Here is a 144179-nt window from a genome sequence, read left to right as displayed (position 1 = left end):
AGAGAATGTAGCGTTTTAAAATGCTGGTGGGAAGGATTTCGTGTAAAGGTGAGTGCTCAAGACACACTGGAGGGAAGACAGAGGTGCCAGGTCCTCTCGGAGGAGGAGAAGGAATCAGGTCCAAAGCACAGGTGCTTCATGAGAGAGAGAATGAATGGAACCAGTGGATGAAATTAATGTATAAATGAGGAAATGAACGAATGAAAGGAAACTTCCATAATCTCTAAGCTATGTTGTTGTTTCTTAGAGGTTCCCATGTAACCAGGGGAACATATCCACGGGGCCAGCTGGGGTTTTCCTTCTTTCATCAGCTGGTGGTTTCAGATCCTCCCTACAACCATGAGCATGGAGGAGGGGCACTGGTGTGACTGGTGGGTGCCATGAGGTTCCTGGGCTTCCTAGTCACTGTGCCCTCTGGTCCCACTCCCACTCAGAGATGCACCCCTCGGTTCTCACCGTGGATCGTTGCTCAACCTTACAACTTGGTCGTTCAGACAGGACTCAGGCCCTGATGGGTATACCGTTCCAGCTGCATGGTCACTTGGTGTCCCATGCCCAGAGGTTCTATCTGTCTGAATTATGCAAGAAGTTGTTTATCAAAAGACACTTAGTTCTCTACCCAGAAGGCATGGCCTCACCCCAAGGGTCTGCATTGTGTTTCTCCCACTGGGACTGGCCACAAACTCCACATGGCATCTTTTCCCACCAGTGATGCCTCCATCACCATAGAGTCAAGCAGATCAAATGGCCCGAGTGGCAGAGGCACTGTGGCTGCAGCCAGGGCTCGCTGCAGGGCCCTCTCATACAGTCCAGTGTATGGGCCGGGCACAGCCCAGCCCGCCCTCCCACCCTCTGGTGGCCACCAGTGTACATGCAATTTGAACAAACCCCTGCCAGGTGCTCAAGTCCATAGAAGTTTGCTAAACTCTTTCTTTTATAGAGTTTAAAGTGAAGAAGAGTTTATTAGTGAAGCATGCTGAGCACTGTCTTATTCCATCCTCACACGCTCCCTGTGAAGCAAGGCTTAACCTCCTTGTCTTACAAATAAGGAAACTGAGGCACAGAGATGTGAAAAGACTGGTTCAAAAATGCTCCACAGTATGAGATAAAACCAACAGAAGAATACCCGGTGCCTCCGACTAGAAAATAAAATCTTTCAGACAGTTTTATTAGAGTAGAGAGGAGTAGAGCATGGGGGTGGGGGCTGTGATGGTTGATTTTATTTGTGTCAGCTCAACTGGGCGAAGGGGTGCCCACACAGCTGGTGAATATCATTTCTGGGTGTGTCTTTGAGGGTGTTTCCAGAAGAGATTATTAGCATTTAACTCGGTGGACTGAGGGAAGACAATCACCCTCACTAATGTGACATCATCCCCTCTGCTGGGGTCTCAACGGAACAGAGAGGTCGAGGAAGGGCGAATCTGCTTTCCTTGCGCGGAGACCCCCGTCTCCTCCTGCCCGGGACATCGGTGCCCTGGTTCCTCGGCCTGCCCTGCCAATCACAGCAGCCTCCCAGGCCCCTCCACCGCCCTGGATCTGAGCTTCTTTTAGAGTCCACAGATAAAACATATCACATACACTAAAAAGGAGTTGTGGATCTGAAGTTCAAATTTTGCTAGCATTCTCTCTTTTATTTTAGTTTTTGCTCCATTCTGCAACCCCAGCTTCTTTCTTTGTGAGATGGGGTGCCACTAAAGTCATAAACATGTGAGAAGGGCCTGGCCGGTGTGGCTCAGTGGCTTGAGCACCGACCCATGCACCAAGAGGTCGCCAGTTCGATTCCTGGTCAGGACACAGGCCCAGGTTGTGGGCCCGATCCCCAGTGGGAGGCATGCAGGAGGCAGCCAACTGATGTTCTCGCTCATCGATGTTTCTCTCTCTCTCTCTCCCTCTCCCTTCCTTTCTAAAAATAAAATAAAATAAAATAATTTGTTTTAAATAAGTAAACATGTGAGAAGGTATCAAGCAGCTGCTGTCGTCACAGACTGCTTCAGGCCAGGGAGGCCAACCTGGGCTGTAGGGGACAGCCTCTGACGCTGGCCAGACGGGGTGTGAGTCAGCCTGGGGGTGGGGGAGATGTAGGCTCACAGTCACCGCAGAAGGATGTCTCCCTCAGACCAGCCAGCAGTAAACAGGAAGTCCCCCCCTCCCCCTGCTCTTCTTGCCATGGTTAAGAAGATTCTCAACTGGGATTCAGAACAGTAGCTGGTGCTGGCGTCTGGCCTAAGCTGGATCACCAAGCTCCCAACCCAGAGGTGCCTCCAGTTCTCCAGCCCCCAGGCCAGAGGAGATGCTTACACCCCTCCCCGTGCCGGGGCCCAGACCGGACTGAGAACCCCAAACCTGGTTTGGTAAGGGGAGGAGCTTTCCTACAAGCCATCCAGGTACCCAGAAGTGGGCGAGGTGCCGGGTGGGTGGATTCCCGAGCCCCGGGCTCTGAGACAGTGAGGGACTAGCGCCGAGAGAGGCGTAGGGCTGAGACCCCCTCCACCGGGGCCCATGGGAGCACAAGGCAGAAAACCAGACAGCGCAGGCCCACGCTCTGCCACTCACTGGCTGCTGGCAAGTCACTCAGCTGCTCCAAACCTCAGTTGACCTCCTGAGCAGCGACCGCCTGATGCTGGCCCCACCTGCCTCCTGCGGCTAGTGTAAGAATCCATTTCCTATGGCAGGGTTTTGTCAGCTCGAAGGTGCTATTTCAATCACAAGTGTGAGAAACCAAACATGAACCAGATGAGGCCAAAGAGGAATGTACTGGCTGAGGATCAAGACCCAGGACAGGGAAAGGGGCGGTCTCCTCCGCGCTCAGCCCTGCAGCTCTCTGCGAACCCGTCAGTGTGGCTTCTCCGTAAGACCGGAGTATCTTCCAGCTTCACCTGCCAACGGGCACTCCCCTCCTTTATTAGACCAGCTTGAAAAATCTCAGCGAAGCTGCGCTCATTAGTCCCACCTGGGCCACGTGTCCACCTGTGGCTGTGGGGTACTACATTTAGCAGCCTTTTCTAGAACTACATATTCGGGAAGCTGGCAGGCTCAGTTCTCCAAAAGAGAAGAGTTATTATTCCTACAGAGGGGTAATGTGATGGAAAGGCATCTACAATGTTTGATATCAGTATAATTATCACCACTGGCATCCGCATAAGTTGGCCAGCATAAGTCCTACTTCCCATTATCCCTGGGCAAAATAGTGACTAAGGGCCTAGGCTCCGGGACTCAGACTGCCTGGATTCAAATTCTGGTTCTCCCACTTTCTGCCTGGCTGTGTGACTTGGTGCAAATTGCTTAACCTCTCTGGGCCTCCGTTTATATGTTTGTGAAGACTAAAGGAGTTGATACACATGGAGTGGGAAGAATGCCGCCTGGTACTGGCCAGGTGTTCAGTAAATGCTCATCAATTATTGTTGTCAGAGAAAAACCTGGCAGTGCCTAAGCACCCCTGTGTGAGACAGAACCCGGAGCAAAAGCATCGCTCCTCACTTATTCCCCAGCTTTTGTCCAGAGCGCTTACAACTTCAGGAACTGCGATTCAGCAAGGACACTTGCTGAGCTCTGTGGTCAGCGCCGACAACCTCCCAAGTTGCTAGACAAAGTTTCTCCCCTCTAGAAGCTCACGGCTGCCGAGGGAGGCAGACACACAGAGGGCTCTCCTGCACGCTGGTTCGCGCGGGTTCGAAGTGGAAACAGGCTCTGTGGGAAAGGGTGGCAGGCACTGGGTCCAGAGGCAGCTTCCCGGAGGAAGCCCCCCTGAGCTAAGACCCAGAGGATGGGTAAGAGTTGGCCACGCCGGGAAAGGACACTGCTAGCCAGTCTCCCTGTCCGCTGCTTCCCGATAGGTTCTGCCAACAGGGCGCCAGAAGCGGACCGGCAGGCACTCTTGTTTGCTCCGGCTGTCCTGTCAGCTTCTCCCCAGCGGAGCCCATCAGCATGGCGGCATCAGGTGACAATGGCAGCTCTCTTCAGCCTTGGAGGAGGGCAGCCACGAGGAAGCAATGGACAAAGAGCAGGAGCCGAAAGGCTGGACACGGTCGGTGGCAGAAGGCAGGGGTTTCCGTTGGGGCCTGACTCCAGGCAAGCGCTCTGGTCTCCAACTTGCTGTGGTTGGGGTTTAAACCCAGGACTCCCTCCTCCCCAAGCAGGTTGTTTCATTTCTTCCCCTCACTTAGAAGAACTTCTCGGGGTCTCGACGTCCCCATCCGTTCAAGGCAGATACAGCTGGCCACTGTGTCTCTATGCTTCAGCAAAGCAGGGCAAAGAAGTAGCAATTCCTGCCCTCTGTACTGAACATGGCATTTCCCACCACACGGGAGCCCTACCAGTACAGGCCTGACTCTTGAGTGAGGAGCCCCAAGGGCCTGACATCATCTCGGTGCATGTCCCTCTCAACCCCACCGCTAGAGGGCAGAGCAAGGCAAAGGCTCAGGGTGATGCTGAGGCCTGGACTGTGAGCTACTGCCCTCTAGTGAGCAGAAGGAGGGAAGGAGAGAAAAATGGACAGAGAAGAGAGAGGAGAGAGGAGAGGAGACAAGGGGACAGAAGAAAGAGAAGGGGAGAGGTGGACAGAGAGGTATCAAAGCACAGGACTAGTAGAAGGCGATGGAGGAGGGAGGATGTGGGAGATGGAGGGAGCGGAAGGGCAGAGGCTGCCCCGTGATCATCTCCATCCCCTGGGTGGTGCTGTTTCCCTCTATGCAGTGAATATCCCATCAATTCCTCTGACCTCCACTCCACTTTTATGTACTTGCTAATTCTGTACGTCTGTCCTTGACCTTCCTCCAGAGCTTCAGGCCTATACACCCACTGTCCACTGGTCACCCCACCTGCCTTTCCCTTGGACACTTCCAACTCAGCATGTCCAAAACGGAACTCATCACCTCCCTCGAACCCACTCCTCTTGTGAGCTCTACCATGTTTCCTGACGGTGGCAGACACTGTGACGGGCCACCAAGATCCCCTTGGGAATGATAGGTTATCCCCCAACTGCTGGGGGCGCTGTGGGCAGAAAGCCCCAGCTATCCGTATGCCTCTGGCATTTCCTCAGTGGCAGAAAAGCCACCTCAACCAGGACCACTCCAGGGAGGTTCCCAGCCAGAGGCCGATCAGTGTGGGAACATGGAGGCCAGCCCCATCGCCCAAACTGGCACAGCTCTGCAGGGCCACCCCTGGAGGGGCCGCTGAGCTTTCCAGAGAGGCTGCTTTAGGCTCAACTTCTCCATATTCCCAATCCTGCTGCCTTCCCTTCCCTCCCACAGGGATCCCACGAGAACTGCCTAGTCAACCTTTGGGATGTGAATCTGTCTCAGAGATGCCTTTCCAGGATGTGCCATCTGCAACCCTTGGTCGCCAGGGCTCACACTCTGAGTGGCGGCTGACTTCGCCTCTTCCCCCACAACCAGGAGGACCGGGCCAGTCCTCCCTGGCTGTGGTCTCAGATCCGCCCACACCGCTCAGACCTGCTGCTACCACCCAGACGCCTGGACAGCCGCTCTCATGCTCGGTTCCTGCAGCACAAGGAGCCGATCCATCTTCCGGCCCGTATGCCCCACTCAGGGCCCCTTTTATCTGAGCCAAATGTCCCTCACTTGACCTCACACATCCTCCCTGAGCCACTCAGTCAGGCCCCAGCAACCTCCCAGAACAGGCCAGCCAGAGGGACGTCCCCAGAGTTGGAGTGTAAAGCTGGGTGATAATGACTTTAGAACAAACTGGTTGCCCATAGAGATGGGGCGGAATTTCTCCGTCTGAGGCTCATACTCAAGAGGCCACTCACTCCCTGGGCTGTGATGATGAACAGTCGTGAGTGGGCCAGGATCAGTGAATCTCAGACAGAGACGGGGTTCCGGCAGCAGGGTCACCACGCAAAGTAACTCAGGATTGTTCAGCCCCGTCTGTCCCTCACGCAACCCCCAGGGCCTGTGGGAGCGTCCAGGACACATCTGTGCCCAGTGAGGAGTACGAGTGAGGGCAGGAGCTCTTCTCTGCCTACCGACTGCCCGTTCTTTTCCCTCAGCCAGACTTCCCTAGGTAGAGGCTGAGTCAGTGCACTGAGCAGGTGATATATTGATCTGATTACCCCTTATATGAAATCGAACCCATGATGCTATTTACGCTTAGATTCAGAATTTTATCTTCCTCTTGCCCTTTTGCCCTGGCCAGTTTTGCTCAGCGGTTAGAACATCGGCCTGCAGTCCAGAGAGACCCGGGTTTGGTTCCCGCTGGGGGCACGTACCTCGGTTGCAGTTTGTCCCCGGCCCTGGTTGGGTTGTGTGGGTGGCAGCCACTCGATGTGTCCCTTTCATGTCAATGTTTCTCTCTCTCTCTCTCTTCCTCTCTCCCTCCCACTCTATCAAAATAACAAAAAATGTCCTCGGGTGAGGATTAAAAAAAAAGAAATACAGTCATTAGCCCTGGCCGGTTTGGCTCAGCAGTTAGAGCGTTGGCCCACGGACCAAAGAGTCACAGGTTCGATCCGGTCAAGGGCACGTACCTCAGTTGCAGTTCATCCCCAACCCTGGTTGGGGTGGTGCAGGAAGCAACCAGTCAATATGTCTCTCTCACATTGATGTTTCTCTCTCTCTCTCTTTCCCTCTCGTACTCTATCTGAAGATAAAATGCAAAAATGTCCTCGGGTGAGGATTAAAAACAGACATCCAGTCATTAAAAAAAAGAAGAAACCTAGTCATATTCTTTCATTCTCACTCAGAAAAGGCACCCCCCCCAAAGAAAGAAAAGGCATTCAAATTGAGGTCCTTTAAGTCAATGAGTAATTAAACAATATTCAGTGTGATCGTACTTGTTTTATACACATAGGTACGCATACACACAGAAGCATGTGTGTTTGTGTATGCTTGAGAATTTTCTGGAAGGATGCAGAAGAAATGTTAACTGTTGTTGCCTCTAAGGAGCGAGATTGGGAAGTGAATAGGTGCTTCTGCGGCTGCTGGCGTTTCTGCTGGCAAACATGGCCAAGGGAGGTTTTGTTTTTTCTGTGACTGCAGAAACAGAAATCGCAGTAGTGGGCGTTAGCCTGGCGGTTGCAGAGACAGGGCAGTTTTTTATGTGAACTGCAGTCGAGGTGGTCGATCCTCAAGCCAGGCACCGGGATAATGGTTTCCTGGGCAGGGGAGTCATTCCTGGAAGCTCAGCCTCCGGCCCTCCCAAAAACTTTGTAATCATCTAATTCCCTGTAGTAAGCCTCTTTGGGCTTTAATTGTCTGAGTCTTTTCTACTATCTTCTACCATACCTTGAATTGACACAGGGGTGGGGTGGGGGAGAGAATTACAAATCTCAGAGGAGCTCTCCGTGTGATATTACCACCGCCTTTGTTTCTTTACCCCCAGGGATGAACTCGATGCTCTGACCCAGATCCTGTCTTTGCACAGCAGGGCTGATCCCTTCCTTGTCCTAGTTTCTCCACCTCTGCAACAAGATATGTGTGTTTGCGTATTCGTCAGGACTATTTGGGTGTAAGTGACAGACATCAATTCAATATATGTGTATAATTAGACACAACAAACAGCAGGAAGGGATGGGATGGATTCGTCTTTTCCTCTGTGTCTCCTTCATCTCTCTTTCTTTCAGTCTCTTTCTCTATTCCCACCTCTTTCATGCAAATCGGTTAGCTATTCTCTCTTAGGTCCACTGTCCGCGACAAAAGTGTAATTATGACTGCTGGCAGCTCTTGGCTCATATGATCACAATTTGTAAGAGGGACCTTCCTCCCCCAGCTTTAGTCTGAAAGAGCCCTGGGAATAATTCTGACTGAATTAGCTTGGTTTGGGAGTTTGTCCTTTGGATAAATCACTGTCTCTAAGAGTGGCTGAGCTTGGGTTCAAGCAGGGTCTGTTACTGCAAAAGACTAAAAAATGCTTTAAAAAACATAAGTGACCAGTACAGTGTGAACCCTTGACTGCTCAACACATACATAACGTATCTTAGTATAAATACCATTCCAATAATAGTTATGCTTGAAAACCGTGCCTCTCAAATGTACAAAAAGACCGCATTCCCTCTGATAGTTTCAAAAACAGCTGCATTAATTCCTTTCTATGTACCCATGTCCTCAGATGGTCCTAGTGACATAGTGGTAAACTGGTCCTCTGTCGGGGGGAGCCCTGGTTTGTAGTGTTTGCCAATTTCTGTGTGTAAATATTTTCACCATGGCCAATATCAAGCTATGAGCAGTTGAACAAGTGGTTTGCAAAAATCCTGGAAATGTAACAATCAGCTCTCAAGCTCTTATACCATTGTCCCCTTTCATATTAACCCAGGGTTTGGCCTCACGTCACTTTGTGTGACAATAGCCCATCTGAAGCAAGCAGAGAGACTTCAAGAGTTCTGGCACACTGCAGCCTGCCCTTGCTCGCTCCGCGTGCAGCCCTGACATCGACATGTGAATGCGCTGGGTGAAGGAGCCAGATGGTGAGAGACACGTAACCAATCGCCCTGTTCCCCCTGCCAACAGCCAGAAATGGGGGAGGGGGTGTGGCGGCCATTGACCGAAAGCCTCCAAAATTAGAAGAGGCCACAGAAGCTTGAGTGACCCCAGCTAAGACCAACACAACTGACCCAGCCCAAACTGCTGACCCACAGAATCAGTTACTAATAAATGATTGCCATGGTAAGCCATGCATGTTAAGGTAATTTGTTATACGGCAAAAACTACTTGATACATTAACATAGTATTCGCCAAAGGGAAACAACCAAGGATTATATTCAGTCACTACATTCTTCTGAGTCCAGGATTTCTTTCTCTTTTTTTTAGAGAGAGAGAGAGGAAGGGAGAGAAACACTGATTTGTTATTCTACTGATTTATGAATGCATTGTTTGATTCTTGTATGTGCCTTGACCGGGGATCAAACCTGCAAACTTAGCATATTGGGATGACTCTCTAATCAACTGAACTCCCCAGGCAGGGCCCCAGGATTTCTTAGTGATCTTCATTCTTCTCTGGCAGTTAAAGATATGGTTCATCATCATACAGCATACCCACATATTAAGAGAGGAATTTAATAATTTCCCAAACACCTGGTAAACAATGCTGGAGAATACAACAGGATAATTTGAAGTCCCTTTCAGAAAAGAGAAAAAGAAAAGCAAACAATTTGGTGTACTGATATTTGTCATTTTTGGCTGCCCCCCTTAAGAAGCAGAACCTGTATCTCACCACAGAAGCTAAAAAGTAATCCTCCGGCTCCCTTCCAGCTTGGGAATGGGGGCACACGGCCTTGGTTCTGCCAATCGGATACATTTACATTTTGAATCAGAAAACCCATTTGGTTAATGAGTGTTGGCAGTGGCGGAAGTTCTAGGAATAGTGACTAGTGCCAGCATCAGTGGGGTGAGCAATGCCAGCCTCAAGGTTTTTCCCACTGTCTTCACATGTTGGCAGCGAAATGGCACCAGGTGTTAACTTCCATTCAGCAACCCCAGTACTTGAGTTCTGGCTAAGAAAGAATTCAGAGCCATGACTCAAACTCTAAGAGAAAGTTTATTTAGAAAGTGACAGAGGTAGAAGAAGTGAGCCATAGAAAAAATGGGCTCAGGAAACGAGTTACAGAGGCAAAAGAAGGGCCCTTGGAGCTTGAGAGAGAGAGGGGTGGGGGGTATCTTGAGACATGGATGAAAGAGGGGGGAAAGGCAAGGCTCTGCTTGCATGAGAGGGGAATTCTAGGACCAGACGTGCTTTCCTGGGTCTCCCCCTTGCAAGTAAGCACAGGTTCTTCTGCTCTCAGATCCCCAAACACATCTGGGGCTTCTCCTGTCTCACTCCCACCACATGTATGCCACAGGTCTTCCAAAGAGCAGACGAGAAAAGATTTAAAGTGCAAGAGATTTATTACCAGAAATCCCAGTATAAGAAAATTGGGAGGGATGCAGAAAAGGCTAGAAGAGATGCCAGCCCAAGATGCCAGTCTGCCCTTGGGTGAAGGAGAAAGGCAAGGAAGAAAAGAACATTGCGTGGAAGTATCTTGTTTGCAGTGCAGTTGGAAGGAAAGTTGAACAAAGACATTGAGGAGCACTTGGGCCAAAGTCACTCTTCAGAGGAGTCTCACTGGGCCTGCCTTAGTATCCTAACCATACTCAGTAATTGGCTGGGAGCAGCTATGAGAAGCAGAGGTTCAGTGGAAATGCAGAAATGAACTTCAGAGAAAGAATAAGCTATTCAATACCTGATATGGATACAATTAGCTGCAACAACAACAACAACAAAAAAAGATAGTTTTCTGACCTATGCCATTTAAAAAATCCAAATGAGCCCTGGCCAGTATGGCTCAGTGGTTTGAGCATCACCTGAGCACCAAAGGGTCAAAGGTTTGATTCCTGGTCAAGGGCACATGGCAAAAGATAGGGAAGGATAAAGAATTGGAAAGATGCAGCAGAATTTTCACTGATACATCACCTAAGGCAACAGAAACAAAGGAAAAAATGAACACATGGGACTACATCAAACTAAAAAGCTTCTGCACAGCAAAAGAAACAACCATCAAAATGGAAAGGGAACCCACTGTATGGGAGAGCATCATTGCCAATGATACATCAGATAAGGGGTTAATTTCCAATATATATAGAGTGCTCATACAACTCAACGAAAGGAAGACAACCCAATTTAAAAATGTGCAGAGGAACTAAATAGACACCTCTCCAAACAGGACATACAAATGGCCAAGAGACATATGAAGAAATGCTCAACATCACTAATCATCAGAGAGATGCAAATTAAAACAACAATGAGGTATCAACTCACACCTGTCAGAATGGCCACCATCAACAAATCATCAAACAACAAGTGCTGGCGAGGGTGTGGAGAAAAGGGGACTCTAGTACACTGCTGGTGGGAATGCAGACTGATGCAGCCACTATGGAAAACAATATGGTGTTACCTCAACAAATTAAAAATTGAATTGCCACTTGACCCAGTGATCCCACTTCTAGGAATATACCCTAAGAAGCGTAAAACACCAATCAGAAAGAATATATGTACCCCCATATTCATAGCAGCACTATTTACAATAGCTAAGATCTGGAAACAGCCCAAGTGTCCATCAGTAGATGAGTGGATAAAAAAGCCGTGGTACATATACACAATGGAGTACTATACAGCTGTAAGAAAGAAAGATCTCTTATCCTTTGAGAGGACCTGGAGGGACCTGGAGAGTATTATCCTAAGTGAAACAAGCCAAACAGAGAAAGACAAGTATCATATGATCTCACTTATTTGTGAAATATAATGAACATAACAGTCTGAGGGACAGGGTAGACCCAGAGACATGGAAGTAGGGTACAGACTGACAACCCTCAGAAGAAGGAATGGGGGGGGTAGAGATAAACCACAGAACTTATATGCATATACGCATAACCAATGGACATGGACAACAAAGCTGGGGATGGGGTGTGGGGGATGGGAAGGAGGGTGTCAATGGGGAAAAAAGGAGAAACATCTGTAACAAAAATAAATTAATAAAACTCTATAGTCAAATAAAAAAAATCAATAAAAAAAGAATTGGAAAGAATAATGTACCCTAACACATCATTTTATACTAGCAATAAAAAGGTACCAGGAATTACTTTAATAAAAGATATTTTCCTGACCTTCACAGAGAAATGTATGCAACTTCATTGAAAGTGTTTTAGAACCAACATATATGGAGAAATATACTGTGCTATTACATAGAAAGACCCAAAGGTGTAAAGATGTCCATTTCCCCCAAATTAATCTGCAATTTCAATCTAAAAATTTTGGGGGCAAAAAGAACACGGTGAGAGATCTTGGCCTGATAATGAGACATATAATAATTAAAACAGTGTGCTATTGGTATGAAGAAAGAAAGAACACAAAGGAGCAGACCTGAGAGCCCAGAGATAGACATATGCATCTGTGGAAACTTAATATACACCAGCAGTGCATTTTCTTTTTTTTTTTTTGTATGTGCCCTTAGCGGGAAGTGAACTCGGGACTCTCTGGTCCACAGGCCGACACTCCAACCGCTGAGCCAAACTGGCCAGGGCCAGCAGTGCATTTTCAATAATTGGTTCTGGTAAATAGCTTAACCATGTTGAAAAGTAAAATAAAATTTAATCCTCCTTCATACCATACCAGACATCAATTCTACACGGATTGAAGCTCTGACTATGGAAAACTAAATTTTAAAATGTTTAAAAAAAGTTAATACAAAAAGCATAAAAAAATATCTGTCTGACCTTAAGGTAGGAAAGTATTTCTTTTTTAAACAGGACCCAAAAAGCATTAACCATAAAAAAAAAAGATTAATAAATATTATTATATTTTAAAATTTTTAACTTTTTAAAATCAAATGGTACCAATGAAGAACAAGCCACAGACTGGGAGAAGATATTTCCAATTCATGTAACTAACAACAAATTAGTATCTGGATTATGTAAGATGTATAAATCAACATTTATAAATGAATAAGAAAAAATAGTAAAACTTTAGTAGTAAGTTATAAACAGGCTATTCACAAAGTAAGGGGTGGAGTGGGGGGAGAATGAATGGTCAATTAAAACATAAAAAGATGCTCTACCTTAATAATAGTTTTAGAAATGCAAATTAAAATTTAATGAACAAGATTCATTTTAAACATTTTTAAACTTCCTTGATGAAGACAGAAGAAAAAAACTAGAACAAATGGAAACTCAAACCATGATCTAGGTTAGGAGATTAATTAATTTTTAATTAATTTTTAATTAATTAGTTAGACATGCTGATTCTAAAGTTCTTATGGAAAACAATCAAACAAATAAGAATGGCCAGCATGCTCACCCTTGACTTTGCCTCCCCCCACCATTCCCCAGTGCATTATCTTCACCTTCTCTCTCCTAAGCTCCAAGGACCCCACTAATGAATGGCCAGGGAAATTCTAAAATAAAAGAATATGAGGAAAGATTAGCCTTATGGGATATGAAAATACATTATAAAGCTAAAATAATTAAAAGTGCCCTAACTGGAGAGCTCAATTGGTTAGAGCATTGTGGGTTCAACTCCCGGTCAGGGCACATGCAAGAAGCAACCAATGACTGCATAAGTGGAACGCATTGATGTGTCTCTCTCTCTCTCTCTCTCTCTCTCTCTCTCTCTCTCTCTCTCTCTCTTCCTCTTTCTCTCTAAAATCAATAAGTTAACTTTTTAAAATAATTAAGCCCAGGCTGGTCTGGCTCAGCAGTTACAGCGTCGGCCTGTGGACCAGAGGGTCTCAAGTTCGATTCCCAGTCAAGGGCACATACCTGGGTTGCAGGTTTGATCCCTGGCTCTGGTTGGGGTCATGCAGGAGGCAACTGGTTGGTATGTCTCTCTCACATCAACGTTTCTCTCTCTCTCTCTCTCTCTCTCTCTCTCTCTCTCTCTCTCTCTTCCTCCCTCCCTCCCACTCTATCTGCAAATCAATGTAGGAATATCCTCGGGTGAGGATCAACAACAACAAAAGTATAATACTAACACATGAATAGACAATGGAACAAAATTAAAAATCCAGAAACAGATGCACATGTAGACGGAAATATGGTTAAAGATAAAGGCGACATTTCAAATCAATGGAGGAAAAATGGAGTCTTTGATAAATGGTGTTGAGACATCTAGATAGCCATCTGGGAAAAAATATTAAGATATATCCATATTTCGCCCTGGCCAGTTTGGCTCAGCGGTTAGAGCGTCAGCCTGCTGTCCACAGAGACCCGGGTTCGGTTCCCGCTAAGGGCATGTACCTTGGCTGCAGTTTGTCCCCGGCCCTGGTTGGTCGTGTGGGTGGCGGCCACTCAATGTGTCCCTTTCACATCGATGTTTCTCTCTCTCTCTCTTCCTCTCTCTCCTTCCCACTCTATCTGAATAAAAAAAAAGAAAAAGAAAAAATGTCCTCGGGTGAGGATAAAAAAAAAAAAAGATATATCCATATTTATGCCTTTAACCAAGATAATTAACAAATGAATCAAGGATTTATTTATTTATTTTATATTTACTTTTTAAAAATTTTTTATTTTATTTTTAATTTTATTTTTGTTACAGATGTTTCTCCTTTTTTACCCCATTGACACCCTCCTCCCCATCCCCCCCTCCTGCCCCGTCCCCAGTCCATGTCCATTGGTTATACGTAATAAATGAATCAAGGATTTAAATGTAAAAAAAAACATCCTAAAAGGACTGCAAGAAAATATGGAAAAAATTTTATATCACAAAACCCGGAAGCCATATGTATCTGTCAGAGTCCAGTCAGGTGACAGAAACCACACAGCAACATAATTGTCAACTACATAAGTCCACCGAAAAGGCAAAAGGAGAATGGTATAGGTGAGATCATAAGAAATACATACTGGTCTCTGACCTCAGTTTCAGCTAATATCTGATCTTTGACCCCGGTTCCAGACAGAGTCCCTACAACCCTGTAACCTCTGAGTGGCAGACGTGCTAGGAGTGCCTTTTGTTCTAATATTTGGTCTCCGATCCATTCCTGACAGAGAGCTCCTAAAATTCCTGGAATTTCCTGAGTGACGGGACGATAAGAGCCTCTTGTGTAGAACTAAATCCTTTGGAACTTCCTAGGTGATAAGAGCATTGTTTGTTTTGATGCAGTGACTCTTGGTGGGCTCATGGATAGGGGCCATCACCAGAAAGACTAACATGATTACAAGCTTAGAACTTTTAGACCCAACGCTTACCCTCCGGGGGGGGGCGGGGGGGAGAAAGGGAATAGAGATTGAATTAATAATCCATTTTACCTATATGATGAAGCCTCCGTAAAATTTCCTAAAGTATGGGCTTCAGGGAGCTTCTGGGTTGGTGCAGGGTGGCACACCCCAACTCCACAGGGACAGAAACTCCTACCCTGGGGACCCTTCCGGACTTTGCACTGTATACATCATCTGGCTGCTCATCTGTATCCTTTCCTATATCCTTTATCATAAACCGGTCAACATAAGTGTTTCCCTGCATTTTGTGAGCTATTCTGGCAAATTATCAAACATAAAGAGGGGGTCATGGGAACCCCCAATTTATCACCAGTTGGTCAGAAGTACAGATGACAACCTCGGATTTGTGATTAGCATCTGAAACGCGGGCAGTCTTGTGGGACTGAGCTCTTAACCTGTGGGGTCTTCACAAAGTCCACACAGTTAGTGTCAGAATTAAGTTAAATTGCAGAACACCCAGTGCCCACCAAAAACTGGAGGATTGCTCGGTGTGGAAAACCCTCACATTTGGTGTGAGGAGGAGGAGAATGAACAGGAGTTGAAAAGAGCTTGAGAGTAGAAATGAAACAAGTGTAGAAAATGAAACAGAATACAGCTTTTAAATATCTCATAAAGGCATGGATACATGGAGAAGACAGGGGAGATGCAAGAATCTCCGAAGTGGAATCTCCGAAGAAGGAAAACAAGACAAGGGAACTGAAACAGTGCACGAAAATGTTCCTGAATAAAAGGCAACTTGAAAAACTGCACAGGGAGAAATTGACACAAAATTGTCACTGCTGAGACTTATTAGATGTTAAAAATAAACCACCTCTCTTCCTCTTTCTCCCCCCCACCCCGCCCCCAATCCCTTTCCGTTCTAATCAATTCAGTCCAAAAGTCACTTTGAGCAAACAGGCATGCATGTAGGGAATGCGGGACAGGGGCTGCCACAGCCCCCAAAATAGTAGTGTTGGAGCCTGAGCAGAGTAAGGAGGACATCTGGGTGGAAAAGTGTAATTTGACTGAATGTTTGTGTCCCCACGCCCCCCAAATTCGTATGTTGAAATCCTAACCCCCAATGTGATGGATATGGAACACAGGAGTTTGGGGAAGTGCTTAGATTATGCAAGTGAAGGCTTCATGGATGGGATTAGTGTCCTTACAAAAGGGACCTCAGAGAGCTCCCTGGCTCGCTCCACCATGCGAGGACACAGCAAGCAGTCAGCAGTCTGCAGCGGAAGAGGGTTCTCACCAGAACCCAACCTGCCGGCGCCCTGATCTCAGCCTCCTAGTCTCCAGGGCTGTGAGCAATCGGTTCCTGTTGTTTATAAGCCACCCGGTCTATGCTCCTTTGCTGTAGCAGCCAGAACTAAGAAAAAGAGTAACCTGTTCTGGGATGTTGGAGCCTAAGTGGGTAAGGAGGGGGCCACATGGGAGACAGCTGGCTGATGTGGGGTGTCACAGCCCGAGTGGGTGAAGAGTGTCCATTCTGGAGGGCAGCCTGGCACAGGGTGTTCAAGCCTAATGGGTGAGCAGGGCTTCTGCCTGGTGGGGCAGCTTCACCAAGCAAATACACCAAGTCAGATTTCCTGCTCTTGCTCCCACGTTCCCTCTCTAGGGTCCAGGGCCCTGCAAATGCCCCTCAAGTATTTCGGGGCTTTCTCAGGAAGCACCTCATGTGTGCTCACAAACCATTTGTCAGCGCCTGCCATCTTCACCCTGTCTGTCCTCTGCTCGTGGTCCTGCAGCGAAGGCACCTGGTCTCTGTCTCATCACGGGGCCCCTCGTGAAAATTCAATGTCTGTCCCAACAGCATTCTCTCCACGTTCCAAGCTGCTGACTGAGGTGTCAAGGAGCGAGCCTCCAGGCAGAAAGGTGCCTCGTTTGTGGCAACTTGACCACCTGCAGCAGCGCCGCCTGTCTCACCCGATTCCCAGACTCAGCAAGCTGGAGTGCCAAATGAGGTCATTAAAAAAAAATTTAACCTAATTTTTAATAATAATGAGATTCCCCTCTACCTCCCACCTCTCTCTTTCTGAGGTGGGGGCCCAGTTGACAGTACCTCCCTTCAGGTATTTTGAGGCTCCCAGGAATGCTTATGCTGTCTGTGATTACTCTTTCTTGTCACCCACCAGCTTCCCCTGACTGCAGAACTGCTGTTCAGGGACATCCCTGTGCCCAGACTCTGCAAACACTGACCTCAGGCCAGCCCTGAAGTGGGTCTGGGTTCTCTCAGAAGTTCCATGTACAGATACACTCTGACAACGACAAAGTGTTGCACTCAGAGCTCAGTGTTCTTATAAAGAAACTGAAAAGTCTACAAGCCTATAAATACATATCTCCTCCCTTGAGTCACCCCCCTAGATGACCCGAAGTCATGCCATAGCTCTGCTTATAAGGACAGCCCCAGCCCCCTGGGCCGATCATTCCCAGAACTCAGGATGGGTTGCATGGACCAGGCCGGAGCGCCAAATTCTGGTAACCGGGTCACATCAGCCTTTGCGTGTTCTTGGCCACACCCAGCTGTTTCAGATAGACACCCAAGTGTTTACGGGTGACCTCACCCCCTCCGGCTGCGGAGAGAAGGTAGTCATGGGGAAGTCCTGCCACTCCCGGAGTCTATAGGAAGTCCGAGCTGAGCCTGTGGCCCCTGTGCTGCAGAGGGAGTGGTGGGGCCAACCTGTGAGACCTCAGGTCACCATGCCGCCGCTGAAGACTCTGCCTCCAGGCCTTGACAGCCAGGGCACCTCTGCAGCATCAGACCGGCCCTGGGCTCAGTGCCTGGGTTCCAGTGTCAGGGACTGAGCTCCATTCTAAATTCCCAACACTACTGACTTGTAATTTGGCCCCCTCCTATCTCTACTGGGGATCTCCTCACCCAAACACTCTGCCCTGAAGAAACATCTTCCATTTTCTGCTTCCCCTCTGGGTACCGCCATCTTCCTTACCCCCAACAAGCCACAGAGCCAGTGCCGGGGCAGCTCCAGGCTGGCGAAGGAAAGAGTCTGTCAGCAGGTGGAGCTCTGGGTCCAGAGCACAGGGCAGCAAGTGGCAGCCACCCCGCCTCCTCCCCCAGAGAGTTCGCAGCACTTAGGAGGAGGGGCTGAGGGGTCTTCGAGGTGAGGAGCAGTGATGGGAACCGCCTGCTGGGGCTGCCCAGGCCTCCTTGAGTCACCAGCAGCCTCCGTGGCACAGGTGGTGTGGATTCCTGCTGTAGGTGGAGGGCCAGCCTGGCCTCAGCCACCTCCCATGGAGAAGGAGGGAGGACCTGGCAGTACCCTTGGCGGTCCCCTGGATCTGCCTCTCGCTTCAACAGTGTTTGAACGGAACAGGCCCAAGGACACCCCTTCTTCTAGCCTTCAGGCACCACCTTCAGAAACACCTCAGCCATCCTCAGCCTCCGAGACCAGCCAGCACCATTTTTTTTTTTTACCTTAACTTCTATTACTGAGCAACCATGAGCTCCCACATTGGTTAGAGTTATTCTACCGAGGTGGAAGCTGCCATCCTGCACCTGCCAACCTGCACCTGCGGCCTCCTATGCCCACCTCTCTCTGGGCTTCTCTTTCCACTGCTATGATGTGGCTCTGGAGGGCCTGGACCTCTCTTCTGCCAATTGGTGGAGAAGAATTTCGAGGATGCTGAGCATCTCTTGAAGGTGCGAAACCAGCGCGGTGGCCACCTTTTCTTCCAGGACGTGCTGAAACCTTCCCACGATGAGTGGGGCAAAACTCAGGACTCCAAGGAAGCTGCCATGGCCTTCGAGAAGAACCTGAAATAGGCCCTTTTGGATTTGCATGCCCTGAGCTCTCCCTGGGAAGATCATCTCTGTGACTTCCTGGAGAGCCACTTCCTGGATGAGAAGGTAAAACTCATCAAGAAGACTCACTTCCTCGAGCTGGCTGCCCCCAAACTGGCCTGGGTGAGTGTCTCTTTGAGAGGCTCACCATCAAACACGGCCAGGAGCCCATGGAGCCCAGAGGCCTTTGGGGGGCCCCTCTGCATCCCCTGGCATCTGGCTTTCGCCTGAGCCTCTCTCTCAAACCACTAGCCATTCTTTTGACCACCCTGGAGCCCTCTCCCATGCATTGGACCAAATGAAAATAATAAAGCCTTTTGCAACAAAAAGAAAAAAATGGGAGGCCCTGAACTGGAGGGGGTCTGGGTACTCTGCTGAGCCAAACTTGGCCTCTTCCTGTGGCCCTGTGGTCCATATCCCAGGAATCTCCTGCTCCTGGAACAGCCGTCTAAGGCCTAAAATCATGCTTGGTACATATGGAATAAATACTCTGAATCAGTGGATGATTCTGAAAGTAAAGCCTGTAGTTGCTGGTTTCACAGCAAAACAAGGTGCAGCTTCTATATCCTTTGTGTTTTGGGACAATGCCCCACAGCCCTCACTGTCTCAGGCCCTGTCCTTCAGCAAGAACACTATGGGCTCAGGCCGGTGTGGCTCAGTTGGCTGGAGCTTTATCCCATGCATCAAAAGGTCTTGGGTTCAATTCCTGATCAGGTTACATAAAGGAGGCAACCAATCAACGTTTCCCTCTCACACTGATGTTTCTTTCTCTCTCTCTCTCTCAAATCAATCAAAACATATCCTCAGGTAAGGATTTAAAAATAAATAAATCAGCATCATTTTTTTTTTTAAAGACCTCTATGGGACTGCCACAGTGTCCATTTTGCTAGTCTCCCTTGGCATAGACAAAAGCAAGGCTTGGGACGCCCCCATGATTCTCTCATTTTTACTAGTCTGGGCAGAATCCTGCCCTCACTCTTGCTGGACTGGTTTGGATGACTCCATTTCACGGGGCCTGCACTTCTAAAAACATAAACATCTGTCCCACAGCTCAACCTTACTTCCCCGGGGCAGCTCCCACTCCGCTGAGGACAGAAGCAGAGCCAGGCAGTGTCTCTTCAGAGGGTCCGGAGGAAATCCCCCGTAAAGCTTTTTCCCAGAAATGCTTAGGCAAGCCACCTCCCCACGAGGAGCCTAGTCACTCTCCACACGCATTTCTTAAGTGCTTTCCCCAGGTCAGCACTGTTCTGGGGGCTGGGGTGCAGCAGCGAGGACTCCCTGCTTTCACGGGGCCTGCATTCTAGGGAGGGAAGACAGACAGTGAACAAACAGATAATACTCTGGGAAGTGCTGAGTGCCCAGAAGGAAAGTCGATCCGAGTAAGGAGGTACAGAACGGCAGGGAAAACGTATGTTATCCAAGGAAGGGTCTTCAGAGAAGGTCTTGCCAATAAAGTGAATTTGAGCAGAGACCGGAGGAAGTGAGCTCTGTGCGAATCCGAAGGAAAATGGTTCAGGCAGAGGAATGAAAAACACAAAGACCCTGGTGTGTCTGAGGAACAGCCAAGTGTTCGGAGTGACTTTAGTGGGGGTAAGAGGGGGAGATATGATGGGTGGCAGGGAGCCAGATTACAAATGTCATGGCAAAGATTCTAGGTTTATCCCAGGTGACATGAGAAGGCATTAAAGGGATCTGAGTGGAGGAGAGCCATGATCTGATTTGAGTTATAAAAGGAATACACTGGCTGCTGGGTGCAGAAGAGACTAGATCTGGACAAGCCTGGGGGCAGGGAGACAAGGTTTTGCAACAAACTAGCTGACAGTGGCTATGATGGAAATAGTGGGAAATGAATGGAATCTGGATATACTGCAAAGGCAAAGCCAACAGGATTTCCCAATGGACCGCATGTGTGGCATTAGGGCGAGATAAAAATCACAGCTGACCCCAGGGATGACTCAAAATGTCACTCTGAGCAGACAGGAAGAATGAAGCTACCACACAAAAATACTTTCAACGGCTGAGATCCTGTATTTCTCGGAAGAGAAGATAAAAATCAGGAATCAAGAAAGGGACAGGCCAAGGACCTGAATGCAGCAATCACAGTCCACTGAAGAGGGTGAGCCAGCAAATGTGTGTGCTGGTGTGCATGTAAGTACACAAGGGGCACAGTGAGGACATGACACTGACAGAGGGCATGTGATGCACGTGCAGGTGAGCACTTGTGAAGGTGCGCATTGGGCTGTGCCTCTACCATGAGCACAAAGTACACCCAGACAGAATGTCATTCAAGTAGCAGTCGGGAAGGGCGGTTTACTCACCTCGTTTTGACCAATGTATGTACTAGATCTTTGAAGTGGATAGTCCAATAAGATTCAACCAACTCTAACATCATCTGCAGCAAAACCTTAAGGTTTAATTTGAGATTTTGTGTAAGCATCAAATGGATTCATTGAGAACAAGAAGCACACAACCCTGGAATGAGAACCACAATCAGTTTACTCAAAATTCTCATAGGCAATAAACTGTAAATGCCGTGCTGAAGGTTTTGCTGTTGGCCTCCAGTTTCTCCTCACTTAGAAGCTGGCACGAATCCATTAGTTAGTGCGGCCAAGGATCTTCCAGGTCCTGCCTTGTGAGAACCATGCTGAGCTTTTTCCCACACGGTGTAGTTTGCTCTGGGATCTTTACTTCTCACTTCCAACTATCAGTTACTACTCGTGGTCAAGGATTCAGATTTTGCTTATGCCTGTATTTCAAAGGAAATTTTGATTCTAATACACTCTAATGAATGTTAGCTCTGCTTGTCAACCTGAGGAGGTTACATGATGGGGCAGTTCTGTTTCCCATGCCATGCTGTGTTTTCTCTCTGAGACCCTCCTCCTCTGGGAGCTTGGGTGATGGGAGAGACATTGTAAAGCCCTTCTGACATGCATGGCACACAGGGGACCTCACACTGGGGGAGTGAGTAGGAAAAACCCTTCCTTCTTCTCCACCAACTAAAGGGGGAAAACACTGTGTCTCCCTCTACTACTCTCAATACTTCACTTCTGGTCACCAAATGTAGTGACCACCCACATCAAGAAATTCTCCAGTCCCCTGTGGATATCAACTTGGTGTCCTACAGTGCAATTCAATTCAGTCCTGATACTATCTCCCTGGGGTTATTGCAGACCCCACAGGTTAAAGCTAGTCCCACAAGATTTGTTCCTCGCCCCCCACACTTACACACTTCAGAGACCAACACAAGCCCAGATTGCCACCTGTGATTCTCGCCTGTTGGCTGTAAGTCAGGTTTGATCATTTTCTGAAGAGGCTCACAGAATTCAGGAAAATAGTTTCCTTACTAGATTATGGGTTTATTGTAAAAGGATCAAACCAGGTGCGCTCTCCCTCTCCGGAGCACACCCCTGCCTTTCCCTTCCCCTTTCCCCTCTTCTTCCCCCAGGCATGTTACCTTTGCCTTTCTCTCTCCTAAGTTCCAAAGACCTTTCTTTTGCTTCTGTAACTCTTTTCCTGAGTCCATGCAACCCAGCTGGCTCACTTCTACTACCTCTTAAATGTTTATGTATTGATTTCAGAGAGCGAGAGGAAGGCTGAGAGAGAGAGACATCAGGTTGTTGTTCTACTTATTTATGCACTCACTGGTTCATTCTTGAATGTGCCTTGACCGGGCTTTGACATTATCAGGATGACACTCTAACCAACTGAGCTATCCGGCCAGAGCTCACTCATAGTTTGAAGAAATAAAATAAATAATAAAATAAAATGACTCAGAATTGCCAGGTAGAAGAGATGCATATGGCAAGGTATGGGGAAGGGGTGTGGAGGAGTTTCCCCCATCTCTCCAGATGTGTTACCCTCCCAGCATCCCCACATGTTCACCAACCCAGAAGCCCTCTGAACTCTACTGTGTATCGTTTTTATAGAGGCTTCATTACGTAGGCATGGTTGATTGAATCATTGACAATTAGAGATTAATTCAACCTCCAACCCCTCTCCAGAGGTGAGGAGGGATGGGGCTGAAAGTTTCAACTCTCTCATTACCTGGTTGGTTCCTCAGGCAACTAGCCTCTATTCTTAGGGGCTTTCCAAAAGCCACCACATTAACATAAAATCAAGTGTAGTTTTAAAAAGATTTGTTGTAAACAAAAGATAGCCTTATCTCTCTTTCACTAAGGAAATTCCAAGGATTTGAGGAGCTCTCTACCAGGAATGGCGATAAAGACCAAATACATACTTTTTATTATTGTCAACGTAAGAAACATCCAAACCTGTAGAATTTACATAAGACTTTATTTGAGCCAAATTGATGACAATGCCAGGAAGCAAGATCTTAAATGCTCTGGAGAAAGACAAGTTTGCAATTTCTTTCATACCTTTGGAATTAAGGAAGGACTGTAAGAAAGATTACACGGAGGTGGGCATTTCAAAGGTGTGTTAACCTAGATGCACAAGAACAATCGACAGGGCTCACCTAAACCTTTTACTAAGAAAGTCATGTGCCTGAGACATGACTACCACTATGACCTGCCTAGTTTGGAATTTGTGATCAGATCACCCTGTGAGGTTACTTTTGGTTAGATTTATTATAGCACCCATTTTTTGTCCATGTTGTAAATCACAATATCACAGTGAACCTACTGTACTACTGGGAAATTTCCTATAATATTTTGTATATATTTTTCCCGTGGGAATGCATCTCTAGTTTAATGACAAAATGAGAAAACATAATCTACTTTCAAAACCTCCATTCCTGGCAGTCTATAAAGTACAGGATTCCAGTATATTTTCCTTGACATTATGGACTAGTGGTGATTTATTTTCGAATTTATGAGCATAATTTGACTCTGTGACTCACCTTCTCACAGCCTCAGTCACCCCAATGGTATGCAAGTCATCCTCTGGGAATTACTGAAGTGCGGCATGTCTGAGATAGTGCAGCCTCCTGGTCCAGAGCTGTCCTTGCCTTTAAGACAACAGACAGTCATGGCTCTCCCTCTCTCTAGGACCTAAACTTTCTTATTTTAAGCAAAGAAAAGCCCTACTCTCCACGTTGTCCAAATTCGAGGAATAGCCAGGATTTTCCGCCTGAGAAACCATAACAACTGGGAAAACCCCACCCTATCTAGGCATATTCATGTTCAGGGAAATGCTTCTGGCTCTCCCTGTAACATTCAGTTAGCCTCTCCTTCAGGGGGTCCACAAAATGTTTAAGATGACAACAGCACTGGACCTCACATACAAGCGTTCAGAAAATACAAGCACACAAACCCACAGCCACCACAGCTTGTCCAAGCTAGAACAAACTCTTCCCAGATCCCAAAACATACCACAGTCCATCCAGATCACCATTGTTTTATTGCTTGTCACAGGAGAACAATAGGTAGTCAAGGTCTTTATTTTGCAAAGGCTTTAGGGCAAGAGATTGGCATTCAAGCTTGCACAAGGCCTGCTGCTCCTTAAAATACCACTGGAATGACAGAGGTAAACCGTGGAAAGGACTCTGAGATTGGAAAGAAAAACTTTGGAGAAATTCTCTACTTGGAGAGCAAGGGATTATTCTGTGTTATGCAAAGTGACCAGACTAAGAACATGTAAGAAAAATTTACTTATAATTTCAACAATGGGAAATTAATATAAACCAAGCTTCCACAAATATAAACTTCCTTAAGAAATTGGGCTCAGTCCTGGAAGGGGCAGGGGGCTTCTGACTGCTATGCACAAGTAGGTCAGGGTTCTTGCTTTGCTTTAGCACTAAGAATTCTAACAGACAAGGCTGCTATGACAGGACAAGCCAGGAAGCGGACTAGATGTCACCAAAATTTGCCATCTCCCAGGATACTTTTAGTTGACAGAATAAGACGAAGCCCAGGGGAACAGAATAGCCCCTTGAGTGGGTGGCTTGGGTGTTGGCAAAGAATGTTTAAGAGATTATCTACTGAGTGAAGAGGATCAAGGCCCTACAGCAAGAATTGAACTTAATGCTAAGATCTTGTCCTCCCCTCCCATGGTTTGCTCAGGCTACAGAAAAGTGCCTTAAAACTGTATCCAATGCTTGCCCTAGCCAGTTTGGCTCAGTGGTTAGAGCGTCGGCCTGCGGTCCAGAGAGACCCAGGTTCAGTTCCCGCTAAAGGCACGTACCTCGGTTGTGGTTTGTCCCTGGCCCTGGTTGGTCGGGCGGGTGGCAGCCACTCGATGTGTCCCTTTCACATCAATGTTTCTCTCTCTCTCCCTCCCTCCCACTGTATCTGAACAAAAAATGGAAAAATGTCCTCGGGTGAGGATAAAAAATAACTATATCCAATGCTCAAACTATAACTCTAAAAGGAAGACACACTGATCCCAGACAAATGAGAAAGCTGTCAAAAAGATTTCACTCACATTAGCTCAAAGCAAAGAGAAAGCATGCCAGGTCTGTCTATGGTGACCTTGAGTAGCAAGAAGAAAAAGTGGTCTTTCCATTAAGACAACAGACTACAAGGGAGGTTGGAGGGGAAGGAGCACATCACACAAAAGACAGAATAAATACTGTCTTTTTTTTATGACAAATCAATAGGTAGAGATGGATAAAAATAGAATGTAAAAGTTATAAACCCTGACAAAGTGAAAAGTAATGTAAGCAAAAAATGAAATGGGGAAGAGGCAGAGGAAGTAAAAGTCTCATACATTTTAGACTTTTCCATGAGAAAAGAGAAACTCAATATTGTCCAATATTGAAGCATGTAGTTTGACAAAGTTACTCTGTTCTATTAATGATTTCTATAATTTTGTTTAAACTTGAGAAACCTTTTATGACTCAATCTCTCTTGCAATGAAGAAACATGCATCTGAACAGTTGCTTCAGTTATTTCTTTGTCAAATTCAAGTAAGGCCCAATTCAACACTGTATTTTAAAAATAGCACATACAGCCCAGCTGATGTAGCTCAGTGGATTGAGCTTTGGCCCATGCACCAAGAAGTCACTGGTTCAGTCCCCCGTCAGGACACATGCCCGGGTTGCAGGCTCTCTCCCTCTCTCCTTCTTCTTTCTCTGAAAAGTCAATAAAAACATATTTTTAAAAAAGTAATAAAAATAAAAATAGCACATAGATTGAGCCTACTCCTGTTCCCTTCACTCTGTGTAGGTAGATCTCTATTCATCTTCCAACTGTATCTATGCAGGTAATAAGGGTGTTCACCAAATGTGGCTATTAGTATTTCAGTGATATTAAAATTGGAATGATCCAAACTTTTCTATATTTTTTGTTATAAAATAGCTATAAAAAGTTTATAAGAAGTTTCATAAGTAGTACCATTTGCATAGGGAATATTAAAATAGCATTAAGCTCTAAGATGCAATCTGTCTAAACTGGTAGTTCTCAATGGCTACATATTATAAATTACTGAGGAGCTTTCTAAAAATATCTATATGCAGACTTCAGCTTATACCCACGAAATCAAAATCTCTGGAGTGGGGCCAGGGAGTTGATATACTTTAAATGTTCCCCAGGTGATTCTGACATGCAACTCTGGCTGAGAACCACTTGTCTCAACAGGCCATGTAGACACATTCCTAAGATACAGTGCATGACGTCTGAAAGTCAGGACACTCACTCCATCCTGTCTCCTCCAGCCCACAGGACCTGTCACTAAAGTATAAAGGGAGAATGAATATCTGGGTAGGCCACTACCAGTCTTGGCCACAGTCTGGGTTCCTTGTGGTCACAAGAGGCCTGTCAGCAGGAACTGAGGCAACATGTTTTCTTGTTTACATCCAGAAGAGCCTGGCTTTTACCCCAGATGCTCTGAGTTGGTACTTCTGTGTCTCAAAATGGATGACACACCCATTACAGAGCCAGTCCCTATCAAGCCAAATGGAATTACTGTGGTTGGTTTACCCATGCTTCTTAAACTTTATCATGTAGAGCAATTGCCCAGGAATCTTGTTAAAATGCAGATTCTGAATCAGTAGGTCTGGAGTGGGGCCAAGATTCTCCATCTCTAACAAGCTCCCAGGTGATTAGGATGGCTGTCAGGTGTCAATTACAACGTTCACCTTGACTATCTAACATTTATGGTAGCAGAGGAGTGCATTGTTAACTTGTAGGTAAATCTACAAAGAGAAGCCAATTATAACCAGAAGGTGCTTAATGAGCAAGACCAGATTGCAAAACTTATGAGAAGGCTCAGATGCAAGGAAATTCTCACCATGTGTTAGGGAATTAGGTGCTAGAGATAAGTGGATCAGATCACTAAGGGTTTGGGCTTTAATCTGTGTTCTGCAGAGGACAAAACCTCTAAGAGATTTTCCATTAAAAAAAGGCTTCTAGAATCAAATTTGTTTGGCAAGTATTGCATACCATGTCCCTCATTTGGATATTTATAATGCATATTTTGATTTTAAACATGCTAAGAAGTATGGTAGTAAAAAAGCCTTTTCTCAAATAAAGATAATACTTCATAAATAGAACAAACTATATGATTTTTAGAGCCCAGTATAAAATGAAATGGTTTTTAAAAAAACCATTAAGACTTCTTAGATGGTGACTGTCCGAGAGCCTGGGAACTGGCACCAGGCAAACTGCTCAGCCGTTACCTCGCTTACCCAACCTAAACTCCCTCCCTGTTTCAGGAACTGTTTGCCCCAAACTCATAGATCAACTCCTGTCCCATTCTCCTGTCCTAGTCCAGGAACTGTTCGCTCCGGGACAATAGACTCACATTCCAGGGGCCCCCATGCGAAGCCCCTCAGGACCTAACCTAACAACAAGTTCCCTCTGCCACAGACGCAGATATAAAAATCACAAACCCCAGCATCGGGCGCGGCTTCTCGGACTCGACCCCCCGAGTCTGTGAACCCGCCCGGGGTGTACCCAATAAAGCCTGATTTCTGCTTATTCGGCTGTTTGGCTCTCTGGTTTCTTCCCACCTCCCACCGGCAGCACCTGGCTACCTTACAGTGACAACAGAGCATCGAACCAATTGCGGAACCATTCTTAAGCTTGAGGCCTTATGCAACTGCACAGGTCACGTGCCCATGAAGCTGCTCTGCTCATGTGGATATTGGAAGCATTAATCGAGACTGTACGGAAAGTGCTTTCGTGCTTGCGTACTGTAAGCAAGCACTAAATAAATAATAACTGTTATACATACTGCTTTTAGCTAGGACTCTTGGTTATAACAGAAACTCAATTCACCTAGCTTAAGCAAAAAAGCAGAATATATTATAAGGATCCAGGAGTGTGTTACAGAATCCAAGGGCAGAGGCAGCTAGCAAGGTACCGGAAAAAGGGGGAAAAGAAACATGGGCTCTTTTTTTTCTCTCTCAACTCCACTCTTTTCTATGGGTTCCCTGTCCACCTAGTGGGACAAGTCAGACTAGAGATCCCAGGTTCAAGAGATTTCCTGGAGGGAGATTGGGTTGTCTTAGTCCCAATTTCAAATTCCAAGGGTCTTTGATGGTTCCACATATTTTCACCTGGAATAAACAACTGTATATAAACTCTTCTGCTATTTTCAGCACAATGGAGGAGGAAGGAGAAAGTAGGCAAAATATGTGCATCCCAGTGTCTTCCAAACTTAGTTGATCATGGTACATTTCTTAAAGTAACACCTATTAGCTTTGAACAGAACACATTTGGGAAATAGAGGTGTGGGTAACAGGAAGCATTGGAATGGCTGAAGGAAAGACATGAGTGTCAGGAATCAGATTTTCATTTTAGACGGCAGTCATCAGAACTGACTGAAGGGAGGAAGACTGAACACAGGAAGTCTATTTAAGAGCCTGCTACAGAAATACAGACCTGAGAAGAGGAGGAAAAGACTATCTCCAGGAATATTTAGGAAGTAAAAATCTTCAAGGCTTGGCAAGTTGCCTATATGGGGAGGGAGGTATAAGAGGAAGAGACAAGGATGGTTCAAAGGAATAATTAGGAGGAACTGAATAGGTGGTGGCACCACCAACTGTTGAGATATGCAAGGCTAGGGGTGGGTTTAGTTTTCAACATGCTTGGTGCCAAGAACACTCAAGTAGAACTATTTAGAAGCCTGAAATTTAGGCCAGAGGTAAAGGCTTGAGATAGATTACAATGTCATGGTTTTTTGGTAATAACTGAAAAACAAACAGCTTATGCATTCAACACATGATTATTAAACACTGTATTATGGTCCAGGCACTGGGAAATACGGGTGGACAAACATAAATGGCCCCCATAGGCCCTCGTGGAGCTTAGTAATTATATGGCACTCTACGTTTTTGAAGTACAGACTGTCAGGGGAGCCAGCTGTGCAGACAGGCCACGGAAAACAAACCAGAGCGAGTGCCAGCGCCCTACCACATTACAGTTGTGTGGCTGGGAAAGGACACGAGTTGGGTTTCAAGCCTGGAATAGCCACTGCCATGGGGCCAGAGTCTTCAACTGCAGAGGGGAGTGTGCTTGGCCAGGGCAGGCTGGAGATGAAAATTAGCCAGGAGTTGAGAATCACTGGCCCAGCAGGACAACAATCTGAGTTTCCTTTGTGTTTACCCCGGCCAAGCACTGCTGGTCAGCTTTGGTGAGCTGAGTCCACTTGCTCAGGAGGCGACTAGGAGAATGACAGTCCACATAAGGGGTCCACTTTTCCACCCAAAATACGTCTCCGGTCTTGCCGCGGGTAAAGGGTAAGTGTGAAACCTAAAGGCCAAGATCACTGTCCGGCTCCTGTGGGTACCAGCACCCCGGAAGCTGAGTGCGATCGGTACATACATCGCAGTTGGGGGAGGACGAGCGACCGGGGAGGAAGCGGAGGGTAAACGAATTCGGAAGTCGAGGCCCCACGCGGGAAGTCAGCCGACCGCAGCGTTCGGAAACACCGCGCCCGCGCCGCCCACGCCCGCGCCGCCCAGCCCGGCGCGCACTACAGCCAGGTGCCGCCGCTGGGCCCAGAACCAGCTGCGAGCCCGCAAGGCGGGGAGCGCACGCCGAAGGGACGGCTGAAACGTGAGAGCGCAGACAGCGTGCGCACGCGCAGAGCTCCTGCCGGCCGGCGCCGGGAGAGCGGGAGAAGCGTCGGAAGCCGCTGAGAGCAGCCGCACCGCGGTGAGTGCTCCCTCCTCCCCTTTCTCCCGGAGTGCACTGCGCGCGCCCGGTGGGCGGGGGGAGGGGAGGGGAGGCGGCGGCGGCAGCCATGTTGTTGTGAGTCTCTGTGTCTCACCCTCGGTACCTCGGTGGTTCGGAGGAGGAGGGGGAGGAGAAGGAGGAGGTGGGGTGGGGGGGAGGGAGGTAGGTGGAGAAAGAAGATATTGCCGCCACCGAAGGCGGAGAAGGGGGAGGACGTCTAAGAGCGACACCGCCGTGTGCCCAACGGTCGGTGTCCCCGGCTGAGGCAGCGCGGCCGCAGCAGCCCCGTAAGTCAGTCGCTCTTGCTCCCTCTCTCCGGGCTCTGGCGCCGCTGGGGCTGCTCCTCGGGCTTTGTGTGGCGGCCTAGGCGGGAGCAGCCCGCCGCTGGGAGGGCGGACGGGGCCTGCGGGGGGCCCGGGACGGCTGCGGCCTGGGGCCCGCTCACATAATGCAGGGGGAGGGGTGCCGGAAGGGGGTGTGCGCCCGGAGCAGGGGGGGCTCTCGGCTTTCCCGCTTCCTTCCCTCCCCCACGCCAAAGCCTCGCGGCGCTAGGGGCCCACCCGGCTCGGGGGTTCCGGCGCGCTTGGGGTTAGAGACCCAGCTGTCTGTTGGCCCTGCCGTTGGGTTCGGGAAAGGGGCAGAGGCCGGGCGGATCCAGAGGAGCGCGTGTGCTGGAAGTGGGCGAAGAGGAAGGAGTGGGTTTATGCAGACAAGCGTGGGAATTCTCGAGGGCCCGAGTGTGTCCAGGAAAAGCTCGCGGTAGACAGGTGTAGCTATGAAAACCCGATTTGGGTTCGACTTGTTAGGTGCCTTTAGTAAGGAATGTTGTTTTTATTACTGGAACAGATTTTGATTCTCAAAAATGTGTAAGTTAAAACCAAAGAAAAGACCAGAGGCTTCAAACACCATAGCAATAGTTTTCCATCCGAATTGGGCTAAATTTAGGGAAAACAGATTGTTTAAAGTTTTATGCTCAAACACGCTTGTAAAAGTTAGTGCTACTTCTGAGACCATAGGTAGGGGAAACCACTTTTCTTAACTTTTCACTTTAACACATATTTAAACTTTTTTTATTTTTATTTTTTGGTGGGGGCCAGTATTGTGGACATAATGGGTGTAATAAAATAATCATGTCAGTTAAAATCGGGACTTAGTGTTTTGTGAGATTTTTTTAACTTAAAACTGGAGACATATTTTTAGTGAAGGTTTTTAGGGAAAGCTTTATTAGAAAAATGCTTTTAAACCCTTAAGAGAAATGTAATATCTCTAAAGGTATTGTATATTAAGAGTTTTAAAGAGAGTTACCTAAGGGTTTTAAAAGCTTGTTTACTGCTTAAAAAGTCTGTTTACTGCTGAGGTTCATGTTTAATAGATGACTACACCATGTGATCCTGGAGTATTTGTGGATGATTTAAGGAACTCTGGCTAGGAAATCTGTTAAAATAAAGACAAACATTTTTAATTGGATACGTTTCTGTTCTTAGTCGTTTAATATCCTGTTTTAAAAAAAAATGTTTTCTCTGCACAGTCATAAGTTGACATTTCCCTTATTGCAAGAATTTCTTTAAAATCCTCATTTTTGGTAAAATTAAGTTACATAGAATCTTTCGGTGTCCTTGAAGGTGGTTTTTGTACCTTAAGTTATATATCAGAATCCTGGTTCTTAAGCTTTTAAGTTTAGTTTTTTTCTTTTAAAGTTCGATTTTCTTGCACAGGTCTAGCTATTTCAAGTTAGACTAGCTGTTAACAAACCTAAACATCTTCAAACAGTGTAAACTGTTTAATACATGGGTTTTTAAACTTAATTTGTGTGAGTTTTAGTAAGATTTCAACTTTTTAAGAAAAGTCTTAATTACTGCCATATTTAAATTGGACTTACAAGGCTGTCACTTTAATAGGTCAGTTTTTCTTAGGCATTAAAAGTATATAAACCAAATAATGCAACCCTAACACAGATATTAATATTAGAATTTTGTTTCTCTTAAATCTTTCGTGCTTGTTTATAAATCTTTCTGATGTTGAGAGATAATTTGTCTTCCTGTGTAGGTACTTACTGTAGCTGGCAGGAGTAATTAGAATTATGATCAGAAATTTGGGCCAGTTATGAATCCAGGACCAATCTTCTCAGTGACCAGACGGTCTCCTTTTTAAAAAGACACTGGCAGGATCTTCATAATTTTTAGTGGAGGTTGGTTCCTGTCTCCTGAACTCAAGTTCTACATGGTTCCTTATTCAACAACCTTTAAACTTGCTGGATTTCTAAGATAGGAACATCTTTTGTATTTTTTCATTTTCTTAAGACTTGTGGATATATATATATTTTTTATCCTCACCGGAGGACATTTTTTGATATTTTTGTTCAGATAGAGTGGGAGGGGGAGAGAGAGAGAGAGAGAGAGAGAAACATCGACGTGAAAGGGACACATTGAGTAGTTGCCACCTGCACAACCCAACCAGGGACCTGCACAACCCAACCAGGGCCGGGGACAAACTGCAACCGAGGTATGGGCCCTCAGCGGGGACCGAACCCGGGTCTCTCAGGACCGCAGGCGGACGCTCTAACCGCTGAGCCAAACCGGCCAGGGCAAGACTGTGGATATTTAAATATCTGAATGTATCTCATGGCTTTGGCTTTCATTCACAGTTTGAGGCCATTTTGCTGACAGATGTGATTGAGATAATTGTTTTTATGACTGGGTAAATTTCTTGCTGTTTTTAAGAAAGCATAAAAGTAGTCTTACTTGCTCCTATTGACCCACTTCCCCACTCTTTCCTTTGATGAATTTGTAAGAGGACCTGATCAAGTATGGCTGAGCCCCTTTCTTCTCTTTATCTTTGGGAGTCTGCCCCCTGCAGAAAGCATTTTGTTCTGCTGCTTCATGAAGCCACCAGGGATAGACTCATCCCTTTCCTGGAGGAGGACTATGGTTGTCCTATGCTTTGCTACCTGTTACTGAGTTAGGATAATAATGGGGTGGAGTGTTAGGAAGCTCAGATGGCCTAGCTCTAAATTACGCTTTCCAGTGTAGCTTTATTAGTAATAAAGGAACTATTTGGATTGTTGTCTGTCTAACTTCTGTGCCTTTCCTGAATTCTGGTGTAATTGGAAAAGAGTTTCCTCAAAACCTATTTCCTAGATGCTAATGTTTTAATAGTAGTTTTTATGTTGAGCAATATAGATAGAAGACACTTTTCATTTAAAATTTATTGATTTTGTAGTGGAAAAAGTGAATTTCCAGAAATATTTTCAAGGTTTTCCAGTGGAATGCTGTATAGCATTATTACATAGGTTGGTGCGTGATAAATGCTTTTACTTCTCAGAGTTTCAGGTTGCAGTGTGGTTAGAGACATAAGGTTAATATTATATTTTTTTCCTTGGTGATTTTTTTTTTTTTTATCCTCACCCGAGGACACTTTTCCATTTTTTGTTCAGATAGAGTGGGGGGGGGGGGAGAGGAACAGAGAGAGAGAGAGAGAGAAACATCGATGTGAAAGGGACACATCGAGTGGCTGCCACCCGCACGACCAACCAGGGCCGGGGACAAACTGCAACCAAGGTACATGCCCTTAGCGGGAACCGAACCCGGGTCTCTCAGGACCGCAGGCCGACGCTCTAACCGCTGAGCCAAACCGGCCAGGGCGTGATTTTTTATTTTTATTTTAGTAACTTGAAAAATCGGAAGACTTGCATAATTAAACATGTGTTACCTTCCAGAGAGTCATTTTAATTCTTGTGGAAAATTTTGTCTTTTTTATTTTTTCTTCATTGATTTTAGAGAGAGAGGGAAGGAGAGGGAGAGATACAGAAACATCAGTGAGGGAGAACATCAGTTGGCCGCCTCCTGTATGCCCCACACTGGGGATTTGGCCCACAACCTGGGTATGTGCCCTGACCAGGAGTGAACCAGCGACTTCTTGGTGCATGGGTCGATTCTCAACCACTGAGCCACACTAGCTGGACAATTTTGCCCCCCCCCCCCTTTTTTTAATGAAAAAGTTTTTGTTTTGTTGTTAATCCTCACCTGAGGATATTTTTTCATTGATTTTTAGATAGAATGGAAGGGAGGGGGAGGGAGGGAGGGAGAGAGGAACATCAATGTGAGAGAGAAATCAACTGGCTGCCTCCTGGACAACCCCAACTGGGGCTAGGCATCAAACTTGCAATCCTGCCCTGCCTGTGTGGTTCAATGGTTGAGGGTCAACCCATGCACCAAGAGGTCTCCAGTTCTCTGGTTTGATTCCTGGGCAGGGCACATGCCCAGATTGTGGGCTTGATCCCCAGTAGAGGGTGTGCAGGAGGCAGCTGGTCCGTGTTTCCATGTTTTTCTCTCCCTTCCTTTCTCAAACAAATCAATAAAAATATATTTTTTAAAAACCCTGCAACCCAGGTACGTGCCCTTGACTGGGAATTGAATTTGCTCATCTTCAGTCTGTGAGCTGACACTCTTAACTGCTGAGCCAAACCTACTAGGGCTAATGAAAAGGTTTATCTGGTCCTTGCCTGGCAGGCTCCTTTTTGTATTTTTCTAAGGTAGTTTTAAGGGCCCTGGCCAGGTAGCTCAGTTGATTTGATCATTGTCCCAATAGAATACACCAAGGTTGCATGTTCAATCCCTGATCAGAGCACGGACAAAAAGCAACCAATGAACGCATAAATATATGGAATAACAAATCAGTGTCTGTCTGTCTGTCTGTCTGTCTCTCTCATTCTCTCATTCTCCCTCTGTTTCTCTCTAAAGTCAATCAATAAATAAGAATAAAGTGTGTGCCCTGGCCAGCTTTGCTCAGCGGTTAGAGCGTTGGCCTGCGGTCTGGAGAGACCTGGGTTCGGTTCCTGCAAAGAGCATGTGTCGGTTTTGGTTTGTCCCCGCCCCATCCGGGTCATGTGGGTGGCAACCACTCGTGTCCCTTTCACGTCAGTGTTTCTCTCTCTCCCTCCCACTCTATTTGAACAAAATATCAAAAAATGTCCTTGGGTAAGGATAAAAAAAAAAGAATAAAGTGTGTTAAGTAATTTAAAAGGATTGGTTATTCAAGTATGTTGCAAATGGATGGTTTCTTTAGTATATTCTATTTCTGCATATTTAACCACTGCAATTTCATCCATTTTCAGTTCACATATCAGAGATATTCACATAAATTCTTACTTTCTTACTGGAGAAAGAATTTTAGAGTAGAGTACTGGGAAACATCCAAATTTATACACCTTCTGTGCATATCCCAGGATTTTGCTGTAGTTGCCGAGTAGAAAAAAAGGGGACAAAGTGTGAAAGAAGGGAGAAGAGGTAGTGGAGTGTCAGAGTGCTTTGTAAATGGGACCAAAAAAAAAAAAAAGCAGTCACTATCACTTCCCTAGGGTAAAATGTATATTTGGAATACAAAACCTTCAAAAGTCTACTTCTTGGAAGAGATTTGGTGAAATTGACTATAAAATGATACTACATAACCACGAATTCAACACCTGCCTAGGAGAAGAAAACTTGCACATGACTGCCAACGTGCAGTGGGGGGTGGGGAGGATTTATGCATTATTGTCATTTTTTAGTCCTGAATAAACACCAAAAAGTATGTAGAGAACCTTGTTTTTAGAGTAGATTTTTGTTATTTCTATTGTAGTGGGCATCTTACATCAAGAATAGCAAGTTCTAGCCCTGGCCGGTTTGGCTCAGCGGTTAGAGCATCCGCCTGCGGTCTGGAGAGACCCGGGTTCGGTTCCTGCTAAGGGCATGTACCTCGGTTGCAGTTTGTCCCCGGCCCTGGGTGGTCGTGCAGGTGGCAGCCACTCGATGTGTCCCTTTCATGTCGATGTTTCCCTTTCTCTCTCTCTTCCTCTCTCTCCCTCCCACTCTATCTGCGCAAAAAATGGAAAAATGTCCTCGGGTGAGGATAAAAAAAAAAAAAAGAATAGCAAGTTCTAGATCTCAAGGTGGTGGTCTCTGATTTTAGGCACTGTTTCTGAAAGACTTCTTAGTGATCAGTGGGAGATCATCTTAACTGACTATATAGCTGTAACTGGTTTTTATTCATTCAGGCATTAAAGAAGCTGAATAAGTCGTAGAGGCAAGCTGGCCATAAGTGGTATAAGTCTTTGCTAGGCAGTCAAATGAGGCAAATTGTGGGTAGAGAAAAATATGGGAAGTATTGTATGATCTTAAATACCAACAAATAATTATATATAGATAAGGAGCTACTTGTGTCTTCCATTTTGGTGACCAGCTTCATTCAACATCTACATTGTATCTTATCAACACTTGTAGCATGATTAAATGCAAAACATTTAAGTTTGTTTTTTTTCTCACGTGAGGACATTTTTTTTTCTTCAATATTTTGTTCAAATAGAGTAGGGGGGAGAGAGAGAGAGAGAAACATCGACGTGAAAGGGACACGTCAAGTGGTTGCCACCCACACAACCCAATCAGGGCTGGGGACAAACTGCAACCGAGGTACGTGCCCTTAGCGGGAACTGAATCTCTGTCTCTCCAGACCACAGGCCAACACTCTAACCACTGAGCAAAACTGGCCAGGGCTTAAGTTTTTTTTTTTAATGGTGAGACCGGAATCTTTAAAACCGATTCAGCATAAACAGAATTAAGTTTTGAAGTTGAGAGAGGACGATAGCTTCAAGTTTTGCCTACAGATATTGTTTTGGACCACCTTGCAGTTGAAGTGTAAATTACTGCTTTTCATCCAAAGGGAAGTCTTATGTGCCTCCATTTAATCTCTAAATTATGTGGATACTGCTCTAGTAAAAATATTAGTACTCTAGGATCTTGCCAAGGATAAAATTGTTTGCTGATATTTATCATAAGTCTGGCTGAGAAGATATTCATGGAGTAATATTTGATGAACATTCAATCCATTTGTTACTGTGGATATTCTGAGTTCTATCTTTTCATCAAGCTGGACTACCAGAAATTGGCACACTTTTTTTTTTTAGTTTTACAGGCCAGTTGTGTGCCACATTGTTCTTAGATGTTGGTGTTAAATGACCCTTGTTCTTTGGGACTTGATAGTAAAGTGGAGAGGAAGATGATTAAACTCGTGATTACAGTGCAGTACATCAAGTGCGGTTAACAAAAGTGCTGTGGATTCACATAGGCAGACACTGCAGGAATCAGGAAAAGCTTTCCACAACCCAGGGGAAAAGTCCACAGTAATTCTGCAATATATTCTAAATCTTCTCAAATTATAATATTGGATTTCCAGAGTCTTTCAGGATTGTCCAAATTAGATAAAGCCCTTTAATCTGGTGAACCCTGCTTATCTTCAGTCATATCTTTTCAATTCTCCCCACCTCCACTCTAAGCTCTGCTATCTCCCTGTCAGGGTCACTACACATATTAATCCATCTGGCTAATCCTAATTCACCCAACTCATCTCAATTAACCATCTAACTATTTGACCTGCTTCTTTCAGGTAATATCTAAAAGCATCAGAAACTGTCATTGGTTATGGGGTGGTTTAGTGTGTAGATCTTCTCGAAGCAGTATTTTGTTTTTCAAAATAAGGGAACTTCCCTAGACAGTATTTTCTTATAATAAATTGAGAGAACGACTCATAATAAGAGAAAACATCATAAAGGCTCAAATATATGGTGATTCTCCTTTGAGAGAATTTTAAGGGAAAAATATCTTGGCCTTATATTTGCATATATGTATATTTATCCTATTTTGCTTCCTTGAGACCATCTTTGTGAGATTATCCTCAAAGAGCTAAAGGAATCTTGCACAGAAATATTTGGTAAATTTTTATTTAATGTCTCAATGCTGGTGCTGGAATAATCTGATTTCTAATCTTAGAAGATTTGATTAGAAGATTTCTGGTTTCTAGGAGTCGGTATATTGATAACACATTTTTGCCAATTTTCGTTCAAAAAGTAAAACTTAATTTGTCTTCAATGTAGTTGAGTCAGTAATACTGTTCTTTATGCTAATAAAACAAGCATACATAATTCCTTCTAGAAGTACATGGACAAACATCAAAAAGTTTTGATGTGGATGTTAACTACTAGCTCAGTGATTTGTCCAGTACCACTAGAAAAGTGTATGGTTCATTTCATGCCCCCAGAAAAATAAATTACTAGTTATTATGATTAGTAGAAACTTCTAATGTTAAATCTTTGAAGGCTAATGGTCTGTGAAAACTTAAATCTGGATTTAGGTTTACCTTTCTCATATGGATAAGAAAGGCACTGCTAAACAAATTAATTTCGGTGGCAGATTTGCAAAAGTGGTTGAATGTGCTGAAGAGACAAGGTACTTAAGGACATCAGCACCTGTTTGCTCAATGAAGATGTTCGTTAAAAACACTACAAGGAAAATAACTACCAAGAATAGTAATATTTCATAAGCAGCTGAAGTTACTCTGTGTGTACTGACTTAACGTTTATTTGAATTAATTTTTCATGTAATTTTATTGTTTTTGTAATTGATGCACAAGGTACCAACAGCCCCTAGGTATTAGAGGACTAATTTGGAGAAGTAGTGCCAATGAGAAGTTGCTCTCTCAGTTTTATGTTGATGTCTTCAGCAATACAAAAAGTCTGAGGAATAGCCTTATTCATTGTCTCTCTATTAAAATGGGCATTGTTTATTTAATATATATGAAGGCATTTATGATCACTTTCCAGATATTAGTTGATTTCATGATCTGTATTTACAATTTATAAAATATTCTAAAAGTTTTTTCATTCAATATTGAGTTGTTAGGTGGCTATGGCACAGTTCCTACCCCCTCTGATTTGAGTTTAATTTCTACTATGGCTTGAAAATAAAACTAATTTTAATATAGAAATGTAGTTAGTGTCCTTATGGTGGTAGAAAGTGCTTTAATACCATTCATTGCGGCTCTAACTGGGTTTTCCCTTAACTTATTTTTTATGGTAGGTGTATGATGAGGAATTGGATCAGTTGCTGTGTACTCTTAATGATATAAATATACTTATAATGCATATTCTTGGTTCTTCACTCTATTTATAGACCTTTTGGATTATACATTAGTATATATGAAAACTCACAGAACTTAATCTAGTTATTTGATGTGCTTTATCTATTTTTTCTCACATACTAATAATAATGCTGCTTACAGAACAGTTAGGTTCAGACATACCTTGGAGATATTTTGGGTTTGGTTCCAGCCACCACAATAAAGCATGCATCACAAATAAGCGAGTGGTAATCGTTTTGTTGATAAAGGGTCTTGTCTTCAAATTGTAAAAACACATGTGTGAAGTATAATAAAGGGAAACTTGATAAAAATAATGTATGCCTGTATTGTTGGATTTTAGAATTTAATAAAACACTGTTAGTTCTTTTGCTAGAAAGCAGAATAGCATTATAACCTCAAAAACCAACTTTAATTCAGATTTACCTCAAGATTACACAGGTTTTTGGCCATAGAAATGTTTCTTTATCTTCTATATTAACATTCTAATTGTTTAATTATTAAAGGAAATAATAAAGCAGTACTGTGTATTATAACTCCTGGATATATTTTCTGTAAGTAAACATAATCATTTCAATATTATGTAACTGATTGCTAGATACTCTGTTGTTTGGTAGAAGGAAAGATTGTTCTTTTTCTTCCCTGAGATCTAAAGTTGTTAAATTTATGTCCAAATTCTTACTCCCCCCAACTCCCCTCCCCACCCCATCAAGATAATACCAACATTTGTAGCCGCATAGGACATAGCAGATTGACATTTTGGAGTCCTGTTTAGTAGCATATGTGCCACCATGCCCCTTCAACTTTGTGTAAATATGGAGGTTATTATAGGAGAATTGAAAGAAGTGTTTTATTTTCTTTCTGTCCTATTGTTTTGTACACTTTGTTCTCCATTCTCTTTCTCATGCTCGAAATTAATGTTAATACCCTAAACTGACGATTTTCAAAAACTGATGTTTTTCATTTCATGGCACACATAAACTAATTGCTAAAATTCTGTGGCACAACAATATATATTTTTTGCCAGTCTGACAGAAAAATAGGTATAATTTTGATTCATTCACACTGGACAGCTATTGTTGTGTTGGTTGTTGTCATTTTTTTATTGGACAATCTCCGGGAAGAGAGGTCAGTGTCCCTGACTAAATAGTCAGTTATTGGCATGTTTTAAAAGTTCTTGCCAGCACACTGGTTGAAAATCACTGCCCTAAACTGAGAGGCTAATTTTGAGTCTTGTACAGGTGTTTTTGTTCGTTTGTTTTAAAGTCTTTTCCATGTAACCTACTTGGTCACTTAAAATAATTAAATCACCTTTGGTTAAAGGTGAATCTGAAATCCTCATTCATTTGTGTTAAATTTTTAAAAATATGTTTCTGTTGATTTCAGAGACAGGAAGGGGAGAGAGAGATAGAAATATCTATGAGAGAAAAACATCGATTAGCTTTTTGCACACCTCCTACTGGGGATCAAGCCCAAAACCTGTGCATGTGCCCTGACCAGGAACTGAACCTGTGACCTCCTGGTGCATAGGATGTTGCTCAACCAAATGAACCACACTGATGGGGCCTTATTCATTGTTTTTAAAAGTACATGTAGAGCCCTGGCCAGTGTGGCTCAGTTGGATGAGCATTGTCCCATGCACCAAAAGGCATCTGGTTTGATCCCTGTTCAAGGTAAATATGGAAGGCAAACTGATCAATGTTTCTCTCCTCCCCCTCTCTCTTTAAAAATCAGTAAAAACATAGTTTTTTTAAAAGTGTGCTGGTAGATAGTATAGTTGAAAACAAAGCCCTGATGTTTACTTAACTTTTGGTTTCATCATATTTGAAAGTGGATTGTCTACTTTTTTGTGTATGAAGCAGTCATAAAAGCACTGTAGGAGAGGTCAGCAAACTGACCTACGTGTCAGATATGGCCCATTATCTATTTTTGTTTGGTTCACTGTCTAAGATTGGTTTTAGGTTTTATCAAAAGAATCATTTTGTGATATGAAAAATATATGAAGTTCAAATTTCACTCTTGATAAATAATATTTCATTAGGACACATCTATACTCAATTATTTCTATGTTGTTTGTGGCTGTTTTTGTGCTAAAAATGCAAAGTTGAGAAGCTGCAGCAGAGACCCACAAAGCCTAAAATGTTTACTGTCTAGCTCTTTACAGAAAAAGTTTGTTGACCCCTATACAGGGCAAATGAAAGAATTGATCCATAGTGGTAAGAGACCTCTCACATTTATCCAGAGGTTCTTTAACTTACGACCTCTTCTATTTGGAGCACTGATGAAAACCTGTTTGTCAGCAAAAAAGAGCTTCAGAAATGTTTCAATGCTTTACTCTTGAGAAAATTTTTTTTTAAAGTTATGCTTTTTTAAAAATTGGTTTTAGAGAGAGGAAGGGGAGAGAGAGAGGCATTGATTGGGGGGGGTAAGTACTTTTATTGATTTCTACAGAGAGAGCAACAATGATGAGAGCAGAAAATTGACAGGCTACCCTCTGCACCCCTCCCCCGCACATACACACTGGGATGGAACCCAAAACCTGGGCATGTGCACTGACCAGGAATTGAACCAGCAACCCCTTGATACAGGGGATGACACCCACCCAACTGAGCCACACCAGCCAGGGCAAGACATAGATTTTTGTTGTTCTATTTATTTCTGCATTCATTGGTTGATTTTTGTATGTGCCCTGACTTGGTATTGAACCTGCCGCCTTGGCCTATCAGGATGACGTTCTAACCAACTGAACTACCCGGCCTGTGTGAGGAAATTAAGTCTACTACTCTGTTTCTTTTTTTCTTACTAAAAATCTCCTTCCTCTTATCGATTACGCAATTTATTGTAGAAAGGTAGTAAAATTAAGATAAATAGATGAAAAAATTGGTGTACTCACAAAAGGACTGTATGGACCTGATTTCTTCTTATTGTTTCTTAACATTACTATACACGCATTTTCTTAATTACAAACTTAAGTATTTTTATTTTTATTTTTTATTTATTTATTTTTTTTTAATCCTCATCCGAGGACATTTTTCCATTTTTTTGTACAGACAGTGTGGGAGGGAGAGAGAGGAAGAGAGAGAGAGGGAAACATCAATGTGAAAGGGACACATCGAGTGGCTGCCACCCACACGACCAACCAAGGCCGGGGACAAACTGCAACCGAGGTACATGCCCTTAGCGGGAACCGAACCCGGGTCTCTCAGGACCGCAGGCCGACGCTCTAACCGCTGAGCCAAACCGGCCAGGGCGAAACTTAAGTATTTTTAATAGCTACATGATACTCCATTTTATAGTAGTTCTGTATTACCTGTTGTGGGACAGTTATGCAGTTTATAATTTCAAGATTGCAAGCAACACTACCACAAATATCTTTGTACATAAAGCTTTTTTTTTTTTTTTATCCTCACCCAAGGACATTTTCCCATTTTTTTGTTCAGGTAGAGTGGGAGGGAGAGAGAGGAACAGAGAGAGAGAGAAACATCGACGTGAAAGGAACACATCGAGTGGCTGCCACCCGCACGACCGACCAGGGCCGGGGACAAACTGCAACCTAGGTACGCGCCCTTAGCGGGAACCGAACCCGGGTCTCTCAGGACCGCAGGCCGACGCTCTAACCGCTGAGCCAAACTGGCCAGGGCCATAAAGCTTTTATATTTAGGTTTTATTCTTAGGATTGATTCCCAGGTTTGGGGAGACTGGCTCAAGAGATACAAGCATTTATGTATAATGCCACATTGCGTTCCTAAAGGATTGTAACTTTAGAATGTGTTTCTGTTTGTTAGAGGTAATTTCCTCCTTAGAGCCTATTTACTCTTACAAGTCTACCATACTTGGATATCTGAGGTTACAGGTTACTGCAAATTAAAACTAACTTAATTAGAAATGTTAGAAGTGAGGCCATTGCTTTCGAGTCAAGTGATACTTAACCTGACAGCAAGGCGGGAGGCTGAGACACTAACAAGACACTGAGACTGAGCACTTGAAGAGCCTCAAAGTATCTTTGTTTTTTCTTTTTTGTTTTTATCCTCACCTGAGGTTATTTTTCCATTTATCTTCAGGTAAAGTAGGAGGGGGGGAGGGAGAGAGATGGACAGAGACAGACAGACAGACAGACATCCATTGGTACCTCCCTCATGACCCTGACCAGCGCCGGGGGACGAACCACAACCAAAGTACATGCCCTTGGCTGGAATCGAACTTGTGACTCTCTGGTCCACAGGCCAATGCTCTAACCACTGAGCAAAAGTGGCCAGGGCTTTTTTTCCCTCTTTTTAAACGATTTTTAAAATTGATTTTTAGGGAGAGGGGAAGGGGTGGGGAGTGAGAGAGAGAGAGAAACCATCTGTGTGGAATTGTGCCCGCAACCCAGTCATGTACCCTGACTGGGGATCAAACCAGCAACCTTTTGGTGCATGGAACCCCGCCCAACCAGCTGAGCCACACCTCCCAGAGCAATATCAGTTCTTTCTAGAGTAGTCTGTCATGATGCTGATCTTCACAACAGATAAATACAGTTGGCCCTCCTGTATCATGGCTAATCAGTTCCAGACTCGACCGCGATAAATGAATTTCCGCGAAGTAGGATTCTTTATATACAGTCATCTTGCCACTTCGCATTTCGACTTTCACGGCTTGGCTCCCTCTATCGCAGTTTTATCAAATACTCTGCTACACTTGAAAAACCAAGATAGAGAGAAGCTGTGAAAGTCGAGGTGCGAAGTGGTGAGGGACGACTGTAAATTAAGATTGTTAAGCAGCCTGCAAAAGTTAAACCTTAAACTCTCATATTCTTATTCAAATCACACTATTTCTACTCTACCACATTGTCTTTGTCCATTATGCTTTCTTTAGAATAGCATAATAATCACTCTTGAGCCAATCCCATCCTGAGTAATAGAATAATTACCTTAATAAGGACAAACTGTTCTCAGGGTACAGATAAAGAAGAGGTTACATGAAAGTGTTTTTTTTTGTTGTTGTTATTAATTCTCACCTGAAGATATTTTTCCGCTGACTTTTTAGATAGAGCGGGAGGGAGAGAGAGAAAGAAAGAAACATCGATTTTGAGAGAGACACATGGATTGGCTGCCTCCCACACAACAGCTGGGGGCCGGGGATTGCACTTGCAACCCAAGAATGTGCCATTGGTGAGGAATTGACCCTTTGGTCAGTGGGCCGATGCTGTAACCTCTGAGCCAAACAGGCCAGGGTGAAGATTTCTTTTATCTGACTAATTGGTATAATCTTTGTACATTGAGCCCAGACTTTGGGGGTTAATATTATTTAGTGTATGTTTATAAATTGAATTATTAAGTCAGAATTATGTAGATGGTACTGTCAAGCTGATAGGATTTAAATTTGTAATGTTCTTAAGGATTAGAAAGTTGTATAAATATTAGGTGATCCCTGATCATTTGTTTGAGTATCCTGAAGCTTTCATATGATTCGCCATTAGATTTGGGAAACAATACTTGGAAGAAGTTGAGACTGTAATGGAATGGGAGATCTAGAAAATATAAGAATTATAAATAAAAGGTTTAAGAGAAAATGAGATCATAAATGTAAATCTAAGAAAACTATAAAGGACATAGAGTCAAGAGCAATATGAAATTCTATGAAGAACTTATAGAAAAATGTACTTTATCCATTTAGCAAATTTTAAACATTTAGAAATCAAAGATGGTTAAAGCAGACTGTACTAAGACATTAAGTGTGTCATATTAAGATGGAGAACTTATATTGTATGACTATGAAGTGGTAGGACACATTCGTACTAAGATTTCTTATCTTGATAATTGGGGGTGTATATGTAAATATCCAAAATATATATGTATATGAAATTTTGTATGTATGTATGTGTTGTGTGATAAAATAATTTTGATCTCAAACTGAGTTTAGCTTTAAAACCCAGTGTCATGACATGGCTAGAAATATTATAGTGGATGTTGAATGTTCATGTAAATGAGCTCATCTCCAATGTTATAAAATTCATAATACAGTGTTGAGCTTTTTGCTTTAAATGGGCATATGTATTTTGAAGAAATTAAGAGGAAAACCATAGTCCTGTGTAATTCCATTTTTAATTCTCTTCATTCCTTCCAGATCATCTGAATTTCCATCTGCTATCATTTCCCTTTAGCTTGAAGAATTTATTTAAAAATATTTCTTGAGGTAGAAGTCTGTTATAATGAATTTTCTTTTTATCTAAAATTATTTTGTTTAAGCCTTTATTCTTGGAAGTTATTTTCACCAGATAAAATTCTAGTTTGGTATTTTTTTCTTCTTTCAGCACTTTCAAGTCTGGTCCTTTATAATCTGGTCCCCATTGTTTCTAGTGCAAAGTCAGTGCCAGTGGTCATTTATATCATTTTTCTCTTTATGTAATGTTTTTCCCTCGAGCTGTTTTAAGAATTTTCTTTTTATATTTGGTTTTTGATGGTTTTATTATGATGTACATGGGTGTGGGTTATTTTTTTTTTTTTCCTATTTATTTTGCCTTGGGTTCACTGTCTTCAATCTGTCAATTTTGCTTTCATGATCTTTGGGGGGAATTTGTGGCTGTTGTGTCTTCAAATACTTTTTCCACCTCATTCTCTTTTTTCCTTCATATTGGAAATTTCTATTGATCTGTCTTCAAATTCACCTACTCTTTATCTCTAGACTGCTGTTAAGTGCATTCAGTAAAATTTAAAAAAAAATTTTTTTTCTTGGTCTAGGATTTCCTTTTGGTTTATTTTTATAGTTTTACTTTGCTGGAATTTTGTATTTTTTCTTTCATTAGGAGCATTTTATTTTTCTTTTGCCTTTAAACATGGTTATAGTGCCCTGGCCGGTTTGGCTCAGCGGTTAGAGCGTCGGCCTGCGGTCCTGAGAGACCTGGGTTCGGTTCCCGCTAAGGGCGCATACCTCGGTTGCAGTTTGTCCCCTGCCCTGGTCGGTCGTGCGTGTGGCAGCCACTCGATGTGTTCCTTTCACATCGATGTTTCTCTCTCTCTCTGTTCCTCTCTCTCCCTCCCACTCTACCTGAACAAAAAAATGGGAAAATGTCCTCGGGTGAGGATTAAAAAAAAATAATAATAAAAAAAATAAACATGGTTATAGTAGTTTAAGATCTTTGCTAATTCTAACAACCTCTGGGTCATCTTGGGATCAGTCTTTATTAATTTAGTTTTCCTATTTCTACATATGTCTTAATAATTTTTTTGTTATTTTTTTATGTATGATAATTTTAGATTTTGTTCCAGATACATATTTACATTGAAGATACTCTAGATTCTATGTCCTTATGGAGAATATTGGCTTTTCGTTTGTTTTTGTTTTCATGGGACGTAAACTCTGTGGTTTCTGTTGTGGTCAGCAGCAAACGTTTTGCTTATTTCTTTTAACCTTAATTGGGCTGCTTGGAATCTGTCCCACATGTGTAGTTCAAGGATTGTCTAAAAATCTAAGTGTAATTTGGTTGCCTCCTTTTTAAGACTTCCTTTCTGTTTCCAGCTGCTCTGCTTATCCCAAACTCTCCTTTGGGTTTTCAAGCCTTTAAGACTCAGTTATAGAAATTTCAGTTATTTTATTTATTTATTTTAAAACCTATTTTTATTTTTGTTTATTTTGTTCAGAGTTTATTGTATCTGTAGGAGGGTTTGATCTTATGGGAGCTATTTCTCCAGTTACCGGAAAACATATCAGACTAATTTAAACTCCTTGAGAATAGTGATCATATTTTAACTCAATTTCTTTCCTTCTTTCTTTTTTTTAACAAAATCTTACACATTGCTCTGGCCAGTGTGGCTCAGTTGGTTAGGCATTGTCCTGTGCACTGAAGGGTTGCTGGTTCTAGTCCTAATTGGGGCACATGCTCAGGTTTCGGGTTCAATCCCTCTCACATTGATATTTCTCTCTGTCTCTCTCTTTCCCTCCTCACCTCTAAAAAAAAAACCAAAAAACAAGTGCCCAACTGGTGTGGCTCAGTGGTTGAGCATTGACCCATGCATCAGGAGGTCACCAGTTCGATTCTTAGTTAGGGCACATGCCCAGGTTGTGGGCTCAGTCCCCAGTGCGGGGTGTGGAGGAGGTAGCCAATCGATGTTTCTCTCTCTCTTCCTCTTCTTTCCTCTCTCTCAAATCAATAAAGGGAAAAAAATCAGTTAAAAAAAAATCTTACACATTGAAGATGCCCAGTAAAAAAAGCTCACTGAAGTAACAGAAGGATGAATGAAATGTTGATTTTTGTGAGAACCATTAATGAACCAGCTTTTCTAGTAAGTTAAGAGAAAATAATAGCATAGTTGCTGCCACATGTCTTTGATATAGTATCTGTTCAGATCTTTTGCCTAATTTTTTAATTGGGTTGGTGGTTCTCTTATTTTTAAAAAGTTTTTTATATATTCTGGATACAAGTCCTGTATTAGATATGTGATTTGTAATATTTTTCTCCTAGTCTATCATATTTTTTGTGTATTTTTTTTTGTAGAGCGTGTTTTTATTGAAGTCAGATACTTTTTATTGATTTGAGAGAGAGAAAGAGAAACATCAATTTGTTGTTCCATTTATTTATGGAGTTATTGGTTGTTTCTTGTATGTGCTCTGACTGGGTACCACACCCACAACCTTGGCATATTGGGATAACACCAGCTGAGCAACCCTGCCAGGGCTGAAGTCAAATTTTCAGATATCAGTTTTTCTTTTATGAACTCTGCTTTGATATTGATCTAAAAACTTACTACCAAACATAAGATTATAGAACTTTCTGTGTTTTTCTGGAAGTTTTACAATGTTAGGTGTTACATTTAGGTGTGTGATCTATTGTGAGTAAATTTTTATATTAAGATGTGAGGAGCCCTGGCCAGTTTGGCTCAGCGGTTAGAGCGTCGGCCTGCGGTCCAGAGAGACCCGGGTTCGGTTCCCGCTAAGGGCACGTACTTCGGTTGCAGTTTGTCCCCGGCCCTGGTTGGTCGTGCGGGTGGCGGCCGCTCGATGTGTCCCTTCGCGTCGATGTTTCTCTCTCTCTCTCCTTCCTCTCTTTCCCTCCCACTCTATCTGTACAAAAAATGGAAAAATAGATTTAAGTAGGAGGTTGACTTCAGTGATTGGATATTGATTTAAGAAAGGAAAGAATTAATTTAGAAATGGGGAAGAAAGAAGAATAAAGTTGCAATTTCCTATAGTTATCTCCAGGGATTGGAGGAAGAAGATGGAAATTTTGAAGAGGAGAAGAGAGATTTGGTTTATAAATATGAATATGGGGTGAGGGTCCTAAGCATATACATCTGTTCCTCAAAGCAATTAGAGTGGATGCAATTGCTCAAGACAAGGGGCAGGAAAAAAGAGCACGTTGGATAGAAGACTAAGGGGATACCAGCATTTATTTAAGAGTTGAGATTACAAATAGGAGTCTTTGAAGAAACCTGAGGAGAAGCAACTAGACAATAAGAAAGTAAAAAAGAATTGTCATAAGGGACAAAGTAGCAACAGAGAACATATTACAGGAAGGGATGAGTGCTTTGTAAGGTCAAAATGCTGTGGAATTTTAGAGAACTGGAGAAAATAACAGGATTATTTTGTAAGGTCGAAAATGTTGAAGGCTCTTGCATTTGTTTTAGGCTTAAGTGGTTTTCTCCAGCAATATTTAACACTAGGAGGCAAAGGGCCTTTGACTCAAGAACACATTAATTATCATATGAAAGACAAAAAGCAATTTAAACTGTTAGAAATGGAAAAAATAGAAATACATGTTTCAGTTTTAGTTTGAGGAGAAGGGAAAGGAATTATTCTTAAGGAAACGCAAGTGTTATAATTACAGCTGATTAATTTATGTCTTGCTTTGAACTGGATCATCACTTAAGTAATTTCAGTGAAAATTTTTGTTATTGGTATAAGATCTACAAATAACTAAATGCTGAGACATTTTGAAAAATCTTAAAGTCGTAATGCAAAATAGTTTTGTAATAGGAACTGCAACGTAAAAACAAGATAGCTACATTTTAGTACTTGAGCTCTCTTTCCTGTTATTGTTTGTTTGTTTGTTTTGTTTTGTTTTTTATTGATTTTAGAGAAAGAGGAAGGGAGAAGGAAAGAGAGAAACATCGATGAGAGAGAACATAGATTGGCCGCCTCCTGCATGCCCCCACTGGGGATCAGGCCCACAACCTAGGTATGTGCCCTGACCCAGAACTGAACAGGCGACCTCTTGGTGCATGGGCCGATGCTCAACCACTGAGCCACACCAGCTGGGCTCTTCCCCTGTTCTTTACTTTCCACCTATTCTTTTGCTCAAAAAACTAGAAGGGATTTTTTGGCACACAAATTTTAATGTAGATTGGTGTCATGTGCTCTATGTAGGAAAACCTATCTTCATAGAGAAATCTATTCTTTCCCATCTTAGCTCATGCTCACATCACTATTTGCTTTAGTATAATATAAAAATAGTTGATGCAGTCTATTATTTAAATTGCTGCTAATTTCTGTTTTTGTTATTCTACAGGTTTGATCTGTGGATGAAATGAATCATGATTTTCAAGCTCTTGCATTAGAATCTCGGGGAATGGGAGAGGTAAATATTTATGAATACTGAGAATGTATACTTCACTTTGATTATTTGAGCCATTGAGACTTTTTGAACCATTGCGACTTTTTGAACCATAAATCTTGAAAATAGTAGTTAATGGTACAGATGTTTAAAATCTCAAATTATACAATTATCTAGTTGTGATTTTTAGTTTTTTTGTTTTTTTTTAGTGAGATTTGTGTGTAGTTGCTTTGATTGAATTGGTTAAATAATATATTTTGTAATGAATCCTAAATACTTTGCTCAGAAAAGAGCCTTCTTGATTCTTGTCCTTCTGTTTTATATATGTATGCTGTTTGCTTTAGCCATACTTAATTGTTCACTAGTCTCTCTTCCAAAAATCTCTCCTTGTTTGCTGTTTGCTTAAAAAACTTCTAATCCTCTACAAGACTCTACTGAAAAAGATGCTTATCTATTGTCCCATTGCTATCTGCAATGGAATTATACTTCCTCATCTGACTTCTTGTAGATCTTTATATATACTTTATTATATTACTGGTTACAGTTTATTACTTTATATTAGTCTCAGTAGATTGATAGCTTCAAATGACTAGCACACAGTGGGCACTCTAAATTTTTTAATGCTTTTTATCAGTCCTGTTAATCTAGGACTCGTTGGGGCATCCCATTTAACCTCATCATTTTATAATTTAAGGCATCAAAATACTTAGTTTTCTATATACCTAATGAATATTTAGAAAAATTTAATTGATGAAAACCCTTATGGTCACATTTTTATTTGGACATGTTCTGTAGTACTAACACAATGTGGACTTTGATAAAAGAAAATAATGGTGAACAGACCTAAGATGTGTAATTAATTAATTGATTGCTCCTGGAGATTATTTTACTTTGGTAGATTAGAGACCTTCATGAGACTCACTCCATCCAATGCTGTGCTCTTCAGATGCAGAAAAAGAGTCCAGTCCCTCCTCTGGACCACAAGAGGGCACCCTGCAGCTAGCTAACCCTCCCCTTCTCCAGAACAGCGTTTTCCAAAGAGTTTGTCATTTTCAGAGGACTGATTTAAGGGTGAGTTAAGGTGCTTAAGCATAAATATTTCCAAAGTAAATTTGTTAGTTCAGTGCATAACGTAAAATTCTGGGCCCTAAGAAAAATTTGAGAGAGGAAATAATTTTTTAGTTAGAACTACAGATTCACTACAATGCAGTGGAGGCTGCTTAGGCATTATTTACCCTGTGAGTGAATAAAAAGCAGTTGAAAAGGGCTTTTGTTTATTCCCTGCTGCTTGTTTTCTTTGGTCTTTAAAAAGCAAAATAACATATCTTAAAAGCATTTAAATAATATTTCAGCCTAGTCTGTGACAAACTTGAACTTAATGATTTTTTTTTAAGAGCAATTCTGTTTAGACACCCCAGTACTTTCCTTCCCAAGTCTACATTGTGTATATATTTACAAATTGGCCTTTTTTTTTTTCTCCTTTTCTAAATAGTATTTGTAAATCCAAAGACATCTTTGCAGTTTTAAAAAATGTCATGATCAGAAACATTAGTGGAAAGAGTTTAGTTATTTGGGGATGGAGGAGGGGATATTTGAGGTTTTTGGAAAAGAGAGAAGCTGAGATGAATAGTATGTTAAATGATCTAAGCTTAAATCTAGGCTTTCTTAATGGAAATGTCAAAAATGCAGAGTAAAAGTGGCTAGGTTTAGACTGCCTGCTTTTTTGGCGGATGGAAGCTTGTGCTTCTATGACCTTCATCTATTAAAAAATGTATTTTTAAATAAGCTGTTAATCACTAATTAAGTTTTTTTTTAACAGTTTACCAACTAATTCTATTACCTCCAAGAGATAGCTAAGAAACCTCAGGTTTCTGTCTCTGGGTTCTCTCTCCCACAAGCCTCTATCTTTCCTCATCTCACAGGCAGCAGGGACCCTTCTGGGATTTCCTTCTTTGCCTGTCTCTCTCTCACCAGTCTTCTCCTCCTTTCCTGACAGGTGAGGTTTTTTGTTTTTGTTTTATCCCAGAATTCATTCATTTTAATAAAGAAAAGCAGCCTTGAGTTTCTGGTTCTTGAGTTTTCTAAAATTGCTTGTTTATTTTTTTTTTTTAATGTGATATCCTTTTTTTTTTTTAATGGATTGGCCTATTCTTGAAATTTTCTCTAAAAAATAAAGTTGTCCTTATTATGCCTTAAGTTGTAAATCTCTAATGTACAAAGCACTGCATTACATATAGACCTATTTTCATACGTACTGGGTTTTGTAGATCATGCCTATTATCAGAAGGACAGTCTCTTCTAGTTGTTCATTCGGAAATAGAGACAGATTTGTATTCATCTATTCATAAACTCATTCTTTCCATTTTTTTCCCCATAACACATTTTTGTTAAAAGACCTACCTATTTGCATTATGTCATGTGGCTTAAAAAGAGCATAGCTAATCCATATAGTGTTTTCAGACTGTACTGCAGAGGCTACATACCTTTTATTTTATTTAATATATATAAATAATGGAAACCAGCTGTTTCAAATAATGTTTAAATACCCGAGCATAGTTTTGTTTGAATAAATTTCTATCTTGATTCTATCTTACACTTTATCTACTATAATGAATACCTACATATGGGCCAGATATCATAATACCTTAAACTGTTTTATTTATATCTAGTGGTGGCCTACTACTGGAAATTTTTAGAAACATTAATGAGTTACACTGTGATTAAAAAGAACACTCTCCTGTGGTAGTTGAATAGAAAGACAGTAGGCCTTAGAATTAAACAAATGGGTTCAAATTTTAATACTGCCTACCATTTACTAGCTATATATAGAGTGGGGCAGAAGTATGTTTACAGTTCATATGGAAAATAATACAAGAACAAACTTGCACATTCTTGCAACTGTAAATCTACTTTTGTCCCACCCTGTACTAAAGGATTCATGCTTTCATTTTTTAATATTTGATACAAGCTGATATTTATGTGTCTGCTATGTGCTTGATGCTGTTCTAAGCAGTTAATTCATTCTAGTCTCATAGAAACTCTTTGACAGTAGTGGTATAATTTGAAAAAATTAGAAATATTAATACATTTTACTTAACAGACAAGATTAAAGTCTGGAAAAGCACCATTCTGGGGCTCTAAGGAGTTACTTTGTGTCTTTTGTTCTCTGTACACTTAGATTAACATCTATACCTATCTTTTATGAACTTTCATTGTAGTCACCTTATTCTAATTTGCCCAGATAGTTCAGATATATACCTGTTTTCATGGCATAGTTATTACTTTTTTAATATGGTATTTTTATTGACTTTTTTAGAGAGAGAGGGGAAGAGAGAGAGATAGAAACATCGACGTGAGAAACATCGATTGGCTGTCTCTTGCATGCCCCCTACTGGGGATTGAGCGAGAAGCCCGGGCATGTGCCCTGATCAGGAATTGAACTCGGACCACCTCTCAGTCCTTCAGATGATGTTCAGTCAACTGAGCCACACTGGCTGAATGTGGCATAATAATAACACCTCCTTTCTCAAAACTATCCTAGATCGGATGCTATTTGAACACCTTAATTTAAAGTACTATAATGTAGACATATTGCCTTCGAATCCTTTTAATTTTTAGGATTATGTTAATTTGGTTGGTTTGGTGATTTTACATAACAAATCTGAAGTTTAAATGCACCTCATAGTAGAGACTCTAGCAAGAGTGTATTTATTTTGAGATAGTATGCTTGGGAGTTGGCCGATTTCTTTGGAGATAGAGAGGGCAAGCTATAAATGCTTCTTGAAGAAAAGAACTGATAAAATGGAGGGCCATGGGGGGATGAATTTATATGTCCACTCAATCATTTCTTTTTTTTTAGCTCAGACATTATAGATTTGATGTGCAAGTTTTCCTAATTTAAGACTCAGATTAAAAGGACAAATTTAGTTGTTGTTTTTCATTTGTGGTTCTTCCTAAAACCACTAAGTAATAGCGATTTTTAATTTTTATTTATTTATTTATCCTCACCCGAGGACATTTTTCCATTTTTTGTACAGATAGAGTGGGAGGGAGAGAGAGGAAGAGAGAGAGAGGGAAACATCGATGTGAAAGAGACACATCGAGTGGCTGCCACCCGCGACCAACCAGGGCCGGGGACAAACTGCAACCGAGGTACATGCCCTTAGTGGGAACCGAACCCGGGTCTCTCAGGACCGCAGGCAGACGCTCCAACCGCTGAGCCAAACTGGCCAGGGCATACTCAATCATTTCTGAGTTGGAGGGACAGAGGAGCAGGTTGACAAGAAATACTGAGTTGCCTGACCTTGATTTAGATATTTGTGAATTAGGGAACTAATACAAAGTGGTATGGGATATGTATTTTACAGATCTTCAAGATCTCTTAGCCCTTGTTTTCTGTTCTGTGCTACTACAGTGATACCTCGGTTCTCGAACATAATTCGTTCCAGGAGAACGGTCGAGAACCGAATTGTTCGAGAACCGAAGCAATGAAACCCAATAGGAAAGCGGACTCCACAAAGCGTGACTCTCTCTCTGCACTCACACTGATGACGCAAGCAAGGCGCGCTGGGCCAAATGAACGCCATTCGGCTCAACTCGGAAGTTCGAGTTCCAAATATTTGTTCGGATTTTGAGACAAAAGTTTCTCGAATCCTGATTTGGTCGAAAACCGAGGCGTTCGAGAACCGAGGTATCACTGTATAGTAAAAGGGTCTCCAGGGGCATATCTCTATTTTTATTGCAGTTCTAACCAGTGTACCACTTAATCTTTTTTTTTTTAACTGCTCTATTCTGAATTGTTGCCTTTCTCTATATTTAGTCCTTTTTTTGTGTATGTGAATCCTCATTCAAGGATATTTTTCCATTGATTTTTTTGCGGATATGAGAGAGACACATTAATTGGTTGCCTCCCACACAAACCTGAGTAGGGTTGAGGACTGAACCTGTAACTTAGGTACGTGTCCTCGACCAGGAATCAAACCCGTGACCCTTCGGTCCTCAGGACGATGCTCCTAACCACTGAGCAAGACCTGCCAGGGCATATATTTAATCCTTTTAACTTATTTTTGGTCACAAGCTAGTAGTTTCTCTAGAAGTATTTGAAATCAATGTCTAAACTGTCACAGAAAGCTGTTTCTAGAATGTTGGTAAAGGCCTTTGCTAGAAGTACTAATTTTATTAACTACTACATTGTTTTCCTGCGTGTGATAACTCAGAAATGTTTGCAAAATGAAGAGATACATATAGCACAGTGCTTGGCACAAAGTAGGCACACTGGATTCGTGCTTGGCGTAGATTCTCCTCCTAGTTGTGGGGTTTGCATTCTAAAGGGGTGGTCTTTGGTTCAATTACTGCAGGGACCTCGTCCCAGAAGACTTTGAAATAGTCTCCTTAAAGAGATTCTATTATTTCTAATACCTCAGAAGATTAGTGTAGCTCCTTCTATGTCCATGATAAATGCTTCTATCAAGTTAAAACTTTATTTTCAATTTCTTATTTGATATTGAAATATTTTTCTTCATGAAGTATGGAATAAAAGCATTTCTTTATTCTCTGTCATTTTCTTTGTGAAATAAGTGGCTTATTTATATAGTTTTTTGTTTTGTTATTTTTTGTTAATCCTCACCCAAGGATATTTTTTCCATTAGATGGAAGGGAGGAGGGCAGGGCACATCGACCTGAGAGAGACACATCCTTTGGTTGCCTCCTGAACGCACCCTGACCAGGGCTGGGATTGAACCTGCGACCCAGGTACGTGCCCTTGACAGGAAATCAAACCCAAACCCGAGACACTTTGGTGCGTGGGCCGACGCTCTAACCACTGAGCAACACTGGCCAGGGCTATACTGTATTTTAAAGGGATTAACATAGGTTTTACTATGAATAGCTGTTCAATTTAAATATATTAAGTACAGTGTTTTAGTATTGTATTACCAGCTTTATTTGTTTTCATTTTTGCATGAAACTAGTGAGATTTTTTTTTAATTGAAGGAAGAGAGATTGCATTTTACTTGGATCCTTGTTAAAGCAGATTATTGTTTAAAATGTCTAAGCTTTAAATACATATTATTTGCAACCCAGGAAAGTCTGAACATGCAGACACTTATTTTTTTTTAAAACAACAGATATTAAGTCTCCTTTAAAATTAAAAATTACAAAAAAGATCAGTAGATTGGGAACATGCCCAAATTTAATTTTTCCCGCTCTCTTCACAGCAGCTTCCCCTGTGTTTTTGTTTTGTTTTCTGTCTTGTTCAATAGTACAACTTACCTTCTTAACCAAGTTTGAAAGTTTTATCCTTTGTATCAACCATTCCCTATTTGCATTCATATTTTATTAACTATCTTAAATGTTTCTCAAATCCATTTTATTTTCTCAGTTCTTTTCTATCATTTCAGTTCTTGTCATCTTCGCCCTGTTATTACAATTCTCTTAAACTAATCTCCTTGCCTCTAGTCTAAAATATACATTATTCATACAGTTTATAACTTCAGTTGGTTTCTAAAACACAGTGTCAGTCTTGCCAGCCTCTGTTGATTCTCTTTGCAGTTTCTTTAGCATATCTTTAAGGTTCCTTATAATCTGACGTAGACATCTTTACCAGCATCAGTGTTGACCTTCCTGCATCTGTTTCTCTATCTCACACCTTGTTCCACTATGCATCTTCTCAAGTTGTGTCTTTGTTTATAATTTACTTCGTCGTCTTCACCTTCCACTCACACTTTGAACCCCTTACACACAGTTTTATCTCTCGGACCCAATTCAGGATTTACTGTTTATTTTATTATAGTTAATTTATATGTTTTTGAACTCTCTGAAGATAAGGTCTCCAAGCCCTTAAGGAGTCAAACAGATAATTTAGTGTGTAGTAATAGAAGTATATACAGGTGTTTAATTATGAGCACTGAAAGACTGGGCTGAGACAGATGGTAGTCTTACAGATGCTATTTAGAATGTCAAATGCATGTCTCAGAAAACCAGTCTGTTCTTTTCAAATATATTCCCAGTCCACCTCCCAATTGTCACAGAAGGTAAAGAGGAGAGACCTGGATGACTATTAAAGTGTGGTTAGGAATTGGCCAAATGTACATTTTGAGTAATCAGTGAATGGTTGTAGCAACACAACTTTTATGTACTGTGCATGTTGCAATATAGGATAGATAGACAGAGACAGACAGGGTTTTGAAATTGTTATCTCAGAAGAATTTGAGGGTCTTTTCTATGTGTCTCTTCACTATCTGTAGCTTCCTGATTTGAATTGATAGGTTACTAGTATTCAGGACCTAGGAAGAGCTGTGAAGTTCACCTCCATTGATTAAGCGAAGTAGGAATGAAAATATATTTTCCCACAAGGAAGCTGTAAGATTGGAGGGGAACCAAGGGCAGTATTTGGAAGTAAAGGAAACTTTTTTATCACTGTATATTTTTATTGTATTATCTATATTGAATTAGAAATTTAGTAAGTCTTTCAAAAAATACAAAGAAAATCACATGACATTCAACCAGTATATGTTTTGAAAAAATGTTGAAAATCAGGAAGAATCAGATATTAACCTTAATTTAATATTTAGGTCTAGAATGATTAGAGCCAGTACTCAAACATAAGTAGGAAGTTATTTTTTAATAATTATGTAATTTTACAAATTATGTAATAGGTCTCTGAATTTTCATTAGCTTTGAAACTGACTTGTACGTATTGGTGGTAAGTTTACTTTCCTCTATATATTAGTTCTTTGTAATTAGAATAAAATTTAAATGTAATATTTTTCTCCTCCCAAATAGCTTTTGCCTACCAAAAAGTTTTGGGAACCTGATGATTCAACAAAAGATGGACAAAAAGGCATATTTCTTGGGGATGATGAATGGAGAGAGACTGCATGGGGAACTTCTCGTAAGTTTTTGGTGTATGTGTGAGAATTATGAATTTATTTGAATTTTTAAAAAACCCTGCCTACTCCATGACAGTAGTTGGAGAAAATCTGTGATATCTTTGTTGAAGATTTCATTAATCATTATAATGCACATTTTCAGATGTAAATTGACCCTTATCTAATGGTCCATTTATTGATTAGAAGTACTTGCCACAATAAGATTTTACTAAGTTTTTATTTGACGTGAAAACTGATTTTAAAATTCCGAATTTCCATAGAGGACATATTAACCATAGAAAATTTCAATTTTCAGTTATATTAGAGGAGAGTGACAGATTTATCTAATTGCAGCTCAGTCTAGCTTTATAAGACATTAGCCACATCCAGAAAGGAAGTAAACTTCTTTAATAAGGTAGAATTCCCAGAAAGGGAGCCAACTTTGATTTTCTTTTTAATCCTTACCCGAAGCTATGTTCTTTATTGATTTCAAAGAGAGGGGGAAAGAAAACCGAAAAACATCTGTTGGTTGCCTCCCCGTAGGTGCCCTAACAGAGGATCAAACCGGAAACCTAGGCACTGTGCCCTGACTGGGAATTAAACCTGCAACCTTTTGGTGTATGGAGTGATGTTCCAATCTACTCAGCCACCCAGCCAGGGCTGAATGTTTTTGATATTAAGTAGTGGAAAGAGACTTAGGTCCAAGAAACTTTTAAGAGAAAAGGAACTGGTATGTAGGGAGTATAATTCACAGGAGTAACAATATTTATTGGTAAGTTAAAGAGCATAGTTATATTCTTAAAATAGTATTGATTTTATTTTTAAATGTTTCTGATTAGTAAAATTTGAGAGATGTACACATGGTACTATCAACATATATTTTACTAGTAACTTTATTCTTTATAACGGAGTTTAATGCAGCTTGCTAAAGCTGCAGAACAACCAAAGTAACATAAAAACAAATTTGTGGATGATAAATTACTAAATTATCCTTATATTTTGAGTGTAAATTACCAGGTAGTTCTTTATTCTCCATATCATTGACATAATAAAAATATTTTTAATGTTCTTTATAGTTTGAAATTTTGTTACTAAACTAATTGCCCAAAAGTTAGGAAATGTTAAAAAAATTTAGTGATTAATACTTTTACTTTTTATTTTAGTTTTATTTGTATACCATAGTGCCTAGACAAAGTGCTCCCCCGATACTTAAAGTACTCAACTGACATGTACATAATTATTACAATATTATTGTCTATATTCTCTGTGTTGTACTTTACATCCCCAAGACCATTTGTGACTCAATTTGTAGTCCCCCATCCCTTCCCCTTTTTCACCCAGCTCCCCAACCCATCAGTCTATTTTCTGGCAATTAATACTCCACATTTAAAATTAAAAAAGACTGGAAGACCTGGCCAGTGTGGCTCAGTTGGTTGAGCATCGTCCCATACACTGAGAGGTCACAGTTCTATTCCCAGTTGGGGCAAATGCCTGGGTTTCGGGCTCCCATCTCCAGTAGGAGGCATGCAGGAGGCAGCCAATCTATGTTTCTTTCTGTCTCTCTCTCTTTCTCTCTTGTGCTCCCCATCTCCCTTCCTCTTTCTCTAAAATCAGTTTTTAAAAAAACATATTTAAGCCCTGGCCGGTTTGGCTTAGCGGTTAGAGCATTGGCCTGCGGACCAAGGAGTCACGGGTTCAATTCTGGTCAAGGGCACGTACTTCGGTTGCAGTTCGGTCCCTGGCCCTGGTCCAGGTTGTGCAGGAGGGAACCAGATTATGTGTCTCTGTCTCTCTCTTCTTCTCTCCCCCTCTCCCTCTTCCACTCTATCTGAAGGTAAATGGGAAAAAAATATCCTTGGGTGAGGGTTCAAAAAAAATAAAAAAACATACTTAAGAAAAAAATGGAAAACTTTGGTAACTAATAATTGAGACAAAAATGTCCTTAATAAAATGGGAATTTTCTTTTCAACCAATATGGTAGTGTAGTCTCAAAAGATAAATATGATCCTTTTCCTCAAGGAATTTTTTTTCCTGGATTGTAATGAACATATAATAGATTGGACTCATAAATTATTCAGTTATTTAGACTGGGACACATTTTTCCAATAAAAGGCACTTACTTTGCTAGAAATCACATGTGCTTGAAAACTTGGTTGATAGATTTGCTATGAATTTTGTTTTGGGGGTTGAATGATTAATTTATATACCAGAACCAAATATTTTTGGTTCCAAAGTAAAGTAAAGTATCTTGAGCACAATGTATGTTCCCTGATACTTCTTTTTAGTGTCAAATTTATCATTTTAGTTAATTCCTTATACCACTTTCTTCCAACATTTTAGTTTTATGGATAAAAATTTTAATAGGAGACATGAGAAATGAATGGAATTATTTTATTTACTGAACAGACTTTATTGAATACCAAGCATGTACAAATATGAACAATACATTCCTGTTCTAAAGGATTGATTGCCTTCTATTAAACCTATAATCTCTTTGCGAGTAGGGACTGTCTTGTTTGTTCTTTTTTTTAAATGTTTTTGTTGATACGAGAGAGAGAGGAAAGGAGAGAGAGAAACATTGATGAGAAAGAAACATCAACATCAATTAGCTGCCTCCTGTACACCCCCTTCTGGGGATCGAGCCCTCAACCCAGGCACAAGACCTCTTGGTGCATAGGTTCCATAGCTCAACCACTGACCCACACTGGCTGGGCTTGTTTGTTCTTACATACAACAGACAGTAAATCAGTATTTGAACTGGATAAATGAATGAATGAATGATCGAATAAAAAATATGACTAAATTTCTCATAGATAAAGGTGCTGAAATATAAATATTCTAATATTGTTTAACAAAAGTAGCAATTATTTAAAAATTATTACAGTTAATGAAATGACTGAGTACTTTTATGATAGTTTAGCCCTTTAAAAACTAGACCTAATAATTGAGTATTGAACATGTTAACAAAAAACCTAGAGATAGCTAATAACCTATTGGTTCCTTTAAAAAACATTTTTTGGGTGAGGGGCAAATCTATGTGCATGTTGCCTCAAATGTTTTATTATATTTGTATTCCATTTGCTCTCATAGCTTAACTACTGCCTTTTCTGTTGTCACAGGAAATATTTAGAAAAGTTGTTTGTATCAGATGAACAGTTTTTGTTAAACAAATATAAATGGAAAACTTTTAAACTAGAAGAGATTTTTTAAAATATCCTTTAGCCCCTGGCCAGTTTGGCTCAGTGGTTAGAGTGTTAGTCTGCTGACCAACGAGTCATGGGTTCAATTCCCCGTCAAGGGCACCTACCTGGGTTGCAGGTTTAATCCCTGGCTTCTATTGGTTGCCTCCTCCACGGAGGCAACCAATTGATGTGTCTGTTTCCCCCCACCCCCCCTTCTCTTTCTTTCACTCTTATCTAAAAATTAATGGAAAAAATGTCCTCGGGTGAGGATTACCAAAAAATAATTAAAATATCCTTTAGGCAACACTTAGTTTTTACACCAAGAATAGAAAATTCTGTGTTATTACTAGTTATTTCAACTTAATTGTGTTTATAGCAGTACAGCCATGTGTTCTGCATCTGTCCAGTACATAAATGTGAGCTTGAGAAGTGCCCCTGCCAATTTAGGAGGAGTTATCTTTATTCTAGAATTTATCCGTAAAAGTTTTTGTTTTGGGTTGTTATGCGTCACCAAAAGAACTTATTTTTCAGTAACAGTTGTCATACAATATTAATTAGTTTTAGGGGTACAACATAGTGATTAAACATTTATATACTTACAAAGGGATCTCTCAAGTAAGCCTAGTTCCCATCTGACACTGTACATACTTATTACATTATTATTGACTATATTCCCTATGTTATACTTTACATTCCCTGTGACTATTTTTAATAACTGGCAATTTATACATCTTTTTTTCTTTCTTTAGAACATCCATGAGAGAGAACATCGATTGGCCGCGTCCTGCATACCCCTCACTGGGGATTTGGCCCATAAGCTGGGCATGTGCCCTGCCTGGGAATCGAACCGGCAGCCTCTTGGTGCATGGTCGATACTCAACCACTGAGCCACACCGGCTGGGCTTGGTTAACACATTTTAAAAAAACAAAACTTCACATAGGCTTTTACAAACTGTTTTTACCAAATGGCTCTATCTGGATTATCAAGACATGTGCCCAGGCCAGTGAGTCTCAACAGAATGTAGAGCTTTTTGTAAAGATTGTAATAACACTGAAAATAAAACAATATACTGATTTTTCTTTAGTATATTACTTTTGTTAAGTATATTTGGTTAATTTAAAAGTACAAGTATGTAATTGCATTCTTTCTTCCAAACAGACCATTCAATGTCCCAGCCTATTATGGTACAGAGAAGATCTGGACAGGGTTTTCATGGAAACAGTGAAGTAAATGCAATACTGTCTCCGCGATCAGAAAGTGGAGGCCTTGGCGTGAGCATGGTAGAATATGTGCTAAGTTCTTCTCCTGCTGATAAATTGGATTCTCGATTTAGGAAGGGAACTTTTGTAAGTATTTTGAATGAAGAAATATTTAATAATTGCTCAATGGTTATTTGGTTATCTTTAAGTCAATTTATTTCTTTGGCCCTTTCTACATCTAAAGGAAATTGTGTATCTCTTAGTGCTGGTCTTCTCTTGGCTTCTTGAAATACATAAAACAGTAGATCCACTGGGAATATTTATATTCTTAAGCATGTTATAAAAATCAAACCACATTAATTACAATATATAATTTGCAAGATTAAAATTGCTTATTTGTGGTTGTGCTTAACCTGAAAGTAACTAAACAAAATCATCTGTGCACTAAGTTGAATTTTAATCTTATTTGTGGTGTTACTGCTTTTCCAGCACCGCTATAGTTAAGGTTGCCTTAGCCCTTCTGTTATAAATTACTGGTTTGTACTCAATTTTTTAGCCTTTGATAAATTAGTTAACTACAAAATTAAAATAAGATTTATTGTTTTTATTGTTTACATGCACCATAGTGTAGTTTTAGGTCACCTTATGGTGCCCTTTCTTGTGTGTTCTATTAAATATTCAGAATCAAACAGATTCTTTTTCCTCAGGGCACTAGAGATGCTGAAACAGATGGACCTGAGAAAGGAGATCAAAAAGGCAAGGCTTCTCCATTTGAGGAGGACCAAAACAGAGATCTTAAACAAGGAGATGATGATGATTCTAAAATAAATGGCAGAGGTTTGCCAAATGGAATGGATGCCGATTGCAAAGATTTTAAGTAAGATTTTAACTTTCTCAAGAAGAAAAGCATATCTCTTTAGGGATTATTACTACTAGCTAATGTGACTGCTGTAGACATTTTTCCAATTTTGGGTGTTTTTTTTTTCCCTTTGTACTTTGTGTTAATCTGGAGGAGGATTTAGTTTTTTAAATAAGGAATATTAGTTGGTCCAGCTGGTGTGGCTCAGTGGATTGAGCATCATTCCGTGGACTGAGGTCCTGGTTCAATTTCTGGTCGGGGCACATGCCCAGGTTGTGGGCTCAATCCCCAGTAGGGGGTGTGCAGGAGGCAGCCAATCTCTGTTTCTCTCACATCGATGTTTCTGTCTCTTCCTTCCTATCTCTCTAAAAAAAATTTTTTTTAACTTTTTAAAAAAGTTATTCTTTAAAACATTCTCTCAAATAGTACATTCCATTGAAGGAGTAATGTTAGAAGCTACTGTTACCTTTCTGCTAATATGATAGTCTAAATTTGAACCATTTCCTCCCTGATAAAATTTAGTGGATTTCAGGTTAAAATGTGATTTTTTTTTTTTCTGGCAGACTTCTTGGGGTTGCTCTTGAGCACCTTTCTGTGGAGTTTCCTCTTTTTATCCCTGTATTGTATCTCCTGCCTCCGATTTAACTCTTAATCTTGAAAATGAGGAAACATAATTAATTAGCTCTTAGGATCTGTGACATTTTTATGAGTTTGTGCTAACACTTAAATATTCCTGAAATTGGGAAGTGGGTAAACATATTAGAGACTTAAAAAGTTAGCTTTAAGTTCAGAACTATGTAAGTTGTAGCTTTTTAGTGGTTTCTTTATGGAAATTAAATAAGTATTTTCTTTCTAGCTTTTGGTCTTAGATTAGGTAGTGTACTTTTGTGTAAATATGAGGAAGTAGTTTCTTTGTAATGATTTCCTATACTTTATACTTCAGTAGTCAGATGCTTCGGGTCCTGTACTTGAAAATGATCGTTTCTTTGAGATTTTGTGAAACATGGAATCTCATTTAACCGAGTATAGGTACATACATTGGGTAGTATACTTTTACATTCATTGCCTTTAGTTATCAAAAGCAGAGTAACAATGGCTCTTATAAAGTGTCATTTGTATTTATTCTAAGTGCAAAAAAGCATCCAAAACCAGTAAACCTCTTTTGACAAGAAATAAATTTAATGCTAGTCAATTTGTTTTAGAACCTTATCCTGATTTTGCTCTTCTGCTGTTACCTAATCTAAGTTTTAGTCTAGGGCATGCATTTAAAACTGAGTTGATTATAAACCCTTCAGAGTATACATTTATAATTGAAGTGTTAATACACCATTAACTATAGCAAGAAAAGAGCACCACTGATAGCATGACTTTTTTTTTCTGTTGTATCCTTTACTTTTTGCTATATTAGAGTTGTTTTATATGAAAGATTATACTTTTTCATATTAATTTAAACTTGACATTTATTAGTATTTTCATTTTATTCTGTTTGGAATATGTATTTAAATTGTCGATGAATTATTTTTGACACAGTTATTGTACTTGACAGTGTAAAAGCATTTTAAACTAATAGCTGTGGCCATATGGTCACTGTGCTTCATCTCATTAATATGTACATTGACCGATAAATCATTAGTATATGCATTACAGGGATCGAACTGAAACATGAAAGAACAATAGCAGGCCGTCTTTTTATTTTACTGGCTGGTTTTACAGAACATCCTTTTAGTTTTAACCCCCCCCCCCCCAACACACACATATATTCTGAATGATAAACCTTTGGAATATTCACATGAAAAATTAGGTATGGTTAAAGGGGAAAGGATTTTGAAATATCTTCTAGGGTTGTATGGGCAATGGTTGCTTTTTAAATAAAATATAAGTTCACCTAAATATCTGGGAAATAATTCTTATAATTCAGTAATTGCTTTGTAAAATGTTCTGTATGTGTTAGTAAATTTATCCCAGTGTAAAGTACCTGAAGTTGAGGGCAGAGTTACACAGGTTTAACAACTGGCATTGAAAGCCAGATAAAAGAGTTATTGCCATTTATTTAATACACTTATTATGTATACTGTATGTATGCTGCGAGCTCATGGTTCCTTGAAACATTTTTTGTCAGGGAAAGGATCTTATATAAAATTTCTATAGAAGAAAATAGACTATAAATGATGATTAATTGTGTCTAGAAATGAAGTAAAAATAAATTTTAGACCATGAGAGGGATGTTGATGTAAAAAAGGAATCATTGCTCAAAATTTAGTCCAATGTTAATTTCTTAGGGAAAGTTAAGGAGGCTAGTCAGTAGAAAAACATTTTTTGATAAATGTTATACATTTTCATTTGTTTCTGATGATTTAATTAAACTGGAACAATCTGGTATAAAGATGATATCAAGTTGAAGAGCTATCATAGAGGGTTTTGACAAATAGTTTTTTTTGTTTGTTTCTGTTAGTTGGATAAACAAGGTAATCTTTTTAGTTTCTTCAGTAAGGAAACAGGCCTGGAAGATGAAATGATTTGTTCAGAATCATATTCAGAGTCAGGAGTCAGTCTTCTGTCTTATTTCAACTGCCTTTTTCTATTGTATTCTACATTTTATATCCTTAAGTCACGAAGGCCATAATCCTTTTTGGCCAGCTTTTTTCTGAAACATTAAGCAGGATATTATGGCAAAATTCTGTACTGCTGGTGGGCAGGACAAGAGTATGGTGGGTGGTTTTGGTTTTGAGCTTTCCCCTATTTGTCACTATAGTTTGCTGTTCATACCCACTATTCATTTTGTCTTATGATTTGAGAAAAAAGTTTTAGGTAGTCTAAGCCTAAGTCGTGGTATTGGCTAATTTTCTTATCTGTAAAATTGAGTTATATCTTTATGCTATTCAAATAGGGGAGAATATTTATTAATAACTTTTAAAAATGAAACCATGTCAGTTCTTAAGAGGAATTTAGATTAGACATAAGAAAATTACAAAGTAAAACAGTTAGTGACCTGGGGTGCCTAATTTGCCCTCTCTATTTTACAACCACTTGCTTTTTTATGATTTTCCTACTTTCCCATTTCAACTTTTGAGTTACTTATTACTTTCACTCACAATGCCTTTCTGTTTTCTTTATATAGTCGTACTCCTGGAAGTCGTCAAGCCTCTCCAACTGAAGTAGTTGAGCGCCTGGGTCCCAGTACTAATCCCCCAGAAGGATTGGGCCCTCTTCCTAATCCTACAGCTAATAAACCACTTGTTGAAGAATTTTCAAATCCTGAAACTCAGAATCTGGATGCCATGGAACAAGTTGGTCTGGATTCCTTACAGTTTGACTATCCTGGTAATCAGGTACCAATGGACTCTTCAGGAGCTACTGTAGGCCTTTTTGACTACAATTCCCAGCAGCAGGTAAGCATGCCCCTGCTTTAAAGAAGCTCCTCTTGATTGTATACTGGTGTAGTCTGAAGTGCTATGAGGCATTGACATGAATAATAGAGGTGTTCTTGAACACTTAATGTTTTATTGAATAAATTTTTTTGTAATTGAGACAGTGATTCATCTAAGTGTTTAAAGTATTCTATTTCATTTTCTAAATAGAAATGTAATGCTTTGAGATTAATCTTTGTATTAAATATCTTCCCTAATAGCTCTTTCAAAGGACTAATGCACTAACAGTTCAGCAGTTAACTGCAGCTCAACAGCAGCAATACGCATTAGCTGCAGCTCAGCAGCCACATATAGGTGAGTCTTTATAGGTTACCATTTTGATCAGACTGTTAGAAAATCCTTGTTAAAGTATTTAGATGTTTTCTTTTTCTTTACTGAATAGTGTTGTTTCATTACTTGTTGAGATAAAAAATTGACAAATTACATGGCAGGAGTAAAGATTTACTAGGGAAGAACTATTTCTAATATTATTTGTATCCTTGGTTAAATAAAAATCTATAACTCATTGAAAGCTGTCAGCACATAATTTTTTTCACAATGTGAAATTGAGAGTCAGACACTTGGAAATTCCAGTGTAATTATTTATGTCCATTATCAAGTCAGAATGTTTATTTTTAAAATGGTTTAAAAATAGAAATTCTAAGAAAAAAAATTTTTTTATTTCTATTTCATTTTTCCAAGAAAAAATTTTTTTTTATCTTCACCCAAGAACATCTTTGCATTTATCTTCAGCTAGAGCGGGAGGGAGAGAGGGAGGAAGAGAGAGAGAGAAACATCGACATGAGAGAGACACATCCACTGGTTGCCACCCATTAAACCCCACCTGGGGCCGGGAACAAACTGCAGCTGAGGTATGTGCCCTTAGTGGGAACCTGGGACTCTGGTCTGAGGGCCAACCCTCCAACCGTTGAGCCAAACCAGCCAGGGCAGAAAATTTTTATATATATTTTTTCCTTACTCCTTTAAGGTCTTTGACGTTTTGTTTTGTTTTTTGTTTGTTTGTTTTTGTTAGGGAGAGGGAGGAAGAGGGAGAGAGAGCTAGAAACATTGATGAGAACATCAGTTGGCTGCCTCCTGTATGCCCCCCACTGGGGATCGGGCCCACAAACTGGGCATGTGCCCTGAACTGGCAACTTCTTGGTGCATGGGTTGACGCTCAAGCACTGAGCCTTACCAGTCGGGCTGACCTTTAGTCTTTAATGTGAATTATTACAGTGGCACATTTGTTACTGCTAGACTTCAAGTACATGTTATCTGTGTTGAAGTTTTTAAACTGCAAAGAGAATACAAATACTCCCCAGCTACACCTTACATAATTACAGTACAGTACCAAAACCAGGAACATGGCATCAGTGAATGTGCGTGTATAGTTTTATGTCATTTTATCACGTGTAGATTCATGGAGTCATTTTTATACCTATCTGATTTTGGCTAACCTTGATTTATTTCCTGGCTGGAAAGCTTGTGAATATTCTGACCATCAAAATCTCTGGAACGGGGGGTTGGGAGGGAGATGTACTAAGTTGGTTCTCGTCCCTTAATTTTGTATTGTTATCTAAGAGGCTTTCTAGGTCCCAAATTTTATTTTTGCTTTAGTCAAAGGTAACCATATATTTCTAGATGACTTCTAATAGCAGCATGTATGCTAGACCTGTTTCTTTTCTTTTTTCCCTCAGCCTCCTTTATCCTTGTACTTAGTCCTTCCCTCTCATTCTTAGAAATTGACTGATTTCTATCTGTTCATGGGCCAGCGTAATACTTTTTATTTCTTGAGGCATTATGGTATGTTTTAACATGTGGCAGGCCTGTACAGCCATTATTGCTCTTTCTCTTTGTAGTTTTAAATTTTTTGTTCTTGCTTATGAACTTTAAGTTGGGGAGATCAACATCTTTATGACATTAAATATTCTTATCCAGGATTGTGTACCGTTACTTTTTGTTCAAGTCTGCTTTTGTGTTACTTTTGAGTGCTTTAGAATTTTTCTCATATGAGTTTGCATTATTTCTTGATAAGTTCTTAAGTATTTTATCTTTTGCTATCATTTTGAATAGCCTTCTAGCTTTATTATATCTTTAAATTGCTATCTGTGAAAGCTCTGAATTAGTATATATTAAAATTTTTGAATGATATTTTCTAATAATTGAGTTATTCTTGTATTTTAGGAAAAAAATAAGACTTGATTTTACCTCTCTTGACTGACAGTTTAAAAATTTTTATAATTTTTTATTTTGGCAGAAGTGTGAGTAGCATTCTCATACTCTTGACAGGAATATAGGTTGGTACAACTTTTTTGGAGGATAATTTAAAAATGTGAATAAAAAATTTACATATTTTCCCATATAAGTGAATTTTTATAAGTATCTGATGATAATGCAGAGACTTGTATACTTGAAGAATAGCAGCAGCATTATTTATGGCAAAAGTTTGTGAACTGTTCATATAAATATCTGTACTAGATTGCTTAAATTATGTTCTGTCTGTACAGTATATGCATGCAAACACAAATACGTATCTATGTATATACACACAGCGTATTATTTGGTGTCCAATATGTTGTAAATATTTATTTGTGAATCTGTGAGCTTAAAGTACATTGTGTTTCTTCATTTTTTGGCAGAAGTTTTCATATATAACCATTAGTTCAAACTAATTTCTTGTTTTCAAATATTTGAAACCGTACTTCATATCTGCTTTATAATGTAGGTATGGCAAGAGCTATATTAAAATCATTTCTAAAATTGGAAAAATATTTAGAAGTGTATAAACCAATTGTTAGTGGTTATATGAGGACTTTGAGTTTTCAAAAGCAGTCTTTTTTAATTATAAAAATATAGGTTATAAAAAATTAAGTCCTGGCTTTTACATTTTGTAGTGGTGTGAATGGAACATGAATACCAATGCATCATTTGCTATTCTTCTGATAAAGATAATTCACAAGAGAGGAACATCTTGAAACCTTTGACTTAGGGCATAGTTTAAGAATGTAACTCTGGGCAAATGATGGTTTAAATAATACAAGGATTTTATTGAACCTTCTGTTTAATTCTTATTTCCTTTATTAAAAGCAGATTTTTGAAATGGCCATGTTGTGCCTGGGCATGAAATTAGTGTTGTGGGTTGTGGCCAGTATTTTTTTCTTTTTTAATCATCAGCTGAAGATATTTTTCTGTTGATTTTTTAGAGAGAGTGGGAGGGAGGAGGAGGAGGAAAAGAGAGAGAGACATCAGTTGGTTGCCTCCCACACACATCCTGATGGGTTGGGGATCAAACCTGCATCCCTTGGGTGTTCAGGCCGATGCTGTATCCACCAAGCCACATCAGCAAGGGCTGTGGCCAGTATTTTATAACATTGAATAGATGACAGGCATCAATAAAGAGAAAAATTAAATAGAAAACTGAGTACATAGGAACTTCATAGGATAAATATTTTTTCGAGATTTTTGTGGTGTATATGGACACTGCAATGTGAAATATATTTCATATTATGAGTCACTGTGAAAATATTTGAAAACCACTATGATATAGTTAGAATTCAGTTTCTGAATTGACTTTAAGGTAAATGCTTCTTTTGAATGCTTTTTTAAAAGTTACTTTAATTTCATCTGCTTTTATACCCATATTCCCCCTTAAAGTATTTTTAAAACTTGAACCTTCTTGAGTTTCTTTAACTTTAAACATGTTTTTTTTCATTCATTCTTTTTAAATTATTATTTTAGAGAGCAAGGGAGAGGGAGAGAGAGACAGAAACATCAATGAGAAAACATCGATAGGCCGCCTCCTGCATGTCCCCCCCCCCACACACACACACTGGGGACTTGGCCCACAACCTGGGCATATGCCCTGACCAGGAATCGAACCGGCAACCTCTTGGTGCATGGGTCAATGCTCAGCCACTGAGCCACACTTGCTGGGCTCATTATTTCTTCACTTTCCACCTCTGAGTTATTTTCCAGAAGAAGCAACTCTAACAGTACATTTTCAAAGTAATATTTTAGTAGCTCACGGGAAAAGGTCTATACAGTGATTCCTCAATATCAGCCATTTCTTCTCTCTAAATAAGTATTATCCTTTACTGAATCCTTATTGGTATATATTAGACTCAAACCTGCTTAAAACTTGATTGTTTTCAAATTGCTCTCAGAGTAAAGTTCAGAAAGTTCTTTATGGATCTTTTGTTCCAATTTTCTTTTTCTTCTTTTTTATTTATTTTAGAGAGGAAGAGAGAATCATCAGTGTGAGAGAAAAATATGGATTGGTTGCCTCCTTCCTTTATGCACCCTGATGGGGGATCAAACCCAAATCCTGGGTATGGGCCCTGACTGGGAATTGAACTGACGACCTTTCAGCGCGTAGGGTGACAACCAACTGAACCACACCAGCCAGGGCTTCAGTTTTGTCCTACACACTACAACCCCACTCCATCCTACCTACTCCTTCCAAAGCTTGTCAGATGCCCTTCCTCTCTATGCCTATAGCACTTATACTGTATTGTAATTGTTACTTTCTTATTTGTTTTTCTCACTAGATGGATTTGTCAGGGTAGATCATATCTGTCTTCCTCGCTGTTGAATTCCTAGCATAGTATTATGGCTTAATAAAGAGTCTGGCCAGTGTGGCTCAGTGGATTGAGCAGTCCCGGTTCAATTCCCGGTCAGGGCACATGCCTGGGTTGTGAGCTCTGTCCCCGGTGGGGAGCGTGCAGGAGGTAGCTGATGTATCTCTCTCACATCGATGTTTCTTTCTTTCTCTGCCTTCTTCTCTCTCAAAAAATCAATAAAAACATATATATATATATTTTTAGATTTTTTAAAAAAAATTTTATTTATTTTTTTGTTACAGATATTTTACCTTTTTTACCCCATTGGTACCCCCCTCCCCATCCCACCCCCGCCCCGTCCCCGGCTTAGTTGTCCATGTCCATTGGTCATGCATACATGCATATAAGTTCTGTGGTTTATCTCTTCCCACCCTCCCCACCCCCCCTTCTGAGGGATGTCAGTCTGTGCCCTACTTCCATGTTTCTGGGTCTACTGTATTCCTCAGACTGTTATGTTCATTATATTCTGTATATAAGTGAGATCATGTGGTATTTGTCTTTTTCTGCTTGGCTTATTTCACTTAAGATAATACTTTCAGGTCCCTCCATGTCGTCTCAAAGGGTAAGAGATCTTTCTTACCGCTGCATAGTACTCCATCGTGTATATGTACCACTGCTTTTTTATCCATTCGTCTACTGATGGACACTTGGGCTGTTTCCAGATCTTAGCTATCGTAAATAGTGCTGCTATGAACATGGGGGTACATATATTCTTCCTGATTGGTGTTTCAGGCTTCTTAGGGTATATTCCTAGAAGTGGGATCACTGGGTCAAATGGAAGTTCAATTTTTTATTTTTTGAGGTTAACACCATATTGTTTTCCATAGCGGCTGCACCAGTCTGCATTCCCACCAGCAGTGTATTAGAGTCCCCTTTTATCCACACCCTCGCCAACACTTGTTGTTTGATGATTTATTGATGGCGGCCTAAAAACATATTTTTGAAAAATTGAATGAAAAACTGCTTTGAACAGGAGTAGTTCTAGTTCTAAACAGTTATTGTGTGCATGTTATGTGCTGGTACTGTACATCGACGTGAGAGAGACACATCGAGTGGCTACCACCCACCCAACCCCAACCAGGGCCGGTGACAAATTGCAACCGAGGTACATGCCCTTAGCAGGAACCAAACCCGGGACTCTGGTCCGCAGGCCGATGCTCTAACTGCTGAGCCAAGCCGGCCAGGGCAATACAGTCATTTTATATTCAGTATCACATGCAGTATTCTATAAGATACCTCTATTTCATAAATGAAGGACCTTATAGTCAGGTTGTTTACATGCCCAAGATCATTCAGTAGGAATTTAAACCATTATGTACATTCATTCTCTTTTTCTACCCCAAATTCAGAATAGAAATGTTTTTACCTAATGAGGAAAATCGTACTTTACATTTTCATTGTTTTTTTCCTCCCCCTTTTAAATACAGCTGGTGTATTTTCAGCAGGCCTTGCTCCAGCTGCATTTGTGCCAAATCCATATATTATTAGTGCTGCACCTCCAGGGACTGATCCATATACTGCAGCAGGACTGGCTGCGGCAGCAACATTAGCAGGTAACTTATTGTTCATCCTTGTTGCTTATTACGGATTTAGTTTTAATCGTGGTATAAACTTTATTTTGGTCTATTTGCAATTTTAAGTTCCTAGGAACAACTGAAATGCTTAACAGAGCTGAAGTTTCCCGAGTTAATTTTTCAACGAACGCTACAGGAGAAACAAGCCTGATAACTTGCCTCTTATACATAATTGGGTTTAGCTTTTTAGTTTCAGAAATCTTACATGGCCAAACAAATCTTCATTCTTGTGACCAATCCCATTACTCACAGAGACATACAAAATAAAACTACTTATCAAAAAATAAACGGGGGTGTTATAAATTCCCAGGTTAGGGAGAGTGTATGGTAAAGTGCTTCCGCAATCTTGAGTGTAGGAGTATGTAAAAGTAAAGTTTATTTAGCAACGTTAAAATTTGCAAGCAAGCTGAGGGACAAAAGATTGGGGTGGAGTTACAAAGAACTTCTTATTAATTGTCAAACCCTAAAACCACCACTCAACTGAGATAAACACCAAGACTAAATAGTGTTACGTCAGTTGTATCTCAAAGCTGGGGGAGGGGGGATTTTTTTTTAACTGAAGCTGTATTGCTTATTTAAGTAAAGGATAGTTGTGTGCTGGTCTGGCACAGTCTTACTGAGCGAGGCAATTTGCTGATCTTCCGTAGGGTTTTCGGGGGAGGTTGTTCTGGGTTTAGTTGGTTGCAAAGACAGATGAATTCATCTTAGGCATGGTTTATGTTGGTTACCAAAGCAGGAACAGGGTGATGTCAGCCACAGAAGTGTGTTCACTGCCATGAGAACAATCAGTCTTTACCTAGGAGTTTGGATCTATTTTTTAAATACTCAGGAGTTGAAGAAGTGAAAAAACTGTTCATTTTGTGTTCTTGTTTAATATCTTAGTTTGCAGACTGAAACTAATCTGTCACATTCAGTAGCCTTTGATTTATATCTGCATGTGATTCCTTAAGCATGTGAGCTATTTTGGTGCCATTGAACTGGATGTTAGTGTATAAAGTGCTGGTATGTGATTCGTACAGAAAATCATGGAACTGAAAGAAGCAACTTAAAGAGGTCATTAGTTTTGAGATGAGCATGCAAGTGATTCTGGACTTCAGCTTTCTAAGACCAGTGCTGTCCAGTAGAAATATAATGTGAGCCAGATAGTGTAATTAATTTTTTTTCGTAGCCACATTAGAGAAGTAAAAAAAGATTAAATTAATTTCAGTGATATATTTGATTTAGCCCAACATATCTAAAATACTATCATTTCAATATGATCATTATTTAAAAATTATTAATAGATACTCCCCTTTTTTCCTTCTTGCTAATAACTCTTCAGAATTTGTGTATATTATATACTTACAACACATCTCAGTTCAGGCTGTCCAATTTTTAATTATTAAATAGCCACAAGCTATTAATAGCTATTAGTGGCTGTGGCTACTATTTAGGACAGAGGTTCTTAGTAGATGTCTGACTCTGGTTTGGTTTGACATTGTATCCTTCCTTCATAAATCCTTTTCACTGTTCTTTGTTATAGATTGTGCTTAAACTATCTTTAGAAATATCTTTTATCTTTAAACCTTTAAAAGCTTTTCATTTTCATGATTCATTGAATTATACTGGGTTTAATTTTGTTCCCAAACAAAATGCAACCAAGAATTTGACTTTTAAAAGTCTACAAATTAGATATACTAAATTTCCTATCAGTGGAATTTTAGGACATGTTTGTTATACCAGTCAGGAATTATGACATCTTGTTTATTAGTTTAATGGTAGGCTTATTTGTACCTGATGCTATTTACTTTCCAGGAATCGAACATTTGATTTAAGTAAATTGAATTAAGTCTTGAATTAAGTAAAACAGTAAGAACAATTATATTTTTCTTAGTTTGCTTTCTTATGTCTGTGTTCCTCTATACTTATATTGACTAGTTTTTTCTTGTCTTGACTCACTAGTCCATTTTTCTAACCATATAAACACTGATGTTTCATTTGTTTTTGTGTGATTTTCAGTTGCCTTGTGAGAATTGTGACTAAGCCTATTTTAAATAAGAATATTTTAAAATTCAGTGTTTGCAATTCAGGTATAGTTGTGGCAAGCTTGGTACCGGAGTGTTGCCTAGTTTTTTTATAGGTTGCAAATCAAAAGATGAGTGTTTAGTTTATTTTTATATTCTTTTCAATAGGAAATTTTTTTTTATCCTCACCTGAGGACATTTTTTCGATATTTTGTTCAGATAGAGTGGGAGGGAGGGGGAGAGAGAGAGAAACATCGATGTGAAAGGGACACATCAAGTGGTTGCCACCCACACAACCTAACCAGAGCCAGGGACAAACTGCAACCGAGGTACGTGCCCTTAACGGGAACTGAACCCAGGTCTCTCCAGACCGCAGGTTGACGCTCTAACTGCTGAGCCAAACCAGCCAGAGCGTCAGAAAATATTTTTTAAGAAGTGATGAGTTGAGTACAGACGATCTTACAGTTCTGTGGCGTCTAATGTTTTCTAATTATCTGTGTTTGTCAGTATCAAACCCATAAACTGTCATTCAGTAAATGTTGGCTAGTTAAATGCCCTGTCAATTCATTAGTCCTCTTAAGTTTAGCTTCACACCTCTCCATTAAGGCCACTGCTGTTGCTCCTGAATATTTACTCTCTTTTAATGATTAATGCCTTAATGAGACTTTCTCCCTAATAGAATAGGAAAAAATAAAAGGGTATAATAGGTGTAAGTGCATATAAGATTATAAGGACATCTGCTCTAAGTCTTATGTACTGTCTCCTTTTATGATCTAGTGGTGACTGGCCTCATTTATCTATAAAATGCAGTGACCCCCTTTTTTTTCCATTCGGTGTGGGGTTTAGGTCCAGCAGTGGTTCCACCTCAGTATTACGGTGTTCCATGGGGGGTGTATCCAGCCAATTTATTTCAGCAACAAGCTGCAGCTGCGGCAAACAGCACAGCAAATCAGCAAGCTGCATCTCAAGCTCAGCCTGGACAGCAACAGGTATAGGCCTGCCTTCTTTCCGTTACTACCAGAAGCATCTTAGAAATTGTATGAGCTCCTTGTGTTCAATATCCACGTCTTTTCTCTTTATTCTCTTTAGTATGTAATATATAGCATATATGTGGTAGGCAGAAGTAGGTTTACTGTGCCTTTGTGACTTTTTAGTTAATAAAGCTATTGTAATAATCATAACCTACATGACTTTTTCCATAGAAACAACCGTAAACCTACTTTTGCCCACCCCTATATAGTTGGTGCACAAGTCTTGATTATGTGAAATTTTTTTCTAATCCATATTATATGAATCTAAAGATTTGGTTGTATTCCATTTTTTACATTTCTGTTGAAATCTCTAGCAATTTTTAATTTTCCTTTCAGTTCCTAAAGTGTGCTAATAATGTTCCTATCAAAGTAATTGTCACTTCAATTTTTTTCAGTTTTCTTCTGGATATTTAAATTACTGTTTTAAATATTAACTTAATATATTTCTGACCAGAAAAAGAAGATTACTGAGTACTGCATATTTTTAAGCACGAAAAGATGAAATATTTTCACTAAAGGTTAGATTTAATTTCTTCAAACAAAATATTTATCACAAAGATTTTTTAAAAATTATTTTAACCACTTTCCTAGAACTATTTTGGTAAATGTAGAAACTATTGATAAATACCAGATTTCTGGCTGTCAAATTCAACATATTTATAGCAAAGAAGCAGCTTAATGACAAGTATAGTGTTATTACTTGTCATTTAAATTTTATTCTAAATTTTCTTTATATATAGTTTAATACTATATTGATGTTTTGTCAAAGCTGTTTTTTGGCTCAGTCCCTGTAGATACAACAACATTTTTAAAATTATTTTTTATCTTTAGGCAAACATCAAAATATCACACTACCTGAATAATACACCTATGAGTGGTGCTTACTTATAGGATGGTCTTATAAAGAATCCCTCTTATCCTGAATTACTTAAATATTTATCTTTGTGAAATAATGTGTATTATGCTACAACACCTACATTATTACAAGGTAGTTAAACTTGACCAACCCTAAGAATTTTCACCTTGTTTTGATGTAATTTTGTGTTCTTTTATTTACCCAAAGGTTTTACCCTAAAAATCAGCTTTTACTCACGTTTATTAAAGTTTCTGAATTCTGAAAATTTGGTTCAATTTGAAGTTTTTACTCTACTACAGTCTCCTAACAGGCTAACTGAATAATGATACTTTATTTCCTTAAGCTTTCCGTGTTTCAGTTTTCAGCCTTAAAGAATAATAAAACCTAAATTAAATTTTTTGTCTTCATCTAAGGTTTTGCCAGAGCGTAAATACTAGAAATATTTTTTCCAAAAGACCTAGGACCTCTAATGTATTTAAGAGATTGTTCTGATTGTCAAGAGTCAGTAATTGTGTTTTTGATGTTAAGTATTTTGTATTACTTCATGCTAAATCGACATTTTGTTGCATGTAAATATGTTCAAAGAATATCCAAAGGCTATTTGTGATATATACAAAGTTGTCCAAGATAAATTTATGTATCTGTTATTTTGTACTTTCATTTTGAAGGAATTTATTTGTCCTTTGTAGGTTCTTCGTGCTGGAACAGCTCAGCGCCCTCTTACTCCCAACCAGGGCCAGCAAGGGCAACAAGCAGAATCACTTGCAGCAGCAAATACAACTTTGGCTTTTGGTCAGGGTCTTGCTACTGGCATGCCAGGTATATATAGTTGGTTAATTGTAGAAATTTGAATAGATATTATTTCTTAATTGATTTTTTAGAGAGAGAGAAATATCCATAGGAAAGAGAAACATTGATTGCCTGCCTCCTGCATGCCTGCACACTCCCTACCTGGGATCAAGCCCACAACCCAGGCTTATTTATTTTTTTATTTTTTTTTATCCTCAACCGAGGACATTTTTCCATTTTTTGTACAGATAGAGTGGGAGGGAGCGAGAGGAAGGGAGAGAGAGAGAAACATCGACGTGAAGGGACACATCGAGTGGCTGCCACCCGCACAACCAACCAGGGCCGGGGACAAACTGCAACCGAAGTACGCGCCCTTAGCGGGAACCGAACCTGGGTCTCTCCAGACCGCAGGCCGACGCTCTAACCGCTGAGCCAAACTGGCCAGGGCAACCCAGGCTTATTTATTTTTTTATCCTCACTCCAGGATACTTTTCCATTTTTTGTTCAGGTAGAGTGGGAGGAAGGGAGATAGAGAGAAAGAGAGAGGGAGAAACATTGACGTGAAAGAGACACATCGAGTGGCTGCCTCCCACATGACCCAACCATGGCTGGGGACAAACTGCAACCGAGGTGCCAGCCTTTTGTGGGAACCGAACCTGGGTCTCTCTAGACTGCAGGTCGACACTCTTAACTACTGAGCCAAACCGGCCAGGGCACAACCCAGGCATTTTAATATATTTAAAATATTAAATGTAGACTCACACTGAAGAGTGAAAAAATCAAGTGAAATCTCTTTAAAATCTTGCCTACCTTACAATAAATTATTTGCAATTATGATAAGTTGAAATTAATATCATTTATGAGACTTAATGACAGAGATGGAAAATATGTATTAGAATTCTAAACACAGCCATTTTTCCCTCTTTTTTTTTTAATTGATTCTAGAGAAGGAGAGAGAAAGAAAAAAGAAACATTGATTTGTTGTTCCACTTATTTATGCATTCATTGGTTTATTCTTGTATGTGCCCTGACCAAGGATCTAACCCGCAACCTTGGCATACTGGGACAACTCTAACCAATTGAGCTACCTGGCCAGGGCCATTTTTTCTCTCTTTGTGACATAAACTATAACATCTTCCCAGTTGAACGTAGCCCACAATTCTTCAAGAAATAAAACCAGTTAGTTAGAGTTAACATGTAAGACAAAAACCTACATGCCATTCCTACCTTATATGAACAGTTACTTAGTTAATTTGAGAAGTTGTCATCTAACATTTTTCACTTTGAACATTTCCAGTCTTATTTAGCCCACTTATAATATTTTATTATTTTTTATTCCTCACCAGAGGATATTTTTCCATTGCTTTTTAGATACAAAGTGGAAGGGGGGAGGAGAGAGAGACACACACGCACACATCGATTGGTTGCCTCCTGCAAGACCCCTGCTGCGGGGGTGGGGGTATCAAACCTGCAACCCAGGGGGTACGTGCCCTTGACCAAGATTCGAACCCATGACCCTTCAGTCCATAGGCTGACCCTCTAACCACTGAGCAAAATTGGCCAGCGCCCTTTTATAATATTTTAAACTGTTGATATTTATAACCTAATAGCAATAGTGTCTAATATACTTATGAAAGCCTAATATAAATTGTTTTAATTTCTGCTCATTGCCACAGCACTACTTTTAGAAAAGGCCAACAAAATATATTTTTTTGTTAAGCAGGTGTTTATAAAACTAGATACAAAATTACTACTTGAATAATAGTGGAAAAAGAAGTATTTTTCTTAAGCCAACAAAAGCAGCACCTAACGTTTTTTAAAGTATGATTTAAATACTACATTTGAATGTCAGTAGATAATGTATCACTTTCTATTCTACTCCTTCATTCACTCCCTTCCTGAAGACTCATTTTTTTCTTTTAAGTAGCCCCCCCCCTTTTTTTTACTTTTAGTATATGAGTAGTTACTCCTACAACTATGTAGATTACTTATTAATGAAAGGTGAGTTTCAATTGCCATTTAATTGTAATGTAGTTAAGTTTTCTATTCAGATCACTTAGGAAATGTGATTAATGTATTGGGGGAAAATCCTGATTGAAGGTTTCTTTTATGTGTCAATGCTGCTAAATACTTCTGTGTGTTTTTTTGAGAATTTCTTGACAATTGCATTCATTCTGTTCTTTCTGAAATTCTAAGGTTTGGCGTTATCATGTTGTCTAGGCCACTGGATAGAAGATTTTAATACTGCTTTCCCCGAAGTACAAATGCTAATGGAATGGAGGCATTCTTGTTACTTGTTTTCCCAGCTACGTATACTTGCTTCACGGAAGCTAGTGTCCTGGAATCGTTGTGGATTAGAGACCCTGGCAAAGGCAGCCCTTTGAGAAATGGACTGTGAAGCTGAAGTTGTAGGCACATGGGAGGACATGGAGACAGGGCTAAAAATAACTGAGCTAGGAGTTTATGAAAGCTACGTGTATGACTACTGTATCTTTCTCTCTCGGGTTTTTGCTGCTGGTAGAAAGGGAAGAAGAGTCATGGAGTACAAGTCCTGCCTTAATAGATTCTGAGTAGGACCTTGATTGCAGAGAGTGCTTCTGGCCTGTGTGTATTTGCTAATCTTTTTAGGCTCTTGGTGCTGGATCTATTTTTCAATTCTTATAAATGCCTTTACTCTATTTCTTCATATTCAGTTTATTTTCTTATTTATTAAAAACCTCAAGGTATTTTGCTATTACTTTATCGACTTTGGTTTTCTCAAAATTTTTATTTACTTCTTTCCATTCTATGAGAGAGCCCTTTGTTATGTTCAACAGCAAAGTCTATGTTGGTGACTATAAAAGAAAGTCACTTTTTATGCTATATTTGTCTTAAACACAGTGCACTGTATCTTTAGAGTAATGAGAAAATTAAAAACAGGTACAACTTATTGGGGGAGGGGGCAGATTATTTTACCTAACCTTCTGTGCCACATTTAGTCCCTTTACAGGTATAAATGTAATATCCATTCTCATAAAAGGTGCCTGACTAAAATTAGTATTTTTATGCCCAAGTGACTTGTTGACTATTAACATGATTTCCTCACTCTAAAACTTTCTCTTATGCCTTCTTTACTTTGTTCTGCCCAGGACGACGATGAAATAATTCTCACTTTCCTCATTCAAATTGTAATAGAGATATAAAGCTTAATGTGCTAAAAAAAAAAAAAAAAAAAAAAAGAGGTAACGGGAAAAGAAAGGTTGTCTGTCTCAAATGGACCTTAACTGTTCTACTTTTTATCCTTATTTAGCTTTCATCTACCAAATTCCTGGTCCTTGTAGTATATTGGATATAGGCTTTTAATTCTTCTGCTTGATCCTGTGTGCCATCTGTTGTTTTTCGGTCTTGTAGATTCAGTCTTTTTCCCTCTGCCATCTCCTTCCCTACAACCACTATGCTAATTACTCTGCTTCTTCATCTCTAAAAAGCTTTCTATTGTGTTCCGCTCTTGGACTAGTTGTCAAAATTTACATTCTACCCTATACTTCTTTTAAGCTTTGCCTCCATCATTCCTTTACAGTAGCTCTAATACTAACTCAGTGACAACTGCAAAGTATGATCTTTCCTGTGTACTTACAAATCTAACAAAAGTGTGTATGATTTCTGTGGGAAAGAGCTTTGTTTAGACATTAAAGGACAGATGCCATTGGACAACTCAGTATTTTGAACATGTCAGTTCTCACTAAATTAACTTGTAGTTTCAATGCATTCCCAATCAAAACTTCTAACAGCTTCTTTCTGTAGTATTTTGACAGCTCATACTAACATTTAATGAAAACGCAAAGGATCAAAATTAGCCAAAACAGTCTTAAAGAAAGTAAGTATAGAAGGACTTGCTCTGTTCTAACTTATTTTAGAGTAAGATTTACTCTCATGCTCCAGTTAAATTACTACATGGAGACACAAGCAGACCAGTGTAACAGAATAGAGCCCCCAAAAGAAATGGACACCATTATAATTAATGGCAAAGAAAACAGAGGGAGGAGTGACTTGTTTTATAAATAAAATGAAACACAGCTAGTTGAATGCAAGGGTTAGGGGCCTGACCACCTTCCCAGTCAAAAATTTATAAATGACTTAAGCGGGCCCTCCAACACACATGAATTCCCGCCTGCTTATCTGTTGGTTATTTGGGAAACAATGAAATTGCACCCCTGCTCTAACCTGTGTTCAATAATCAATTCAATTTGGATTTTAAAACTATATGTGAAAAGTGGAATCTTAAAGCTATTGGAAAATAATATAGGCAATTTTGTTAAAGGAATTTGAAAGGAAATAGTAAATTTGACCCCATTGCCTCAGAAATCCCTGTAAGGGGATTGAGAGTCAGGCTAAGAATAGAAGAAAATACTTGAAGTATGTTAAAACAGTGAAAGACTTGGATGCATCATGCATAAAGACTTTTTTCCCCCCACATTTTTTTTTTTTATTGATTTTAGAGAAAGTAAGGGAGAGGGTGAGAGAGAGAGAGACATTGATGAAAGAGAACATCAGTTAGCCATCTCCTGCATGCCCCCCACTGGGGATCAGGCTCACAACCTGAGCATGTGACCTGACCGGCAGTCGAACTGGCGACCTCTTGGTGCATGGGTTGATGCTCAACCACTGAGCCACATTAGCTGGGCCATAAAGACTTTTAAATCAATAAGCAAAGTCACCCCAATAGGAAAATGGGTGAAAGAGAATTGAACAGGCCTATGGTGAGAGGAAATCAAAATGCTCTATTAGAATATGAAAACACACTCAGCCTCCTTAGTTATGGGAAAAGAAAATCAAAACCACAACAAAATACTTTTGCATATCTTCCAGATTGGCCATGTTATTTTATATGAAAGTATAATAACAATAAATGTTTATTGGAATTTTTTAAATAAAATAATTTTTAAAAACAGCCCCCATATGTAAACAAGAAAGTAAATAAAGTTAGTTGGCATTATTTTGTACATCCAAGAATCAAAACAAGTTCTGGGTTTGCATGTCAAAATCTAGTAAAGTCTTAACCCATCAGTGTTCCAAGTAACTATATCTAATACTACTAATAATGGAACATCATCTTTAAACATTATAAAACGGATTATAGCCCCGCTGCTGTGGCTCACTGGTTGCTGGTTCATTTCCCAGTTAGGGCACATGCCCAGGTTGTGCATGTCGCCGGCCCAAGAGGTCACCGGTTCATTTCTCAGTTAGGGCACATGCCCAGGTTGTGGGCCCAATCTCTAGTAGGGGGCGTGCAGGAGGCAGCCAGTCAATGTTCTTTCTCATTGATGCTTCTCCTCCCTTTCTCTCTCAAATCAATAAAGGAAAAAATAAGAAAAACTTTGCAAAATGGATTATAGATTATAAACTATAATCTTTCTACCAATCCATATGACACAGGTGTACTAGTTCTAAAATATATTTATATTGTCAATATTAATCCAAAATATCCATCATCCCAAATTAATCAGGTTACATCTGTATAACTTGCTGCAGGGTTTTATTGTGTAATGTGCCAGAACCCATATATTAAAACATTATTTTTCATAACTAACCTACCCTGGCCTGGTGGTTCAATCAGTTGAAGTGTCCCATACACCCAAAGGGTACAGGTTTGATTCCTCCTGGTCTGGGTACATACCTAGGTTGCGGGTTCAGTCACTGGTCGAGAAGTATGTGGGAGGGAACCAATCAATGTTTCTCTCTCTCCCCCTCTCCAAAATCACTGAAAACATATCCTCGGGTGAGGATTAAAGGAAAAAACAACTATCCTACTTTTAAATTATATCTGTATAATCTGCTACTTTATTTCTTCTTGCTTTCTATACATAAACGAAACAGGAAAGCAATGTTTACTTTTGAAGATACTGCTAAGACAATACATATTTAGGCAGTAATTTCTGACAGTTGTAGTTTATTTACCAAGAAAAAGGTGCTAATGTTTATTTTTAAATTTAGCTAGAGTATTGTCATAGTCTTGTTACTTAATTAATGGTTTCAATTTAGAGAGTTCAGTATACATATTAATACATTTCAAAACTAAAAATTAAATTATAATTCACATGGAACAAATCTCAATTCTTGGAATAAAGACCAAAATATATCATTTTATTACTACAAAATGTTATTAATTCCGTGTCTGTTTTTCCTGATAAATTCACATTTAAAAACTTTACAAAAGACCTGGATAATTTTTGTAAGAGACCTCAATTTTAGTTTAAAATATAATTTTTTTTCTGTCAGTTAAAAATATTTAAAGATGTGCACAATGTTTGTGCTATTTAAGACAGGTGCCAGACACATTTTGAAAGGTAATAAAAGTATCAACTGGACTGTCTTCCCAGAAGAAAGAAAAAGAAAAAGTTTGTGATAGTTTTTGTCTAAAAAGGATGTTTAAATAGTCATAAATGGTCTTTTTGACCATTTAAAAATAAATTGGCAGCTAAATAGCCTCTGGTCATAACACATTGCTTACAAAGGACAAGCTACAGATATAGAGTTCTTGATACACTTTTAATATTTTCACAAGACTCTAGGTTGGTGCTTAGTGGCATTTAACAAGATTTTTGTTTTCAGTGTAAAAAGATTTAGAATATAAACTATCCTTAGTAATGAATATAAATTTCTCTATGCCATGCAGAAAAGTCAGCCTTTTACACATCATCACTCCTAAATAGTTCTAATTAAAATCCAAACTGTTCCCATTTTGCATCATTTTCATTCTTTGGCAAGAGAGTCAAAATAGCCATGGGTTAGGAAACAACTATTGACTTGTGGTCTTTATTTTTGCAATATAAATGTGTTTTGTAAAAGAAATTGGCAATATGCCTACTTTATAATTATGACTAAATAATTATAAACAAAATACTATGGCTTTTTTGACTAATCTCCTAAAACTTTTGAGTTGTTCAATCTCTTCATCGGAGATTGTAGCCTTTGAAGTAGAGTCAGATGGTAAGCTTCAGGGAGCTGACAGAGCTTTGGCTGTATTTCTAGAAATGTCAATTCCAATTTCATCAGGAACTTGATTCATAGTATCTTGTCTTTCTTCATTATTAGAGCCATCAAAGATGTCATCAGGTGTGTCTGATAATTTCTTAAGTCATTTCCATGTTTTCCTACTGGAAACTCTACATTGTTCATAGTGTCTTTTGGGGATCCGTCTTCTGGTTGCATTGCTATAGCAGACATTGCGCCAGCCGTCTTCTGGGAGTTTATCACTTTTGTTTGTGTGGATATAGAAGTGACTTTTGAACTTACAGCAGAAGTTCATGTTTTCTGTTTCCATAGAAGTACAAGCTTATTGGCTAAAACTCTGCAACATTCTTTATTACCAGTTTCTTAATTTATAATTTTAGCTATTTTTCTTGTTTCTGTAATGCTGTTCCATCTTTGTTTATAGCCCGCTATGTACCTCGTAACTCTTGATTCTGTTCCTTTATCACATCACCCACAGTTTTCTTCTTGAAGAGGGGTGCCATGGTCAAGGTCTATGCCCAGGCAGCCCAGTTTGGTGCACAACTAGGAAAGGCCAGGCCCTTGGAGAGTTCAGGGTGGTGAAGCTGATGGACAAGAGAAGAGGGCAGGGTCTCCAGGCAGGACCCACAGAGGGCAGTATCCACAAAGCCTACTGCAGCCCAGTCACCCAGATTGGCCACATTTAAAAATTTTAACAACATGGAATATTATTAAAATCATGGAGTAGTGGGAACTCTAATACTAAGGTGGTAACTAAAATTGTACATCTAGTTTGGAAGTAGCTTGGCATTATTATTATTTTTTTTTTTTTATCCTCACCCGAGGATATTTTTCCATTTTTGTACAGATAGAGTGGGAGGGAGAGAGAGGAAGGGAGAGAGAGAGAGAAACATCGACGTGAAGGGACACATCGAGTGGCTGCCACCCGCACGACCAACCAGGGCCGGGGACAAACTGCAACCGAAGTACGTGCCCTTAGCGGGAACCAAACCCGGGTCTGTCCGGACCACAGGCTGACGCTCTAACCGCTGAGCCAAACTGGCCAGGGCTAGCTTGGCATTATTTACCAAAGTTGAAAATAATGTGCATACTCTATGATTCAGGGTATCAACTACCATAGATATATATGTTAGAGAAATATGTATACAAAATGCTCCAGGATACATGCACAGAAATGTTTATAGTAGTACTGTTGATAATAGACCCAAACTGGGAACAGTGTAAATGTTCAGTGAATAAAGGCATTTTGATGTAGATCCAATGAGGTGCTATACAGTAATAGAAATGGAAACTAGGAAGATTTTATATATATAACCACTTGGATAAATCATACATAAAGATTTTTAAATTATCTAAACCAAGAGATTGTTATGGATAGTAAAACTGTAACTCTAAGGGAAAGAGAAAATTGTGGTAGAGCAGGGACAGAGGAGAGTTGGGTTACTGGGCAATTTCTATTTCTTGACTTGGATAGTCGTTAAACTTTTTTGTGTTACAGTCATTAACACTACTTTTTTTTATTATGTTTTATTTCATAATAACATTTTTAAACAAAAAGGATCATGTCCTGCTAGTAAAATACATTTTCTGGTTAAGAAAAAAATTACTCTTAATAACCTCTTTCTACAGCAAAACTCCTCAAAAGCATTGTCTATACTTGTTTGTGGTTCTTCCATTTCATTCTTTACTGAACTTACCAGTTTGGCTTTTGCCCCTTACCAGAATGATTTTCATGTTGCTAATTCTATAGCTCAGTTCTCAACTCATGGCTTTTAGCAGCATTTGACATCGTTGATCACTTAGTCTTCATTGAAATTCTTTTTTATTTGGCCTTCAAGAAACCACATTGTTTAAATTTTATTTTTCTTTTTTACCGGCTTTTGCTTCCACGTCTCTTCCCTGATTCCTCCTCTCTCCAACCCCTTAATGTGGCATACCCCCAATTCATATACCCCTTTTTTATTTTCTTTGTGATATCATCTTATTGCTTTAAATATTATCTTTATGTTGACAACTCCCAGATGTATAACTCTAGCCTGGAACTCTCTCCTAAACTTCGGAGTTATATATCCTGTTTGACCTCTCCCGTTGGATATCTAATAGTCTCAAATTTATCACTCCATGAGTTCATTCATTGTGGAAAGGGCTTAAAAGCTCTACGTTCCCTCCTAGATTTTGCCCTGTACATCTCTTTATTTGGCCAGTCCTCCTAATTTATATTTATTATGATAAAACTAATTGTAAAACAGTCAACATTACTGTATTTAATTTAAAAACAACCTTTGCATGTGAAAGTGTTGGTCTTAGTGTTTAAACTTAAAACTATTGGAGGTTGGCAGAAACTTTTTTCAAGTTGTTGTCCCTACTGAACATGTGTCCTTGTTAATTATATAAGGCATCCTTTCTCTGAGTTCTGGGAGTGAACTAAGCCCTACTGACATCAAGTATCCACTATATGTAGTTAACTTCTTCCCTATGCATCTACAGTGATACTTGTTATGTATCATTGGGAGAATTGGCAAAATAGTTTTCTGTTCTGTGGTTCAGATGAGGAATACCCACTGAGAAAGACTGCTAGAAGGTAAACTTCACTTTCCTCTAATTTGGAATAATGCAAATTATAACCTGCCTTGTGTTCAGGGTAATGAATAAACTAATGCCTGCATGATTTTTATTCAAATTTTAACTTAAGAATCTTTAGAAATAGACTGTTACCTTCTGATTTTAAGGTATCTGTTTCTATCATGATTCAAAGTTTTTAAAAGGATGCTTACAAATGAAAATCTCAGGGAATGCTGGTCATGAGGCACTTGGTTTAAAACTTAACTAAAATTGGGTAATAAAGATTTCTTTATAGTGTTCTACCTCACTTTTCTTAGTCTTTCTATCTATCCTCCTCTCAGACCTGACTGAATAGGAATAAATTTTTATTATCAGCACCTGATATAGCCTGTATTTCTATATCATGGAAAATATCTTATCATTTTGTGGTCCATAAGTGAAAGGCATCTTTGTTAAAATTTATCTAAGCTCTACTACATTTTTATACATTTAGTAACACCTTCTCAAATGTGTTTTCTTATAGTAACTAAGGGTATTATATTAATAGTATACAATAGCTGTGTTTTCTGGTTGATAAAAACAAATACAGAGGGAAATAAATATGCATGTTTTCTACAGTAAATGTTTTTTTTTTTTTTAGTAAACATTTATTTTAATATTATCTAGGCTATCAAGTACTAGCTCCAACTGCCTATTATGATCAGACTGGTGCCTTAGTGGTTGGCCCTGGAGCAAGAACTGGCCTTGGAGCTCCAGTTCGATTAATGGCTCCAGCACCTGTTTTAATTAGTTCAGCAGCAGCACAAGCTGGTAAGTGCAACTGACATTTTCAGGGATAATTTTTCTGGTGTTTGAAATATTTCAAAAACAGAATCATTTTTCTGAGTAGTTTTAAGAAGTATCTGAAATTTATTTTGCAGCAGCGGCGGCAGCAGCTGGAGGAACTGCTAATAGTCTTACAGGCAGCACAAATGGTCTGTTTCGGCCAATTGGCACTCAGCCACCTCAGCAGCAGCAGCAGCAACAGCAGCCAAGCACTAATCTACAGTCTAATTCATTTTACGGGAGCACTTCTTTGACTAATAGCTCCCAGAGCAGTTCTTTATTTTCTCACGGACCTGGCCAGCCTGGAAGTACATCTCTTGGCTTTGGAAGCAGTAGCTCTTTGGGTGCTGCTATAGGCTCAGCCCTCAGTGGATTTGGTTCATCAGGTATGTTTCTTTTTAAGATTAGTGTACTCTAAGTAGATATGATTATATCTATGTTTTTAATATTAAAATAAGCAATAATAAATAGCTCGTAGTGTAGAAAGGACAGGACTAAACTACTGGTTTATTGGTTTTTGTAGAAGAAAAACCACTTCCTGCAATGTTCAACTCATTTCGAGCAGTCCATCCTTTTCTCAAATATAATACATTTTCCCCTGGCTTTGAGAATTGCATTATTGTAATTTTTGTTTTAGTAGGATGATTTATTCTTATTAAGGCTACTGATTCTTATGGCTTTTTAAATTTTCATATACTATATAAAAATAAAATACGATGAAGTGTTCTAAACAGAAGCCCCTAAGAAACTACCAGTATGCTTATCTTTATTTTAGACTAAATAATTTAGACTTTAATACCAAAAATTCATTTGAAAGGATATTTTTCTCATGTACTTTTATATATAATACTTGAGAAATTCAAATGTTAAATAGCTTCACAAAACAAATAACTTACCCACACAAACTGATTTTGTAACTGAAGAACTGAGTGAAATTAGATGGAGGCCCCTGTTGACAACACCTTGTATTAATAATCATTCTCTAAAGTTCTTCGTGTATTCAGAAAGCATTAGGGGGAAAGCTGCTTACCCTCATTCTGTGGTACAATTGGCAGCCTTTTCTTCAAGAGGGGCAGGGGTACGTATTTGGATCTGGTGTGGAAAATGGCATAACTAACATGTGTCAGTCATTGTTAATATGCTTGCCAGTTTTCTAAGGAAATGTCTTCTGAGCTTTTAATATTTATAAGAGGAATGGTCTTGAACAGCAGTTACAAACTTTTAGAAGCAAAATGCTTTTTTGTTATAATGAAATACAATAGGGAATCATTCTTGCCGAACAAAATTACGTAAAGAATGGGCACAATAACTTCTGAGGAAAAATCTAGTGAACATGAAGACCGTTCGGTCTTTTAATTTAAATTTTCTACTTGTGTTTTTTTTTTTTCCCCCCATTTTTTATGGAGTTTAGTATTTTTATCTCCAGTCCCAGCACTCCCATAGGACTCATTTTTCTCTTCTAATACAATTGACAATTGATTATTTCCCCCAAATAATCCTGAATATGCTGAATAAAATCAAGGAACAAACAACTTTAGAGAGAAAAAAACTTTGTTGAAGTAATTAGATTCTAAACTATAAATTATAGACCCTACGCAATCCAGGGAAAATGGAGAAGAGCTTTGATAAACCTCATGTACCTTTCCTAATAAAATATGTCAGTGATGGTCTGGTATAGATTTGTAGGTTCCCTTACCCAGTTCTTCCAAATTCCCATTTGTCTCTTAGTTTTAAAGTGCTTTCCGGAGCATTCAGGAACTGGTTGGCATAAAAGTTTGTTTCCTACTAATGTCCCCTACAGATGCCTCTTTCCCCAAAACTGACCTTCATGCCTCCTTTAAAAGTATTGCTTACTCAGTTCGGATTTCCAGTCTGGGGTACCTCTGTTTTATTTTGCTTCAGAGGGTATTAACAACTGCCACCCCAGATGCCAGTAAATAGCCTTATCATCATCTCCCTCCTCTTGGATGTTTTGTGAGAATTCATTCAAGTGCTACAATATGTACGCTTACAGCAAATCTAGCATTGCTGTTTCACATTATGGCAGTTCCATGTCTATATGAAATCTAAAGTATATTGTGGTTATGTGCACATTTACATATACAGTAACATTTACAGTCATTGTCTTACCTATATAATGTGCTTAACAGTGTTAAATACCCTAACATATAAAACAGTTGGCTAGGAAGCTCAACCATTGTAATATAGTGATTAAATCACCCATTTGATACCCATTATTTAGAAAGTGCTATTACAATTGAAAGTTTGTAATTTAACATTGTATATATACACAGTTGATAAATGATTAGGGAGTGACTCCCATTGTCTGTCTATCTTAGATATTTTGGATAGACTTTGTTTCATATTTCATAGTCACACTGTTACAGATAATTTAAGCATATAGTAAAACTTAAGGAGCCATTTTGTTTATGTTTATGTTTAAAGCTATTTTTTAATTACTTTTAAATGTTTGGTTTGACTTTTCCTTTTTGGAGGAAAATAATATTGCATGTGTCAAAACTATGGTTTATTTAATTATTTTCCAGGGGGAATGATAGTATTACTGCTCTTATTAGACAGTTATTGTCTTTGTCAGTTAAATTGTTACTGAAATAAATAGGACTTTAAAATGTAGCCATGTCTTACAAAAATCACTTTGACAGTGTCCTTTTAAATTAGCATAGTTAATGTAGCATACGTTGACAATTTTGCCAAAACCAACTTAAGAAGGGCTATTTACTATATTAGTGTTTATATTTGTTTTTTTGCTATTCAAATACATATAGTTACCTAGTATTTCCCTTTTATAATGATATCTTAAGGTGTAAAATTTTCAATAAGACACGTTATCAGTCTTTCAGAAACGTCACTGGCAGGTATAAAAGGTTGAATAGTGTTCTAATATTTTACCTAATATCGCAATGGGACCCTACTAATTTTTCTTTATAGAATTTTGAATTTGGCAAGAACCAGTGTAATTAAAGTTTCTTTATTCTTTTAATTAAAGTTTCTTTATTTCTGTGTTATAAGCTTAACTTGGTCTACCCATCATATGCTCTGCTTAAGTTTTCTCTTTAACCTATATCCTTATGACCGACTTAAAATTGACTTGAGGTTAGAAAACCAAGTCCAAATAGAGACATTAAAATTCTCTTGACTCAAATTACCATATTGGTTTGAATATAAAGTGTGTCCTTAAAAACTTGACAGGTTAAGAAAAGTAATATGAAATCCCCTTAGGTGAAAAGGGCATTTAGTTTAAAAAGGACAATGCTTAGAACTAAGAAGGAAGCATACTTGAAAATGTGGGTACTAATTGAGATAAGAATTGGGAGTTTTAGGCAGCCCCTTCAAACACTTGGTAAAGAATTTGATTTTCCAGATACGTGTTAACAGCCAAATCTTGGATTGCTTTCTGAGCATTGCTTGCACAGCTACATGGTAATGTGATTGTGCCATTTCATGATTTTGTGAAGCACAAAAGGAAAAATGAACTAGAAGGTTAATAGTTGAATTTGGAATTAAGTAAAAAGAATTCAGTATGTAGGACAATAAGGGATGTAATATAAAATAATCATTGGTTACCTAAGAAAAAAAAGACTGATCAGTCTTTACTTGAGTAAGACACTAACAAGGCCAGTAATAAAATCTTAGGAATGGAAGATCCTGAGGGGTAAGTGAAAGCATGTTTTTGGTGTGATAACAGTAATGAGAGCTATTTTCTAAAAGAAAGTTAGTTTTTCATATATATTTTGTAATTTAGTTGTTGAAGGATAAGGAGAATGTGTAGTGTGAAAAGTACTGAGGAATGAGCTGCCATCTATATTTCACAAATGACTAATATTTGGGCCAATGTGGACTTAAAGTACTATGATTGAAACACAGGCTAGACGCCAAATTAAATGTGAATGGTGAGGGAACTATATTAATATTCTGTTTATCAGTATAATTTTTTCTTGGCATTGAATTGAAGTCTAAGTACTGGCTCCAGAGATTAGGACACTACCAAAATTTAACCTTATTGGAATTTACTCTCTGGCATATCTTAAAGCAGACAACTTACAATTCCAGGGTTTATAAATCATACCAGGGTATTAAAGCACAGTAATCATATGTGTCAATGGTAAATATGTGTGAAGTAATGAACATATGACTGCTATGTTAAGTATGTGGTTACTTTTTTGGGGTGCATTTATACCCTTTTATGATTAATAAGTTAGTATATATAGTTATCACAGTAATTATCTTCTTCATAATGTTTCTAAAAATAATTATTGTGATCACTTCTGTTATTTCCCAGCAAGAGTTGGGGATAGGTTTTATTCAGTTAACACTGTATGTAATTAGGGTTTTTTTTATTTCTTCTTCAGTTGGCAGTTCTGCAAGTAGTAGTGCCACAAGGAGAGAGTCTCTATCTACTAGCTCTGACTTGTACAAAAGATCTAGTAGCAGCCTAGCACCCATAGGGCAACCATTTTACAATAGTCTGGGATTTTCCTCCTCTCCAAGTCCAATAGGCATGCCTCTGCCAAGCCAAACTCCAGGACATTCACTTACGCCACCGCCATCACTTTCATCACATGGATCCTCATCCAGTTTGCATTTAGGTAAACAAAAAACCCAAAACCCTTTTTATTTGTATGTATACATGTAAGTGTGTTTGTGTGTGTGTTTATAATATATGTAAAATATTTAATGTTGGATAAAACATGCCAAATTGCTTTTGCTTTAGATACTAGCTTTTTGAAAAAGTTCTATTGTCATGAAAATTTAAAGTGAGGGTCTAATGTATAGTAAGGTAAAGACCCCTATTGTATCTTGTTTCTTTTATGAAATACAGTGGTGTGTTTTTTCTTGTCTGTGCTTTTGATTTGTGTGTGTTTTAGATCATCTGAAAAGTCAACTAATTTATACATGATAGTGAAAGAATTTTCACTATCAAAAGTTTTTGCACACCAAAAGAAAAACATTAGTCACATAGTTATTTAACTTAAAATAACTTAGTTTAGTACAATGGTTTTTACTTTGGCCTTTGAATGCCTGGCCATTTTACCAAAGGGTTATATCAGGGTATATGAATTTAGTATGTTTGTGAGTTAAAGAATCTTAAGGGTTTGGTCCATATATTTCTCTTCTAAATATGTTGTTAGTTTAAGAAAAAAAATGGTTTAGGCTTGTTGTACCCTTGAAGTTGGAGCATTTAGAATTTTTCTTTTTATCTCTGTTAAAATTGTCCCCACCCTAAGATTATTGAATTAGTGGTTACTTTTTCCCTCTCTGGGAAGTATTTATCAGATTTTTGGATATCAGAGGCTTTGTATGAAACCCTATCTCTTCTAAAAAATATTTCATTAAAATTAGATTTTGGATTTTTTGTAATCCTAGTTACCTCAACTGAAAATGAGATATTCTATTGCTGATTTTTATATAGTTGGAAAGATTTAAATCAGCTTCCAATTAAAAAAGTAATGTTGTCATTGTAAGCAGATATGTTTGACCTTCTCCCCCCATCATAAGAGTGTAGATGTTTTTCCCTAAAGCTCATTAATACAGTATACAGTAAGTGTTCATGTAACAAATATATCTTTTGTAGTAATCATTTGAAATTATGTCATTGCAAAGTGGGCCAGCTTGCTTTTTTAAAGAGTGGTCCTCCACCCCAAATTCTAGGCCTTTGCTTTTTTGGGGATAGTGAATTATACATATACAGTGCATTTATTCAAATGGAGTCCTGTGGTCTGCTTTGCAGCACTATCTGTGTAAACGTATCGGCTTTCAGTTTAACACCTTCCTTCATTTATCATTTTTTTCCTTTTAGTCACAGGAGCTGCACAGTTCCTGATTTCTGTTATTTCTGTTCAAACCTTTTCCACCACCTTTATATAAAATATTCCTTTGAAATGGACACACAAATTTGGAACATAACAAACCTAAGAGGAGGTCTTTTGTAGTAGTTTTATGTTTTATTCGTTAAGATTATATTCGTCATGTCCTGTCATTTTTTTTTCATAGGTAAGTTTCAGGTCAGATTCCTGTCAACTGTTGTGCTTTAGAGCCTGCATTAATGGCATTAATAATTCTACACAGGTTGCTTAGAAATTGGGTTATAAACGACTTTTTAGATGTCTATGATTAAGCAGCAATCTAGATTTTTGTTTAGAATGTAAAATATCTAGTTGTATATAGACGCTTAAGGAAGGGATTCTAGTCAATTTTGAGAAATTACCGTACCTTGGGCCAGCAGTTCTACATTATCCTGATACTTTGTACCCTTAGTTAAACTCCATAGTTTAGCTTCAGCTTGAAATCTGATATTTCAATGCACCTCTGATTGGTTTTATCTGTATTTTTTTTTTTTTTTTTTAATCCTCACACGAGGATACTCTTCCTTTGTTTTGTCTTTTAAGATAGAGTAGAAGGGAGGGGGAGAGAGAGGAAGAAAGAAATATTGATGTGAGAGAAACACATTGATGGGTTGCCTCACTCAGAACCCCTACTGGGGCTAGGGATCGAACCTGAGACTCTTCCGTTCATGGACTGATGCTCCAGCCGCTGAGCCAAACTGGCCAGGGCTTATCTGTGCATTATTTCCTTTTATAATCTAGTTTTCCATAGCTTTAGTTGTAGTATGACAAGCAGTGTTGTTAACAAGGATTGGACTCGACTTGGCTGAGTTGAAAATAATTTAGTAAATTTCATAAATTTACTCTTTGCATAGTGTTCGTGGAAATAATTGATCCTTGCTCACCTGGTGTGGCTCAGTGGTTGAACATCGAACCATGCACCAAGAGGTCACTGGTTTGATTCTCAATCAGGGCACGTGACCAGCAGGTTGTGGGCCAAATCCCAGTGTGGGGCATGCAGGAGGCAGCCAGTCAAGATTCTCTCTCATCAATGTTTCTCTTTCTCTCCCCCCCTTACTTCCTCTCTCTAAAACCAGTAAAGGAAAAAAAATCAATCTTTTGCTTTCCTGTGATTCAATCACAGTGCAAGACTCACATGCTCTCTGATCTAAAAAATATTTTAAATTGTATGTCCTTGAAGAGGGTTTTCTTTGTGAATCAAGTTATCATACTATAATGATTTATAAAATGCCTTTGGAAATAAATTCACATATTTATTTTTAAAATAATTTTACTGAACTTACATGTTAAGAATATAATGAGATAGAAGTTCTCAGTTTCAGTACAGTTGGTTGGAATTAGTTCCATGTTATTGTCTTGTGAGATTTTAAGACACATAATTATTATAGTTAATGATAGGCCTTGATATCTACATTTTTTAAAATATATTTTTATTGATTTCTTAGAGAGGAAGGGAGAGAGAGAGAGAAACATCCATGTGAGAGATGCCTCCTGCAGACCCCCTACTGGGAATTGAGCCCACCACTTCCTGACCTGGAATTGAACCCGGACCTCTCAGTCCATGGTATGGTGCTCAGTCTACTGAACCACACATGGCCGGGCAATATCTACATTCTTAAAGTATTGGATAAAACATATTCATGAATTTTTTTTTTTTTTTTTTACCAGCTCTCCCTGTGCTAGTTATTTAATTCACAGAAAAGGCCTAATAATGGCAACATTTTGTGTTTCTGGCTCTCCAGAAAACATGTTTCACTTTAAAAATAATTGTTATTAGATTAATGTAAGTATTTTTAGCAGTATGACTAGTAGTCACTTAATTTAACAAGTATTTCATTTGAAAGGTTTTGATTGTTTATTTTTTTGTAAGCTGAAAATTTTTGAAGGATTTTCAGTCTTGTTACTTTTTTATTATATTGAAGTCAGGAACATGAAAAAATAATAATTTTATTCCATTTTCCTATATCAAATTTCTTAGAGATACTCCTGTTTTAAAAAATTACAACCGCAATATTATTATCATATCTTTTAAAATTAATAGTTTCTCATTATTTTAATTTCCTAAATGTCATTACTTAAATCTCTTTGCAGTTGTATTGTTTGAATCAGAATCCAAATAAGGTTCATACAGTACATTTGTTTGATATGTTATAGGGAACCATTTTCCCTTTGTCTTTTTTTTCTTTCCATGTATTTGTTGAAGACACTTGGTCCTGTTGACTTTCCCACATTCTTGACTTTGCTTATGGTAGTGTTGAATATGTTCCTCTTTATTTTTTGTAAAATGGAATTAAACCTAGAGATTTGGTATGGTTGTTGGTTGGTTGGTTATTTTGAGCAGATGTGATTTTGTACATTTTCTGTTTCACCATGTCAGGAGACTCATGTCTGGTCTCTGTATTGTGAGGTTGTCAGTTTGATCATTGCCTGAAGATTTCTTCAGCAGTTGTGAAATGGTGATACTCTTAATTCTATCATTCCTTCTGCATTTATTAGCTGGAACTTTTCTATAAAAAGAACTTTTCCTCATCAATTGTGATGTTACCTTGAAATATACAGTTCATATATGAGTTAGGATAATGCTTGATTCCTCCCTTTGTTTTCTCATGTTTTTAAAATCATCATTGTACCTGCAAATTAATGGATTGTAATAGCCGATATGTTTCTATCCATTGCAGTCTGAGGCATCAATTTTACATCTTTTTTTTGGTTATTTATTTATTTATTTTTTATTGATTTTTAGAAGGGGGGGGGAGACAGAAACATTGATGAGAGAGAACATCAATTGGCTACCTCCTGCATGCCCCCAATTGAGGATTCGGCCCACATCCTGGGCATGTGCCCTGATCCGGAATCAAACCAGTGACCTCTTGGTACATGGGTCAGCGCTCAACCACTGAGCCATACCGACTGGGCATTATTCCTTTTTTTTTTCTTAATTCTAAACTTTTATCATTTTTGGCCATTTAAAACTCCTTCAGACTTCAACTCTTTAAAAGCAGTATTTAGATTACTGGGGGTAGGGGAAGTCAGAGAAACAAGTGTGAAAAGAACAAGGAAAGAGAACTTTGAGATTGATGTTTTTTATCTTGAAATACAAAGAGCAGTGTCAAATTCTGGGCATCAGGTTGAGCATTGAGTGATAAGTGAATTATTTTCTCATGTTGTATTGATCTGTAGAGATGGGGGGAAATTTTCTACCTGTAGTTGTTTCTTTAATCATTCTCTCTGATAAAAGTCAGCATCTTATTTGAAGATATTTTACTATCTGTGATGGAACATTACATATTTCCAGTATTATTTTATTATTCTGCCTGGAACTAGCTGACTAGTTTGTTCCTCCCTTGTTTCCTTTGTTTTTCTTCTTTTAGTGAACTATTAAAATATGTTAGTGATTTCTTACTCGTATCTTTATGCTCATAGTAATTGGATTGATATAGAACTTGGGTATAAAGCAGTGTTCTTTGTTTTTGTTTAATTTAGGGCATGACAAACTAATGGATTTTTTTCCTTGTACCTTTTCATTTTTTAACTGGCTTGGGTTTTTTTCCTTAAGGAAAGGGCACTAAAAAGTAGAACGCAAGCTTTGTACTTAGTGAAATTTGTTGTTGAAAGGTGGCTATTGGTTCTGAAGATTAACATCATGTATTTAGTAATCACATGGTAGTTTAGCTTGCTGTGGATTAAATAATTTTATAACCTATGTTCTCTTCTAATCACTGTAGATTGCATATATTAAGTGTAGACAGGATAATATTAACTTTTAGGATCATTTTTCCTGTTAAGTAGTCGTTACATGTGTTAAAATTGCTGACTTTTGGCAGATATACTCAGCTACTTTTCTAGAATGAAATGTTTAAGAATTAAAGCAAGTATGGTCATATTGGTTGTAAGGTTCTGTGTCCAGTTTCATACATGGTCCTTAAAGCAGAAAACTATTTCTTTTTTTCAAGCTTTCATTGGAAGTACTATTACCATTAAGTAGTAAGTTCCCTATAACTGAATAGTATTTGATAGTGTTCTAAAGCCACCTGTGTGTTCATTATCTCATTTCATCCTTATTGTTAACATAGAAATGGCTAAGTGATATACCTAGTTAAAGTTGGAAAAAATGACAGGTCATATGAGCCCAAGAGACAATAAACAATAGAACTGAGGCTAGAACACAATTCTGACTCCAGTTACTAATCTTGCTTTTTCTGTTATTCTGTAATGAACTGAACAACTTTACAAAGTGTATAAATAACAATATTCTAATCAGCCTCTCAGACTATTTATCTCGAAGTGGCATAGATTGTGTTTTTTTTCTAAATTGTTTCTAAGATTACTAGACTTCTAGTATGATCTTTCTCACTTTAGTTACTCTTGAGATTTACAGTGAAGTTCTTGTCTAGACATTTAAAGTCCAAATATATTAATCGACTCCATGAAGTAAGAATGTCTAATCAGGCAGGTGACTCAGAGAAGTGGCTACAGGACAACATATCCAGCCCTCAACAAAATATTTATAGGTTCTCATGATGGTGTAAATTTAAGCACTGCTTCAACTCTTTGTTGTGTCTAAAAGTCATTTATTTGTTGATGAGAATTTCATCATGAGAAGAAATTCTAAAATTACTTATGTGGAGGAATTATTTTTTGTTTTGTTTCTGTACACATATTTATTGATCTTAGGTCTAATTTGGGGTCACAATGATTAGATCTTATCCTTATGTTTTACTCATTATCCTTTAATAACATCTGTAATGTTGTGGGTCTAATGATAGAATGTTTTCATCAGTTAATTTAGATAAGATGATCATAGAGTTAGGACTAAAAAATACTTGATGGGATTCAGTGGTTCAGCATCAGAAGAATCACTTGGAGTGTTTGTTTAAAATACCTAGTATAAGGTGAACAAGGTGTGGCATCAGGTTTTGCCTGTCACAAAGATTGTGGGTATTCTGTTGCCATTAAAGAGTCTATTAACAGCCCTGACCGGTTTGGCTCAGCGGTTAGAGCGTCGGCCTGCGGTCTGGAGAGGCCCGGGTTCGGTTCCTGGTAAGGGCGCGTACTTCGGTTGCAGTTTGTCCCTGGCCCCGGTTGGTCGTGCGGGTGGCAGCCACTCGATGTGTCCCTTCACATCGATGTTTCTGTCTGTCTCTCCCTTCCTCTCTCTCCCTCCCACTCTATCTGTACAAAAAATGGAAAAATATCCTCGGGTGAGGATAAAAAAAAAAAAAAAGAAAAAGAGTCTATTAACATTTAGCAGCCAGATGCTAAACTTTTCATAACAACAACAAAAAAGGATTATCCCATGGAAGTTTCCAGTAGCACCACATGGAGAAAGACACCTTGGAAAGAAATAATTCATAATTTACATAGGACTTTACTCCAGTTCACACTTCCCTTTTAAATTGTAATTCCTGGAATCTTTGTGTGTTCATATGCGCCTTTGACCTTATCCCCCATCATCTCCCTAATGCATTTTTTTTCCTTCCTACCTACTTGTCCATTGACCTGAACTCTGCTTGCCATTGCAGTAGAAATGAAAGTAGATTTTTACTTTGGTTTATAATTTTCATCTAATGTTTGTTTACATATTGTTATAAAAATGTAAAAATTCAAGGTAGCGCACTTGACATGTTTATGTTTTTCCTTTTTATTGTTAGCCTACTAAAATCACGTGGAAGATTATAATTTTAACCAAATCACATTGGTTTATAAACTCATCGAAGCCTAAGATAGTATTACTGAAAGCTTTAAGCCAATTATTCAGACATAATAGTAAAAAGAAAAAACCCTCAGTCCAATTATTAGCTATGCATTCTTGAATAAGGTATTTCAGCTTCTCTAAGACTAATGCATAAGTAAAATGAAGATAATATCTTTGTTTCATAGGATTGTTAGGATAGAAGCTGCATTAATTTTCTAGGGCTGCTGTAACAAATTAAAGCTAGGTGGTAAAGAAAATTTTATTATTTCACGGTTCTGAAGACTAGAAGTCATATCTGGGTGTTAGCCAGGGCCATATTCCCATTGAAGGCTATAGAGGACAATTCTTCCTTGTTTCTTCCCAGCTTCTGATGGTGGCTGGCAATCCTTGGCTTTCCTTGGATTGTAGTACATCACTCCGATCTCTGCCTCCACTAGTACATGGTATTCTCCTTTGTGTTTCTATCCTGATGTTCCTCCTCTTAAAATGACACCAATCTTTGGATGAGAGCCCAACCTAATCCAGTATAACCTCATTTTAACTTGATTACATCTGAAAAGACCCTGTTTCCAAATAAAGTCAAGTTCACAGGTACCAAGAGTTAAGAATAAAACATATCTTTAGTGGAGGCATTTTCCTCTGGTCTCCCAAATTTTATATTTTGGTCCATATACAAATATATTCACCCAATCCCAGCATCTCCAAGAGTCTTAACCCATTCTATCATCAACTTGAATTCCCAAATCTCATCTTCTAAATCAGGTGAAACTCTGGATATGGTTTGGCCTGGGTCAAAATTTCTGTACACCTAGACCTATGACCCTTACAAAAAAAGTTATCTGCTTCCAAAGTAACAGTAGTGGGGTAGGCATCAGGTAGACATTCCCATTCTAAAAGGGAGAGAGTAGAAGCAATAAAGGGGTTACCAGTCTCAAGCAAGTCTGAAACCCAGGGTGGCAAATTCCATTTGGCCTCAGGGCTTGAGAATAATCACCTGTGGCTAGATGCTCTGGCCTCTCTGTATATGTGGCTCTGACCTCAGAGCTGTTCTTCATTTTGTCTGTCTCCGTCCCTTTCAGCTCAGCCTGGCAGTGTTGCTGCTGATATTTTGAAATTTTGAAACCATTGTTGGCCGTTAGTTAATATCGGGGATTTCTGGCCACACTCATTGGCTGTACTTCTTCAGCACTCTGTCTGGATAAGCTAAGACTTTTTCAGATCTTCAAGTGCTGGTTTTCTTTTGCTAAACAATTCTTCAAATTATTTTGTCCCTTATTTTACCATCAGTAACTAGGAAAAACCCAGCCACACCTTTAACACTTTGCTTGGAAGTCTCAGCTAACTATCCAAATTTATCCCATACAAGTTTTACTTACAACACAGTATACTTCAGCAAAGTTTTTGCCACTTTATAACAAGGATTTCCTTTCCTCCAGTTTCCAATAATATGTTCTTTTTTTCCTTTTGAGATCTCATTTGGATAATTTTGAGCATTCATTCATTGTTCATGACAGTGTATGTATTCTTTCCAAGACGATAGATGCCTTTTATTTATTTATTTATTTATTTATTTATTTATTTTCTTTATTGATATTAGAGAAAGGAAGGGAGATGGGGAGAGAGAGAGAAATATCGTCAAGAGAGAACACTGATTGGCTGCCTCCTGCATGTCCCCCACTGGCGATTTGGCCCACAACCTGGGCATGTGCCCTGATTGGAAATCGAACTGGCAACTCTCAACCAATGAGCCACACCGGCCGGGCAAGAGTTCTTATCTTTTAGAGATAATACACTTCAATAGTTATAGGTAAATACTGCATGTTGTAGATCCTCATGGTCTAGCATATGGTATCAATCTTGAATACTAATTAAATAGGTTTTGTAAAGTAGGTAAAGAAACTGATTATGTTGAACACATAAAACCTATTTAAAGTGAGATGCCAAGACTCGGGACAAAGGTCTAACCAGTGTTGTCCTTTGAAAAAATTATAGCTCTTAATATTATACATGTGTCATCAATACCCCAAAGTGATTTGTGTGCACATTGAGAAGCACTGCTTTGAAGTCTTTTTTCCCTGATAAAGTCTAGCAATGTGCAGATAAATGTACTACTAATAATACATCAGATTATCTAAGGCTGAGTATTACATATACTTCTTTTGAAAACTGGTCATTAAAAAAATACTAAACTACCCAGCGGGTGTGGCTCAGTGGTTGAGTTTTGACCCATGCACCCAGAGGTTGCTGGTTCCATTCCTGGTCAGGGCACATGCCCAGATTGTGGGCCCAAAATCTCCAGGGGAGGGCATGCAGGAGGCAGCCAATTGATGTTCTCTCTCCTCCCTCCCTCTCTCTCTAAAATCAATAACGAAATAAATAAATATTAAAATAAATATTTTTTTCTCTAATCACACACACACAAAAATCTAAACTAAAAGTACTAAGTGGATCTTTTGTTTGTTTGTTTGTTTTTAATTCTCACCTGAGGACACTTTTTGCATTTATCTTCAGATAAAGCGGGAGGGAAAGAGGGAGGAAGAAAGAGTGAGACACATCAAGTGGTTGCCACCTGCACGACTCCAACTGGGGCCGGGGACAAACTGCAACCGAACTTGTGACTCTCTGGTCCGTGGGCTGATGCTTTAACCGCTGAGCCAAATTGGTCAGGGCCTAAGTGGATCTTTTTATGGGTAACTAAAGTTAGTGCCCTATAATAAAATAGACTTTTTTTTTTTCCTTAACTTTTTTCAGCTACCCATTCCATTCTGTTCCATTGATTTCTTTGCCTACTTCAATGAACTAGTCATCTTCATTGTCATATTACCATTTTTGACCTTTCCAGAACCTTGCCTTCTGAAGTAGACTCTGCCTAGTACCCTTTATGTAGTTGTACTCTTTGAGAACCCAAAATCTACTTGGATTATGATTTTGTTTTTATTAGTAGTTGACAGCCTACTATAAAATGAAACCTTAATTATCTTGATTCTAATTCATTGGTCGCCAAACTCTTCTATCAGAATAACCTGCAGATGCATTGTCGTTTTTTAAATAAATAGTATTCACTGAGAGTAATTCAGTAGTTCTTATATTTTTAAAAGAATATACAGGTGTGTTAGGGTGAGAAACTATCATTCCATATCCTAGGGAGGGGGAAAATAATGAAAAGTGAAACAACCGGTCAAGTTTATTTTGTGCTTTCAGTTGTTGCATTGTTTTTCTCCCCTGTGATTTTTCCCAGTATTTTAAAATCTTTTTGAATCCTGATATTTACTAGGGAAGGATTCTGAAACAATATACTTCTCAAAAGAATTAAGTGAGCCCTGGCTGGTCTGGCTCAGCAGTTGGAGCGTCGGCCTGCGGTCCAGAGAGACCCAGGTTCGGTTCCCGCTAAGGGCGCCTACCTCAGTTGCAGTTTGTCCCTGGCCCTGGTTGGGTCGTGTGGGTGGCAACCACTCGATGTGTCCCTTTCACGTTGGTGTCCCCCCCCCCCCCATCTGAACAAAATATCAAGAAATGTCCTCGGGTGAGGATTTAAAAAAAAAAAATTAAGTGAAAAATTATATAATCAGCTCTGGCCAGTTTGGCTCAGCGGTTAGAGTGTCAGCCTGCGGTCCAGAGAGACCCGTGTTTGGTTCCCACTAAGGGCATGTACCTCAGTTGCAGTTTGTCCCCAGCCCTGGTTGGGTCGTGCGGGAGGCAGCCACTCAATGTGTCCTTTTTACATTGATGTTTCTCTCTCTCCTCTCCCACTCTATCTGAACAAAAAATGGAAAAATGTCCTCAGGTGAGGATAAAAATAAATAAATAAATAAGAAAAATTATAAAATCATATTTGTACTAGGATCATTGTAAGGTGTTGATCTTCCTTCAGTTTCATGAATGAATTTGAAAGATAACTATGTAAATAGCATATAAGGAGCCAGCACACTTGTGTGATAAGCTCTGGTCTAAGAGTCCTAGCTGACTAGCTTCGAGTCACATTATTTTGGACCATAGTGACTTCATCTGTGAAATTATAATACAGATCTTCATTTCCCATACACTCTTATTCAGATAGTGATTGAGAAGTGGTAAATGATAGGGGGATGTCAGTACTGAATTGAAGAGACTATTATCCCTTTAACTGACAGCGGTTCTCAACCTGTGGGTCGCCTAAGACCATCAGAAAACACATATTTCCCAATGGTCTTAGGATCGAAGACCCCACTCCCTCTATCCATCTCCAGGCGGGTCCGCCCACATACAACATGAGGAACTATATTAAAGGATCGTGGCATTAGGAAGGTTGAGAACCACTGCTTTAACACATTTGGTTCAGAACACATCTGCTATTTGACTACCAGTAGCAGTGATATGAATATAGATGACCTTTTTGTTTGTTTGTTTTTAACAAGTTTTGGAATAATTTCAGGTTTATGGGATAGTTGTAACACTAATACAAAAAATACCAGCATATTCTTCACCCAGATATTCTAAATGTTATTTTCCCACATTTATTTTATCATTTTTCTCTCTCCCCCCTCTCTACATTTCTTTCCCCTCACACCCAGTTTTTTTTCTTACATTTATGAAAGGAGGTTGCAGACATAATGTCCCTTACTCACAAATACATCACTATGTTTCCTGAAAATAAGGACATTTAAAAAAATATAACCACAATTATTATAGGAGGCTGAGGAAATTAACAATAATATAATACTATCAAGTGACCTCAGCATTTTTTAAGATTACAGACCAGTTGTTTTTTTAGAATGTACCTCAGTCTCTAAGTAGATTTCGGATGACATACTTTTACTATTTAGAAAACCAAATTTAAAAATGTTTAATGTATATTATAAATTGGGTTTTAATACGTTCTTACTGATTTTTAGAGAGAGAGAGAGAGAGAAATATCAATTGGTTGCCTCTCTGCAGGCACAGGCATCTCAACCAGGGATCCAAACCTACAACCTGGGCATGTGCCCTGACTCAGAATTGAACAGGTGACCTTTTAGTGCATGGACAACACCCATCCAACTGAGCCACACTGGCCAGGGCTAGAAGTTGGGTTTCCAGTGCTTCTTAATTTGTACGGAAAGGAAAATGTCCTGCTCTGAGTTAAAGTTTTTTTACTTTTTTTTTTTTTTTTTTTTTATCCTCACCTGAGGACATCTTTCCGTTTTTTTTTGTTCAGGTAGAGTGGGAGGGAGAGAGAGGAACAGAGAGAGAGAGAGAAACATCGACGTGAAGGGACACATCGAGTGGCTGCCACCCGCACGACCAACCAGGGCCGGGGACAAACTGCAACCGAGGCACGTGCCCTTAGCGGGAACCGAACCCGGGTCTCTCTATACCGCAGGCCGACGCTCTAACCGCTGAGCCAAACTGGCCAGAGCAAGTTTTTTTACTTTTATAAGTGAAAATACTAATTAGTCTAGAAGTGAAATTTCAAGATTTTTTTAAACTTGAGGCAGTTTAACAGTATTAGACATTTTAAGTTATCAGAGTGCCTGAGGAGTTTGGTGTTAGTTGCTGGTAGAATGTAATTAATTAAAGAATATCTATACAGCCCTGGCCGGTTTGGCTCAGTGGTTAGAGCGTTGGCCTGCGGTCCGGAGAGACCGGGTTCGGTTGCCACTAAGGGCGCGTACCTTGGTTGCAGTTTGTCCCTGGCCCTGGTTGGTTGTGTGGGTGGCAGCCACTCGGTGTGTCCCTTTCATGTTGATGTTTTTCTCTCTCCCTCCCACTCCATCTGGAAAAAAAAAAAAGGAAAAAAGTCCTTGGGTAGGGATAAAATAAATATATGTGTATGTATATATATAATATGAGGGATTTCTGTTGCATGTTGCTAGGACTACTTGGAAGGTATCAAATAAAATTGGCATAGTCATTTCTGTGGTAAGTATGTATATTGAATTTGATGTCAAAAATGTTTAGTGCATTAAGGATAAGAAAAAATTAGGCTTTATGTTCGAGGTAATGATAAGCAACAATACAGAGATAGTCATAAGTGAGGAAAAAGTGAACAATTAGAATACTGCTAGGAAATTTGTATAAGAAATGGGTTTGGAATAAGGACATGAAAACTGAAGAATATAGAGAATGTACTCTGGCAGAATGCTGTAGGTTTTTAGTGTAAAGTGACATCATCATAAGTGGCCCTTTGAGTGGGAAAAAAAATTGTAAAAACAGATGGAAATGATAAGCATAGCACTACTGTCCTGCAAAAATGTTAAAGAATTGTTAGAGACTAGAATTGGCTAGTAATCAGTTATTGTTGTAAACAGTTAATGGAACAGGAAATAGAAATAGTAAAGTGGACCAGAGGGTTAATAGGAAATGTAGACAACTATTAAGACACTAACTTCTTTCACTTCTTAAATATTTTATATATGAGCACTGAGATAGTCATGTAGTACTGGAATGAACATGAGAACTTGATGTTAGTGGTTTTGGTGTATAAAATGGCTTGTTAAACTATACACTTTTAAGAAAAGATATAGAACTGGCTGTTAGGCAGTTGATGTTACATAAAATATTCATGAATATTTATTGTATACTTAACTCTCTGTCAGGCATGACATCAGGTTTCTAGCATGTAAATGAATGTAATTTTATGGCACTTAACACTGGAAAGAGGGCTGAGGATTCGAATAAATAATACACATATATACATACAAGATGAAGGGAAATTTGATGAAGAAGAATAAAGCTAGGGCAGTGGGGACTGAAAGTAAAACAGTTCACTCCAAGATTATAACACTTTTACTGCTCCTTGTCCTTTTAACTCTTTTTGGCTTTAACGCCTGTGTATAACTTTGCACCGACAGTGTGTCCTTTCCATCATCTTTAACCCTGTGGCCTGGATTGTATATATAGTACTTTGCTACATCTAAATGGTATACAGTAGCATAAAGCTGATGGTGGATTTTTGTTTATCTGAACTACTAAATCTGCATTTTGCAATTTTTTTATACGTTTTTTAAAAGGACACTGTCAAGTACTTCTAAATGGTTATTTGTAATAACAGTTTCCTGCTTATATTTATTTTTGTTTTTATTAATTGCCGTTTATTGTTCTTGTTTGGAATAGTATGTAAGTTAAAGAGGATTTTTATTCATTGTCTTAACGGATCAGTATTAGAGCTCTAGGAATAATGCTATTTGTTACTACAATTCTTATCTGTAAAATAGTATTTTTATGGAGAATATTTTTAAATGAAATATTTTAAAGTAGGTGTTATTTTAATTCATTGTCTAATATTGTGGGGTTTTTCTAACTTCAAAAACTAATCAGCGTGTTAACTAAGAAATGATATTTTTTTTATGTAGAAATATATACGACTTAATGCATTTTAAAATATATTCCAAAAATACAGATTAGCCTTCAGTGTTCCATTAACACTGCAAGTAAATTTTAGTCAAACTCTTTTTCAGTGGTGTAAAACTTGAGTTGGCTAGTTCTTTGTAACTTGCTTGTTAATGTAACTGAAGGGTTTTTGGTGGTTTCAGTATTCTAATATTGATATTAGCATGTATGACATAAGTTATAATTATGTTTTAAACTAAGCTTCCCAGAATAAAGACAGGTTTTGTGTATGATATTAAATGTTACAATTATGCTGTAAACTGAACTGCCAAGAACAAATACAGATTTTCCTCATGTTTTCTAGTCTCTTTTTCCCCCCATTTCTCATAGCCACACATATTAAGTAAATGTGTGAGATTTCCCTCCAATTTTAATTTCCTGTTATAACAGGAATTACTGGGGTGACTATTTCTTTACTGACTGAGTTTTTAGTTTAAGTAATTTTTATTTGAAGAATGACTTTGCCAAAACTATTTGCTGACCACAACTGCTTTGTTGTAGGAGGACTGACAAATGGTAGTGGTCGATATATCTCTGCAGCACCTGGAGCAGAAGCAAAATATCGAAGTGCTTCAAGCACTTCCAGTCTATTTAGCTCCAGCAGCCAGCTCTTTCCTCCTTCTCGGCTTCGGTATAATAGGTCTGATATTATGCCTTCCGGCCGAAGTAGATTATTGGAAGATTTCAGAAACAACCGCTTCCCAAACCTTCAACTTAGAGACTTGATTGGACACATAGTTGAGTTTTCTCAAGACCAGCATGGTTCTAGGTAAGTAATTATGATTTTTGATACTTTCCACTGCATTTTAAAAAAAATTTTTAATCTTGTTCGAGGGTGTGTTTTTATTGATTTGAGAGAGTAGAAGGGAAAGGGGTAGAGAGAGAAAGAAACATAGACGTGAGAGAGAAATATCCATCGGTTGCCTCCCACATATGCCCTGACTAGGGATCAAACCCAAAACCTGGGTATGTGCCCTGATTGGGAATTGAACCCACCACTTCTGGTGTATGGGTTGATGTGTGCCAGTCAACTGAGCCACACTGGCCAGGGCCACTGCATTTTTGTCTTGGAAATTGCTACCTTGTAAAAGCCTAAATTTTTCTTGACTACAATTATTTGATCTGCATAAAAGTTGGAAGCTTTTAAAAAATAAATACCTACTGTGGATTATAATGATAAAAATACAAGTTTAAATTTATTTTTTAAGATTTTCCGGTTTCGCCCTGGCCAGTTTGGCTCAGCGGTTAGAGCGTCGGCCTGCAGTCCGGAGAGACCCGGGTTCGGTTCCCGCTAAGGGCACGTACTTCGGTTGCAGTTTGTCCCCGGCCCTGGTTGGTCGTGCGGGTGGCAGCCACTCGATGTGTCCCTTCACGTCGATGCTTCTCTCTCTCTCCCTTCCTCTCTCTCCCTCCCACTCTATCTGTACAAAAATGGAAAAATATCCTCGGGTGAGGATAAAAAAAATAAAAAATAAAAAAGATTTTCCAGTTTCCTTTGATTAGCTTTTTTTTTTTTTAATCCTCACCTGAGGACACTTTTTCCACTTTTTGTTCAGGTAGAGTGGGAGGGAGAGAGAGAGGAACAGAGAGAGAGAGAGAGAGAAACATTGACGTGAAAGGGACACATCGAGTAGCTGCCACCCGCACGACCAATCGGGGACAAACTGCAACCGAGGTACGTGCCCTTAGCGGGAACCGAACCCGGGTCTCTCTGGAACGCAGTCCAATGCTCCAACCATTGAGCCAAACCGGCCAGGGCTTGATGAGCATTTTCAATAACTAAAACATAGCAGTGCCTTTTTATTGGATTTTTATTACGTTGACTCTGAGTACATTTAACGTATTTAAATTTTTCTTAAAATATTCTGAATTCCATTTGTGGACTTAAAGCATCCCTGATGTATGCATTATCTTTTTAAAAAGTTAAAAACCAGTAAAATGTTTTTATGTTTCTTTATTGATTTATAGTCAGTTACTTAGCTTAAATTGAAACATTCACTTTTGTTACAGAAAATTTTGGTGTCTTTGTAATTAAATGCATGAATTGTAATGCCTGGGGTGAATTTGTGTTCTTTAGATATAGCACAGAAAGGAAAATGGTAGTAGAATTCTAACACATTATTCAAATTTGAGATATTTTCATTTTTTATAGTTTTAAGGTAAACCTGAAATTTTTAGGATATGTGCTGCTGAAGTGAGCACTGAAACTGAAATTTTTAAGAAAGTTATTGATTAGATAGCTGCATACAAATTTTATCTCCTCCTATAGTTAGAAGTTCCTTGAGCAACAAATGAATCTTGCATCACTCACAAGGACTAGCTTAGCTTACAAGGAATTCAGTTGCATTTGATGAATTTTATTTCTAAGGGTTTCTTTTATTATGTTCTAAAAAGACATTATTTAGTAATGTTGTATGTATATTCTGAAAAATACATGAATAACCAGTAAAATATTTGTGATTTTTTTTTCCATTGATTATAATACAACCAGAACTAACTTAAGGATTAAACATCTTTATATCCATTATTTTTCCTAACTAGTAATTATTTTAAATTAAGGTGTTATAAAAGAAATGCTTCATAACTTTTGTTGTTTTTGTTTTACGTTGGCTGTCCACTATAGAAAATGTGTTAGTACTGTTTCTGGAAATAATTGTGTTTGTGTGGATTGGAGGTGTACAGTACTCAAGTCAGATACAGATTTTTCAGGAGCTTGTGGATTGTCGTGGCATTTAAAATTTTTCCCACATAGGTTCATACAGCAGAAACTAGAGAGAGCTACTCCAGCTGAACGACAGATGGTATTTAATGAAATTCTACAAGCAGCATATCAATTAATGACAGATGTTTTTGGCAACTATGTTATACAAAAGTTTTTTGAGGTAAGCACCCATATATGTTTTTATATCTTTCCAAGTAGTATATGCTTGATGCTTACAAAAGCTCTGGAAGTTGTGTCAAGAGTAATTTTCCCAAAGAAATACATGAGCTTGGGAGGAAATATTTGCAAATCATGTAAAATAAAGATTTTATATTCATGATATTTAAAGAACAGCTAAAACCACCCTGGCTGGTGAGCTAAGTGGTTAGAGCATTGGCCCACAGACTGAAGGGTCTCGGGTTCGATTCCCAGTCACGGGAATGTACCTGAGTTGTAGGTTCGATTCCCAGCCCCAGTCAGGATTGTGCAGGAGGCACCAATTGATATGTCTCTCTCACGTCGATGATTCTCTCTCTCTCCCTCCCACCTTCCTCCCTCGCCCTCCCTTCACTCTATCTAAAAATCAATGGAAAAATATCCTCAGGTGAGGATAAAAAAATAAAACTCAAACTCAGAAAGACAACCCAATTAAAAAGTGGACAAGGGGCGTGAATAGGCATTTTTCCATAGAAGATATACAAATGACCAATAAGCATATGAAAAGAAGCTCAACATCCTTAGTTACTAGGGAAACACGAATCAAAATCACAACGAGATTTCACTTCACATTAATTAGGATGACTACTTTTTTTTTAAAGGAAAATAACAAATGGTGGCGATGTGAAGAAGTTGTGGAACCCTTGTACATTGCTGGTGGGAATAGAAAATGGTTCAGCTGCTGTGGCATTTCCTCAAAACTAAACATAAAATTACCATACAACCCAGCAATTTTGCTTCTAGATATATAGATGATGGGGCAAAGTAGGTTTACAGTTGAGAGTACACAAAACAGTTTATTCTTATATTATTACTTATTAATAATTGTATTATTTTCTGTGTGAACAACTATAAACCTACTTTTGCCCTACCCTGTAAATACCCAAAAGAATTTAAAACAGGGACTCAAACACTAAGTGTTTATTTCAGCATTATGCAGAATAGCCAAAAGGTGGAAACAACTCAGATGTCTAACAGATGAATGAAGGAATAAACAACGTGTGGTATATGTATACAATAAAATGTTATTCAGCCATAAGAAGGGATGAGGTTCTGATACATGGTACAACATGGATGAAGCTTAAGTGAATTAAGCCAGATACTAAATAACATTGTAGGATTCCACTTACATGAAATATCTAGAATAAATCATGAAGACATAAATTAGATTAGGGTTTACCAGGGACAGGGCAGGGTGAAGAAGTTACTGCTTAATGCATACAGCATTTCTGTTGGAGTCATTGAAAAGACTTAGAAACAGATTATGGTTGACAGTTACACAATGGTGTGAATATAATTAATGCCACTGAATTATACTCTTAAAAATGGTTAAAATGACATTTTATGATATATATTTAAATCACAAAAGGTTTTTTATTAACATGTTGACATACAATATATTTGTTTGATATGTACAACAGTGACTCAACATTTATATACCTTATGAATCATTTTTAAAAATATATGGGCCTACTTTAAAAGGGAAGGTTAATATTAATCCTGATTAAATCTGAAAATATAAAGCGGTAGGAGTAAGTCTTAGATGAAGCAGTGAATAATAGTATAGTCTTTATTTGGATTTGTTAGGTATCATTTATTTTGTAATTTACTTGATTATTTTATAATTAAACATCTGTGTTGTAGCTTATGTCAGTATAGTTGAAAATTATCTAGTCTGAATGTATGGCTCAGCTTCATTATATTAAAGATGAGGATAGTATGAAATGAAAATTGAAGATGTATGTTAGTAACAGGGACATTTTTTTATAGTATGACTTACCCCCAAAGAAAATAATACAGTTATCATTTCAAGCATCTCTGAATCTGTCTTAACTTTTACCTGAATGTCCTCCCTGCATAATTCCCAAATGTGATATTTTAAAAATTGATTTTTATAGGCTGCAAACAGTGAGTTATTTAAGTTTTAACAAAGTAACATTATGGTCACTTTTTAGTAATATTATTTTCCTCTCTGTCAGTTTGGGAGTTTGGATCAAAAATTAGCCCTGGCTACTCGTATTCGTGGTCATGTTCTACCCTTAGCCTTGCAGATGTATGGCTGCCGTGTTATTCAGAAAGCATTAGAGTCTATTTCATCTGACCAGCAGGTAATTGTAAGTTAAGACAAAATTTTTGTATTACTTTATTCAATTTTTAAATTACTTATCTTATAATAATCTTGGAGTAACATATTAAATGTTTCCAGTTAGACTGAAAGATTTTAAAAATCTGTCTCAAACAGTAAATTGTTAAAGTTATAGGACAGTTCTTTGCTCTGCCCTCTATTCTCCTCATCATCTCACCTGTCATGAAGACAGTTGAGCACCTGCTGTGGCGAGCAGAGTGCTAGGTGGCGGGTGTTTTTCTATCACTTGCTTATTTGATTTCTCATATCGGGAATACATTTTACTATTTCCAGTGTTTATTTGGTCTGTACTTATATTTATATCATAAGAATGAAATTTTTAAAATCAATTACATATTTATATATATAAAGATTTTATAAGTCTCACTCAACAGGAAAAGTAAACTAAGAATTAACAAGATTTATAGTTCTTCAAGAGAAAAAAAATACAGTTAAATTAAATGGGAAATATACTGTGTTCTTGGATGAATAGTCTATATATTTTAAGTTAGCCCGGCCAGTGTGTCTCAGTGGATTGAGCAGTGTCCCATTGACTGAGAGGTCCCAGTTCGATTCCCAGTCAGGGCACATGCCCAGGTTGGGGGCCAAATCCTCAGTGGGGGACATGCAGGAGGCAGCCAATCAGTGTTCTCTCTCATCTATGTCTCTCTCTCTCTCTCTCTCTCTCTCTCCCTCCCTCCCCCCCTCCCTCCCTCTCTAAAATCAATAAAGAAAAAATATTTTATCAAACAAGTGTTGGCAAACAAGTGTTTCCACTATGGAAAACACTATGGTGTTACCTCAACAAGTTAAAAATTGAACTGCCATTTGACCCAGTGATCCCACTTCTAGGAATATGCCCTAAGAAGCCTGAAACACCAATCAGAAAGAATATAGGTACCCCTATGTTCATAGCAACACAGTTTACAATAGCTAAGATCTGGAAACAACCCAAGTGTCCATCAGTAGATGAGTGGATTAAAAAGCTGTGGTACATATACACAATGGAATACTGTGCAGCAGTAAGAAAGATCTCTTATCCTTTGAGATGACATGGAGGAACCTGGAGAGTATTATGCTAAGCAAAAAAAGCCAAGCAGAGAAAGACAAATATCACATAATCTTACTTATTTATGGAATATAGTGAACTAAACAAACTGATTAACAAAATTGACCCAGAGACATAGAGGTAGGGTACAGACTGACAAACTCCAGAAGAGGGGGTGTTGAGTGGGGGAAGAGATAAACCACAGAACTTATATGCATGTATGCATGAACAATGGACATAGACAGCAAAGCTGGGGAAGGGGTGGGGAGGATGGGGAGGAGGGTGTCAGTGGGGGACAAAGGAGAAATATCTGTAACAAAAACAAAATAATTTAAAAAAATATTTTATATATATATATAAAATTTTATATATATATGTATATATAGCAAATTCATCACTAGGTTGTATGTCAGCTAGTATAGTTCACATTCTTGCAAAATGTTTTAATAGCTTTCACCTAATTTATTGTTTTCTGCTCATTATACTTGGAGGAGTAAACTTTGATATGTAAAAAATTTCAAATACATTTTCTAGCATACTTTTGTTCTCATCTCAGTATTTTAATCCTGTTAACATTGTTTGATAAGGCAATTATTTAAATGTCGTCTTCTCTTTTGCAGAGTGAAATGGTAAAGGAGCTAGATGGTCATGTACTCAAATGTGTGAAAGATCAGAATGGGAACCATGTTGTACAAAAATGTATTGAATGTGTTCAGCCACAGTCACTACAATTCATCATTGATGCTTTCAAAGGACAAGTAAGTGTTTTTGCTTCTACCTAGTTAGCAGGGTATTATTTTAGATTTTCAGTGTTAACACATTTTTCTTAAGTCAGAAGATAATATCTAGTACTTTCATTCAAAAATAGGAGACAAAATAGTGAATGTGCATCAATTTCTGCCTTTTTTGTAGAGTGAGTCAATAACTTCATTTTTTTGAAGCTGAGAAGTAGAAATATAATTTTAATTACATTACTTTAAGAAGTAAAGATAACCTTTATTAGAATTGTAAACTCAACATTTTCCATATTTCTTAGGAGAGGCGGGAGGAAGACTTAAAACTGTATAATAAAAGACAAAATAAATATTAATTAGTAACTAATACATAGTAATTAATAGTTCCTAATGACAGTGTACACTATCCCCACCCCTCAGTGCATTTCTTCTTGTTATTACATACCCGTCATCTTCTGTTTAGGTTCCTTTAACTTTTACTTTTAGCACCCTAGCCCAGCCAATGTGGCTCAGTCGATCGAGCATCGTCCCATGGACTGAGAGGTTATGGTTCAGTTCTTGGTCAGGGCAAATGCCCAGGTTGCAGGCTCCATCCCCAGCAGGGGCTGTGCAGGAGGCAGCCAATCATTGTTTCTTTCTCACATTGATGTTTCTATCTCTTTCCTCCTCTCTCTCTCTCTAAAAAATCAATAAAAATATATTTTAAAAAATAAGTTATTTAAAAAATAAATTTATATTTATTTATTAAAAAATGGACATATTAAATGTGAATTTCCCACCTTTCTATTTTAAATTAATTCAACCTGTCTGCCTTATAGATCTTTCAAGTCAGAGAATGGAAATGTAATTCTTCCAATTTTTTTAAGGTGTTTGTGCTTTCAACTCACCCTTATGGCTGCAGAGTAATCCAGCGCATCCTAGAGCACTGCACTGCAGAGCAGACCTTACCTGTCTCAGAGGAGCTCCACCAACACACAGAGCAGCTGGTCCAGGTATAAACTGCCTCCTAATTGGGAATGTTTATGTATTTCCTAAATGGTTCTGATGTATTTTTCTAGGAAAGAATAATTTTCTTAAATTAATACACTGTAGAGACACACAGTGAGACAAAAGCCTAATGTATTCTCCTACTGGATTTTTTAGAAAAGTGATTAACATCTTTTTAAAGAATAATCATTATTCCTAAGGAATGACTTAAAATAATTTTTAAATATCTGTACTTAGGATCAGTATGGCAATTATGTTATTCAACATGTACTAGAACATGGTCGACCTGAAGACAAGAGCAAAATTGTTTCCGAAATTAGAGGAAAAGTCTTAGCCCTGAGTCAACACAAATTTGCCAGGTATTGCAATATTTTCTAATACCAAGGATCTATTCTTTCAATTCTTTGGCTTTTGTTAGTAAACACAGAAATATATATGGAATGTAACATTGGAATGTAATCTTTTCTTTAGTAGAGTCAAAAAGCACATACAGAACGTTGCTTTTATTCTTAAAGAATCTACATGACAAATTAGTTTGCCAGCATACTCAATTTTTTAAGTCTGTAGTTAGAAAATTATTTGTCCCAAAGACCTGTGAGTAAATGCAAATTTAATTTATTTAGTGCTTGTTTGTGAAAGTCTCAGACCTTACTAATGACCTAGTTTCCCCATTTTAAAATTATAATTTTAATTGCAATTGAATTATAATTCTAAGAGGCCTATAAACTTGTGGAAGTATAATATGGGTTCTCCTATGACACCAATTTCTATTTTAAAAGTAATTGTAAGAGAATTTCAAGAGATTCCCATCTTGATTCTTCTGTCTTCCAGTGTATTGAGGAAGTTCTTTCAAAAGTCAAGCAATTTTGCTATAAAGGACAAAATAATGTAATTTTGTGTGTGTGTACTTTAATTTTCAGCAATGTAGTAGAAAAGTGTGTTACTCATGCCTCCCGTGCTGAGAGAGCTTTACTGATTGATGAAGTCTGCTGCCAGAACGATGGTCCTCACAGTGCCTTATACACCATGATGAAGGACCAGTATGCCAATTACGTGATTCAGAAGATGATTGATATGGCTGAACCTGCTCAGAGAAAGATCATCATGCACAAGGTAGTACATTTTATAGCACTTAAAACCATTGATTCAGTTTGTGTGACTTTAGGCCAAGCATCTGATTTCTCTAGGTTTTAATTTCCTGGTATATGCTATAACTGAGGGGGAAAAATCTAAAATCCCTGGATAACCTTGGGCAGATGTAGATATGGTGTATACCCTTTTATTAAATTATTAAAATAATTTGCCCAATAAAATCACATTTTTAATCTAATTATCTACCTTTAACATTGTTCTTCCCTTCCCCGTCTTATTTAGGTATACTTGATTTGCCATGTTATATAGGTCAAACATTGATTTTAAAATCTAATTAGATTTTCTCACTAACCTAATACATTTTCCAAAGACAGAATTTATGATAATTTGATTGCTTTAAGTCCGTTTTTTTTTTCTATCTTCCTCCTAAAAATCTAATGATTTTGGTTTTGTTTGTTTGTTTATCCTCACCCGAGGACATTTTTGCATTTACCTTCAGATAGATCAGGAGGGAGATGGGGAAGAGAAAGAGAGAAGCATCGATGCCAGAGAGAGACATCGAGTGGTTGCCACCCACATGACCCCAACTGGGGCCGGGGACAAACTGCAACTGAGGTATGTGCCCTTAGCAGGAACTGAACCCGGGACTCTGGTCTGCAGGCCGATGCTCTAACCACTGGGCAAAACCGGCCAGGGCAGATTTTTTGTTTTTTTTAATCCTCACTTGAGGACATATTTTCGTTTTTTGTTCAGATAGAGTGGGAGGGAGAGAGAGAGAGAAACATTGACGTGAAAGGGACACATCGAGAGGCTGCCACCCTCACAACCCAACCAGGGCCGGGGACAAACTCAAAACCCAACCAGGGCCGGGCACAAACCACAACCGAGGTACGTGCCCTTCGCGGGAACCAAACCCGGGTCTCTCTGGACTGCAGGCCGACGCTCTAACCGCTGAGCCAAACCGGCCAGGGCTTGTTTTTTTAATCATTAAGTTCCATAGAACATGGGAGGGCCCAACCAGTGTGGCTGAGTTGGTTGAAAGTCCTATGCACCAAGAGGTTGCCAGTTCAGTTCCCGGTCAGGGCACATGCCTAGGTTTGGGGCGCAATCTCTGGTGAGGCGTGTGCAAGAGGTGGTCAGTCAGTGTTTCTCCGGGATGTTTCTTTCTCCCTTCCTCTTTATGAAATAAATTTTTTAAAAAAAATTATTTTAAAGAACACTGGAGGAAATAAAGATACACTTGATCTTTTTATAAATGTATTAATTCAAAAAGCAAGACAAAGTACATAACCTCTTTGGACCTCTCCTTGTATATAGAGAAAGTGATCTTGTAAAATCATGCAAGTATTTTGGCTTTCTGATTTAAAAAATTTTCAACTTAATTTTCTGCCTTTTAAAAATACAGTATTTTTTTTTTTTAATTAATTAATTTATTTATTTATTTATTTTTATCCTCACTCGAGGAATTTTTCCATTTTTTGTACAGACGGAGTGGGAGGGAGAGAGAGGAAGGGAGAGAGAGAAACATCGACGTGAAAGGGACACATCGAGTGGCTGCCACCCGCACGACCAACCACGACCAGGGACAAACTGCAACCGAGGTACATGCCCTTAGTGGGAACCGAACCCGGGTCTCTCCGGACCGCAGGCGGACGCTCTAACCGCTGAGCCAAACCGGCCAGGGCTAAAAATACAGTATTTTGTCCTGGCCGATTTGGCTCAGTGGTTAGGAGTGTCGGCCCATGGCCCAGAGAATCCCGGGTTCAGTTCCCGCTAAGGGCACGTACCTCGGTTGCAATTTGTCCCTGCCCTGGTTGGGGTTGTGTGGGTGGCAGCCATTCGATGTGTCTATCTCACATTGATGTTTCTCTCTCTCTTCCCCCCTCTGTCCCTCCCTCTCTATCTGAAGATAAATGCAAAAATGTCCCCGGGTGAGGATAAAAAATAAAAATACAGTATTTCTGCTTAAAAATACATACTTAAAAGAATTTACAGTCTTTTAACAACTACATTATTTACTCAACTAATGTTATATTTATGACATTGGGTTATTTTTAATTTATCTTTATTGTTGAATCTAATTTTTTAAACTGTAATCAGCAGTGCTTTATATGAATGTCTTTGCATGAATGTTTTTGTAGGGTAAATATTTAGATGTTGTATTGCTGGTGCAAAGTATGTAAACATTTTACATTTTAATAGATACTGCCAAGTTGCTCTCAGACTGTACCAAGTTTGCACATTTATTCAGCATATAAAAAGAGTGCCTGTTTTATATTATCTCATGACTACCAGTTATTTATTAAATCTTTGCCAATCTGAATGGGAAGATAATGGTATTTCTTTTCATTTATATTTTAAAACCTATTAGTGAGATATTGAACATCTTAAGTGTATTAGCCATCACACATCTGATTGTTCATGTTTTTTGCTTTATTTTGTATTGGATTTTTGTCCAGCTGTCTCAAATTATAAAGTTCTGCCTTCGGAGACTGTGGCAGAGCACCAGTGACACTCGCCTGGCGGTGCCCTCCACTGCCCTTTTCTGTGTACTAGCTCACAAGCAGCGGTTTGTTCAGCCACTGAGCACATTTGAGAGTAGAGGTTTGGAGAGACTGCGTGGAACAGAGGTGCTTTTGCAGACAACTTTTTTTGGATTTGAATCTGAAAATTCCAGTTTTTCTTCTAGGTTATGATTTGGGGCACTTTTTTTTTTTTTCAAGAAATCAGAAACTAAAATAACTTGGCTGTCCTAAGCAGATTATTTGTCTTTCAGATCCGACCTCACATTACTACTTTGCGCAAATACACGTATGGGAAGCATATACTGGCCAAGTTGGAAAAATATTATTTGAAAAATAGCCCAGACCTAGGGCCTATTGGAGGACCACCAAATGGAATGTTGTAAAGGGAAGAGAAAGAAGATAATGTAACCATGTGAAAAGAACGTTTCTTTTGTGAATTATCAAAACACAACTCAACTATGAATCTTCAAAATTTTTTTTAATGCAAAACTATTTATTGACTTTATTCATCCATTTGTAAATTTTTTAAGGTTCTTGTTGTATATTGGGGGGTGGGAGTGGTGAATTATAAATGATATTTCGCCCTGAGTGGAGACCTATCAGATTGGATTGCTGGCAAAGCACAGAATACCTGTATATGATGTACCTGTATCAAAAAAAGCTGTCACATATTTTGTAAATTTTTACCTTGTAAAGTCACAAAAATAGTTTTTAAAGGAAAAAGTACAGTATTCTTTTAATAAACTGGCTTGCAGTCTGGTAGGTCTATGAACCCCATAGCACAACAGGTTTATAGAGATGTATATAGAAATATAGTCATTTTTTTTGTCCTTTGTGTGAAGCCTTTTATAACAGATTAACAATCAACTACATAAATATTATTAATATTTTAAAAAGAAAGTTAAGTTGTATTTTGGTAATTCACAATCTATCATGCAAATAAAATTCAGCAAGACAAGAATTAAATGATTTGAGATGAAAAAGAACTTAACATTATTTAGAGTGGGTGTGGTTTTAATCAAATACTGCCCTAAAACGTCTCTGGCAATGTATAGAAGTATTGTATATACTTACATATGTAATTGTTGTAAGAGGTAGGAAAAAACAAAACAAAATCATGGTGACACTTCCATCCAGTTCAGTGCACTAAACGGAGAGTTAAGTCCCATTTTAACTTTTCGGTTTGGTTCGCAGTGAGAAAGAGTGGAAATTTGTATATTGTTTTGCTTATAGAATTACAAGGATACAGTGAGGAAGTGTTGAGCTTTACTTTGCTTTTTCATAGTAGATTCAGAAAGTAGGAATCAGATAGAGGTGGAAAAGGGGCCACTGAAAAGTGAATTTGATAGCTCAACATTTAAGCATGATTACATATTCAGATAGCTTTTTTTGCTTCCTATAAATATATGCATTGTGTGTGTAGTAATAGATGGTAAGTTTACACTTTGAAAAAAGCAAATCTTGTTTCAGTGTTTGTTATAAAAGCCTTGCTAATTTAGTAGTGATGCTTCCCTTGGTTGTACAGGTGTACATTTGTAAACCTTCATGCTGTAAATGGAATTTGTTTTATCTCTTTGGGAAACATTTGCATTTTAGTGTACATTTATGTCCCTGCCCTCTTAGACCTGGCATATAGTGTTGTATAATGTAAATTTATTTCTCCAAATCGAGAGTGATTTTTAAAATTTTTTTTATCTTTATATGATTTCAGAAGTACGAACCAGCTTTCTTTTTATTATTGTGAGAAACATTTTGTTTTATAACATAGTTGACTGTTAATATGGACATGCTAGGATTTGGATCACTTTCAAGAAGTCAGGGTATTGTGCATAATAGAAAGTATTGGACTGAGATATTTGGTTAACATGGAGGCCAATGCTTTTTCCATCTTATTAAATGTGATGTGACTTTTTTCTTTGTACAGAAGAGTACTGTATTTTTGGATAGCCTACTCCCAAGTAAGAGCAAATCTGTATGATAACATTTTTTTCTCTGGACATAAGACATAACAGTAACATGATGTACATTTACAAGCGGCCTTATGTACATTTCCCAACGATCTTTTTAAGGCAAAATTGTGACCATATGTGTATAATTAAAATCGTTTTTAATCCTTTGCCTATGAAAATATTTTGGAAAAAAAACTTGCTTTGTATATTCAGTTTCTGAAAGATAAAGAAAGTGCTTTGTATTTTGTTGAAGTCAGTATTTTGTATAAAACATTTATGTTGACCCACTTATGTTTAGTGCTGAAAACGAAGGAACCATGCTGTCTCTTTAGATTGAACATGTACGGGGTTTTTACTAGAAGTCTGCAGAAGAAAAGCAATCTTCTCAGCACAATATTCAATACAAAGTTTTATCACTTAGCTGCTCATATCGTGAACCTAAAAATAATGGCATAAAATTTGGGGTGCCAGGCATACTTTTTCATATTTGATGCTGAGTTACTCTAGTTCTCTAGTTTTTTAACCCAACATTCCATGTTGAGGCCATGAAATCCAGTCACTGTCATAGTCACTGGCTCGCCAGCATGTCCCAGTCCCGGTGGCAGTGTTTCCCCCACACTAAGCTGCTCTCTCCCACTTTTCTCTGTTTTGCCAGCCTCCGAGTGTCTTGGCCCCAGTTCGAATTTTTGTTCCCAGTATCAATCAGCTCATGGTTTTAGGATCAAACGTGTCCTTGTGGGAGATTGGTAGTGACTTTCCTGGATTTGCACTTGAATTGCTGATTTTCCTTTATCCTTACTCTCTGTTGGCACAGGCAGTTATCTCTGCAAATTTGGGAAGTCCTAGAGAATAGCATATTGGGAAACTGAACCCTCTTCCTGGGGTCCCAGTGGTCCCACATGTCCTGATGTTGACAACCCAATTGTCCCAATATTTTGAGGCCTATTCTAGAAAAAGATGAGTTATTGTAAAAATTTTATGGTCTGCCATTTTTGGTACCCACCTGTGATTTCACTTTTTAATAAAAAGTTGGCATGGAGTTTTGATAAAACAGGAAAATGACATTTCAGAATAAACTCAACTGGGCAGAAGCACTTGGGCTTTCCTCTCAAGCGTCTCCTTTCGACATGGATTGTGTCTGGGCCAGTTTGTCTGAGTCCTGGCTCTTATGGTTCATATGAAATAATGTTATCTTCACTTCTTTGTATATTATGTATAAATTAGAAAATGAAAAATGTGTGAATAACATTGTATGAAATAAATCTGGTCTTGTGTTTTTCTCTAGATAAAAACCCCTTCGTACCTCAGTTATAATTCAGGTTGCCCATTCAAGTTTACTCTCAAAACAAAAATATTTTTTATCACATGGACACTACTGTTGGGGCTATTGATTTCTCTGCTGGTATTAATCCTATCTTTTGATCAGTTTCAGGATTTCTGTTCAATTACATATAGGAAGAAATTTTTAGGCCTGTTATTTATCGATAAAATGATTTCTTCGCCCTGGCTGGTTTGGCTCAGAGGTTAGAGTGTCTGGTCAGCCTGCAGACCAGAGAGTCCCGGGTTCGGTTCCCGCAAGGGCACGTACCTCACTTTCAGTCCCCAGCCCCAGTTAGGGTCGTGTGGGTGGCAACTACTCGATGTGTCTCTGTCACATTAATGTTTCTCTCTCCCTCGCACTCTATCTGAAGATAAATGCAAAAATGTCTTTGGGTGAGAATTAAAAAAAAAAAAGATTTCGTCAAGGTTGTTCTGAGGATTAAATCACTCATCTTTACCCATAGGTGTCCGTTTCACATGCTCTTAAGGAAATGGTGGTGTCTAAAGAAAAGTAGTTTGGGTTCAGGCATGGATTTAAAGTTAACCTTGTTTAGAAACCTCATGAACTTGGGTGTGTTAATGCAGATACCTAAGTTCAGTGGCTTACTGTGGAATAGTACTATTTTTAAGTCCTTACTGATTTTAAGAATTGAAAATATATAAAAACCTAGATTCTTAATTCACAACTAATGCTAATACTGTTTCCCCTTTCCTGTCCCTTCTATAGCTATAAAAGCCACACCGATCATTTGATGGGGTCCAAAATGGAGATTACATAACACTAAGAAGGAATTTTCATCATATAAATTGTTTATCAATTTTAATTTTATCTTGGTTTGACTCTATTCTGAGCTGAAATGAACTCTTCTGGAATTGACCTACCCCACTTTATAGTGATGAAATTAAAAGACTCTCAGGAAGTAAATAACATCTCCCACTCTCACCAACCTAAGGACAAGCGACCTGGGTGGTATTGTACGTGTTCTCACGACTGGTTTTTCAGAAAGGATTGGGGAGAGGGCAGAAAACCATTAAGGAGCAGTGTTCACTGTGTTACCTACCTGACTTTGAAGGACCGGACTTAACATACCTGAGGGGGTTTTGATGCCCTGTGTATGAACACAGGTGAGGAGGAATGGAATCCTGTGGCATCCAGTGCCCACTTCCAAGGAGGGAGGCAGTCTGGCCTAGATTGGGCTCAGCCATGTGGGCGAACTTAGCCCTTTAGGCCTCGAAGTTACCTATCTTTATGTAAAGTAGGGAATGTCCTGACCCCACCGAACATTGGATCTGAGGGATACTCGATGCTAAGAACCCAACAGCTACAGTATAGGTCACACAAGCTTTACATTTTTGTTGAACTTTATTACCCCCGAATTCGAGTCAATTTCTCACTTTTATGTTCCAGTGGTAGAAATTTTTTTTTCTTTTACGGGGAGAGAAAGAAACATCGATGAGAGAGAACATCGATTGGCCACCTCCTGCATGCCTCCCACTGGGGGTCATGTGCCCTGCCTGGGAATGGAACCTGCGACCTCTTCATACGTGGGTTGATGGTCAACCACTGAGCCACACCGACCAGGCTTTTTTCTACTTCTTGACCAAGATTTTAAACCAAATGAAGTTGCCCTGTATTCTACTTGGTAGTTTAAGAAATAGACTAGGTTAACAGTTCAAATTTTCTTGGACGTGAGAGTGTAATGGATCAGTTTGGACTCTGGAGTTGAGAATGCCCAGGTTTCAAACCCTTTAGCTTTTAACGTCATTAGGCAGTTTTATCTTTTTTTTTTTTTATCCTCACCTGAGGACATTTTTCCATTTTTTGTTCAGACAGAGTGGGAGGGAGGGAGAGGAAGAGAGAGAGAAAAACATTGACGTGAAAGGAACACATCGAGAGGCTGCCACCCGCACGACCAACTAGGGCCGGGGACAAACTGCAACCGAGGTATGTGCCCTTAGTGGGAACCGAACCCGAGTCTCTGGACCGCAGGCTGACGCTCTAACCGCTGAGCCAAACCGGCCAGGACAGTTTTATCTTTTAAGCCTTAGTTTCCTCGTGGTGTAGGTAAGGGAAACAATACCCCCTCCTAAAATTGTGATGATTAAATGAGAATATAGTGACATGCAGGGGAGTGAGTACTCTAACTCCTGCAGTAGTGAGTTAACTTTTTTAAGTTGCCTACATAGTCTCAAAACATTTGGTTTGGAGCTCATTTATACTTCTGCAAATGAGCTCTTGATTAAAGTTGCAGATAAATCACTGGATTTGTAGGAAAACTACTGAAGATGTGATTAAGTAACTTTACAGCATTTTAATATTTTTCTTGGTTCTAATATAAGTAATAGCTTTGCTTTGAGCAGTACAGCTCCCAGAATGGAGACAGCGAGGAAATCAAAGGCAACATGGTGGAGGTGCACACGCGTGCGCATGAAAAGCAGATTTGGAAGCTGCTGAAATTCTTGTGCAGGGTTCAGGACCACCAGTTGACGTCTGGTATTTCTCACATCCAGCCCTTGGCATTGTTCCCCCAGCAGTCCGAGAGCCTCAGGGTGGGCTCATGCTTCAGTGAAAGGACAGGGGGCCCACAAGTCAGTGCTTTGCTGGTGCTTGGTGAAACAGCCACCTGGCACCACAGGTCCGCTGTGACAGGTGGGCCGTAGGGCAGCCAGGTGGGGAAAAGCCGCCTGTGGGTTCATCCTCCCGATGCACACTGCGAGGCTCACCTGAAGGCAGCCACAGTGCACGCTCTGCCAGTTTGGCTCACAGCCCGGGAAGTGCTGGCCTTGGGGAGCTTCCTCTCATCTGCCGGGACACAAAGTGGAGACAGCCAAAGCCTGCCCGCAGCGGGGTCTTCAGAGATGCGGGAAGCTGTCTTCTCATCGAGGTCTCCCTGCCAGCTGCGGTGCGGGCCCCACTCAGCGTAGGTGTCCGTGCCCTCTGACCAAGGCCCTGGCCGGGGACAAACTGCAACCGAAGTACGTGCCCTTAGCGGGAACCGAACCCGGGTCTCTCCAGACCGCAGGCCGACGCTCTAACCGCTGAGCCAAACTGGCCAGGGCCCCTGCCCTTCCTAAAGTAGGCCCAGTGACCTGGTTTCGAGGAAACTTGGTGCTTCCGACCTCTCTCACTTTGCTCACGGGTGCCCTCTGCCGGGAGGGCCCTTCCCTTCCCAGTCTGCCTAGACAAGCCCCACCTGTCATGGTCATTCCAGGCTCCCGCCTTCTCGGGGGCCTTCTCTAAACTCGTCCATCCTGACCACCCAGCCCCTAGCCGGTCCAGTATCCTGAATGAGTGTCCGCCTGCCTGACTGTAGCTATCTCAGATAGGGGCTATCCCTGGGGGCAAAGACCATCTTCTCCAGTGACCCCCACAATCTCCTGATATTTAAAGAAATTCCTTTTCAGGTTCACCAACACTCTACCAGTATTTACAAAAGGAGGAGGAGAAAATAACCAAATATGGTACCCATAAGAGCTCACGGGTTAGACCTCAAAAGCACATGCTTCGGGAGACTTGGGTGGTGGTCGTGCACATGTGCGGAAACGTCAGGTCCGGGATCAGAGTTCTGGTTCCTACAGTGTGGTCCCCAGGGATTTTCAACTGGCAGGAGTCTGAGGTAAACAAGCTGCCCAAATGAAGGACAGTCCCCGTCTCCACAGAGGTCAGTTTTGATCCCCAAACCATGGGCTGGTACGAGAAGCAGTGATAACAGCAATAGCTGGAAAGTACAGAGCGCCCCCTAAGTGCCAGGCGCTGCGTGCTCTGCTTCCGTTACCTCATTTCACCTCTACCAGCTGTATGAGGAAGGTACTGATATACACCCACTTTACAGATGAGGAAACAGGCTTAGAGAGGTTACGATTTACCCTGGGAGGCAGAGCCCTTGCTCAAATCCAGTCTGATGACGGCCCACACACTCAAGGGCTGTGCAGGGTCTATGGAACTCAGACGCCCAGAGGGCCCAGGAGGTGGGGGATGAGCTGGAAATGGTCCTTGCCATGAAGGGATATGGGTCTATTGTTACTAGCTCTTGTGTTTCTGCTGGAATATTAGAAAGCTGGATTCCTAACGTACAGTTGCCTTATGGAAATCTCCCTTTTAAGCACCGTGAGGGCCAATGTCTATAGGCCAGATGCAGGCCTGGGGATATCAGTTTGCAACCTTTGCATAACAGGACCTCAGTGATCGAGTGCAGTCACCTTCCAGCTGTGCAGGGAATTTGCATAAGTATCATGGAGCTGGAGGTGAGGCAAGCATGCGTGTGTGTGTGTGTGTGTGTGTGTGTGTGTGTCACAGCCTGGCTGCTGTGTGCTCAGGAACCCCCTCTAACCCACTCCAGAGTCTTCGGGGGCTTGAGAACACCTCGCTTCTCTAAGCACTATTCCATGCACCGGCGTGATGCCAGGCAAAGTGCTAACTGTTGCATCACAGTGGAACCTCAGTTCTCTAACCTAATTCTCTCCGGAAGGCTGTTCGAGAAATGATTTGTTCGAAAACGGAATCATTTTTTCTTTCCATTAGAAATCATGTAAATCGGGTCCGGCCGGTGCAGCTCAGTGATTGAGCGTCAACCCACGCACTAAGAGGTTGCTGGTTCCAGGTCAGGGTACATGCCCAGGTTGTGGGCCAGATCCCCAGTGTGGGGGGCATGCAGGAGGCGGCCAATCAGTGTTCTCTCTCATCGATGTTTCTCTCTCTCTCCCTCTCACTTTGTCTCTAAAATCAACAAAGGAGAAAAAACTTTTTTAAAAAAAGAAATAATGTAAATGAATGAATTCATTCCAGATCCCCAAGTGATTCTCTATTTTAACCTTTCTTATATGTAGTGCATGTCTAATGCACTGTTTAATCTATACGCAAACGCATCTTTTCTTAAACTGATCAAACCACTCCTACGAGCCTTAAACGAATCCCTTTCAGCACTTGTCCAGGGGTGTCTTTCAGGGGGTCAGTGTGAGGCACCTTCACTTTGTCACATTCACTGCCTCCGAAATGCTGTGGCCGGTAACTGCATTTCATTTATCCAAATCAACAACAGTCTGCCTGCCTCTTCAGCTGCCTGTGATCATTGTTTCTTTCCCACCCTTAGCATCAGCAGCACTCCTGATGGCCTCTTTATGCTTTAGAATTGCACTAATCATCCGTTTTGCCAGCAACAAAAGCAAAAAACAACAACGACACACACACACATATTCACAGCACACTTTTCTGAGTTGCTAACAAGGGAGGGTTAGCTGTACACTGACTTATACTGGCTCAGTCTCTCCTTTGTGGTCTGAGACACCCTTTTTGTTGTGCTGAGGTAGCAGCCTGAAAGGGTTGTCAGGTCTAGCACTGAAGTGAACCGAGACATTTTCCATTTTTCTACAAACTTGGTCGAGAACCGGATTGTTTGGGATGGGAGATATTCGAGAACCGAGGTTTGACTGTATTTTATTTAACCTCCACATTCTGAGTTCAGAATGCTTAAGGGATTTGCCCCAGGTTGTATGGGGAGAGCGTTGTAAAGCTAAGATTCAAACCCAAGTCTGTCTGCCTCTCCCAATCCCAATGACATCTTCAACATCACCAATGTGCAGGCAACACTTAACCTGTGTGCCAGGTACCGTGTCAACCCTTCGCCGTGTTTATTTAATCCTCACAGCGACTCAGAGGTACGTACTAGTATTTTTCCAATTTACAGAGGAACAAAATAAAGCACAGAGAAGTTAAATTACTTGCTCAAGGTCCCACAGCTAAAGTAGAGCAAGACTTTGCAAGAGAAAATTGCGTACAATTGCTAGCTGCGCCCTGACGTGGGGGAGATAGAAATGGCCTCCAGCTCTCCAGCTCCCCTGCCCTCAGAGCAAGGAACCGGAGCCCCTTCCCCACAAGGAGCTGAGTCACAGAGAGCCCGAGGCTTCTCTACCAGCAGGGCAGGGCCTCGGGCAAGCAGCCGCACCCTAGGAAGTGGCTCAGGGTGAATCAGTGATTACACCTGGGAGGGTGTGGCTGGCATCGGCACACCTGCCCCCCGGAGAGCTTCCTGTCCGAGCCTCCAACAAAGGCTGCTCCAGAGATGGCCCAGAACTGAGTCAAGAACCTCAGGGGCAGTTAACCAAGAGACTTCAGTGCCCTGTGCTGCCCTGGCCCTGGCAGCACCTGCACCATTCGACCTCTGTTAACATAAACCAGATGGAAAGATACTACCACCGATTTGCAAAATCTCATGCTTCCTCTCCCTCATCCATCTCTGAGCTTTGTCACATTCTGCCTCTTCCGTAGTATCCAGTCCCGCCCCTCCCCCCTTCTTCACTGCCACACTGTCAATCAAGGCAGGCTTGGTCCTTGCTCTCTGCTGGCTTTCCCCAGGTCCCCACCTGCCGGCTCCCTCCCTCCTGTGGCAGAGGATCTTTGTAACAGGCAGAGCTTATCCTGAGTCCCTCCTCCGCTCTGAGAGGGCAGTGACTCCTCGGGCCTTGGCCTGCCCAGCAGTGGCACACAAAGCTGACTGGCTGTCCCAGTGACCCAGCTCGAGTCAGCGGGCCTGCGCTCCGGCCTGCAGGCCACTCAGACCTCCTCCAGTTCCTGAACCTCTCAAGCTCTTTCCTGCTTCCGTGCCTGCCCTTTGCTGGGTTGCCCACCCCGAAGGGCCCGTCTCTCCTCTCTCTGCCTGTGGTTGGCTAAATAACGGTTCCCCCAAATAACCACGTGCCAATCCCTGGAACTTGTGTATGTTACCTTCCATGGAAAAAAAATGGGGGCAAGCCAGGCTGGTGTGGCTCAGTGGATTGAGCGTCATCCCCTGGACTGAGAGGTCCCGGTTCGATTCCCAGTCAGGGCACATGCCCAGGTTGTGGGCTCGATCCCCAGTAGGGGGCGTGCATGAGACCGTCCATCGATGTTTCTATCTCTCTCCCCCTTCCTCTCTCTCTAAAAGAAAAATCAATAAAAACATATTTTAAAAGAGAATTGGGGGAGAGGGGTCTTTGCATATTCGCAGACGTGATTCAGTTAAGCATTTGCAAGTGGTTTTTCGTTGGGGAGATTATTCTGGTGTATCCAGGTGTGCCATAAATGCAGTCACCTGTATCCTTGTAAGAGGGCGGCAGCGGGAGTTTTTATTACACAGAAGAGGAGGCGATGTGAAGATGAAGCAGAAAGAGCTTTGAAGATGTTGGCGCTGAAGGTGTGATGCAGCCATAAGCCAAGGAATGCCGACGGCCAGCAGCCCTTGGAAGAGGTAGGGAACAGATTCTCCCTTAGAGCCTGTGGGGGGAGTGCAGGCCTGCTGATACTTTGATTTCTGCCAAACAAACGGATTTGGGATTTCTGGCTTCCAGAAGAGTAAAAGAATAAATCTGTGTTAATTTTGTTGATGTAGGAAACATCCGAGCCTGTAGAGAAATTTTATGAGTTTATCTGAGCCAAACTGACAATTGCCAGGAAACAAAATCTCAAGGAACCGAGAAAATGTTCAGGGAAATGGCAGTTTTGCAGCCTACATTATACATTAGAATCAAAGGAGGAGACGGACGAGGGGCTGCGTGGAATCCGTCGGTGGTAGAGGAAGAGGGCAGGAGAAAGCATAGTGCGGAAACCTCTAGGGTTGGATAAAAAGTAAAACGAAGAGACTCACTTTTACACTGGTGACTACAGGATAGTTAATTCCCATTTACAGCACCCAGAGAGGGTATCGGAGGAGGAATACGGTAACAATGAGGGGTTGTGTGGGCTCCTGCTCCGGAGCACGGGTGCGCCCCAAGGGGTCTGGGAAGGATTACTCATACATGTCAAAGGTGTGTTATCGCGGATGCAAGAGAGACCAGACAGACATCCTTGAGGTCAAGGTTGACCTTTGTCAAGGAAGCTGCAAGCCCAGGGTGTGACTACCAGTTAGGACCATCCTGTGCGCTTACTTTCGGTCTCTGAGTTTGTGCGGACACCATGCAGGCCTCCCCCAAGCTTGTCAGGTTTCGTATGTGGCCACTTTTCATCCACGTTTTAAATATATGTTTTGGTTTTTTTAGAGGGAGAAGAAGGGAGAGGGAAAGAGAGAGAAACATCATCGATTGGCTGTTTCCTGCACACTGCCTGCTGGGGGTCGAGCCTGTGATCCCAGCATGTGCCCTGACTAGTCAGCAAACCGGTGACCTCTTGGTGCCTGGGATGAGGCTCAACAGCTGAGCCACACTGGCCAGGGCTTCATCCACATCCCCCCCCCCCCTTTATTGATTTTAGAGAGAGAGGAAGTGAGAAGGAGAGATGGAAACACTGATGAGAGAGAACATCGATTGGCCGCCTCCCACATGCTCCCCACTGGGGACCAGGCCCACAACCTGGGCATGTGCCCTGACTGGGAATGGAACCAGCCAGCGACCTTCTGGTGCATGACTCGATGCTCAACCACTGAGCCACACCAGCAGTTTTAATCCACGTTTTAAAGCACTAAATTTATAGTAAGTACTTGGTTACAGCAGCCATGGGAAACTAATATGCTGCCTAAAGCATCTTCTTTTGTCCGAGGACAGGTTCTGAAGGCTTCTCCCCACTCCGGGCCCTGCCTCTCCTTGAAATCTTCCGGAGCCTTTGCATTCTGAATGAATTGTCCCCTCCAGCGGCTGGGATGCAGGCTGGTGTGACAGGCACTTCTTTGTTTCACAATGATTGTTTCTATGCTTCTCTCCAAAGAGAACCTCCTTAAACTTGAGAATCTTGTTTTCACTTTTGTGTCCCCAGCATCCAGCTGGGGCTAGTCCAGTAGGTCCTCGGCAGCTGTCACACTGCTGCAGTGTCGCATTTCAGGGGCACCCCCAGATCTGAATTCCTGGAGCACAATTCCAAGATCCCCATGTACCTGGAGGGCACTGGGAGTGTGCCCTGCAGCTGGGCACCACTGTGGCTCTGGACACACTGATCAAAGGAATGAAACTATACTCCACCATCCTCAAAACAAAAAAGAAAAAACAAAACAAAACAGAACAAAAAAAACAATCTATTCTAGGGGGATGGGGTGGGTAGCATCAGTCCCCAGTGGACCACTTTGGGGAGGTAAGTTCTCTGATTTGGATGTATAAATTGCAATGATATTTATAAAGGCTGTATTTATTCTCTCTCTCCCCTGTCGACACTGACATTCTTGGAAATGTTAGAGGCACCCGAGAAGGCATGGGAAACTACCCGTGAGAAACGGACAGAATGGCGAGGATGTCCAGGGGGCGAGGCAGAGGGTGAGGATGGGAACTGGGGAGCTAGCTGTTGAGTCCAGGACACTCACAGTAACCCCGCCGCCTGTGGTTTCAGACTACCTGAGCGAGCGAGTGGAAACTCATAGCTACACGGTTCTCAACATCTGCAAGAACAAGCATATCAGTTGCTTAAAAGAAAAAACTTTCCACGGCCCTTAGTTCTTCATGTCTCACAGTGGACACAAGCACAGCCCCACAGCAGGTATGGGAGACAGGTTTCCCACAGAGGTCGGGGCCATGCTGCCTGCACCCCAAGAGGGGGTCCCAGCGCGCCTGAGAAGAACAGAGAGCTCATGTGGGCTGCAGACTCTGAAAACACCTCCTTTCTCAGACAAGACCCTTCTTGTCTCCACTGCTTTTGGGGGTAGAGGTTTGTCAGATGCCTTGAGTCAAATCCCAAATGTAACACGAAGTCCAGGACTGGGAAACTGGGTGGGTCACCTCCTAAGGCATTTGTTTTATTTTTATTTTTAAAATTGACTTTAGAGAGAGAAAGAGAAACATTAATTTGCTGTTCCATCTATGCATTCTTATATGTGCCCTGACTGGGTATTGAACCCACAACCCTGGTGTATTGGGACAACGCCCTAACCAACAGACCTAACTGTACAGGCCCTGTAGTCATTTATTGATGGCATCTGCAGAGACATTTCTCTCTCCCTCCTCCCCAGGAAAACTGTCCTCCGGCACCGGGTTGGTCTTGTGTAGAAGACTGAATTGATAGTGTATACAGTGATACCTCGGTTCTCAAACGCCTCGGATTTCGACCAAATCGGTATTCGACCAGGAGATTCGAGAAACTTTTGTCTCGGAATCCGAACAAATATTTGGAACTAGAACTTCCGAGATGAGCCGAGTTGAGCCGAATGGCGTTCATTCGGCCCAGCGCGCCTTGCTTGCGCCATCAGTGTGAGTGCAGAGAGAGAGTCACGCTTTGTGGAGAGAGTCACGCTTTACACTGAATTTAACCCTTAGACATACTGTACACTTTTATTTCTTGTTGAGACTTATGTTTTTCTACATATTATATACAAATTAGGCCAGTAAATAGGCATTTTCTGGGGCTTGGAACGAATTAATCCAGTTTCCATTATTTCCTATTGTGTTTCATTGCTTCGGTTCTCGAACAATTTGGTTCTCGACCGTCCTCCTGGAACGAATTATGTTCGAGAACCGAGGTATCACTGTAGTTAGAATTATTAGATTTGTTGGCAAGGGGTAGAAAACCCAGGGTAACAGTGAAGCAAAGCAGAGGTGTTTTCTTCACCATGTGCATGTCTGGCTGGGCAGTGCAGAGCTGCATGGTGCTCCGGGCCAGGGGCCCACGCTCCTTCTAGCCTGTTCCTCGGCCATGCACGGCCTTCTGCTCCCAGGTTCACTCTGGCCCAGGACGCCTGATCCAGCTGATAGCAGTAAACGGCCATTTTAGAAAAAGCAAGTACCCAGGCAATAAGCAGACCCTTTTGCCTCCTAGAGATAACCAGACCTTTTGCTTCCTGCTTCTGTAAACTGCTTACTGCTCTCGCATCTAAAGAACGTCCGCCCAGCCACTATAAAGTCAGGTGCGCCCTGCAGCTCAGCTCGGGGCCCACAATTTCGAGACGGCCTCCTCCAGGTCCGCATGCGTGAATAAAGGAATCTCTGCGCTTCCTCCGGTGTTCTGTCTGAGTCATTTCCCGACCAGGAAACAACTCACATGAGCAGGCAATTGCCACCGGTGAGGTGGCCCCGTGAGTGCATGCCCAGCCATTCAGGGTCGCTGCCCACTCTGGGCTCCGCGGCCGGCTGTCGGTGAGGCTCACACCCCACCCGGGCTGCCGAGGGAAACGAACGAACGGGACCAGCTTCAGGGACGGCGCAGCTTCAGGACCGGTGAGAGCCCCTGGGACCAGGAGCCCGAGCACAGGCCCACCCTTGAGGTGGAAGGAGAGACTGATCACCTCTTAGGCCTCTGGCCGCCAGGTAGGGTAAACCCTAACAGTGGGGAATGTTTAAACCCATTTGAATGTCAGTGCGTGAGTGAGTGTGAATGTCTGTGTGGTTCCACGGGTGCAAGCCTACAGAGTCTGAGTGGGCCCCAACCTGCGGGACTGTGGTGACCTCACACGGCTCAGGGCTATATCAGGTTCTGGGGGACACAATCTCTCCCTGCGAACCTGATCCGAGTCAGGGGTTTGTACTGACCTGCCAAAGCTAAGAGGCACCTAAATCCCTGCGAGGGGAGTGGCCAGGCGGGCGAAACGAAAATCCCCACCCCTTGTCTGTCTGCGCCGTTATGGGAGGAGAAGCCATGGGAGGAGGCCCATCAACAGTGCTCAACTGCATGCTGCAGAACTTTGATCGGTTCCAAAGCCAGGATGCGAGCATGACCCCGATCCAATTGAAAACTTTCTGTTCAGCCGAATGGCCTAGTTTTGGGGTATGCTGGCCCCCTGAGGGAACCCTCAACCTAGGAATCATACGAGCAGTACATCTGGTAGTAACAGGGAGGCCAGGACACCCAGACCGGTACATCTACATAGATAGACGGCAGGAACTAGCTCAGGACATGCCAAAGTGGCTCCAACAATGCGCTGGGCAGAAGCTGAAATTGGCATGGGGTAACTGGAACAAAGAAAAAGACCTCACCTTGCCAAACGCGGGCAGCCCCTGCCCACATCCTCGTGGCTCAATCTAAGAAGGCATGCCGACCCCCTGTTCTCAAAGGCGACCCAGAGGAAGAACCGCCTGTCCACTTACCCCCCCCATATGTGCCTGAGATGGTCCCCTGAAATCGACACTCTATCCTCATCTTTCTCGCCAGCCCCAGAAGTGCCCCCCACCTCCCTGGTCTTGATAAGGCGCCGGCAATGGCAGCCACTCCAAATGCCTCTCAGGGAGACCCAGGCCCCGCCACAAATTGGGCCAGATGGTACCGAGCAGCCAGGACGGACCATCATTTATTGCCAACCGTTCACCACCACTGACCTCTTAAACTGAAAGCACCTTACTCCATGCTACTCGGAGAAACTCCAGGCCCCAATTGACCCTATGGAGTCCATCATGCAGACGTACCGTCTCACCCGGTACGACTGCCGACAGCTGCTCCTCACGCCGCTCAACACCGAGGAGTGAAGGCGCATTTTCCAGGATAACTGGAGACCACGGCGCCCATGGGCACTTTAGATCCAGCCCAGTGGGAAGAGCACAGCACCTGAGGCCCCACCTGACTGGGACCACCGCTCAGAAGAAGGAAGGGCCATGCTCCAGAGATACAGGGCTGCCCTTCGCCATGGAATCTGGGCAGGGGCCCGATGGCCCGGCAGCTAATGTGACTCAGCGGCCTGAGGAATGCCCTGGGGACTTTTACAAACGTCTGTGTGAGGCCTATCGGATGAACGCCCTGCTCCATCCCGAAGGGCCAGACCACCAGAGAAGGTCAACTCGGCGTTCGTCTCCCAATCGCCTCGGACATCAGGAAGAAGCTTCAGAAACTCGAGGGCTTTGCCGGAATGAACATAAGCCAACTCACAGAGATTGCCACCAAGGTGTCCAATGACAGAGAGGAGGTGGCCGAGCGGGAGGCTCGGAAAAGAATGGAGAAAGGCAGCCCTCCCAGCAGCCGCGCTCGGAAAGCCCCTGCCACCCAGGGAAGGCCGGCGGCCAGAGGAAAAAACAAGCCTGCACACTGGAGGGTGGAACCAGACCGATGTGCACGCTGCAGAGAAAGGGGCACTGAAAAGGGAATGTCCCAACCAGAAGAAGGAAAGGCAGGCCGCTAGGCATTTGGGACCTGAGACCCAGGCACCTACCATCCTCGGAGTGACAGGCCTAGACTCGGACTAGGGGAGACGGGGCTCACCACACCTCGGCCCCCATGAGCCCCTGGTCCAAAGGACAGTAGGGGGCCAAACCCTCCCCTTTTTGGTAGATGCTGGGGTAGAACATTCAGTAGTAACGACCGCGGTTGCACCTCCCTCAGGGTGTGAGAGCTCTATCATTGGCGCCACCGGACAGCCTAGTGGCCCAGACAGTTTGTCCAGCCCGAACTGTAGAACTCTGGGGCCACCAGGGAAAGCACATGTACTCCTTCCTGTACATGCCGGAGTGCCCGGTTCTGCTCCTGGGACGCGACCTGCTTTCTAAGCTCGGAGCCCAGATCCCCTTTCGCCACCGGGAGAGCCTCACCTACAAGGTGTCACCCACACCTCACGGCAGTCTTAGTTCCCCGGGAAGAAGAATATCGACTATGTAAGGAAGCGGAGGAAGGCCAACGGGAGCCCACAGAGGGAGGGGGATTGACCTTCGAAAGAGAAACCCAGAGGTCTGGGCAGAAGACAACCTGCCAGGATTGGCAGGGAACCATCCGCCTATAATTACAGAACTGAAGCCGGGAGCCGGACCGAAGCAGATCTGCCAGTACCCCACCCCCAGGGAGGCCAGGCTGGGCATCGCAGAGGTCATCCAGAGCATCTGAGGGAAGGTGTACTTGTCCCAGGCCAGTCCCCCTGGGACACGCCCCTGCTGCTAGTGAAGATGCCAGATGGGAGCGGACACAGGCCGGTGCAGGACCTGCGAGCAGTGAGCGAAGCAACGATCACACTGAACCCCGTGGTGCCGAACCCCCACATGCTCCTCAGCCAGCTCCCGCCGGAGGCGGCCGGTTCACCTGTTTGGACTTGAAGGACACCTTTTTCTGCCTCCAACTTGCGAAGGTGAGCCAGCCACTCCTGGCTTTCGAATGGGAAGACCCCACACTGCGGCGAAGACCCAACTGACCTGGACCAGATGGCCACAGGATTTAAGAATTCACCCACTCTTTTTGGAGGGACCCTGGCCAGAGACTTAAAACTGTTTACTGACAAAGAATTGGACCTAGTGCTGCTGCAATATGTACATGATCTCCTGCTAGCCACCCCCACATTGGACGGGTGCTGGGAGGGTGCCTGCCTGCTCCCGGAACTGCTAACAGAGGCAGGTACCGGGCCTCGTGGAGGAGAGCACAGGTATGCCAGGCCCAGGTAAAGTATCTGGGATTCCTGCCCTGGCCGGTTTGGCTCAGCGGTTAGAGCATCGGCCTGCGGTCCAGAGACCTGGGTTCGGTTCCTGCTAAAGGCGCGTACCTCGGTTGCAGTTTGTCCCTGGCCCTGGTTGGGTGGTGTGAGTGGCAACCACTCGATGTGTCCCTTTCACATCGATGTTTCTCTCTCTTGCTCTTCCTCTCTCTCCCTCCCACTCTATCTGAACAAAAAACAAAAAAATGTCCTCAGGTGAGGATAAAATAAATAAATAAAAAAAAATAAAATAAAATATCTGGGATTCCTCATTTCCCAAGGGAAACGGGTCCTGGGCCAGGAAAGGAAGCAGGTCATAATGGCCCTACCAACTCCAGCCACCCGGAGGGAACTTCGAGAGTTCCTAGGGGTGGCCGGATTCCGCCGAATCTGGAAACCGGGGTATGAGCATCAGCCAAACCACTTTACCAAGTGCTGAAAGGCCCGGACACAGCGCCCCTCTGTGGGAAACTGAACAGGAGAAAGCCTTCCAGGCCACTGAAGATCATCTGGGGCGCGCACCGGCCCTGGGCTGCCAGACCCCAGTCGGCCTTTCAACCTCTACACGCACGAAGAGGAGCAAATAGCATTAGGGGTCCTTACGCAACCAAGGGGACCATGGCAAAGGCCAGCTGCATACCTGTCTGAGCAACTGGACAGTGTAGCAGCAGGCTGGCCGCCCTGCCTGAGGGCCAGGGCTGCAGCTGTCGCTCTCTTACAGGAGGCAGACAAACTAACACTTGGGCAAGAGATAAACATATATATATATTTTTTATCCTCACCCAAGGACATTTGTCCTTTTTTTTTTTGTTCAGATAGAGTGGGAGAGAAAGAGAGGAAGAGAGAAAGAAACATCGACGTGAAGGGACACATCGAGTGGTGGCCACCCACACGACCCAACCAGGGCCGGGGACAAACTGCAACCGAGATACATGCCCTTAGCAGGAACCGAACCTGGGTCTCTCCAGACCGCAGGCCGACGCTCTAACCGCTGAGCCAAACCGGCCAGGGCAAGAGATCAGCATATTTGTTCCCCACGCGGTATCTAGCCTTCTGGCTGGACAGGGACACAAATGGCTCTCCAACCCGAGACTGACACAGGACCAGGGGCTTCTCCGTGAGAATCCCAAGTGAAAGTCGGCACTGCCCGGTGAATAAACCCGGCTGGGTTCCCCCCTGCTGTGCTGGGAGAACCAGACCATGACTGCCTCGAGACAGCTGCAGAGCTGCCTGCCAGCCGACCAGACCTGCGGGACCAGCCTCTGGACCAGCCAGACTTACCGCTCTGCACCGGTGGGAGCAGTTACACGACCGAGGGGAAGCGAATGGCGGGTACGCTGTCGTGGACAAGGAGAAATTAATTGAAGCAAAGCCCCTGCCGGCCGGCTGGTCTGCCCAAAGGGCAGAACTCTGGGCATTAATTAGGGCGCTCAAAATAGCAGAAGGAAAAGGGGTCAATATTTACACAGACGCTCGGTATGCCTTGGCCACCATACACATCCATGGGGCAATCTACCGAGAGCGAGGACTCTTAACAGCTGAGGGGAAGAAATTAGAAACAAGGCGGAAATACTTGGACTGCTGGAAGCAGGCTGGGCCCCTCGGGGAGCAGCAGTAATGCATTGCAGGGGCCACCAGAGGAAGAGACAGGAGTAGCCCAAGGGAACAGAGGGCAGATCAGGCAGCAGGGGCAGCAGCTACAGAAAGGGAGGCCCGACAAATACCCCAGCCGTAGAAGGCGCCCTATTAGAACTGAACGTCAACCAGCCAGACCACACCCTGGAGGAACAGAAACGTGCCACACGAGAGAACTGCCCCGAACGCCCACCGGCACATGGAAACTGCCGGATGAACAGCTCTACATACCCAATGCCAGGCCAGCAATCTCGTCGGGCAATGCCAGGCCCTCACACCTAGGGAAAACATCCATAGAGGCCTTACTCGGGAGGAAGTACTACTTCCCGAACATGTCTGGACTGTGTGCAGCGGCAGCGGCTCAATGCCTGGCCTGTGCCAGGAACAACGCAGCAGGTCACCCGAAAAGGCTCCCTGGAATACAACACAGGGGGCAACAGCCTTTTGAGGACCTACAGATTGATTTTACTGAGACCAGGCCAAGCTGGGGATACAGATACTTACTCATATTCGTCTGTACTTTCTCTGGATGGATAGAAGCTTTCCCCACCAGGACAGAAAAAGCAGAGAGGTAGTCAAGACCCTCCTCAGGAAAATTATCCTCCACTTTGGGTTGCCTATGACCACTGGCAGCAACAACGGGCCAGCGTTTGTTGCAAAAGTGCTCCAGGAACTAGCAGCACAATTAAAAATTACTTGGAAGCTGCCTGTCGCCCTCAGAGCTCAGGAAAGGTAGAGCACATGTACCAGACTCTAGAAGAAACCCTTGCAAAGTTCCGTCAGGAGACCGACCTGCCCTGGCCAGACCTGTTACCCTTAGCATTATTCAGGGTACAAAACACCCCTAATGCCACAGGGTATACACTATTCGAGTTAGTTTATGGGAGGCCGCCAGCCATACTACCCCTACCTAGAGGAGAGCTTCGGATTATAGGGGAGGCAGGGCAGACTGAGTCCCTCCAGAAGCCAGGGGAAACACCTAGCCAGGTACATCAGGCAGATTAGGCCGAGGACCCTTACCACGAGGGGGCCAGCCCACTCACATAAACCGGGGGACTATGTATGGATTAAAGACGGGAAAAAGGAACCCCTCCAACCCACATGGACCGGGCCCCACCTTGTCACACTAACAACCCCTACGGCACTTCAGGTTGCAGGATTCACCCCCTGGATCCATCACAGCCGAGCCAAGAGGGCAATGGACCCAGCAGATTCCAGGAGGATGGACGGGGACCCAGAGGACCAGCTGTCACGGTTGCCGACCCTGAAGCTGAAAAGGAAGCCAGGCACTGATGGAGGCTCAGAGGAAGGGAAAAGTGCCCAGGATGGTACCTGACTGCAGCGGGAAGTTTTGCTATAATCTTAGGAACTGGACTGATGAGTGTAGCCCCAACAGAGTGGAACACGTGGGAGCGACTGGCTCCATATCTTGGGCTTGTCTGTGCTTTTGGATACTTAGTATGCTTTGCTTAGCAGACCCTGCCCCAATTCAAACCCTGTATGTCAATGTAGCAAGCCTGCAGAAAGGATACGACCTGTAGGAGGAGTAGCAAGCTATAGATTCCCTGCATCGCCCTTTACATACGCCACTGCTATGCCCGCGGAATGTCTACAACGCTATTTCCCAGGCAGTGACCAGCCTGGGCCCCCCACATGTGTCTGGACAATAAATTATACATGACGGGGAAGTTGGGAGGGACCACTGGATACCAGAGTCAGAAGTGTCAGGCATATGGGCCCCCGGGTAGAGAGGTTTGTTGGAGCACCTACCGCCAATTAAGTGATTTAACCCAGGAAGAATTTGAGGCGGTCCAGAGAGAAGCTGTTAGAGAAATAGCCGGACGGCTGAGGAAGCAGGAGGAAAAGATAATATACAAGGGTGCCAACCTTACTACTTTCCGGGAGGTGTTACAGAAAATCAGCCCCACAGTACAGGTTCAGGAACAGGTACTCAGCACACCAGAATACTAGCAACTCCACTCGGGAATGCTGGGTTTGCCTATCGTTCCAGGAGAAAGGATCCTAGGAATACCTGTTCCACCTCCCTGGAGTCATACTGGGGCACCTCCTGGTCCCAGTCAGACCCTAGCCCAAGGGCCCATAGCAACCAATGTTCCTAGACACTGGAGGGTCAAATGTAACCTGCCTAGAGCCGGAGAAGGTCTCCCCAGAAGGAAACCCAGTAGGATCCCTTAACCCAGAGCTTTGTACCAGTAACATCCATGTCCCCAATAACAGCAGTTTATGTACTGAGCCAGGACTATTCCTCCTGTGTGGACGGGAGGCCTATAGTCGCTTCCCCGCCAACTGCACCAGGAGATGTCTAGAGGTCTTCCTTACCCCTAGCCTCAGCATCCAAACCCCCCAGGAACTATCGAACCTACTCCTACTCCGACTGAGCCGAAAGGGACCTCCCCGAATCAAAAGGGGGGTAGGCATAGCAGTTGCAGCCGGAATTGGCATTGCAGCTGGGATGGGGCAGGAGTAGGGGGCCTAGGGTTCTCTGCCTCTACCTACTATAAGTTGTCTGCCCAACTGAATGCAGACATGACTACAGGAGCAGACTCCTTGACCGCCATCCAACAACAGACTAATTCACTAGCAGAAGTAACCTTACAGAACCGCTGGGCTCTAGACTTGCTAACAGCAGAAAAAGGAGGAACTTGCATGTTCTTAGGGGAAGAATGCTGCTACTTTGTAAACCAGTCTGGAATCGTAACACAAAAGGTCAAAGAACTCAGAGAAAACATAAAACACAGAGCGAAAGAATTAGAAAATTGGAATTGGAGAACAGACTCACAGGGCTGGCTCCTATGGCTACTTCCACTAATTGGACCATTAGCCATCATTCTCCTAGGAGTAAGCCTCAGACCATGCATAATACAGACCATAGTCCAAACTTTAGAGTCCACTGTAACCAGGCAGGACACAGCCAAAATATTGGCCCTCCAACAGTATCAGTACAGATATCAACTCCTACAAAGGTCTGAAGACCCAGATTATAGAGATCTGTATCATGAAGTGATAGGCAGCAATAGCAGCTAATAGCATCAAAAGGGGGGGAATGATAGAAGAAGTAAACCGCCATTTTAGAAAAAGCAAGTACCCAGGAGATAACCAGACCTTTTTGCCTCCTAGATATAACCAGACCTTTTTTTTCCTGCTTCTGTAAACTGCTTACCGCTCTCGCATCTAAAGAACGTCCGCCCAGCTTGTTATAAAGCTAGGCGCGCCCCACAACTCGGGGCCCAGAATTTGGAGACTGCCTTCTCTGGGTCCGCATGCGTGAATAGGAACCTCTGTGCTTCCTCTGGTGTTCGGCTGAGTCTTTTCCAGAACACATGTGCACTCCCCCAGGACAGAGCCAAGGAAAGGAAAAGGCGTGCCTCCTTCCTTTGGCGTGTCCCTGAAGGTACAGTCACCACGTCTGCTCCAGTCTCATTGACCAAACCCTGATCACATGGCTACACGTAGCTGTAAGGGATGCTGGGGAAGGTAGTCTTAAATTTTTTTTTTTATATCCTCACCCAGGGGTATTTTTCCATTTATCTTCAGATAGAGTGTGACGGGGAGAGAGCGAAAGAGAGAAACATCGACGTGAGACAAGTTGATTGGTTGCCTCCTGCACAATCCCAACCAGGGCCGGGACCGAACCGCAACCGAGGCATATGCCCTTGACCAGAATCGAACCTGCAACTCTTTGGTCCACGAGTTGATGCTCTAACCATTGAATTAAACCAGCCAGGGTAAGGTAGTCTTTATTTCAAGTGGCCATGAGCTCAGCTGAAATTTAGGAGTCCTTTTATTGATAAAGGGGAGGAAGGCTGGCTGGTGTGGTTGAGTGGTTGAGCATCAATCCATGCACCAGGAGGTCACTGGTTCAATTCCCATTCAGGGCACATGTCCAGGTTGTGGGCTCAATCTCCAGTGGGGGGCATGCAGGAGGCAGCCAATTGATGTTCTCTCTCATCAATGTTTCTATTTCTCTCTCCCTCTCTCTCTAAAATCAATTTTTTTAAAAAGAAAGAAAAAGGGGGAGGAAAACAGATGTAGGAAGCAACCAGTAGTGCCTCCCCCAGCAGTCAGCAACAAAAGACTCCAGCAAAATGTTTCGTAAAGGGAGGGCCATTCAAATCAAATGACAATGAGTATTATTTTACCTGCAGCAGGCTGGCAAAATATAAAAGGTCCAAGAAATGCCAAGCCATACAGAGGATGTAGAAAAATGGGAACTCTCACAACTCTTGCTGGGAGTATAAATTACTATAAACCCGTTGGAAAGCAATGTGTTTAGAGAAATTGCTTAGAGCAATGCCTAAGAAAGATGAAGATATTTGTACCTAAAACCCAGAAGCTGTAGTCACTTCTAGAGAAAGTCTCACATGTGCTCAAGGAAAAAGGTACAGAATTGACTGTAGCATTGTGTGTAGCACGGAACAACTGGAAACGACCAAACGTCCAGGGATTAGTAAATTGTGGTATGTGCATGCAATGAATTATAATCCGCAATTAAGATAAATGACCTAGAGCTACATGTATCAACATGGATATGTCTCAAAACATAAATTGAGAGACTCAATTGAATCTGCAATGTTTCATTTCATAAAAAAATAAAAAGACATCATGGTAAGATTTGATAAACTGAGGGTGGTTGCATAGGTGTTCATGATTTTATTCTATTTTTAGCAATGGAGGTGATTTTTGCATTTTTTTGTAAAATATACGTACCTAAAACTTACCATTTTAACCACGTAAGTACACAGTTCGGTGGCATTAAGTAGATTCACATTGTTGTGCAAAAACCACCACCATCCATCCCCAGAACTTTTTCATCTTCCTCAAATAAAACTTCACATCCATTGAAAAATGCCTCAGACCCCCCTCCTTCCAATCCCTTCAACCACCTTTCTATTTTTTGTCTCAGAGTTTGACTACTCTAAAGATCTCATATAAGTGGAATCATCTAGTATTTGTCCTTTTGTGACTGGCTTACTTCACTGGGCTTAAAGTGCTCGAGGTTCAGCAGGGTTGTAGCATGTGACAGGATTTCCTTGGAGGACTGAATAATATCCCATTGTATGTATACAGCACATTTTGTTTATCCATTCATGTGTCAATAGACATTTGGATCGCTTCCACCTTCTGGCTATTGTGAATAAGGCTGCTATGAATATGGGTGTACAAATGTCTAGGAGTCCCTGCTTTTAATTCTTTGGGAATATACCCAGAAGTGAAATTGCTAGATCATATGGTAATTCTGTTTTTAGTTTTTTGAGGAAATATATTCTTTATTACCTGTTTGAAATGGTTCACAATAAAACAATTAACTGTCTTTGAAAATGCTTCGTGGTGGGAAGAAACTGGATGAAAAAGTTGTGCTTGGAATCATCTTGAAGTAGAATGCCCTTGCATGCATCGCATACTCTTCAAGTCAGAACATTTAGTGGACTAGGCAGTGGCTTCCCTACATCCAAGCACCTACACCCACACTGGTACTCAAGATCTGCTTACTAGTGATGACTTCATGAAGAAATGGGACCCACGTCAGGCTGGTGAGATGGGAAAGAAGTGTGTGTGTGTAGGGGGGCGTGTCTTTGGGGAACTGTTTCCTTACTCCTAAGAAAGCCACTAGGAGAAGGTGGCCTTGTTTCTGGGCACGGCCCTGTTAGCTGTGATGGCTGCAAACAATGCTGCTATCTTGCCACCATCCTGAGGAGGGAGCCACACAGGGATGGCAGAGCAGAAGGGTGGGAGGGGCTTCAGTCCAGTGTTTGAAGGTTTTGGTTCCACAGGGAATAATGCAGGTACAGGTGCATGCAACAATTGTCCTATTATTCAAGCTGTTTGAATGGAGGCTGTTACTTGAGGTTGAAAGCATCTTCACTGATTCAGAAAATAACTTCCAATTTAAACAATTAAACAAGGTATATATTCTCATTGTAAATACTCAAGGATACATAGTAAACTTCAATACCCTCCTTCACTGTCCTCATCCCATTTTTCTCCTCTCCACCTTTTATAATACATACATATAGACTATGTAGATGTTTTTTTAAAAAAATTTGGCCTCACTATATCACTCTTTAACTTGCTCCTTTATACCTAAAAATAGGTTTTGAAAAGCATTTCATGTAAGGACTTAACCATTTACTTCATTTTTTAAAATGCTTTTTTAAATTTTATTTTATTTTTTTATTTTATTTATATCTTTATTGTTAAATGTAGAATGTATTACAGATGTTCCACATTTTTTCCCCCACTGACTCCCTCCTCCCCACTCCCGCCTCCCTCCCGCCTTTTCCCACACTGTTGTCTGTGTCCATTGGTTATGCATATAAGTTCTTTGGTTTATTTCTTCCCACCCCCCCAGCCCCTTTCCCTTTGAGGTTTGTCAGTTTAGCAACCAATTTGTACTTCTTAATCCCTTCACCTTTTTCACCCATTCCCTCAAACCCCCTCCCATCTGGCAACCAACAAAATGTTCTCTGTATCTATGAGAATGTTTCTGTTCTATCTGTTCATTTTGTTTGTAGATTCCATTGTTGATAGATATGTATTCATTGCCATTTTGTTTGTTCATATATTTTATCTTTTTCTTCCAAAAGACCCTTCATCATTTCATATAATAACGGTTAGGTGGTGATGAACTCCTTTAACTTTTTCTTGTCTGGTAAAGTCTTTATATGGCCATCGATTCTAAATGACAGCTTTGCAGGATAAAGTAATCTTGGTTGTAGGTTCTTGCTTTCCATCACTCTGAATATTTCTTGCCACTCCCTTCTGGCCTGCAAAGTTTCTTTCTTCTGATAGCCTTATGGGAACTCCCTTGTAGGTAACTAGCTGCCTTTCTCTTGCTGCTTTTAAGATTCTCTCTTTGTCTTGAACCTTTTGCATTTTGATGATGATGCATCTTGGTGTGGGCCTCCTGGGGTTCATCTTGTTTGGGACTCTCTGTGCTTCCTGGACTTGTATGTCTGTTTCCTTCACCAAGTTAGGAAAGTTTTCTGCCATTATTGTTTCAAACAGGTTTTCGATTTCTTGTTTTCTCTCTTCTCCTTCCGGCACCCCCAAGATGCGAATGTTGGCACGCTTGAGGTTGTCCCAGAGGCTCCTTACACTATCCTCATTTTTTTGGATTCTTTTTTCTTTTTGCTGTTCTGATTGGGCGTTTTTTGCTTCCTTATATTCCAAATCGATGGTTTGCTCCTTGGATTTACGTGCTCTATTATTGAAGCTGTGTAAATTATTCTTTATTTCAGTTAAAGCCTCCTTCGTTTCTAACTGTGCATCGATCATTTCTGACTGGTCCTTTTTTATGCTCTTGAGGCCCTCACTGAGTTCATTGAGCATCCTTATAAGCAGTATTTTGAACTCAGCATCTGTTAGGTTGCTTATCTCCATTTCGCTTAGTTCTTTTCTTGGGGTTTTGTTCTGTTCTTTCATTTGGGACCTGTTTCTTTGTCTCCCCATTTTGGCTGCCTCCCTGTGTTTGTTTCTGTGTATTACTTAATGAGAGGTATGGGGCTAGCTGAGACCAGATGCTGCTCGTTTGAAAAAATTTAGGAAAACCTGAAGCAGGATCCAAGTCAGGCCAATCCTATGGTTAAGCAAGTGCCAACAGCTTGGGTGGGCCTGAAAGTTGGGTGGGGCAGGGCCTCAGGGAGTCAGCAGGGCGGGGCTACCATTGTGAGCCAGGTCGCTGGAGCCCAGATATAGCGGTGTCTGCCACCCCAGGGAAGGGCTCACCAAAGGAACAAAGGCCTCTGACAGCACGTTTGTCCCGGAGAAAGCCCCCTCTCCAGTCCTCGCTCCAGTGCCAAACAGCTCAGTTCTTCCCTGTATGTCTCTGGTTCCCCTCCAGCTGCCTCCCCTCCAAGCTTAGAGGG

The 144179-nt window shown here is 40.8% G+C and overlaps 1 protein-coding gene, 1 long non-coding RNA gene and 1 pseudogene across 14 annotated transcripts; 2 read left to right on the top strand and 1 right to left on the bottom strand.

Annotated features, from left to right (window-relative positions):
- The first annotated feature begins 2202 nt into the window (after nt 1–2202).
- Nucleotides 2203–8581, top strand: LOC118630939. The gene is made up of 3 exons (XR_004959709.1): nt 2203–2384; nt 7339–7464; nt 8269–8581. It is a non-coding gene; the product is annotated as an uncharacterized LOC118630939 (long non-coding RNA).
- A 21014-nt stretch (nt 8582–29595) lies between these two features.
- On the top strand, nt 29596–120384 carry PUM2 (pumilio RNA binding family member 2). 13 transcript variants are annotated; one of them, XM_036262894.1, is made up of 21 exons: nt 29596–29842; nt 48982–49050; nt 49973–50097; nt 56809–56917; nt 61236–61423; nt 61984–62153; nt 65254–65524; nt 65764–65857; nt 71589–71714; nt 74585–74727; nt 76315–76444; nt 86636–86779; nt 86890–87180; nt 106202–106469; nt 108453–108582; nt 110597–110725; nt 112411–112548; nt 113391–113516; nt 113749–113870; nt 114432–114624; nt 117380–120384. In XM_036262894.1, exons 5-21 carry the CDS (start codon nt 61244–61246, stop codon nt 117509–117511), a joined length of 2787 nt encoding a protein of 928 aa, XP_036118787.1. In that variant the 5' UTR covers nt 29596–29842; nt 48982–49050; nt 49973–50097; nt 56809–56917; nt 61236–61243; the 3' UTR covers nt 117512–120384. The 13 variants fall into 13 exon arrangements, with proteins under 13 accessions (XP_036118787.1, XP_036118780.1, XP_036118778.1 ...); XM_036262887.1 differs by lacking the exon at nt 49973–50097 and adding an exon at nt 91165–91401 and having other exon boundaries at nt 29596–29630; nt 117380–120339; XM_036262885.1 differs by lacking the exon at nt 49973–50097 and adding an exon at nt 91165–91401 and having other exon boundaries at nt 29596–29630; nt 110597–110731; nt 117380–120339.
- Nucleotides 83283–83910, bottom strand: LOC118631067 (annotated as a pseudogene).
- Nucleotides 120385–144179: the final 23795 nt, after the last annotated feature.

This window comes from Molossus molossus, unplaced genomic scaffold (genome assembly GCF_014108415.1).
Source record: "Molossus molossus isolate mMolMol1 unplaced genomic scaffold, mMolMol1.p scaffold_m16_p_15, whole genome shotgun sequence".
Classification (NCBI taxonomy): Eukaryota; Metazoa; Chordata; class Mammalia; order Chiroptera; family Molossidae; genus Molossus; species Molossus molossus.
This window is presented reverse-complemented; position numbering and strand designations above follow the sequence as displayed.

What these genes read in the sequence shown, in the direction of transcription:
- PUM2 (XM_036262885.1), top strand. Translation starts at nt 49,000, where the DNA reads ATGAATCATGATTTTCAAGCTCTTGCATTAGAATCTCGGGGAATGGGA. An exon ending in TCTTGCTACTGGCATGCCAG is followed by an intron (nt 76,445 to 86,635) that starts GTATATATAGTT and finishes AATATTATCTAG; the next exon opens with GCTATCAAGTACTAGCTCCA. An exon ending in GAAAGATCATCATGCACAAG is followed by an intron (nt 114,625 to 117,379) that starts GTAGTACATTTT and finishes TTTGTCTTTCAG; the next exon opens with ATCCGACCTCACATTACTAC.